Source organism: Perognathus longimembris, chromosome 13 (assembly GCF_023159225.1).
Source record: "Perognathus longimembris pacificus isolate PPM17 chromosome 13, ASM2315922v1, whole genome shotgun sequence".
Lineage (NCBI taxonomy): Eukaryota > Metazoa > Chordata > Mammalia > Rodentia > Heteromyidae > Perognathus > Perognathus longimembris.
The window spans coordinates 17,316,271-17,460,449 of record NC_063173.1 but is presented as its reverse complement, the minus strand read 5'-3'; the positions used below and the strand labels follow the sequence as shown (position 1 = coordinate 17,460,449).

At 42.0% G+C, this 144,179-nt stretch overlaps 3 protein-coding genes and 1 non-coding gene across 7 annotated transcripts in view; all 4 read right to left on the bottom strand.

Annotated features, from left to right (window-relative positions):
• Wee1 (WEE1 G2 checkpoint kinase) overlaps positions 1-5,489 on the bottom strand; it is a 16,650-nt gene extending 11,161 nt beyond the window's left edge. Inside the window, exons 1-5 of the mRNA XM_048360465.1 lie at positions 4,266-5,489; positions 2,548-2,753; positions 2,077-2,137; positions 1,468-1,640; positions 299-420 (exon numbers count right to left, since the gene is read on the bottom strand). Of these exons, the coding sequence (XP_048216422.1) occupies positions 299-420; positions 1,468-1,640; positions 2,077-2,137; positions 2,548-2,753; positions 4,266-4,835 (1,132 nt within the window). The 5' untranslated portion in view covers positions 4,836-5,489. The remainder of the gene's footprint in view (positions 1-298; positions 421-1,467; positions 1,641-2,076; positions 2,138-2,547; positions 2,754-4,265) is intronic.
• Positions 5,490-23,080: 17,591 nt separating this feature from the next.
• On the bottom strand, positions 23,081-73,513 carry Znf143 (zinc finger protein 143). 4 transcript variants are annotated; one of them, XM_048361634.1, is made up of 16 exons: positions 73,328-73,512; positions 63,082-63,196; positions 62,453-62,545; positions 60,824-60,907; positions 59,517-59,597; positions 57,473-57,669; positions 53,971-54,045; positions 50,066-50,185; positions 47,070-47,145; positions 45,117-45,242; positions 44,243-44,422; positions 37,443-37,670; positions 33,336-33,484; positions 31,115-31,276; positions 24,953-25,099; positions 23,081-24,050 (listed from the first exon to the last, which is right to left on the bottom strand). In XM_048361634.1, the coding sequence occupies exons 1-16, from the start codon at positions 73,448-73,450 to the stop codon at positions 23,967-23,969; spliced, it is 2,040 nt and encodes a 679-aa protein (XP_048217591.1). In that variant the 5' UTR covers positions 73,451-73,512; the 3' UTR covers positions 23,081-23,966. The 4 variants fall into 4 exon arrangements, with proteins under 4 accessions (XP_048217591.1, XP_048217590.1, XP_048217594.1 ...); XM_048361633.1 differs by having other exon boundaries at positions 59,517-59,600; positions 73,328-73,511; XM_048361637.1 differs by having other exon boundaries at positions 59,517-59,600; positions 63,082-63,200; positions 73,328-73,411.
• A 5,038-nt stretch (positions 73,514-78,551) lies between these two features.
• Ipo7 (importin 7) lies at positions 78,552-138,539 on the bottom strand. The gene is made up of 25 exons (XM_048361632.1): positions 138,292-138,539; positions 124,150-124,231; positions 115,824-115,977; positions 112,568-112,726; positions 109,036-109,192; positions 106,082-106,171; positions 104,530-104,624; positions 104,333-104,417; positions 101,780-101,914; positions 99,200-99,299; positions 97,433-97,509; positions 97,163-97,279; positions 94,549-94,638; positions 93,984-94,149; positions 93,683-93,843; positions 91,961-92,089; positions 89,457-89,523; positions 89,243-89,368; positions 88,352-88,449; positions 85,700-85,795; positions 85,034-85,254; positions 84,528-84,733; positions 83,270-83,476; positions 81,168-81,284; positions 78,552-80,477 (listed from the first exon to the last, which is right to left on the bottom strand). The coding sequence occupies exons 1-25, from the start codon at positions 138,373-138,375 to the stop codon at positions 80,380-80,382; spliced, it is 3,117 nt and encodes a 1,038-aa protein (XP_048217589.1). The 5' UTR covers positions 138,376-138,539; the 3' UTR covers positions 78,552-80,379.
• Positions 94,230-94,412, bottom strand: LOC125362783. Its single transcript, XR_007213096.1, has one exon. It is a non-coding gene; the product is annotated as a small nucleolar RNA SNORA23 (small nucleolar RNA).
• Positions 138,540-144,179: the final 5,640 nt, after the last annotated feature.

Here is a 144,179-nt window from a genome sequence, read left to right as displayed (position 1 = left end):
TTCATAGTACTATAATCTACTATCTGAAATTTTGTTACCATATTATTTACAAGGTGCTTCTGAGGTAAGATTTTCAATGCAATTGCACGCAAAATTCGTTACACCTCTGATCATTACATCTATAAGACATGAGAGGAAGCTGAGGATATAGTTCAATGGTAGAGTACATGCTTTACTTTGCACATTTGAGGCCCTGAGCTCTTTCCCCAGCAGTGCCAAAAGAGAGAAAAACTTAAGATAATAATGTATCTCATTAGGGTTCATTTTTCAAGCTCACTTAAATTATTACATTACTTACCATTACAATATTCATTTTGTATAAGCATATGATCATCTTCTGCCCAGGCAGAGTAATATCGAACGACATGAGAATGCTGTCCAAGCACTGCGTGAGCATATACTTCTCTCAAAGCGTTCTGCCTTGGAGAGATTAAACATTAACAGAATTATCAAACATTTTTACTTAGCACTAAATCAAATCAACTTTACCTTAAGCTTTAATAAAATAATTTGACTTTTATACTATTATGCTAAAAAGCAACTTCCTTAAAAGGGGGCTTGCTATAGCTGATTTTAAAGCCTACCTTGTTTGTTTGCTTTTTGGGTTTTTTTTAATTAACATCCATGAATCTGTATTATGATGAAGCCTGATATTTCCTCAGTTCTAGGGCCATCGAATTTTCTGACCAGTCTTTTTTGTTTGTGTGTGCCAATCTTGGGGCTTGAACTTAGGACCTGGGTGCCGCCCCTAAACTTTATTTTTGTTCAAGGATGGTGCCCTTCCACTTGAGCCACAGCTTCTCTTCTGGCATTTTTGATGGTTAATTGAAGATTAGTCTCAAACTTTCCTACCCAGGCTGGCTTTAAAACTGTGATCATAAGAACTCAGCTTCGGGGGCTGGGGATATAGCCTAGTGGCAAGAGTGCTTGCCTCGTATACATGAAGCCCTGGGTTCCATTCCCCAGCACCACATATACAGAAAATGGCCAGAAGTGGCGCTGTGGCTCAAGTGGCAGAGTGCTAGCCTTGAGCAAAAAAAAAAAAAAAAAGCCAGGGACACAGGGACAGTGCTTAGGCCCTGAGTGGAAGCCCCAGGACTGGCAAAAAAAAAAAAAGATCTGAGCTTCCTGAGTAGTTAATATTACAGGTGTAAGCCACAGGCGCCTGACTCTGACAATCTTCAGTAGAAGCCTTTAGAAAAATCTTAAAAAAAAAAATTGGGGAGGATAGGAGGAGCACAGTCTGGGCTCAAACTCATAATCCTATGTGAATGAAATCATAAGTTAATACTACCATGCATATAAAATTAGGCTCTAAAATGAACTATATTACTTACCAAGACCAGTAAAGACTGTTACAAAATTAAAAGGATATGGTTAAATCTGTAGCTTCTCAAAAAGTAAGAGTTCAGTATGCAATAACATAGGAGACAAAAAAAAACGAAACGAAAAATGCTTAATACATACTCATCAACAGAGCCCGCCAATGGCTTTTTTGATCGCTTAATGGCATAAACACATCCATCCAGCCTCTTCACACACTTAAATACAGATCCAAATTCTCCAGACCCAATTTTCTCCAGCTCATGAAATTCTGTTGTGTATCGTGACTTCATATTGCTTTCAGTAATTGTAATTCTCTGTAATAAAAACAATATTGAGCTGTGGCTCAAATGGTAGAGTGCCAGCTTTGAGTGGAAAAAACTAAGGGATAACACCCAGGTCCTGAGTTCAAGCCCCATTACCACCATCAAAACAAAATAAAACAATATTCTACCTTTGTAAAATTGATTCTTTTTTTTTGCTATGGTGACACAACAGTATGTAAAATTTTAAAATCATTCTACCTTACATTTTATTGCTTATTTAACATTTACCCTAACTTATTAGGGAACAGAACATCAAATTTCTGAACTAGCTAAAAGCAACTTATAAACCAGTGGGGTGGCCTATACCTATAATCCCAGCATTTCAAAGGCTGAGGCAGGATTACCAGTTTGCTATCAGAATGGGCTATACAATAAAACCCTGTTTCAAAAACAAAAACCACCAGTAACAAAAAAAAAAGTCATTTACTTTAGCAGGTCTTGTTTCATCTTCGAACTCACAATCACTGACTTCCATATCTTCACAAGAACTAAAAAAAAACAAACACATATTTTTCATAAATATATCTAACAGACGTTGAGAGCCAAAGCTTTATTTATTAAGTATATAGGACAATTAGTTTTTATGGATTAAAAACAGGAAAAAGCACTTAATTTTGAAATCACAAGATTCAATCCAGCTGATGGGAAAAGTCCTTGCTAAGACAGGCTCACTAAACCACCACCACACATATCAAAACTAAAGCCTTTCTCAATCAACTCTGTGCTTGCCTTATTTTTGACATTAGGCCTGTTTTTTTATCCCTTCCTTTCTTATACTATTCCTTGCCTACAACCGGTTACTTCCCACTATCTCCTGAGCCAGTGCTACTAAGAGAAAAACGTTCAGAGCACAAATACACATAGGTGTGCAGACAAAGCAAACCATTAAATTACTTACTCATTCCAATACGTTCTCTTTCTTCGACGACACTGTCCTGAAGAATGAAGCAACAAAGAATCTGGAGTAAAAGGATTAAAATTCACTTGAGGAGTTGGTTGTGGGTCAAATTCTCTTTTTCCTGATCGTTCTGTGTCCGTGAATAGAGAGCAACCTCGGAGTTTAATAGAGCTGGAATCAATTCCTCGGGCTTTAGACAGCAAACTCTAGAGAAGAAAATAAAAAAACTTTTTGGATCCAAATCCAGTTTTCTCAATTTAATCCTTCAAACAAGCCTTTTAAGTGGCTTAATGTGTAGGAGAGGGCTGAGTAAGTTGCACAATAATAGAGTACATGCAATTCCATCTCCAGCACCCCACATACACACACACAAAAAAAGCAAAAACAAAAACAAAAAATATACCACACAGACTTGCTACATTACAAGCAAAACAAACGGCAGCTAAATTACGGGTGTTATGGGGGAATCCTACCTACCTATCTGAAAAAGCCAGCAAAGTAAGGTCTGTAATCCTAAAAGGAACATTCATGGTGACTAAAACGAGGTCCATTTCATTTTGCTCAAAGTTTACAATATCTTTCAACTACCTAAAAGTAGAAAGCCAGTATGCTTTAAAACCTCCCATCCCGCATCTAAATGAGGCTTTGAAAGCCACTGGAAGGACTCCGCCCCTCCCTAGCAGAGGGATCTTGCCCGGGGCAAGTCTCACAAACACCGAAGTTCCCCAGTGCACGTACTCCCGGGCGGTGACTAACGGTACTGGGGCTTTAGGTGGCCCGTGCAGGATCGCTTTAAAGGTATCAAAGCCTTCAGGTGTAATGTGAGCGTCCTCACTTGGAAGTGTCCCTTCCCATACAGTGACGTGGTCTCCTCAGTCCCAAGGGTGGTCACCTGCATACTCCGTGGCCATTCCACAAACAGGGACTCCACACACTCACCGCTCCAAGTCAGAACACACAGACCACTTCCTAGCCACACATCACTTGCCGCCCATTCGGAGGACACGATCAGCCCGAGGGCAGAGCGAAACGCACTGGCCCCCAAAAGAGACTCCAAAGCCAAAAACAACCTAGGACATCCCCCCGCTCCCCAAATAAAGAAAGGGCTTAAAAGCCACCCAGAGTTGCTTAGGGAGTTTCCAAGCCCGGAAACGCAGGGAGAGCTAGCTTTCCACTTCCAAGTGGCGGCGCAGACACAGACACAGACACACACACCCCTCCACACCTCCTCCTGATCCCCCCACGTCGCCACACACGCTACGAAACCAAAGCGCAGGTAATTTTGTTTTTAACCCACCTCCCTCTGCCCGCGCCGCCCCGATTACAAGCCCGATCGCGGAGGTTAAAAGGCACCATATGGCTCGGGAGTGTCAGGTGGCTGGGCCCGCACCCTCCCCCTGCACCTTTGCAACACCGGGCTGCAGGGGTCGTCGGGGCGGCAGCTCCCCGGGCACCTGGCCCGGCTCCCGCCCCCCTTGTGTTAAAAGAAGACGGTCCGGATGAGGCCCATTGTTCAGTTACATAATCTTAACGGCCAGCTTCTGGGCAGGGCTAGAAGAGGGGCTGCCAACTTTTTGGTGGCAGCGCCTGCGAGCGAGTGGGGTGCGGCCGGGCGGTTATGTAACCGAACCCCGGAGGCAGCGGAGACGCCGGCCTTTTTGTTGTTGTTATTGTTGTTTTAAAGGCCCGACCACCCCGCGTCCAGCCCGCTCGCTCACCTTCGGCGTGTGCGGGGTGTCGAAGAGCCGCAGCTTGCGGAAGGTCTTGTGCGGCGGGGTGCCCGGCCGGTCGGGCAGCGGCGGCGAGCAGGGCACCACGATGGCCCGCCTCGCCCCGCAACCGCGCGGGGACGCTTCCCCCGGGGCCCCGCATCGCACCGGCGAGAACGAGCTGCCCAGGAAGTAGGTGGCCGACGGGGACTTGACCGGCGACGAGGAGCCGAAGCCTTCCTCTTCCCACGAGTCGCCCTCCGCGCCGCCGCCCGCGGCGTCCGCGCCAGGGCTGGCACCCTGCAGCAGTAGATCCTCCTCCAGCTCCCCGGGACTCCCGGGGGCCCGGACGGGAGAGCGGCGGTGCTCCTGCCCCGGCTCCGCGGGGCTGCGCGCGGGCGGCAGCGGCGAGTCGGGTTCCTGAAAGGCCGAGTCCTCCCCGGTGCTGTGGCCGCTGCCCTCCTCCTCTTCCTCCTCCTCCTCCTCACAGTCGCTGCAAGGCGAGAAGATCAGCTTCTGCCGCAGCGTGCAGGCGGCTCGGGCGCGGCGGGGCGGCGGCTGCCGGCTCAGGAAGCTCATCGCTGGCTTCGGGTTGGGGCCGAGGGCCCGAGAGCCGAGGCCGGCGGAGTCCAGGTCGCGGTCGGCGCAGGGGGGCGGGTCTGCCACGTGCAACAGGGCGCGTCGGGCGGCGGCCGGCTTGCTCGGCGGCGGCGACCACTCCCGGGCGCTGGAGTCGGGGGCGCGGCGGCGGCGGGCACGGGGCGGACCGTCCCGAAGACGCTGGGTGGCTCGGGCGCCGAGGCCGGAGGGTCTCCGCCAGTCCAGCCGCAAGTTCAGGCTCCGCGGCTTCCCGCGACCGTTAACCACGTGAGAGTTCAGCCCACCAATCCCCGCCCAGCTCTAGGTTTGAAAAAAAGGGAGGGCGCGACGTAGCCCGCGGGGGCGGGACCGGCTACGCGATTTTGGCGCGAACCTGCTGGCTCCGCCCCCTTCACTCGGCTCGCCGCCCGGCCGGGGCGTGGCCGAGGGACCGGGGGGGCTAACCCGGCTGGGGTCCAGGCCCGGCTCGCCGCCCGGAGGTCGCTGCCGGAGGGAACCGTGCGGTCGTCCGCCGGAGTCGGCCAGGGGGCCGGGTGCGGCCGCCGACGGCGAGGCCCCTTGCAGCCCCACAGCTCCTGGGGGCCGTGCCGCTGGGACGTCCTGGGCGTGGCTGTGCGAAGTCACGTTCCGGTGGCAAGGTCTGGAGGGAGGGCGGCGACCGCGGCCTCGGGCTGTTTCCGAACCACTGGAGCTCACGTGGGTCGGCCGACCCCCCTTCCCCTCCCCCAAGGTCCAAGCGGGAAGGCCGAGCGAATGGAGTTCTCCCCGCTAGGACTCCAGCCGGCGCGATCTCCGCCCGTCCTCCCACCCCCACCCCCACCCCCGGTGGCCGTGAGTCCACACTCAGGCGGAGGCGAGCTCCGCCGGCCTTTGGTCGGCTCTGCTGCGGGGCTGGACTTCGCCTGGGTAAACAAGCCTAATCCAGTTCCGCCCCCACCCCTCCGGCCCCTTCCCCTCCCCCTCCCGCCGGCCCAGCCCTGCACTCCGGGATCACCGCGCTACTGCGGTGTTTTGCTTTGGTCCACGTTGACCCAACCGATGGACCTGACGTGCAGCTCTCCCTCGTCAGGTGACTCTTCCTTCCTGGCTTTTGTTTGTTTTGTTTTGCCTGGCCTGGGGCTTGAACACAGGGCCCTGGCGCTGACCTGGAGCCTCTTTATGTCCTTTGCCCCACCGCCTCGGGCTTTTACTGAGTAGTTTGTGGAGGGGTAAGGGTCTCTCGGGGACTTTTCAGGCTTGGAACCCGCCTGAACCTCAGATCTCATCCTCCTGTGTAGCTAGTTAGGCGTGAGCCACCGTCACCTGGCTGTTTTTTACTTTCTTCCTTTTTTTTTTTTTTTTTTTTTTTTTGCCTGTCCTGGTCCTTGGACTCAGGTCGTGAGCACTGTCCCTGGCTTTTTTTTGTTCAGGGCTAGCACTCTACCACTTGAGCCACAGCGCCACTTCTGGCCTTTTCTGTTTATGTGGTACTGAGGAATTGAACCCAGGGTTTCACGAATGCTAGGCAAGCACTCTACCGCTAAACCACATCCCTAGCCCCCTTTTTTTTCTGGTTTTTTCAGGACTCATTTTCAGAGTAGGAATTACCAGAGTCCAAGGACCTAAGATTGCCAAACCACCCTGCAGAAGATCAACTTGGATTCCCATTCCCTTTTTGTGAATTCTGGATGTCGATGTCTGTTTATGCGCATTTATTCTGATTCACATTGCTGGACAGGAGCCATGGGTTGAATGGCCTTTTACATTTATTTCTGTGGTCTTTTAGCCCTCTGTGAGTTCCTGCAGTTTTTGATGTATGCTATTCCAACACTTTTCAAAGGCTAAGGCCAGGAGCTGGGAATACGGCCTAGTGGCAAGAGTGCTTGCCTCATATACATGAAACCGAGTTCCATTCCCCAGCACCACATATATAGAAAACGGCCAGAAGTGGCGCTGTGGCTCAAGTGGTAGAGTGCTAGCCTTGAGCAAAAAGAAGCCAGGGACAGTATTCAGGCCCTGAGTTGGTACCTCAGGACTGCAAACTAACTTTAAAAACTGCAGGGAGGGGGCTGGGAATATGGCCACATGGTAGAGTGCTTGCCTCCTAAACATGAAGCCCTAGGTTGGATTCCTCAGCACCACATATACAGAAAAAGCCGGAAGTGATACTGTGGCTCAAATAGCAGAGTACTAGCCTTGAGCAAAAAGAAACCAAGGACAGTATTGATGCCCCAGGACTGCAAAAAAAAAAAAAGTCAGTGAATATAGCCCAGGCTGGCCTCCATCTTCTGACTGTCTCTCCTGCTCCAGCCTCTGTTGTGCTGGGATTATAACACCCATTTAACACATCGAGAATTAGTACTTAATCGCAGGCAATTTCCTGTGATCAAAACTGATGACCCAGGGGCTGGGGATATGGCCTAGTGGCAAGAGTGCCTGCCTCGTATACACGAGGCCCTAGGTTCGATTCCCCAGCACCACGTATACAGAAACCGGCCAGAAGCGGCGCTGTGGCTCAAGTGGCAGAGTGCTAGCCTTGAGCGGGAAGAAGCCAGGGACAGTGGTCAGGCCCTGAGTCCAAGGCCCAGGACTGGCAAAAAAAAAAAAAAAAAAAACTGATGACCCAATCAGTAAAGGCATTTGCTAACTGATACATAAACATGTCTTTTTGGAGGCTAACCCAAACTTTAAGCTAGGGCAGAACCAGAACTGCACTCCGGTCCATTTCAGCGAAAAGTATGCTCAGATACACAGTGGCCAGGACTAAAGGAGGTGTTGTTACCACTCTCCTCCTGCCAACTCTTATCCTTCTGTCACATCTGAGAACATTCTTGGATGATATAGTTAACATTGACTCAATTTTATGACAAATGTCAATAAAAAGAACATTCAAAACCTTTTATTGGTCATCAGCTTGAGTTGTGCTATTTAAGTGGGAACTTTCAAGCCCCCTAGATACCTGTTGAGTTTCTGCTGAAAGCCTGCTATATGAGTTCTGTGTCATGCTACCCCCCCACACACACAAGTGCTTGGATACACATATACACACACACACCCTTAGTGCATTCCCAAACTGTTTTATTAACAGCCTTAGCAGCTATCTCAAAGTATGTTGTTCCTATGCCCTTTTAGAAAAATGAGATTCTTGTTGATGGGGACCTTCTCTGCTATGTTTATTGTAATGATCTAATATATACTGGGCTCTCATTGATTAGAACCTAACCTGAAATGTTTTGCTTCCTAATTTAGCAGATTTGCTGATAAACTTGCCTGTATAAGACTTTGAGGAGTCAGGCACTGGTGGCTCAGACCTGTTATCCTAGCTACTCAGGAAGCTGAGATCTGTGGATCCTGGTTCAAAGCCAACCCGGGCAGGAAACTCTGTGAGACTCTTATTTCCAGTTAACCACCAGAAAACCAGAAGTGGCACTGTGGCTCAAAGTGATAGAGGACTTGCCTTGAGCTGAAGAGCTCAGGGACAGCTCCCAGGCCCAGAGTTCAAGCCCCATAATCATCAACCACAAAAAAGACTGAGGGGTTAGAATCATGGCTCAAGTTAATGGTGCACTAGCTACTAAACAAAAGTGTCAGATATCTCATTCAAAAACTAAATAAACATTACAATTTTACTCAATGAAAGTTTGTAAAAGTTAACCAATATCACATCTTACCTTTTTCCTTCTTAGACTGTATTTTCTTTTTCCTGTCTCAAATAAAAATATAAATGATAATTTCCCAGCTCACTTCCCTTCTCCGGAGGTAAACACTCTTAACCATGTTTTGTCTCCTTTCAGCTCCTATTTTGCTACCAGCTTCCCTAAAATGTACCAGAGCAAAAGGGCCTGGGAATAGTTTTAGTTCACAGTGAAACCCACAACAAATGTGTAGAGTGACTAGGGGAAAACAAGCATTTTTTTTTTAAGTTAAAAATGTTTATGATAGGGGCTGGGGATATGGCCTAGTGGCAAGAGTGCCTGCCTCATGTACATGAGGCTCTGGGTTCGATTCCCCAGCACCACATATACAGAAAATGGCCAGAAGTGGCGCTGTGGCTCAAGTGGCAGAGTGCTAGCCTTGAGCAAAAAGAAGCCAGGGACAGTGCTCAGGCCCTGAGTCCAAGCCCCAGGACTGGCAAAAAAAAAAAAAAATGTTTATGATAGAGTGCATCTTGGAGAGGCCCTGGGCTGATTCTCACATGGAACCACAACAAAACACTAGAGCCACTTACTTCCTCATAATGCCTTTGCTTGAATGTCCCTCAGACCTGCACTGGATACATCTTTGGTTAGCAGCTTGTGCTTGATTGGGTATTGCTGTTGTGGAATTGAGGAATGTGGGACATTTATTTTGTTTACTTGTTTTTCTCTCTCCCCTGCCCCCCCCCCCCATTTTGTCTTTATTTGGAGCCTAGCTCTAAGCCTCAGCCCCTCAGGAAGTGCTTAGTAAACGTTTCTGGAATGCTTGAAAGAAAATATAGTTATCTTTAAAACCAATTCAGAAATAAGAGACCCAACTCCTGGCCCTCCAACTAAGCACGTGGCACAATGTTATGGTTTAAATACAGCCACAACCTAACTGAAGTTTTAAGTGACTGTCCTAATTATTATTTTTTAAATTTCAGACGCAAGTAGAGGACACACTGTACTAAAGAGAAGGGTTCCAACTACTTGCCCTGAGGCATATCTAAGTCTGGTTTCTAGTCCTTTCCCCTCCCAGTGTTATTTCCAAGTGTAATGTTGCTTGGCAACTTTTGCAGAATCCACATGCTGTGGTAATGTTGCAATAACGGAGTAAAAATTGTATGTACAGCTGTGGGGAAAATAAACTTGTTTGTCTTCTTCAGACCCATTAGCCAGTAAAAAGGCTTTAATGCACTATTGTTAGCCCATTCAGTCTTCCTTGACAGCAAAACAGCCAAGATTTTTGCCCTAAAGTTTTATAATTGAGATTTCTAAACCAACTTCTCTACTTAAAATACATATAGCACAAGAGTCTGGGCGCATATTCTTAATAAAACATTAGCTTAATAAACACTAGCTTTGAAATCTTGTAGAACGAAGAACTTGTACTCACTAGGTGCTTTACCTCCAGCCTTCAGTTCCTTTCTACTGGGATGGAATGTAGTAGCTCTAGTTTTCTTTCATACTCCTCCTCCCTCTCCCTTCCCCCCTTTACAGATGTATAAAAGACTGGGGAAGTTGTTACTTATATTGACAATACTGGCCTGAGCTTGCTAGGCAAGCTTGCCAAGCTCTACCCCTAGTCCTTCCTCTATATTGTAATGAGTTTCAATAACTGAAAAGGTCACATTACAGAAATATCCTTAGCAGGAAATTGTAAATGCAGTATGCTATTTAAAAAAAAAAGCATAGGTAATTGGTTAATTTGCCTGTCCCTTGGGTTTGAGACATTTAGGAAATAAGCTGGATGGCTGAGAAGAATGAAGACAGCCAGACTTTTGCTGGTCATTTGTAATTCTTTATTCTGTGTTAAAATGACTGCAGCACTAAAGATGTGATAACTTCTTCAGTTGTGGGGGGCTGTCCTATTTGGCAGGGAAAGGAAATAAGATAGACATCCCATTGCTGGCCTTTTGTTAGCAACATGAGCTTGTTTGGGTATTGCTATGTTTTGATGATTCAGTGGTGAGTCACTTTTTAATGTTCTGTAAAAGGCTTGTTCAGCTCCAACAGTGTTGAGAGATGAGCTCATCCAGTAGCTAACTGGATAGAGAATCCAGCAGTGTGACATATTCAGCCAGTTGGAAGCACAAATGCATACATAGAAGATACTGGTTCCCAAATGCAGAAAGCAATTTTACTTGGAGGTCCTCTGTTGAGTGTCTAAGCACTGTTCTTTTTTTCTTTTTTTTTTTCAAGAATTTATTTCATTATAACAGATTAAAGGAGGGAGAAAGAGAAAGAAACATTTCCAGCTACTCATACAGGAAATGGGAGCTGAAGATTCCTCAAGCATCATTTTTAGCCTACTAAATACTTATTACCTTAATACAAGCTGGAACATGAGAAATATCCTGAATGTTAAGAGCTGGGGTGGGGGGAAGTAATTGGAGGAGCTGAGAGAGGAGGACATTTTAGTGATGGCCTATGATAGCCCTGAATTTAATGGCTTTTATATCTTGTTTCATCTTTATGAGAACTGAGAGGGTATTTTTATGTACATATTATGGACGAATAAAATGAAAGGTATTGGTAGAACTATAGCCCAGTGGTAGAGCACCTGCTTAAGTATGCACAAGGATCTGAATTTAACACTAGCACTAAAGGAAAAAAAAACTTGCAGAGATTTAAAAGTGCTTACATAAGCTGGGCGCTGGTGGCTCACACCTGTAATCCTAGCTACTCAGGAAGCTAAGAGCTGAGAGGATGGAGCTTCAAAGCCAGCCCAGGCAGGAAAGCCCTTGAAACTCTTTATCTCCAATAAACCACTAGAAAACCGGAAATGCCCTGTGGCTCAAGTAGTAGAGTACTGGCCTTGAGATGAAGATCTCAGGGACAGCGCCCAGGCCCAGAGTTCAAGCTCCATGACCAACAACAAAAAAGTGCTCACTGTTGGGGGACTGCAGGCCGGCTCCATCTCAGATTAGCTATGGAGGGCAGAGGCTGGTCCCATCTCCACTGAGATCTCCTGTCCCCAGAACTTCTGAGTTGAAGGCCACGCCCCCTCTGCCAGGATTCCTGGGGAGATTCCCCCTGGCAGTGAACAATAGTACCCCCCACCCCCAAATCCCTGGGCCAATTCTAACTAAAGTGATAGGTTTGTCCAAACAGATTCTATGTAACAGGTTGTAACCCCATTGGCCACCTGTGTGTGTGTGATCTGGCATGCTCTATAAGACACACACACACACACACACACACGTTTGCAAAGTTAAGTCCCTCCTGAGCCTACCCACTTCCCACTTTCCACTCTGGAAAGTATGCATTTGTTCAGCTTTTGCTTTGTTTTGCATTAATTAAGTTGTTCCTGCTTAAGTTTCTTTTATGTCTGCCTTAATTTCTCTTTTTCTTTTTTTGCCAGTCCTGGGCCTTGAACTCAGGGCCTGAGCACTGTCCCTGGATTCTTTTTTGCTTAAGGCTAACACTCTACCACTAGAGCCACAGCCCTACTTCTGGCTTTTTTCTGTTTATGTGGTGCTGAGGAATTGAACCCAGGGCTTGATGTATACGAGGCAAGCACTCTTGCCACTAGGCCATATCCCCAGCCCCGTCCCTGAGCTTTTTTTACTCAAAGCTAACACTCTGTTTTTGTTTCAGCCATAGCTCTGCTTCCAGCCTTTTTGTGGCTAATTGGAGATAATAGTCTCACAGACTTGCCTGCCCAGGCTGGCTTTGAACCTGGATCCTCAGAGGTCAGCTTCCTGAGTACCTAAGATTACAAGCACGACCTACCAGCACCTGGCAGGACCACAAGCTTTTATTGGGATCTGAATACATGAGGGTAGTCAATTATAGAAATCTGGATTACGGTGCAGTTGGCTTCGAGAGAGACTTGACCTTAAATGGTCAGGCCAGGGTGTCATTTTTCACAGGTGGGGTGGGGATGTGTCATTAAGAGCCTGTTCCAGTCATTGGGATGACATCAGCAGGCCAGGATGTGATTTATTCTCAATATCCAAGCTATCGTTCTCAGCCATCAGGTTTGCTAACGCTTTGCCTCACTCCTGCATTATTCCTACTCCACAGAGCATGGGGTAAGATGGAAGGTGAGAAATAACTGGGAGACTGGGTGGAAGCAGTCACTGGCCCCAGCTAGGCAGGAAATACTTGATGTGAGTTTGAAAAGTAGATCCAGAGGGATGCAGATATGCATTTTTACTTTTTTGTTTTATCATAAAACCCAAATGGTTTTATGTTTTATCATAAAAACCCAATGGTTTTATCAGCTCCTAGCTAATTCCATTTTTTGTTTTGTTTTGTTTCTGGTCAGTCCTGAGGGCTTGGAACTCAGGGCCTGAGCACTGTCCCTGAGCTGCTTCTTTTTTTTTTTTGCTCAAAGCTAGCACTCTACCTCTTGAGCCACAGCTCCACTTCTGGCTTTTTCTGTGTATGTGGTGCTGAGGAATCGAACCCAGGGCTTCATGCATGTGAGGCAAGCACTCTACCGCTAAGCCACATTCTCAGCCCAGCTTATTCCATTTGTAATAGACTGAATGATACATAAAAATATCAAAATTCCAGATGGGTGCTGGCGGCTCATGACTACAATCCTAGTTACTCAGGAGGCTGAAATCTGAGGATCACGGTTCAAAGCCAACCTAGGCAGGAAAGTCTGGGAGATTCTAACCTCCAATTAACCTCCAGAAAACTGGAAGTGGTACTGTGACTCAGGTGATGAAACACTAGCCTTGGGCTGGGGGGCTCAGGGGCAGTGCCCAGGCCCATGACTGACCAAAAAAAACCCCTAAGAACAAAAACAAAAAAAGGGCCTACCCAAGAGAGCCAAAGGAGGCCTATTATCTCTAAAGTGGGATAAGACATAGAAAAAAAAATTTATTTTATTTTATTTTTTGCCAATCCTGGGGCTTGGACTCAGGGCCTGAGCACTGTCCCTGGCTTCTTTTTGCTTAAAGCTAGCACTCTACCTCTTGAGCCACAGCACCACTTCCCACTATTTCTGTTTATGTGGTGCTGAGGAATCACGCAGGGCTTTGTGCATCCTAGGTAAGAAGCACTCTACAGCTAAGCCACATTCCCAGCCCAACAGATAGAATTTTGATACATGAATCCAGGACAGGCTTATTATACCTTGAATCTTAGTTCCTTAGGAGGCTGAGATCTAGAATATCGAGGTTGAAGGCAGCCTGGACAGAAAAGTCTTCAAAACTCTTCATTTAACCAATTAAATGCTGGACTGGAAGAGTGGCTCAAGTGGTAAAGTGTCAGCTATGAGTGAAAGTGTAAGGCCCTGAATTCAAGTCCTAGTAACAGTATATAATACAGACTAGCATTCAACTTAGAATAGTGGTCGAGGGACAGAGCATGGTTCAAGGACTAGAACACCTGTCTAACAAGCACAAGGCTCTGAGTTCAAATTCCAGTACCAGCAAAAATAGTAATAATGGGGGCTGGGGATATGGCCTAGTGGCAAGAGAGCTTGCCTTGTATACATGAGGCCCTGGGTTCGATTCCCCAGCACCACATATACAGAAAACGGCCAGAAGTGGCGCTGTGGCTCAAGTGGCAGAGTGCTAGCCTTGAGCAAAAGGAAGCCAGGGACAGTGTTCAGGCCCTGAGTCCAAGGCCCAGGACTGGCCAGGAAAAAAAAAAAAAAAAATCAAAGGAGGGCTGGGAAATGTGGCTTAGTGATAAAGTGCTTGCCTAACATGCATGAAGCCCTGGGTTCCATTCCACAGTACCACACAGACAGAAAAAGACAGAGTGTACTTCAAGCGCCAGGAGTGGCCAAAAAAACTCCAAAAAGCTGGAAGTGGTGCTGTGGCTCAAGTGGCAGAGTGCTAGCCTTGAGCAAAAGAAGCTCAAGAACAGTGCCCAAATCAGAGTTCAAGCCCCATGACTGACAAAAAAGAAAAAGAAAGAAAGGAAGGAAAGGAGAAAGAAAAGGAGCCTGAACTTGTGTTTCTTACTCTGTTTACTTCATCAGCCTGGCTTTCCAGTCAGTCTCCCACAAGCAACCTTGGTCTGTGAGAGGTGCTGATAAGAAAAAGAGCTTCCTGCTCCACTCCCCAAATTTGGCTCCTGAAGGGCTTTGTTCTAAGTTACCCCAGTGAAAGTATTGATTGCTGACCACACCCACCAGCAGTGTTGGCCCAACCTCCAGCTGCCTTTCCATTTAAGGTATTTGAAGTAGCCAGTCCTTTGTTCTTTGTGTTTCCCCACTCTCCCTCCTCCACTAGCTCTTGCTGACTTCCAGGGCCTGTGTGGCCAGTATTCTGTCAACTGATCTTAACAAACAACAAAAGAGCACACACACACACACACAACTCACAATGTAAAAAATAGAACTATAAGGGCTGGGAACATGGCCTAGTGGTAAAGTGCTTGCCTCGTATACATGAAGCCCTGGGTTCGATTCCTCAGACCACACATATATATAATATATATATGCCCGAAGTGGCACTGTGGCTCAAGAGGTAGAGTGCTAGCCTTGAGCAAAAAAGAAGAAGCCAGGGACAGTGCTCATGCCCTGAGTCCATGCCCCAGGACTGGCAACAAAAACAAAACAAATAAACAAAAATAGAAATATAAGAAACAGAAAGAGTATTCTTTTTTTTTTCTTTGGGGGGGGGCGGCGGGTTCTGGGGCTTTCTGCCTGAGTGCTGTCCTGAGCTTATTTTTGCTCGAAGCTAGTATTCTACTACTTGAGCCCAGTGCCACTTCTGGTTAATTTCCAATTAACCAGCAATAAGCTAGTAATAGAGTCGTGGCTCAAATGGTAGCATACCAGCCTTGAGCAAAAAAGCTCAGGGAGCAAACCCAGGCCCTGAGTTCAAGTCCTAGGTTGAAGAAGAAGAAGAAGAAGGAGGAGGAGGAGGAGGCGGAGGAGGAGGAAGAAGAAGAAGAAGAAAGAAGAAGAAGAAGAAGGCCTCTTGTAAATCTAAGTATACTAAAACAACAGCAGCAGCAACAACACCAAAGAAATGGCCTCCTGCTTCTTAGCCATGTACTCCTTCAAGGACGTCACTACTGTTACCATGTCACTGCCTCCTCGGTGGGCTACAGGTCCTCTTGAAAGGACCACATGATAACACTAACACGGGCCCCACCCAGGTAATCTAGGACAGTCTCCCCACCTCAAGATTTCACAGCTGCCACAGAAAATAAGCACAACCTGATTCTGGCTATCAGGTTGTGGCCATATTGAGGAAGGCACTTTAGCCAACCACATTCCTTGTTGTGACCAGGCCGTCCTGCCCAGAGCATCCCAATCTGGAAGCCAGGAGGAGCCCTGGGAAGTATGAATGACTTATTGGAGCGGTTTTCCTTTAGGCTATTTCTAAACTTTTTAACTATTATGACCAATGTGACCATAACCTTAGGACACGTGATTAAACGAAAGATTTCTGGGTCAAGGGACTGTGCACTTTACGTCTGTTTCCCTAAATCCTTGCTACAGGATGTCAACTTTTGGGGGTTGAGGTGCTAGAAACAGAATTTAATGCCTTGTATGTGCTTGGCAAGTGACAAGTTGAGCTGCCCCGACGCCATCAAAAATTTTCTTTTTATACTTCCCAATTTGAGAGATGAAATATAGGATCTTGATTTTTTTCTCTTTGTCTTTTCTGGTAGTGGGGTTTGAATTCAGGGTCTTGTACTTGTTTGGCTTGCTTGTTACAGCTGCCATTCTACCACTTGAGACATGCCTGAAGCTCAGCTCGTAGGAGTTATTTTGGAGATGGAATCTCTCAAACTCTTCTGCTGAGGCTGGATTTGAACTGGGATCCTCTGGATCTTAACCTCCTGAGTATCTATCTGGATGCTGGTGTAAGTCTCCCAACATCTTGCTTCATACAGGATACAGGTTTCCTTTTTTTTTTTTTTTTGCCAGTCCTGGGGCTTGAACTCGGCCTGAGCACTGTCCCTGGCTTCTTCCCGCTCAAGGCTAGCACTCTACCACTTGAGCCACAGCGCCACTTCCGGCTTTTTCTACATATGTGGTGCTGAGGAATCAAACTCAGTGCTTCATGCATGCTAGGCAAATACTCTACCACTAAGCCACATTCCCAGCCCTAGGTTTCCTTTCTTAATTTTATCATTTTTATTTTGAAGTCTTTTCAGAAGAGTTTTAATGTTGATTTCCTTTACTACTTTATTATTAGTGAGCCTGTGCAATTTTTCATCTGTTTAAAAGGCCATTTCTGGATGAGAAGCATTGCTTAAGTGGTGGAGCACCAGCCATGAGCAAGAAAGCCACACAAGAATATAAGGTCCTGAGTGTAAGCTTTGTTACCAACACATATACATGCACACAATAATAGTAACAATAGTAGTAATAGCCATTTCTGTGTCATCCTTGTGATTTATTGGCACAGTCAGGTGAAAAGTTGTGTCAGGTTTAAAGGCCCTCTGAAGATGATGGTGGGGACAGGATTCAATGAGTAACAAAGAGAATCTGCAGAACTAAGATCTTTGCTGACTTCTAAAACAGGAAGGATTCCTTGAGGTGGTACTAAGCTAAAGTTAGCAACAGTTTAATAATTTGGATTCCAGAGTTCTTGGAGAGGTGACAGAGGCAATTAGAAGTTAGAAGCAGGGCTGGGGATATGGCCTAGTGGCAAGAGTGCCTGCCTCATATATATGAGGCCCTGGGTTCGATTCCCCAGCACCACATATACAGAAAATGGCCAGAAGTGGCGCTGTGGCTCAAGTGGCAGAGTGCTAGCCTTGAGCAAAAAGAAGCCAGGGACAGTGCTCAGGCCCTGAGTCCAAGGCCCAGGACTGGCCAAAAAAAAAAAAAAAAGAAGTTAGAAGCAAGGCAAGCAAAGGGATATTTATTCTGAGCTCCTGTTCAGGACTGTGGAACAGAGGCTGGGATGGTAGCTTCTATAACTAAAGCTTGCCTGGCCTGCACAAGCCTCTGGATTCAATTCCTAGCACCACCAGAACACAGAGCTTCTTATGCAAGATGTGGGGACGCATACCTTTAACCTCATTTCTAGAGGCATAAGTAGGAGGCTCACAAGTTTGAAGCCAGCCTGGTCTATTGACACCTGTCACAGTTCCTTTTCTGTGGCTACAACAGCAAATTACAGACTGAGTAATTTATAAAGAAAAGAAGTTTAAATTTATTTGTCACAGATCAAGAGACATGATGTCTAAGACTGAGAGACTATATCTTGCAAAGGCTTTTTTTTTTTCTTGCCAGTCCTGGGGCTTGAACTCAGAGCCTGGTGCTGTCCCTGAGCTTTTTGCTCAAGGCTAACACTGTATCACTTTGAGCCACACCTGCTTCCAATTTTCTGGTGTTTAATTGGAGATAAAAGTCTCATAGCCTTTCCTGCCTCGGATGGCTTCAAACCAGGATCCTCATATCTGGGCCTCCCAGTAGCTAGAATAACAGGTGAGAGCCACTCGTGCCTGGCTTGTCCCTGAGCTTTTTAACTCAAGGCTAGCACTCTATCACTGGAGCCACACACAGATCCATTACTGGCATTTTGCTGGTTAATTGGAGATAAGAGTCTCAGGAACTGAGACTAGTCCTGCAATTTTTAGATCTCAGCCCTGAGTAGTGAGGGTTGCAGGCATGAGCCCCTGGCCCCAGCTTGGAAGGGCCTTCTTGACCGTCATACCAGGGTGGAAGGTATCGCATGGAAAGAGGTTGTTTAAACCAGAGAGAAAATACCAGGGCTGAAGTTTTCCCTTTTGGGGAAGCCTGCTCCCCTGATAATGGCATTTCTGAATTTATCTCTGATCACCTCTGAAGGACTTGCCTCTCTCCTCTATGCCCATTCTTTCTATGTATCCAAAGATGGAATATGGGGCTGGGGATATGGCCTAGTGGCAAGAGTGCTTGCCTCATATGCATGAAGCCCTGGGTTCCATTCCCCAGCACCACATATATAGAAAACAGCCGGAAGTGGTGCTGTGGCTCAAGTGGCAGAGTGCTACCTTGAGCAAAAAGAAGCCAGGGACAGTGCTCAGGCCCCGAGTTCAAGCCCCAGGACTGGCAAAAAACAAAACAAAACAACAACAAAAAAAACCCACACACAAAAAAAAAACCCAAAGATGGAATATTAAGGATTGAACCCCCCCCCCCGCCCCCCGCCCCCCACCCTCTGCCCATTGCCTTAGGCCCATAGACACCAGGCAAAACCTCACTATGGGAGCCTGCTTTGATATGCAGGCAGGACATCTCACCTAAACCCAGCTGGAACAACCCTTTGTGGGCCCCAACTTCCTAGACCTAGTGGCGCTTTCAATAACCTGCCTCCTTGCTCAGACCCCAGATAAGCCTGGTCCCAAATTCACCCCTTCACACAACCTCCAAACCCATGGGAAGGTCTGTGCCCCTTGGCTGTTCCTCAATAAACAGTCCTCACCAGTTGATGATCCAGTCAGGCCTATTCTGCTCTCCTCCATTTTCCCAACAACCTCTTAAAGAGCTTACCTTTTAGCCAGGCACTGGTGGCCCACACCAGTAATCCTAGCTACTCAGGAAGCTGAGGTCTGAGGATTGCGGTTCAAAGCCTTCACAGGCATGAAAGTCCGTGAGACCCTCATCTCCAATAAACTACTCAGAAAAGGCCAGACGTGGAGCTGGCTCAAGTGATAGAGCACCAGCTAAGCCCTGAGCACAAAGAAGCTCAGACAGTGCGCAGGCCCTGAGTTCAAAGAGGCCCAAGACTGACAGAAAGAAAAAAAAAAGACAATTGTCAGAATAGGCAAGAAAACAAAACTATCCTCTCAGGTTGGTTGTTGTTGGCTGCAGGCCGGCTCCATCTCAGATTACTTAGAGAGGGCAGAGGCTGGCCCCATCTCCAGCGAGATCCCTGGGCCCCTGAACTTCAGAGTTGAAGGCCGTGCCCTCTTTGCCAGAATCCTGGGAAGATTCCCCCTGGCAGTGAACAATAGCACCCCTCCGCCCCCAATCCCTGGGCCAATTCTGTGATAGGTTGGTCCAAACAGATACTATGTAACAGATTGTAACCCCATTGGCCACCTGCCTGTGACCTGCATGCTCAGTAAGTGGTGTAACCTCATTGGCCATGCCCTATTGGCCTATATATCCCTGGGCCTGAGCCCAGCAGTTCCAGCCGCCTCCAAGTCTGGGCTGCTGCCCTGGCCCTTCAGGGTTTTTTTTTGTTTGTTTGTTTTTACTTCCTCAATAAATCCATCTTTTTACTTGAGACTGTCTCTGAGTGGTGGACTCTTGGAGGGACTGGGAATCCCCTCCCTCAAACCCCATAACAGTTGTAAATATTTCGTCCAAGTGACATCCATGCCCCTTGAGGGGACAGTCAGGATCATTTCCTTCCCTTCTTCCTCCTAGCCTGAAATGACTTCCATCAGGGTGTAGGGGCTCAGAAAAAGGTCCCTCAAAGTATGTTTTGACATGCTGACTACTTTTTTGTGTGTCAATCATGGGGCTCGAACTCAGGGATGGCTGGGCACTTTCACTGAGCTTCTTTTGTTTAAGGCTAGCACTCTACCACTTGAACCACAAATCCCCACTTCTGGCTTTTTGGTGGTTAAAGAGTCCCATAGAGGGCTGGGAATATGGCCTAGTGGCAAGAGTGATTGCCTCCTATACATGAAGCCCTGGGTTCGATTCCCCAGCACCACATATATAGAAAACAGCCAGAAGTGGCGCTGTGGCTGGCTGAGTGCTCAAGTGGCAGAGTGCTAGCCTTGAGCAGAGAAGCCAGGGACAGTGCTCAGGCCCTGAGTCCAAGCCCAGGACTGGCAAAAAAAAAAAAAAAAAAAGTCCCATAGACTTTTCTGCCAGGGCTGGCTTTGAACAGAGATCCTGTTATCAGCCTCCTAAATTGCTAGGATTATAGGTGTTAGCCACCTGCATGCTGACTAGCTTAAAAGGGGAGGGAGGGGGCTGGGAACGTGGCTTAGTGGTAGAGTGCTTGCCTAGCATGCATGAAGCCCTGGGTTTGGTACCTCAGCACCACATAAACAGAAAAACCTGGAAGTGGTGCTGTGGCTCAAGTTGCAGAGTGCTAGTAGCCTTGAGCAAAAAGAAGCCAGGGACAGTGCTCAGGCCCTGAGTTCAAGCCTTATCACTGGCCAAAAAAAAAAAAAAAGCAATCTTAGAACCACTGTCTCTGACTGGTTATCACTCTTAATTTCCTAGCCACTCCCCTGCTTCTCCCCAAATCCAGGGCTGAAGCTGTTCTGAACTTGTTATTCCACCAAGGCAAGTTTCTCCAGCAGAAATGCAGCTGTGATGAGCCGCTCCCTCAGGAAACAGAACACTAACTCACTGAAGAGAAGACTGAAGCTGGGGCTGGGGATATGGCCTAGTGGCAAGAGTGTTCGCCTCGAATACTTGAAGCCCTGGGTTCGGTTCCCCAGCACCACATATACAGAAAATGGCCAGAAGTGGCGCTGTGGCTCAAGTGGCAGAGTGCTAGCCTTGAGCAAAAAGAAGCCAGGGACAGTGCTCAGGCCCTGAGTCCAAGGCCCAGGACTGGCCAAAAAAAAAAAAAAAAGAAGACTGAAGCTGATGTCACTCGCGGAGAGCCCAGGTGGACTTGGTCTCAGGATATTGTCTGCAGGATATTGTCTGCTCTCCAGGCCCATTCATCTCCCCTAGAAACCATGCATGGCACATACATACTTCTCCCCACACACCCCTTTTCGGGACATGGTCTCTAAGATGGACATGAATACACTCCTGCAATCTCAGCCCCGAAGAGCCTGAGGCAAAAACTGAAAAATCAAGCCCAAATTGAGATCCTGTCTTTCTTTTTGAGACAGGGTGTCTCTTGGTAGCCGTCCAAGGTGGTTTTGAATGTGAAATCTCCTTGCCTTAGCCTTGAAAATGCTGGGATTACAGGTGTGCACTGCCATGCCCAATCTGGCTTTAAGACTCACATTTTGTGTGGCTTCCATGTGCTTGTGTGTACAGTAAACTTGCATGTCTTTTTCTGTTAGTGTATCTATTGTCAGTTCATTATTATTATTATTTGCCAGTCCTGAGGCCTGAGCACTGGCCCTGGCTTCTTTTTGCTCAAGGCTAGCACTCTACCACTTAAGCCACAGCGCCACTTCTGGCCTTTTCTGTGTATGTGGTCCTGAGGAATGGAACCCACGGCTTCATGCATGCTAGGCAAGCACTCTACCACTAAGCCACATTCCCAGCCCTATTTTTCTTTTTGTCAGTGTACTTCATCAAACTCAATTATCAAAACTTCAAAACTCCTACAAGTTCAAGACAGGACAGGTCAGGACATTTGTCTCAGAAAGAAGTGGTGCACAGGCAGATGAAGTGGTTGTGGATGGCTCCCTGACCTCCATAGCACCCCCTACTGACAGCTAACCCCAGAACCGACCCGCCTTTCATTCATGAGCTAGTTCCTTTCCTGTGTGGCTTTGAACAACCCCCAAGAGGGTTAGGGTCATGGTTCAAGTGCTAGAGCATCTGCCTGGCAAGTGTAAGGTCCTGAGTTTAAACCCAGCATTGGAAAAAAAAAAGAAAGAAAAGAAAAGCCAGGTGCCAGTGGCTCACGCCTATAATCTTAGCTACTCAGGGGACTGAGATCTGAGGATTGTGGTTCAAAGTCAGCCCGGGCAGAAAAGCTCCTACTGAGACTCTTATCTCCAATTAACCACTCAAAACCCAGAAGTAGAAATTTGGCTCAAAGTAGTAGAGTGCTAGCCTCAAACAAAGGAACAGCACTCAAGGCCTGGAGTTATTAATTTAAGCCCCAGGATTGGGATTATCTTTTGTTGTTGCTCTTTTTGTTTGAAAGAACATAAACAATTTCAGGATAGCATGGTCTCTTCACAGTGCACGTACAATCAGTAATCAAACATGAAAACTTTAGCAAATGGAGCCAGTGGCTACGAACCCTCGGCTCTGCAATATATCCTGGCAGTGTTTAAGGCAAACCTTTCTTCCCATTCAAGAAAACACCCCGATCATACTTGGCCCAGATACAATTTAAGGTTGCAACAAAGAAAAAGCACCTGGCCTACAGTTTCTACTCCTTATAAGAATGTAGAGAGGGGCTGGGAATATGGCCTAGTGGCAAGAGTGCTTGCATCGTATACATGAGGACCTGGGTTCGATTCCTCAGCACCACATATATAGGAAAAAAAGCTGGAAGTGGCGCTGTGGCTCAAGAGGTAGAGTGCTAGCCTTGAGCAAAAAGAAGCCAGGGACAGTGCTCAGGCCCTGAGTCCAAGCCCCAGGACTGGCAACAAAAACAAAACAAATTAAAAAAAAAAAAAAAAGAATGTAAACACTAGAGTAAGGAAGGGGGTTCCAATGTTCCTTCACAGGTAACAGCTGCCCGAAGGCCTGTCTCCTCATAGCTGCAGCGGCAAGCCTAGGTTCTCCAACCCATGCTCTGCCTGCCTTCCATAGCCACGGGTTTGGGGGCCAACAGCATCCGTGGACACTCAGTTTCCTCATGCACAGAATGCAGTGCTAGCTCATGATAGTAAATCCTACAAGCCCATTGCGAGTCTACACAAAATGCATGTGGAAAGTGCTTATTCTGTGTCACACACAATGTACTCTCAACCTATGTGTGCTAGAACATTCCCCCCCGCCAAACTCCACACAACTTTAATAAAACAAATAAAAGGTAACATTTAAAAATTACTGTATTCAAAATTAATAATAAACTTTAGGGTAAATAAGCTTTAAAACAAAAGTACATAAGCAAAAATAAATAATTTACACCAGTGTACTACCCTAATTTTCAGAGTAAAGCCATTTCCAATTATTTATAGCAGTTACCCGGGCACCAACCTGTGGTCAAACTTTAGAGTATTAATTATTGTTTAAAAACAGTTACAAAAAAACTGAACACTGAGTAAAATCTTTAACAAAACCCAAACACTGGATTTAATGTTTTAATTTTAAATAACCAAACTTTATAATTTTATACATAATCCAATGTAATGCAAATGCATTACAAATTGAAAAGTTGGTATGTAACAGGAAAGGGAAACAGGAAATGTACAGTCTTCAAACCATGAAACAAATAAAAATGGACAAGTATATAACAGAACAAAAACTGCAGACACTCTACTAACAGGGGAAATATCTGAAGGCTTCACACCTTTATTGTCCATGATGGCTTTTGGAGTTTTGATTGTTTGACATGTAGAACCTTCGACATTTTTAGTTACAGCCTTTATTCGCTTTTTCACAGTAAGTTAAAAATTCATCATAAGACTCCATTAAGACTTCAATGGTCTTGTGAGTAGATTGCAGTCTGATAAAAGAGTAACATGAAAATTTACTGTACTGCCCCAATCTCAGGCTTGTACACAATTAATCACTTTGGGAACTTATTCCAGGGGTATATACACAAAAGTGTCAAGAATAAAATGTTCTCCACTCTTGCATTAAAATGTGTACAGTGTGTTGGGAATGGAACTTCTGGTTTTCTTGGGCCCCGGCTTCAAGGATTTCTGCTGCCAGAAGATGAAAGGCTCCTGCTTTATTGCTCCATTGTTGTGAGGATTAATCATCCAACCCTGGTGTTTCTCCTTGTTGGATTCTAGATGCTATTCTAATGGCTTCTTCCAGAGATGGCTGTTCTCCAAGCTGAAACAGAAGACATACATCAAACACTAACAATCCAAAAGCCACAATCAAAACAGTGGTGAAGAAATATTATGTGGCAGAAGCAAAACTTCTCTTCATAATTCTGACCCTTGGGCTTGTTAAAATACTCTTGTTAAAAAGACAATCTATTGTTAGATAGCTCAAAAAAATATTAGGCTGGGAATGTGGCTTAGTGGTAGAGCGCTTGCTTAGCACACATGAAGCCCTGGGTTCAATTCCTCAGTACCACATAAGCAGAAAAAGCCAGAAGCAGCACTACGGCTTAGCTCAGAGACAGTGCCCAGGGTCATAGTTCAAGCTCCAAGTCTGGCAAAACAACAAAACTACTGTTGACTAAATTATTAAGCTAACTTCTCTAGAGGAGAATAATGTAATTTATTTATTTGTGAATTTGTGTGTGTGTGTGTCTGTATGTGTGTATGCCAGTCCCTGAGGCTTGAGCTCAGGGCCTGGGTGCTGCCCTGAAATTTTGTGCTCTAAGATAGCACTCTACGACTTGAACCACAGCTCCACTTCTGGCTTTCTTGATGGCTAACTGGAGATGAGTCTCACAGATTTACCTGTCTGGGCTGGCTTCAAATCCCCAGATCTCAGCCTCCTGAGTAGCTAGGACTTTCATCTTGACAGTAAGGATAGCTAGCTGGATGCATACAGGGATATATGCCTGAAAATATTTTTCTTATGTTTCTCAACAACATGCAAAATGTTAAAGAACAGTGTTGGTCAATTTGAGATCACCTGAAATACAGATATTTCCTTAAAAGCTAGGTACCCTGATCATGCTGTAACATGCTTCCTGTAAGCTACACAAAACCCAGAAACCCAGGTTAAGAGCTATGACGCATTGCTGCTGACTGAGGACAGGACGCCCTGGTACTCACCTGGACTGCAATCTGGGTGCCATTGGACGTTGCCACTAAGGTCAGAGGTCTGGTTTCTGTGGTTACTAAGTGATGGCTATGCTGCTGGTGCCCCAGTTCTGATGAGGCAGTATGGAATGCTGCCAGGTCTTGAGCCACAATTGCAACCTGAAGCAAATTAAAACAAAACACACATGAAGAATTCTATGATACAAATATGTTAAAGTCCATTGTACACAAGGTACTATCGGCTTATAGAAGCCTATCACTGAAGAAACCTTATATACTGCCTTTTCTAGACTCTCCTGAGGAAGCTAAGACTCACAGATTTATCCATTTATTTATTTTAGATTTATGTAAGATCACAAAACTAACAAATGGCAAAATGGTGCAGGACACAGAGAAGTGATGTGCCACACCATGTCCCATCAGACACGGCTGGCCCTGGGTTCTGCTTCCTGCAGGTGCCTCCTTGGGAAATTACACATGTGGACTAATTCTTATCATAATGCCTATTTAGTTCTGAGAGTGGGTAATACTATGAAAGACACTATTTTCTCCTGTTTATCTGTTACATTATTTAGATTAACTGGTAAAATTGAAAGGACCAGTGACATTACTGACAAAACTCTCCTTACAGCAACTCTTCTTATACTCATTTTCTATCTTTTTTTTTTCTGCCAGTCCTGGGGCTTGGACTCAGGGCCTGAGCACTGTCCCTGAGCTTTGTGCGCAAGGCTAGTGCTCTATCAATTTGAGCCATAACACTAGTTCTGACTTTCTAGTAGTTAACTGGAGATAAGAGTCTCTTTCTGGGGCTGGGAATATGGCCTAGTGGCAAGAGTGCTTGCCTCATATACATGAAGCCCTGGGTTCGATTCTCCAGCACCACATACACAGAAAATGGCCAGAAGTGGCGCTGTGGCTCAAGTGGCAGAGTGCTAGCCTTGAGCAAAAAGGAAGCCAGGGACAGTGCTCAGGCCATGAGTCCAAGCCCCAGGACTGGCCAAAAAAAAAAAAAAAAAAAAAGTCTCTTTCTGCCTGGATTGGCTTTGAGCTGCAAGAATCAGATCTCAATCTCCTCAGTAGCCAGGATTGCAGGCAAGAGCCTGAAATAATATTTTAAATAATAAAAACAGAATTTTACATCTATAAATAATACCAAAGTATACTTCAGGCTAAAGGGAAATGATAGGAAGAAAATGTACTGGACAAATGATGAATGAGTAAACAACATGAAATATCACATTTAGGAGCTAGGAATATGGCCTAGTGGCTTCATATGCATGAAGCCCTGGGTTCGATTCCCCAGCACCACATATACAGAAAATGGCCAGAAGTGGCGCTGTGGCTCAAGTGGCAGAGTGCTAGCCTTGAGCAAAAAAAAGCCAGGGACAGTGCTCAGGCCCTGAGTCCAAGCCCCAGGACTGGCAAAAAAAAAAAAAAAAAAAAAGAAATATAACATTATCTTTCTTTAATTACTTAAAAATTAACTGTCAATGCAAAAAAATACAAAATTGTACCATAGGGTTATAATATAGATATAAATCATAGCAAAACATCATAAAGAATGGGTGTATAAATAAAAACACACTGACTGAAAGTTCTTAGATTCTAAGTAAAAACATACTCTTTGAAGGTTCCAAGTCAATATGCTGGGCTTGACCCCAGGTCTTCCATAGCTTTTTTGTGTGCGTGCTGGTCCTGGGGCTTCAATTCAAGCCTGGGCACTGTCCTTGAGCATAAGAGCTCAAGGTACTCTACTACTTGAGCCACAGCTCCACTACTGGCTTGTTTTTGTTTTGGTGGTTAAGTGAAAATAAGGGCTTCTGCCTGGGCTGGGCTTGAACCATAATTCTCAGATCTCAGCCTCCTGAACAGCCAGGATTATAGGCATGAGCCACTGGTGCCCAGGCTCTCCAATAGTTTTTGTTGTTTTTTTTTTTTGGCCAGGGGCTTGAACAATTACTTGAGCCACAGCGCCACTTCCGGCTTTTTCTATTTATGTGGTACTGCAGAACTGAACTCAGGGCTTCATGCATACTAGGCAAACACTAGCCTCATCCTTGAGATCCTTATCTTCAACTAACCAGCAAAAAGCTGGAAATGATACTGTGCTAGCCTTAAGCCAAAAACTAGGAGAGGCTGAGAATGTGGCTTAATGGTAGAGTGTTTTCCTAGCATGCATGAAGCCCTGGGTTCAATTCATTGGTACCACATACACAAAAAATGAACAAATAAAGTTAAAATAATAAAAATAATAAAAATAATAATTAAAAATAAAGATTCAGGTCTGGGAATATGGTCTAGTCGTAAAGTGCTCGCCTCATCTACATGAAGCCCTGGGTTCAATTCCTCAGCACCACATACACAGAAAAAGCCGAAAGTGGCGCTGTGGCTCAAGTGCCAGAGTGCTAGCCTTGAGCAAAAAGAAGCCAGGGACAGTGCTCAGGCCCTGAGTTCAAGCCCCATGACTGGCAAAAAACAAGACAAAAAAAAAAAAAGAGTCTCGTGGACTTTTCTGCCTGGCCTAGGTCCTGAGTAACTAGGATTTTTATGTTTCTAGAAGCTAAAATTATAGGAATCAGCCACAGTTGCCCAGCTAGTTATAAGATTCTAAATAAAGTAAGACAATATTAACTAGACTGTGATCATTTAGGATGTATATTGTGGTCCTTAGAGCAACTATCAAAAAATTGCAGAATAATATATATAGAAAAATCACTGGAGGGCTGGGAATATGGCTTAGTGTAGAGTGCTCGCCTCATATACATGAAGCCCTGGATTCAATTCCCTAGGACCACATATATAGAAAAAGCCAGAAGTGGCGCTGTGGCTCAAGTGGCAGAGTGCTAGCCTTGAGCAAAAGGAAGCCAGGGACAGTGCTCAGGCCCTGAGTCCAAGCCCCAGGACTGGCAAAAAAACCAAAGCAAAACAAGTACACATGGATTACAAGAGGAAATTAATGAGCGATACATGGAAAAAAACAAACCTCAAAGAACACATTTTCTGACCTCAACAGAACTAAAAATAAACATCAAAATCTAGAAAAATGTCAAATAGCAAGTTAAATAACGTAAGTTTAGTCCATGAATCAAAGGAGAAATGATAAAAAAAATTTTCAAATTAAAATTTAATGTATCAGCTGGGCTCTAGTAGCTCACATTTGTAATGCTAGCCACTCCGAAGCTGAGATCTGAGGATCACAGTTCAAAGCCAGCCCAGGCAGGAGCAAACTGTTATCTCCAATTAGCCACCAGAAAACGGGATGTGACATGTGGCTCCAGTGGTAGAGTGCCTTGAGCAAAAAAGAACTCAGGGACAGCGCCCAGGCCCCAAGTGCAAGCCCCAAGATCGACCAAAACAATTAATTATCAAAACTGAATTAAAGGGCTGGGGATATAGCCTAGTGGCAAGAGTGCCTGCCTCGGATACACGAGGCCCTAGGTTCGATTCCCCAGCACCACATATACCAGAAAACGGCCAGAAGGGGCGCTGTGGCTCAAGTGGCAGAGTGCTAGCCTTGAGCAGGAAGAAGCCAGGGACAGTGCTCAGGCCCTGAGTCCAAGGCCCAGGACTGGCAAAAAAAAAAAAAAAAAAACTGAATTAAAGCTAATATCAAGAATGAAAGATCAATTTCCAGAGCCTATAAGTAAATAAGACAGTTAGGGATGGAGGCATGAGGTTATAGGGTAGAGCACCCAGTAAGAATAAAGCCCAGAGTTCAAGCTCAGTACCATTATCATTACAATGATAAAGGAAATTTAGATGCAAAACACAAACTCCCCCGGAAACAAAAGGTATGGCTTGGGGCTAAGGATGTATGTAACTCAGTGACTGAGTCCTAGCCTGGAAGTGGTTATGTCTGAGGTTTGATCCTAGTACCATGTCAAAAAAAAAAAAAAAAAAAAAAGGATGAGAAATAATATGAGAAGAAAGGAGAGATGGTGGGGGAAGCAGAAAGAGAATGAGTCAGAGAAGGATTTAGTCCCATGAACATAAACAACTTTTAAGTGTTACAGATAATTCACTGGTTAAGTTCAAACATCCTAAGGGGAAGCCAACTTTTTTTTTTCTTTATTGTCAAAGTGTGATACAGAGAGGTTACAGATTCATATGAAAGGCAGTGAGTATATTTCTTGTCCTACTTGTCACCTCCTCCCTCGTTTTCCCCCTCCCCCCTCCACTGGAAGCCAACTTTTGTGCAGTGGCCTACAGGGGCTACAGAAGGAACGTTGGCAGCGGTCTGGTCTCTGATGAAAGTCCTCCCTAAGATAGCTTCAGTTGCCCAACTGTCTGCTTTTACACTGGCTCTTAAAGTCTCAACTCTAGACTAGTTGAAAGACCCATAAGCTCCAGACAAGGCTCTGAGGAATGTTTGCTTGCCTTAGGTCACTATTTTTAAAGACTTGCAACTATAGTAAATCTATCTTGGGTAAATACTCTATTTTTAAAGACTTATAGTTGTAAATCTATCTTGGATAAATACCCAGGAAGGTATTTACTCAAGGAGGGTTATAAACCTATTCAGGAGCCTGAAAGCCTCAGAAATGATTGATTAGTTGGTAGTATCAGCCTGAAGGCTAATAGTTGTGTTTTGGTCAGTTGGTTGGTTGGTATTTTTATCTATCTCAAGTAAAACATATAATAAAAAAAATACATGAAGGGCTGGGAATATGGCCTAGTGGCAAGAGTGCTTGCCTCGTATACATGAAGCCCTGGGTTCGATTCCCCAGCACCACATATATAAAAAATGGCCAGAAGTGGCACTGTGGCTCAAGTGGTAGAGTGCTAGCCTTGAGCAAAAAGAAGCCAGGGACAGTGGCCCTGAGTCCCAAGCCCTAGGACTGGCAAAAAAAAAAAATGAAGGCTGGAAATGTGGCTTAGTGGTAGAGTGCTAGGTTCAATTCCTCAGAATTGCATAAACAGAAAAATCCAAAAGTGGTGCTGTGGCTCATGTGGTAGAATGCTAGACTTGAGCAAAAGCAGCTCAGGGACAGTGCCCAGGCTCTGAGTTCAAGCTACCAAAACTGGCAAAAAAAAAACCAAGAAACATGAATTGCGGGGCATTGGTGGCTCATGCCTATAATTCTAGCTACCTAGGGGTTCAAAGCCAGCCCAAGCAGAAAACCAGAAGTGCCCATGACAGACAAAGAACAAAACATGAATCTAGGCTGGGCACAATGGTTTATGCCTCTAATTCCAGTTACTTGGGAGGTGGAGACGGGAGGATCAGTGTTCTAGGACAGCCTGGGAACAAAACAGTGAAGCCCACTTCACAAAGAACTGAAGTGAGGGGCTGGGACTATGGCCTAGTGGCAAGAGTGCTTCATGTCTCGTATACATGAAGCCCTGCTTTCAATTCCCCAGCACCACATATATGGAAAACGGCCAGCACATATATGGAAAACGGCTAGAAGTGGCGCTGGGGCTCAAGTGGCAGAGTGCTAGCCTTGAGCAAAAAGAAGCCAGAGACAGTGCTCAAGTCTTGAGTCCAAGGCCCATGAATGGTAAAAATAAATAAATAAATATTAAAAAAAAAAAAGAACTGAAGTGAAAGGACTGGAGATAGGGCCTAAGCTTGACATGCAAGCAAACCACTCAGTGCTCAAATTATTAGTACTGCCAAAAAAAAGCACAAATGTTATGGGTATGGGTGTGGGTGTGTATATGGTGCATGTGTGCAGGTTCGGAGACTTGAACTCAGAGCCTGGGTACTGTCTCTGAGTTTTTTGTACTTAAGGCTGGTCTTTACCCCTTGAGCCACAACCCCATGTCCCAATTTTTGGTGGTTAGAGATAAGATTCTCATGGAAGCTGGGCACTAGTGGCTTATGTCTGTAATCCTAGCTACTGAGGAGGCTAATATCTGCATATCAAGGTTCAAAGCCAGCCCAGGCAGAAAGGCCATGGGACTCTCATTTCCAATTAACCACTTAAAACCCAAAAGTGGAGCTGTGGCTCAAGCAGGTAGAGTGCTTTGAGCAAAAAAGCTTAGGAACAGGGCCTGGCCCTGAGTTCAAGCCCCAGGAACAACCGAAAAAAAAAAAAAAGATTCTCAGGGACTTTCCTTTTAGAGTTGGCATTAAACATCAGTTCCTAGATCTCAGCTTCTTCCTGAGTAGCTAAGAATCACACAGGTACTTATAGTTTTACAATTGATATATGTGTCAAAAGTACTTACCTGCTGTCCTTCTGTGCCCTCAGCAGTGACCATAGCAACGGAGTGTGTTCCTGCTGAGGAGATGACAGCATCATGAGTAGGCACTGTGATGGGCGTGCCATCCTGCGTTACCATGGTGATGGTGTTGCCAATGGCCTGCATGTCAGCCTGAGATATATTGACCTGCAAAAAAAAAAATAGGGCATTTTACTAGGCAGTCAATATTTCTTGCTACATTTGGCACAAGTAAGGATTGAGCTTAATCCTTGCATAAGTTTACTTTGTGGGGACAAATATATCTTTTTAAATGGAATAAATTTTCAGTGATATCCATATTTCTTGAATCCTTTTCATCTCTATTGCTAATCTAGATGCTTACTTCTGCAATAATTTCTATAATAATTCAACTTCTCTCTAGGTATCCAGTCTAATCCTGCTCTTATCACTCTCTATACCTTTATACTTTCCTAAAACAAAGCAGAGCAAGTCTCATTGTGCTCCCTGGACTTAAATTCTCATCACTCATCCTCAAAGACAGTTCAGACTTCTTACATGACCTTCCTTGACCTTTCATGATCTGGCTTCTACAAATTCTCCAGACTCAACTTCCACTACATTCAAAGCTGCATCTGACTCTCCTCCCATGACTGTTTACAGTCCACACAGTGCCACATTTTGTTACATTTTCATGGCTTTGCCGTTCCCTTTGTTTTCTCCCTGGCAAACTCAGGAAAATCCTCTAGTATTCTCCGAGAATGACCATTCTTAAGGAAGGCTTCTAAGATTTCTTCAGAAAGAATAATTTTTACTTTCGCCTACAGACTGCCACAGCACTTTATAAACCCCTCAACATTATACTCTTAGTTATGGGAAGTTACTGTTCACTTTAGATATGTCTTTCTCCTGCTGGACTATAAAACCTCTCATCCTGTTCTTCTAGCACTGCACCAAGCCCCCAGAACTGGTAGAAGGTGAATAACTGTCGGTGTGTGGCTGACTTAAAGTAATGGAACAGAAATCTAAGTCCTCCAATTAACCATCAGAAGGTCAGAAGTGGCACTGTGACTCAAAGTGGTAGAGCACTAGCCTTGAGCAGGAAAGCTCAGGGACTGCATCCAGGCCTTGAGTTCAAGCCCCATAACTGACCAAAAAATAAAATAATATAAAAAGGAGAGAGAAATGCAAACAAGAGGATAAAGAGGGATATTATTCCCCATGTGCCTATTTTTACCAGGCAAAATTCAAAGCTGAATTATTTATTGTAGACTATTGGTATCTAGAAAATAATGACAGCCATCCAAAAAAAAAAAAAGCTTTTCTCAGGGAAAGTTGATCTATCTGCTCAGTCAACCGTGAAGCAGGTTGAATGAACTACCAAGGTTCCTGGGAAGAAGAACATGGAAAATTTTGAGGTTTCCCCAACATTAATTCCCCAGGACCTTTTTTTTTCCCAGTCCTGGGGCTTGGACTCAGGGCCTGAGCACTGTCCCTGGCTTCTTTTTGCTCAAGGCTAGCACTCTGCCACTTGGGCCACATCACCACTTCTGGCCTATTCTATATATGTGGTGCTGAGGAATCAAACCCAGGACTTCATGTACACAAGGCAAGCACTCTTGACACTAGGCCATATTCCCAGCCCCCCAGGACTTTTTCTTTAATGATTCTGTCGCATCCTCCTCATCTCAGACAATGATGTGCTCATTTCTCATTCTCCCATTCATTCTTTGAACTGTGTTTCACAGCCTGACTCAACCTCCCTGTGATTCTAACCTTTATCAACTCACCTTTGTTTCCCCCTTGAACTCAAGGGCCTGGGCACTGTCCCTTCTTTTACTCAAAGCTAGTGCTTTACCATTTGATCCACAGCCCCACTTCCCCCTTTTTTCCCCCAGTAATTTATTGGAGATAAGAGTCTCACCGACTTTCCTGCCAAGGCTGGCTTTGAATCACACTCCTAAGATCTCAGCCTCCTGAGTAGCTAGTGCTAAAAGCGCAAGCCACTGGCACCTGGCTCATCACTTCACCTTTGTGCTATACTAGTAATACTATTTGGATTTGACAGAGGTGCAAGCATTTTCTCCATTTGTCTTGTGTCATAGGATCTTTTCAACAGATTACAGAAAACCTTTAGAATGTTTGCCACTGCTTAGCAACTTTATGTCTTGATATTCAAGACCCAGCTTGTCTTTCAAGTCCTAGTACAGAGAAATATTAACCTGCTTGGTTTTTGGCAGATACTTACATGTTGAGTCCCATCCTGGGATATGAGTGTAACTTGCTGACTCAACCCAGACTGAGTTACAGTGGCTACTTGTGTAGATACAACATCATCCCCTTCAACACCTGTAACATATGTGATCTGGGACCCTTTAAGAACATCTTCACCTTGACCTGTTTTAAAATAAATGAATGATTTATCTGACCAAGAAACAAATCTATTTAGAAAACAGAAGACATTTTAAAAATTAAACTTACGTATATAGTTAAAATGCATATGCATTACATTGTAAACCATGCAAATGTTTTCCTCTACCTCCAGATCAGCAAAACAAAACCAAATCAAACCTTTCCTACCAAATTGAAGTACTTTTATTTTTCTCTTGGTTGCAATAATTACATGATAATGTTTATATTCATGTGTTGTGGATAAGAAGAGGAACTGTATAGAAAGACTGGCAGAAATAACTCTCAATAAAAGAAACATCTTATAAATTCTTGCAGTCTTCTTGCAGATGCTATAAGGGAATAAAGCATTCTTTTTTATAAACATTAACCACAAAACCAGAGTGGTTTGTAAATGCAATCTACTAACTTATTTAACACAAGAGATTGCAAGTTATCAGTACACAATGACATCATTGTGTAAAGCAATGTAAAGCTGTGTTATCTACAGTGAAGTTAATCTTTAATAAGTGACAGAACAGGAACTCCTGGCCCACTTCTTTATTTCACAAAAAATCAGTAAACAGTAACTTCTATAAGTCATTACTGCTATTCTTGGCAGCCAATGAGATTACAGATCCCTCTGCTCCACTATTTACCACCACCCATGACCCCAGAGAGGAAATTTATCCCTTCCCCTACTAAAAGGAGCTAATACACTAATTTCCTAATACTTCCAAAGTCAGTGGTTGATGTATGCTTTCTTATGACTATAGTCTTGGAAGTGTAATTTCCAGATGGTCATTATTCTACTCCTTTTCACTCTATTTACTTTTTTACTATTCCAAAGAATTACAAAACCCAAGGGTCATATAAGAGAAAAAGGAACACAGATCTATTCCTATTAGAAAAGCAATTGTAGTTTTAGGTGTTTTCTTTGGGTTTTTTGTTTTGTTTTTTTCCAGTGCTAGGGCTTGAACTCAGTGCCTGAGCACTGTCCCTGACTTCTTTTTGCTCAAGGCTAGCACTCTGCCACTTGAGCCACAGCGCCACTTTTGGCCATATATATATATTTGTGTATATACACACACACACACATATATACACACATATATGTATATATATATACATCTATACATCTATCTATCTATCTATCTATCTATCTATCTATCTATCTATCTATATGGTCCTGAGGAATGGAACCCAGGGCTTCGTGTATATGAGGTGAGCACTTTACCAGGAGGCCATATTCCCAGCCCCTAGTTGTTTTTTTAAAAAATGTTATGATACTATAGGCCCTTATAGGAATGAGTCCCTAATAATCTGAAATATCAACATGTAAGGAAAAGAGCAGAAAAGCCTTATAAACCACATCTTACTATAATTAAGGTCAGTTTTCTAACTAGAAGCATTAGCAATTGTAGTATCCTTCTGTTTACTTCTTTCCTTTGAGTAATTTCCAAGTATACCACATGTTATTATTAATTGTAGTCATCATGATGCACAATAGATCTATATAATTTACTCCTGCTGTCTAACTAGAATTTCATACCCTTTGACCAACATCTCGATCTCACATGGTGTAAAATCTAACTTGGAGTGTTTTTGCTACAAAATCATTTAGCTCTCAAGAACTATAGGAATTGTTGTTGTTTATAATGCTACCATCTGACAAATACATGAAAAGAAAAATTAAAGGACTATAGTCTTTGAGCAGATGAAAAATTCTTTATTCTTCAACCAACTTTTCTTCTTTCTTTTCTTTTTTTTTTTTTTGGCCAGTCTTAGGGCTTGAACTCAGGACCTGAGCACTATCCCTGGCTTCTTTTTGTTCAAGGACGACACTCTACCACTTGAGCCACAGCACCACTTCTGGCCTTTTCAGTTTATGTGGTACTGAGGAATTGAACCCAGGGCTTCATGCATGCAAGGCAAGCATTCTACCACTAAGCCATATTCCCAGCCCATCAAACAACTTTTTACCTAAATATTTTTGAATATTTCAATCAGTTCCTAAAAATAACAAAAGAGAGGAGCCAGTGGCTCATGCCTATAATCCTAGCTACTCAGGTGGCTGAGACATGACAATTGCAGTTCAAAGCCATCCTGGGGGGCTGGGGATATGGCCTAGTGGCAAGAGTGCTTGCCTCGTATACATGAGGCCCTAGGTTCAATTCCCCAGCACCACATATACAGAAAATGGCCAGAAGTGGTGCTGTGGCTCAAGTGGCAGAGTGCTAGCCTTGAACAAAAAGAAGCCAGGGACAGTGCTCAGGCCCTGAGTCCAAGCCCCAGGACTGGCCAAAAAAAAAAAAAAAAAAAAAAGGCCATCCTGGACAGGAAAGTCCATGAGACTTTTATCTCCAATCAACCACCAAAAAGTTGGAATTGGAGCTATGGTTCAAGTAGTAGAGTACTAGCCTTGAGCAAACGAGCGCAAGGACAGTGCCCAGGCCCTGAGTTCAAGATTCAGGACAGGGCTGGGAATATGGCTTAGTGGCAAGAGTGCTTGCCTCCTACACATGAAGCTCTTGGTTCGAGTCCCCAGCACCACATATATGGAAAACGGCCAGAAGGGGCACTGTGGCTCAGGTGGCAGAGTGCTAGCCTTGAGCGGGAAGAAGCCAGGGACGGTGCTCAGGCCCTGAGTCCAAGCCCCAGGACTGGCAAAAAAAAAAAAAAGATTCAGGACAGATATAAAAAAGAAAGAGAGAAAAAGACAAAGAAACAGAGATACATAGACAAAGTCAGAGACAAAGAGACAGAGATAGAGAGGGATGGGGGGTAGTAAAAGGTGGGGGAAGAAAAAGTAGCCAGCCCAGATACTACTCAGGAGGAGAGATATCTGGAATATGAGGTTCTCAGTTTGAAGCTAGCCTGGGCTAAAAAGTCTGTAAGGCTCTATCTTCAATTCCCAGCAAGGCTGGGAATGTGGCCTAGTAGTAAAGTGCTCGCCTCCCATACATGAAGCCCTGGGTTCGATTCCTCAGCACCATATATAGAGAAAAAAGCCAGAAGTGGTGCTGTGGCTCAAGTGACAGAGCTAGCCTTGAGCAAAAAGAAGCCAGGGACAGTGCTTAGGCCTTGAGTTCAAGCCCCAGGACTGGTAAAAAAACAAAACCAAACAATTAACCAGCAAAATGCCCAACTGGAGGCATGTCTCAAATAGTAAAGCACCTACTCCTGAGCAAAAAAGCCTAGTAAGCTCAAGGGCTTGAGTTCAAGGCCCCATACTGTCTTCTTACTGCATTGAGGAAGTACTCAATTAAATAAAAATAAAACCTATAGTTTGTTGTTGTTTGCCAGTCCTGGGGCTTGAATTCAGGGCCTGGGCATAATCCCTGAGCTTCTCTACCACTAAGCCACATTCCCAGCCCAAACTTACATTTTATGTTTTAGAAAAATCTACTTCCTTTTACCCAATTTCTAAAATATTTTCTTCAAGAGCTTATTCTTCCTATAAAATGAGCAATAGTATAGGAATTGTCTCTTATAATATACCTAAGGTATTTGAATCAATGAAGAGTTATTTGGAGCACTTCTCTGCTCTATAATTAAGAGCAGCAAATCAATAATGAACCTAAATTAACTGTTCCAGTCTCATCCTCCAGGCTCCTTTTACTATCTCCAAATTATTTTCCTTTCCCCAACTTGTAGGTGTTTTGAACCTGCCAGTTCCCTGTTCTTGCCCTTGCCCTCAGCTACCCTTCTCCAAGACTGTTTTCCTCACCTAGTTAGCACAATTTTACTTTCATCTCTCCTCAGTTTCACAGGAAAACCTTTTCCTGCTCATCTTCTAACAACCTGGAACACTAGTATCTTTCTCTGATAGTACTTATCCTAGCTGTAAATTATGTTTGTGTGATTATATGAATAAAGCTTCATGATCTGAGAAAACACCATAGATAATAAGTTATGTGCCTAGCTGTTGATTCTCAAACAGCAAGATAGAATGGACAAAACTTACCTGGAGGAGGCTCGAAGAAGGCTTCCTGCTCCTCCTCGATGGGCTCGGTGTCATTGTGTGCTGTCCGTTTGTGCATGGCCAGTGTGGAGATCTGTTTATATGTCTTCCCACAGTGGTTACAGTTGTATGGTTTGGAGTGGGTGTGAACAACGTGGTGCTTATACAAACTGGAATATTCTGTAAACCTTTTGTCACACCCAGGAACTGTACAAACATATGGCTTTTCTCCTAGGTAAAAGAAGAACATATAAAAAAGTCACCTTCTACATAGGCAGATAGTTATACCTGAAAGGCATTGGACATCTAAAAGTATTAAGTTGACCAATCTGGCTTGGGTGTAAGAGCCCAGTTTATGTGTGAGGCCAAGTTCAATCTCTAGCATTAAGGGAGGGAAGAAAGGAAGACAAATACCAAATCCTTTCTCATTCTACAATAAAGCCACACAAGAAAAAAATGTAAAAACAAAAAATTATCCTAACTGTAGTTATGGATTTTGACTTGGTTCAGAAGGCAATCTGCATCCTGAGAGCAGACTAATTAATGCCCTGGCATAAAGCCTTCTTTCCCTTAATTTCAAGAGAAATTAAGAACTTAGTTTGAGAAAAGAAAGGATGGAGTTGTTGCCAAGTTGAACTTTAATGAAATTGATTGCTATCTATAAGTAATATAACATCATTAATGCCACTATTTTAGTATTAACAATAATAGTGCAATTATTAGTATAACCAACACAGCTTACCCTAAGGACTTTCTAAAAATAATGTAAAGGAATTTTCTAAAATGTCTATTAGGGGCTGAGAATGTGGCTTAGGGGTTAGAGCATGAAGTCCTGTGTTTGATTCCTCAGAACCACATAAACAGGAAAACCCAGAAGTGGTGCTGTGGCTCAAGAGGTAGACTGCTAGCCTTGAGCAAAAGAAGCCAGGGACAGTGCTCAAGTCCTGAGTTCCAAGCCCAGGATTGGCAAATAAATAAATAAATAAATAAATAGTCTATTAAACATATTTAGACAGGTCAGTGTCTGAAAGGGCATAGATGTTTCATTTATTTTCATTTTTTTCTTTTTCTCAGGGCTAGAGATTGAATTCAGGGCTTCATTTTGCTAGTCATGTGCTCTATCACTTGAACTACACTTCCAGCCCTCCATTTGATAACCCTCCTCAAGTACTTGGCTTTGAACTCAGGGCCTTATATTCAATGGGCAGAAGCTCTATTGCTGGGCCATGTCCTCAGCCCTATAATATGACTTGTTATAGCCAATCAAAAGGTATTCATTCAAGGCTAGCAGCAGTGGTTTATGCCTGTAATCCTAGCTACTCAGGAGGCTGAGATCTGAGGATCATAGTTCAAAGCCAGGAAAGGCTTTGATACTCTTGCCTTCAACTAATCATTAGAAAATGGGAAGTAGTGCTGTGACTCAAAGTGGTAGGGTGCTAGCCTTGAGTAGAAAAGCCAACATCCAGACCCGGAGTTCAAGCCCTACAACCAACCAAAAAAAAAAAAAAAAAAGTTTCTGGTCCTGTTTCCAATCTCTAATGTGGAATCAGGCAGGATAAAGTGCTTATCTTGATGGATGGTTGTCAGGGATATGTGGTGAGGAAAAGAGACATACAGGTGATTTTCTAGGCAAGAAAATAGCCAATTCCATCCCGGAAAATTGCTTGTGATGAAGGCTGGAGCAGAAACTCCCACTAGATGGCATCAAACGACAGTAAAAGTATGTGAATTTGGCTTTTAAGCTCCCTATGGCTGGCTACACAGCTTCATCTGAGTCCTCTGATTAACTTTCCACAAATGGGCTGTGTTTTACATTTCTAAATTAATCTTATTTTTTTCTTTTTCCTTTTCCTTCTTTCCTTCCCTCATTTAATGCTGAGATCCAACCTAGACCTTCATACATGCTGGACAAACACTCTACCACAAAGTTGTACCTCTGCAGCCTTTCTGTGGGGGTGGGGTGGGGGGTTATATTCAGAATTGAATTCAGGATGCTCTGCCACTTGAGCTATGACTGCTTGTACTGCTTATTTTCAAGACAGGATCTCAAGAACTTTTCTCCCTGAGGCTCTTTCAAATCCCTATCCTTCTACTTTCATACTCTAGAATAGCTACGACAATAGGCAGGAGCCATCAGCTCCTGGCTTCTAGTCTTATTTGTGAATCTTTATACTCTACATACAACGTAACACAGGCTGTTATAATTACCACTTACTTCATCATTAGCCAATCTTTTCTTTTAATCCAGATCTACATCTTTGGTCAGATTCCTCTATTTTAATGATTGTCAATTATGTCCACATATATATGACCTTGGGAACTTTATTTATTTTGCCAGTCCTGGGGCTTGAACTCAGGGCCTGAGCACCTGAGTCCCTGGCTTCTTTGTGCTCAAGGCTAGCACTGTATCACTTGAGCCATAGCACCACTTCTATCCTTTTTCTATGTATGTGGTGTTGGGGAATCGAACCCAGGGCTTCAGGTATATGAGGCAAGCACTCCTGCCACTAGGCCATATTCCCAGCCCCAAGAACTTTTATTTTAATCTTTATTTAATTTTTACTGTTTTATGAGACAAAGTCTTACTACAAAGCCCGGCTGGCCTCCGATTCCCAGTCCTCTTGCTCTAGACTTCTAATTCTAAGTGCTGAGATTACTTGGAAGCTTTGAATATATCCGGATTCACTGTTGTTGTTATTACTTTGTTGGTCATGGGACTTGAACTCAGGGCTTAGGCTCTGTCCTTGAGCTCTTTTGCTCAAAGCTAGTGCTCTACCACTTTAAGCCACAGCTCCACTTCTGGTTTTCTGGTAGTTAACTGGAGATTAAAAGTCTCACAGATTTTCCTGTCTTGGCTAGCTCTGAACTGCAATCCTCATATCTCAGCCTCTTTTACTTTTTTTGTCAGTCCTGGGGCTTGGACTCAGGGCCTGAGCACTGTCGCTAGCTTCTTTTTGCTCAAGGCTAGCACTCTACCTCTTGAGCCACAGTGCCACTTCTGGCTTTTTCTATATATGTGGTGCTGAGGAATTGAACCCAGGCTTCATGTATACGAGGCAAGCACTCTACCAATAGGCCATATTCCCAGCCCCCTCAGCCTCTTGAGTAGCTAGGATTACAAGTGTGAGCCACCAGCACTCAGCCTCATCCTATATTATGTTATTCTGAAATTTAAGTCTTGCAAATGCAAGACTCTACCTAAATGTTTCAAAGACATCAGTATGGTCAAACTTAATGTTTTTCAGAATTTAATCTGCCTATAAAATGTGCTAAACAGAAAACTCTTACGCAATGTGCAATGTCCATTACTTCAACTAGAAAAAACAATGCTTTCCTAAGTCTAAAAATAAATATGTGAAAAACAGAACTCCAAATAAATTGGGCGCTACTGGCCCACACCTATAATCCTAGCTATTCAGGAAGCTGAGATCTGAGGACTGAAGTTCAAAGCCAGCAGAGGCAGGAATGTCTGTGAGACCTTCATTCCCAATCAGCTATCAAAAAATGGCAGATAGGACTGGGAACATGGCCTAGTGGCAAGAGTGCTTGCCTCCTACACATGAAGCCCTAGGTTCAATTCCCCAGCACCACATATATAGAAAATGGCCAGAAGTGGCGCTGTGGTTCAAGTGGCAGAGTGCTAGCCTTGAGCAAAAAGAAGCCAGGGACAGTGCTCAGGCCATGAGCCCAAGGCCCAGGATTGGCAAAAAAAAAAAAAAAAAAAAAAGGCAGACACAGAGTTGTGGTTCGAGTGTTAGCACTCTAGCCTAGAGCAAACAAGTTCAGGGACAGAACGTAGGCCCAGAATCTAAGCCCCAGGACTAGCACAATAAATAAATAAACCCCCAGATAATTTCCTCAAATATTATAAAAGATTCTCAGGCACCTATTTTATAATTCAAAAATTCCTGGGGCTGGGAATATGGCCTAGTGGTAAAGTGCTCGCCTTGTATACACGAAGCCCTGGGTTCAATTCCTCAGCATCACATATATAGAAAAAGCCGGAAATGGTGCTGTGGCTCAAGTGGTAGAGTGCTAGCCTTGAGAAAAAAAAATCTGAATAAAAAGTACTTAAGACATTAATTATGGGCTGGGAATATGGCATGGCGGCAAGAGTGCTTGCCTCCTACACATGAAGCTCTCAGTTCCCCCAGCACCACATATATGGAAAACGGCCAGAAGGGGCGCTGTGGCTCAGGTGGCAGAGTGCTAGCCTACAACGGGAAGAAGCCAGGGGCAGTGCTCAGGCCCTGAGTCCAAGGCCCAGGACTGGCAAAAAACAAAACAAAACAAACAAACAAAAAAACATTAATTATGTAATAATTAGTTTTGAATTAATTAACCTTAGTCTAATGACTAAGCAGATAACCCTGTTTAGCAACAAGCTGACATTTGGTTGCTCTATAGGATAGAATGCAGCACAGTAGGTCCTCATTTTATGTCATCAGAAAATGTCAGTGGAGGGGCTGGGAATATGGCCTAGTGGCAAGAGTGCTCGCCTCGTAAACATGAAGCCCTAGATTCGATTCCTCAGCACCACATATATAGAAAAAGTCGGAAGTGGCGCTGTGGCTTAAGTGGTAGAGTGCTAGCCTTGAGCAAAAAGAAGCCAAGGACGGTGCTCAGGCCTCGAGTTCAAGCCCCAGGACTAGCAAAAAAAGAAAAGAAAAGAAAATGTCGGTGGAGGTAAGCAAAACCCCCAATTCAAGCAAGATTAAGCATATATAAGCATGTGATTTTTCCAGGCTCTGTGTCAGAAATTTGAGTGGCCAGAGTTACTTCTGCTTTTTAAAAAAATTTTTTATACTTTATTTATTAATTAAACAAAAAACTTCTGCTGCTTTTGACATTAGGTGTATATCCCACACTCCCAAATAAAATGCATAAAAACTTGTAGATGGGTATGTGGCTCAAGTGACAAAGCACCTATCTAACAAATCTGAGGCTCTGCGGTTCCATTCTCAGCACTTCCTCCCCTGCTGAAAATTTGTTTACAACCCAGTATTCAAAATGGGCAAAGGATTTGACTAAATATTTTTTCCAGAAAAGACATACAAATAACCAATAAGGGCTGGGGATATGGCCTAGTGGCTAGAGTGCGTGCCTCGTATTCATGAGGCCCTGGGTTCAATTCCCCAGCACCACATATACAGAAAATGACCAGAAGTGGCGCTGTGGCTCAAGTGGTAGAGTGCTAGCCTTGAGCAAAAAGAAGCCAGGGACAGTGCTCAGGCCCTGAGTCCAAGGCCCAGGACTGGCCAAAAAAAAAACAAAACAAAAAACAAATAACCAATAAGCACATAAACAAGATGTTTAACATATGAGCCATAAGAAAAATGCAAATCAAGACAGGTGGTCATCAACTAGGATGTAACAAGAATTAGCTAGGATGTAGCTAGGATGCTGATGAGATTGTAAGTACAGCTACTTTGGAAAATAATTTGGCAGTAAAGTACAGCAAAATGTTAAACACAGAGTTACCATATGACTCAGCAATCCATTCTTAGTATACACTCTACAGATATAAAGATTTGTATCAGCACAAAAACATGGAAGTGAAAAGTGAATGCTCATAACAGCATTATTCATAACAGTGACACCAATATAATAAGAAAATGAATTGGTAAACAAATAAACATCCAAGTAATAATACTGAGTAATTTAAAAAGAACAAAAGGAGCTGGGCACTGGTGGCTCACACCTATAGTCCTATAACTTCAGGAAGCTGAGATCTGAGGATTGCAGTTTGAAGCCAGACTAGATAGGAATATCTGTGAGACTCTTATTTTCAATTATGTACCAAAACGCCAGAAGTAGAGCCATGGCTCAAGTAGAATGCTAGTTAGCCTAAAGCAAAAAAGTTCAGGGACAGTCCCCAGGCCATGGGTTCAAGCCCCAGTATCAACAAAAAGAATAAAATGTAGGGCTGAGGATATATAGTTCAGTAGCATAGTACTTGCTTATTAGCATATATAAGGCCCTGGGTTTGATTCCTAGCACTGTGATAATAGAAAAAGAAACAGAGAGAAAAATAGACAAGAGAGGGGAAGAAGTAGAAAGGAGGGGAGGGAAAGCAAGAGGAGAGGAAAAGGGGAGAAAGAGAATAGAGGGGAGGAGAGAGGATAGGAGCACGGTTGAATCTCAAAAACATGTGCCAGGCATGGTGGTACAGGCCTTTAATCTCAGCATTCAGTAGAATTTTGAGTTTGAGGCTATCCTCAGCTACACAGTGATACTCAGTTTCTAAACAGAACAAACAAAGAAACTTACTACACTAAACCTGGCTTTGCCACAGCATCTTGCTTACACACTAGGAGAGTCTAGCCAGCAAGTCCATGTATACTGTAGACAGCTCTTGTTGATGTCTTACCTACAGCTGTATCTCTAGTGTCTGGCAAGTTAAGCCCATACAAGATGCTCAACATATAAATGTTAAACAGTATTTTTTTTTTTTTGCCAGTGTGGGGGCTTGAACTTAGGGCCTGAGCACTATCCCTGGCTTCTTTTTGTTCAAGGCTAGCACTCTGCCACTTGAGCCACAGCGCCATTTCCAGCTTTTTCTGTTTATGTGGTGCTGAGGAATCGAATGCAGGGCTTTATGTATATGAGGCAAGCACTCTACAGCTATGCCACATTCCCAGCCACAAACAGTATTTTTTTAACTGAAAAAATTTAAAAATGTTTCAATTCTTTCCACCATGTCATGTTTTTAGGAAGGAGGGAAGAGATTAGCTGGAAATGATTTCTGGAAAAGGCAGGAGTCAAGATGAGACTGGAAAGATGAAGAGCTGTATGACGGTTACCTGTGTGTATCCTCACGTGGTTTTTGTAATTGGTTGCACTGGCAAATGCCCTTCCACAACCTGGTTCTGTGCAGTAATAGGGTCTTTCTCCTGTGTGTGTCCTAATGTGCACTTTCCTGATATTTGATGTTGTAAAGGATCGGCCACAGCCTTCAATGGGACACTTAAAGGGTCTTTCTCCTGAAAATATAAAATGGAACAAATTAAATGGCACAAAAATATATAGAAAATGTCTTATCCTTCAGTTCTGCCTAGAAGCATGCTCAAAACTCTCGACTTTTTGTGTTGAGGTTCCCATTCAGGCATTTCTTTTTCCTGGAAAAGGGATCTTCCACTACAAACTTAAATTTTCAAAAGAAACCTCAATAGTATTCAAAACTCATCAATGACTACGTGACTTTCCAAGATAGAATCATCTACGTAGGCATAACATAAATTGAGCCGAGAAAAGCATAGAAAGTAACAAAAGAAATAATAAGGATTGAGGAAAAGATTTAGGATCTCCTAAAAGTTTATTTATTCTTTATTACCTAAAAGAAATAGAATTTTGATCTTTTTATAATCTGCTGCCCTGACAGAATATACATCAAAATACTTATTGACCATGTTATTACTATTCTCATATAAACTCATGAAAACATTAATGTGCCAATTATATTACTTTCCTTCATATTTTCTTTGTATAACATTGGATCCTAAAGGCTTTTAAACTGTTAGCCAAGAACTGGCCTTTGCTTGTGATATCTACAAGCATTTTCCTAGAATGAGCTCAAATTAAACAACTTCTAGGGAGAAAAGCACCCTTCTATACACACACACACACATACACACACACGTACAACGTCTATATATGACATGCTAGTCTCATTAGTACCTGTATGGGTTCTGATATGTTTCTGTAGATCTCCTGAAGTTTTGAAAGATTTAGTACAATTATCTTCTGAACATCGATATGGCTTTTCTCCAGTATGAGTTCTAAAATGACTTTTTAATCCATAACCTTTAAGGGAAATTAAAAAAATAATTAATACTTCTCTAAACAAGCACATTCAGATAAAGCAATTAAATTATTTTTAATATAGGAAAGCTGGGCACATAATCCTAGTGACTCAGGAGGCTGAGATCTGAAAAGGTGCTGTTCATAGTCAGCCTGGACAGACAAATCCAAAAGACTTTTTTTTATTGATCTTGGTGCTTGAACTCAGGGCTTGGGCACTGTTCCTGAGCTTTTCTGCTCAAGGCTAGTAGTCTCCCACTTTGAGCCAGAGCACCTCTTCCAATTTTCTGGTGGTTAAATTGGAGATAAGAATCTCATAGACTCTCCTACCCAAGCTGGCTTTGAACCTTGATCCTCAGATCTCAGACTACTTACTGAGTAGCTAGGATGTGAGCCATCAGCACCTGGTAAAAAGTTGGATGTGGTGTGAGAGCGCAAGGTCTGAAATCAAGTCCCAGTATGCAGAGACACACACACACACACACACACACACACACACACACACACACACACACACACACACCCCTCAAATAATAAGGGCAAAATACTAGGCAAGTGTAATGGAATAACTACTAAAAATGCATGAGACAATATTGATAGCTCAGGTCTGTCATGCCAAAAATTCAATACTTTATCTTTGTTTAGAAAAATGATGTGATCTCTTCCTTTTCACTTTTTATATTTTGCCAGTCCTTGGGCTTAAACTCGGGGCCTGAGTGCTAAATTCGTTGGTGGTTAATTGGAGATGTGGCTTTGAAGCACAATCCTCAGATCTCAGCCTCTTGAATAGAAAGGATTATAGGCATGAGCCACCAGCACCCAGCTGTCTCTTCCTTTTTAAAAATGCCCTAATTTTATCAGCTGTTATTCATAACTCAATACTCCTAAAGTTTAAAGTAGAATCAAGATAAAAATGAGAAATGGAAGCTAGGAGGATTAATCAGTCTAAGCTCTGCCAGATGGGCCCCTAGAGAGGCCCTGGCCAACTAAGGCATAATTTCTCCATGGCTCCTTAAGGTGCTTGTATTAATTAAACTTAAAAGTTGCCTCCACTGGGGATATGGCCTAGTGGCAAGAGTGCTTGCCTCGTATACGTGAGGCCCTGGGTTCGATTCCTCAGCACCACATACACAGAAAATGGCCAGAAGTGACACTGTGGCTCAAGTGGCAGAGTGCTAGCCTTGAGCAAAAAAAAAAAAAAAGAAGCCAGGGACAGTGCTCAGGCCCTGAGTTCACAGCCTAAGACTGGCCAAAAGAGTTCACAGCCTAAGACTGGCCAAAAAAAAAAAAGTTGCCTCCTGGGGCTGGGAATATGGCCTAGTAGCAAGAGTGCTTTGCCTCATATACATGAAGCCCTGGGTTTGACTCCTCAGCACCACATATATAGAAAAGGCCAGAAGTGGCACTGTGGCTCAAGTGGTAGAGTGCTAGCCTTGAGCAAAAAGAAGCCAGGGACAGTGCTCAGGCCCTGAGTGGCAAAAAAAAAAAAAAAAAAGAAAAGAAAAAGAAGTCACCTTCTAAAGCTTGTTTTTTGTTTTTTTTAAAGTAGGCTGTGAAGTGAAAAGAACCACAGTTGGCAAAGATAGCTCTGTGGAGAAAAATGCAAACAAAAGCCGGGCCAGGAACAAGCAGGATTAGAGGCAATAAAGAGGAAAAAAAAAAAACCTGCCCATGAAATGGAGGTGTGGTTTAAATGGTAGAGCACCAGCCTTGACAGAAGCTTAAAAATCTCCTCATGTGCTTCTGTAGACATGAGAGTTCCTGCCTCTTGCCTGTGTGCTCAATTCCCCATTAGAACCAATAAAAAAAGAAAAAAAAGTATGTTTTTACCTGTTGCAAATGCTTTCCCACAGCCTGCGTGCTCACATTGATAAGGCCGGTCTCCTGTGTGTGACCTCTCGTGGACCTGTTATTAAAATAGAAGCACAATTATATTTTCTTTATGCATTCTTAGGGTAAGATGGTCTCATCATAGGACTACTTTTTTTCTCTCACTAATGAGTGGCTTGGGTTTTTGTTCCTGTTTCTGTTTTTGCCGGTACCAGAGTTTGAACTGAGAACCTTATACTCACTTGGCTGTGCTCTACCACTTGAGCCATGCCTCCAGCTTTGCTTTTTTGCTGTATATTTTGGAGATGGTAAACATCTGAGCCCAAGTTGGCTTCAAACTTTGATCCTCCAGATCTCAGCTTCTAGAGTAGCTAGGATTACAGGCATGCACAATCAATGGCTGGCTTGCAACCAGTTTAAAAAAAAAAGAAAAAGCCAGTCACCAGTGGCTATGCCAATACTAAGTACTGAGGAGGTTGAGAACTGACAGCCAGGAGCTGGTGGCTCACACCCCTAATTAAACCCCAAGGAGGCTGAAATCTGAGGATCATGGTTCAAAGCCAGCTAGGGCAGGAAAGTCCATGAGACTCCTATGTACAATACCAAAAATTCAGAGGTAGAGCCGTGACTCAGATAGAGCACTAACCTTAAACTTAAAAGCTCATGGACAGCACTCAGGCACGGAGTTTAAGCTCCAAGACAGGCACAAAAACAAAACAATAAACAAAACATTTCAAAGTCAGCCCTGCCAGACAAAACCAAGAATTAACCAGCACTTAACCAGCAGAAAGCTGGAAGTGGAGGTGTAGCTTAAGTAGTAGTGCACCAGCCATGAGCAAAAGAACTGAGTGAAAGTGGGAGGCCTTGAGTTCAACCCCCAGAAACAGCACAAAAATAAGCAAACAAAACAACAACTAAAAACAACTTTTTCACAAAACTATGGCCCAAGAAATCTCAATATAGGCCTAAATATTATATATTAGAGGGGACTCCTTTAACTAAGGAATAGGAACATTGATGTTTGAGTGTTTCCAGAGTGGCCAAAAGTACAAGAAATTAGAGAACTAGAAACAGGGTGCAGGGTGATAGCACCCAAAGTAAGTAAAGATCTGAAAGCAAGGCTTCACCACCGCCTAGAGGTATAACCGTATATAAGCCTCACAGTCCTCTCTATAGACAGATAGTATGACATAACAGGATTTATCATGGGGGCTGCTGTGACAAATGAATAATCTTTTTTTTTTCTTTTTTGCTGGTCCTAGGGCTTGAACTCAAGGCCTAGGGCTCTGTGCTTGAGCATTTGTGTTCAAAGCTAGTGTTCTGCCACTAGATCCACACCATCACTTCCAGCTTTTTCTGAGTAGTTTATTGGAGACAAGAGTCTCAATGACTTTTCTGCCTGAGCTGGGATCAAACTGTGATCCTCAGATCTCAGCCTTCTGACTAGCTAGGATTCCAGACATGGCAACCGTGCCCAGCTAAAATGGGTAATCTAGAGAGTAACTAATAATTACTGAACATTTCATGTATGTCATTTCATTCTGTTTAGTGCTTTACATGGACTGTATTAACTTATTTAATTCTTATAACCACTCTATAGAGATTCAATTTTGTAGGTGCGGAAAATGAGGGAGTTATGCTCTCAGGCCATTACTCCAAAGATGCTAAATTTACAATCCCTGACATATTATAAATTGTTCAACAAATCTTAGCCCTGAGAGTTAAGTCTACTCTATTGCTTTCTATTGTAATTAAAATTCAAGTGTTTGGCCCAAAGACTTGAAAGGCAGCACAATAGAGTGTTGATGAATTGAACCTAGGGCTTCGTGCATACTAGGGCAGCTACTTTACAACTGAGCCATGTCCTCAGCTACAAGACAAATTAACACCAACTGTTGCTAGATTCCACAGAATCACTGTTAACAGAATAATTAAAAATACCTCTGAAGTTAGGTGCTGGTGGCTCATGCCTGTAATCCTAGCTACTCAGGAGGCTGAGATCTGAGGATCTCAGTTCAAAGCTAGGCCAAGCAGTAAAGTCCTGAGACTATTGCGTCCAATTAATCAACAGAAAACCAAAGTGGCACTAGGACTCAAAATGGTCAAATGCTAGCCTTGAGCAAAAGAGCTCAGGGACAACACCCAGGTTCCAAATTCAAGCCCCACGACTGACAAAATATATATATAAATAAATAAAAACGGGGGCTGGGAATATGACCTAGTGGTAAAGTGCTCGCCTCGTATATATGAAGCCCTGGGTTCGATTCCTCAGCACCACATATATAGAAAAAAGCCGGAAGTGGCGCTGTGGCTCAAGAGGTAGAGTGCTAGCCTTGAACAAAAAGAAGCCAGGGACAGTGCTCAGGCCCTGAGTCCATGCCCCAGGACTGGCAACAAAAACAAAACAAATTAAATAAAACCAAGTATGTCAAATAATTATATAAATTTCCTACTTGAAATTTATTAAATTCATATATAACCTACCATGTGCTAAATAGTATGCTAGAATGAGGGATGTATAAAGAGAATACAGTACAGTTATTAAAAGAATCATTTCTGGGGCTGGGGATATGGCCTAGTGGCTAGAGTGCTTGCCTCCTATACATGAAGCCCTGAGTTCAATTCCCCAGCACCACATATACAGAAAATGGCCAGAAGTGGCGCTGTGGCTCAAGTGGCAGGGTGCTAGCCTTGAGCAAAAAGAAGCCAGGGACAGTGCTCAGGCCCTGAGTCCACGCCCCAGGACTGGCCAAAAAAAAGAAAACAAGAGTCATTTCTGGAATCTACATAATCATTTGTGTCTGAATGTGAATATATGCCAACCTGTTTTTTTTGGTACCAGTACTGGGACTTGGAAGTCTGGACCTCAAGGTTAGCGCTCTACCAGTATCATAAGGGGGAGAAAACAGTGGTGTTTGAGCACTATAAGCATGCCATGTTGTATTTCATGCACTGGGAACTCTCATAACTAGATACAGTATTTCCCTTACATATACCTTAAGATGATGAGCTGTAGTATATAATTTTCCACACCCCTCATATTGACACCGAAACGCCTTTTCTCCACTCTGTTGAGGTTTAGCAGTTACTCTTGTTGCATGCCCTTGTAAGACAATCTAGATAAAATAAAAGTATGATTTGAAGTTTGAGACTGAAGACAAATAATGTAGATAAAATTACTATCTTCACAATAAAAAAAAGATAAAACTGTAATGTGAGTTCTAGACTTAGGTCATCACTAAAAGCCTACAATACTAAGTCAGTAAGGTCCCTTCTACTACATGGCTGAAGCCAGCCCCTCTAGAAGGATCATCAGCACTTCTAGGAACCAAAGGAATGCACAGCTCAAGCTTACAAATCCATTTCCATTCTTTTAGAAAACCTCTATTGTATGCAGATATTCCTAGGCATACTCAAGTAGTATCTATAGCTGTGCTGCTGGGTTTTTTTTTGGGGGGGGGGGGTTGCTTTGTTTTATAGCTCCCCTCCACCCACCCCAGCTGAGGACCAAAGGGCCCTGCACTTGCCAGGTAGGCGCTGTTCCACTGAGCTAAATCCTCAGCCCTTGTTGTTGTTGTTTTTGCCAGTCCTGGGGCCTGGGCACTGTCCCTGGCATCTTTTTGCTCAAGGCTACCACTCTTACCACTTGAGCCACAGTGCCACTTCTGGCTTTTTCTATATATGTGGCGCTGAGGAATTGAACCCAGGGCTTCATGTATACAAGGCAAGCACTCTACTACTGGGCCATATTCCCAGCCCTGTGATGTTTATTTTTACTTATTTTATTTATTTTTCCCATCCTAGGGCTTGGAATCAGGGCCTAAGCACTGTCCCTGACTTCTTTTTGTTCAAGGCTAGCACTCTACCTCTTGAGCCACCGCACCACTCCTGGCTTTTTCTGTTTATGTGGTGCTGATGAATGGAACCCAGGGCATTGTGCATTCTAGGCAAGCACTCTACCACTAAGCCACATTCCCAGCCCACCCTGTGCTGTTTTTTGACGTACATGAATACTAAAAACAATGTAGAAATCACTTTAAATTTCAAAAGTAATGAAAATAAAGGCATTAAAAGCTATTTGAGTCACCTGTAAAAGATATTATAGTCCATATCATCCCAGTCTGTACTTGTATATAAGATCTTTTTTTTCGACACAATACCATAAGAATTCAAACAGTAATGATTTTATATACTTTTTAAAGATGACCACCTATTTTAAAAATTACAATATCATGAAAATTAAATAATGGTTTTCTTTTTTTTTGGCCAGGCCTGGGGCTTGAACTCAGGGCTTGAGCACTGTCCCTGGCTTCTTTTTGCTCAAGGCTAGCACTCTACCACTTGAGCCACAGCGCCACTTCTGGCCATTTTCTATATATGTGGTGCTGGGGAATTGAACCCAGGGCCTCATGTATACGAGGCCAGCACTCTTGCCACTCGGCTATATCCCCAGCCCCTGGTTTTCTTTTCTTTTTTTTTTTTTTTTTTTAACTTTTCTTTTCTTCTTCGTTATTGTCAAAGTAAAGTACAGAGGGGTTACAGTTTCATATGTAAGGCAGTGAGTACATTTCTTAATTTTTTTTTTTTTTGCCAGTCCTGGGGCTTGAGCACTGTCCCTGGCTTCTTTTTGCTCAAGGCTAGCACTCTACCACTTGAGCCACAGCGCCACTTCTGGATTTTTAAATATGTGGTGCTGAGGAATCGAACCCAGGGCTTCATGTATGCGAGGCAAACACTACCATTAGGCCATATTCCCAGCTAAATAATGTTTTTCTTCTCTTTTTTTTTTTTTTTTGTGTGTGTGTGTGTGCCAGTTCCAGTGCTTGCATTAGGGCCTGGGTACTACTGTCCTTCAGCTTTTTAGCTCAAAGCGAACTTTTTACCACTTAATCCACAGCCCTACTTTCAGCTGTTTCTGGTATTTAATTGGAGGTAAGAGCCTCATAGACTTTCCTGCCTGAGCTGGCTTTGAAACCATGATCCTGACTTTAGCCACCTGAGTAGCTAGGATTATAAGCATGAGCCAACTGTGCCCCATAGTTTTCATATATATATATATTTATATATATATATATTTTTAATTTAATTTAATTTTTTGCCAGTCGTGGGGCTTGAACTCAGGGCTTGAGCACTGACTGTCCCTGGCTTCTTTTTGCTCAAGGCTAGTACTCTGTCACTTGAGCCACAGCACCACTTCTGGCTGTTTTCTATATATGTGGTGCTGAGGAATCGAACCCAGGGCTTCATGTATAAGAGGCAAGCACTCTTGCCACTAGGCCATATCCCCAGACCTTTTCATATATATTTTTTCCCATATATTTCACACACACATACACACACAATGCTGATACTAGATTTTGAATTCAATGTCTCATGTTCTTTTTTTTTTAACCAGTCCTGGGGCTTGAACTCAGGGCCTGACTCTAGTTTCATTTTTCTCAAGGCTACCACTCTACCATTTGAGCCACAACACTACTTCTGGCTTTTTCTGTTAATGTGGTGCTGAGAAATCCAACCCAGGGCTTCATGCATGCTAGGCAAGCACTCTACCACTAAGCCACATTCCCAGGCCTAGATTTTAAGGAGTAGCAAGTCCCAGTGGTGAGTGAACATAGGACTGAATCGAAAATTAAATCTCAAGGTGACCTTAATAGTAAAAAGTTAACAATGTTACAGTTCCTGTTAGAATGTCAGCAAAGAGTTAGTGTTTGTTTTTGTAAAAAAAAAAAAAGTAATAAAAAGTTTAACCACCCCTTATTAAGGAGTTATACTTATATGATGACCTGTGATGAGTGTTTTACATAAAAGGTATAATTTGTTCCTCATATCAATGATTTACAAATATGAAAAATAAGACTCATGGTGGTTAAATATAACTTGGTCACAGTCAAAAGCTAGGGAGTGAAATTTGAAGAAACTGCATCTAGAGTTCAAGTCATTAGCCAACTGAGCCTCTGGTTGCTGCAGACATAGCTCCAAGGATCACTGAGTTGAGAGACCTATGGAATTGAGGGTAACTACTAAATTTTATTATCTAGCTAAGTATGTCAAAATCCACTTACTATAATACACACGGTAAACACAACTTCCATTATCTGATGTGTGTAAATCTGTGTATTCTGAAATAATTCATATTGGGAGGGAAGGATAAAAATGAAAGGAACTAAAAGATTTTTTTTTTAATGTGTTTGAAGCTGGGTGCCAATGGTTCACATCTGCAGTCCTAGCAATGCAGGAGGCTGGGATCTGAGGACTGGAGTTTAAAACTAGCCCAAAGAGGAAAATTGCTGAGATTCTTATTTCCAATAACCAGTAAACATCTGGAAGCAGTAGAGCACCAGCCTTAGGCAATAAAGCTCAGGGGAAGCTCCCAGGCCCTGAGTTCAAGTCCCAGGACTGGCAGGAAGAAACTTTCTTTCTTTTTTTGCCAGTCCTGGGCCTTGGACTCAGGGCCTGAGCACTGTCCCTGGCTTCTTTTTGCTCAAGGCTAGCACTCTGCCACTTGAGCCACACCGCCACTTCTGGCCGTTTTCTATATATGTGGTGCTGGGGAATCTAACCCAGGGCTTCATGTATGCGAGGCAAGCACTCTTGCCACTAGGCCATATTCCCAGCCCAGGAAGAAACTTTCTAAACTGGGCACAGTGGTGAGCCCAAGTATACCTCTAGCATGTGGGAGGTTGTGATAGGAGGACTGTGAGCTCAAGGTCAGCCTAGATACACAGAAAGACTGGGAGAGAGCAAGAGAAGGGGTGACACTGTCCAAAAAGAAATGTACTCATTACCTGACTTTTGTAACTGTAACCCCTCTGTATATCACCTTTATAATAACAATAAAAAAGATCAGTATACTAAAACAACAAAAAACCTGAAAGAACAAAAATCCTCTGGCTTTACGTACCTGCATTTTTTTCTCTTGCTCATTTTCTCCAATTATTCCAGTACCTGTTACACTTTCACTTCCATCAATGGATACCTACAGAAAAAAAAGAAAGCTTAAAAATATACTTTTCCTTGTGGCAGTGAGGATGGAACCCAGTGTTCCATGCATTCTAGGTAAACACTCTACCACCGAGTTATCCTTTTTCCTTTCAAAGATCTTTATGAGACAAACTTGTTGAGTACAAGAAAATAAAAACCAAACCACGGCCACCATCCTCCCTCCACATTATTTTTTTAATTTAATTTTTCTGAATCCCTGCGCCTTTCCTCTTTTTATGATGGTATTAGAATTAAACTCAGGCCTTGCAGTTGCAAGGCAGGTGCTCTACCATCTGAGCCAGGACTCTAGCTCCTTTCTGTCCTGGTTATATTTTATGCCTAGAGCAGCCTGCGTTACAATCATCCTACTTGTATTTCCTCATATCCATGGGGATGACCAGCTCATGCTACTGTACTGAGCCACTGAGAGATGGAGTCTCCCCAACTTTCTATATGTAGGCTGTCCTCAAACTACAATTTCTCAATCTCTACTTCCCAAGCAGCTAGGATGATAAGCTTGAGTCACCATGCCTAGATCCTCAAATTGTTCTATAAGTTTTTGGATTTTTGGTTTTTGTTGTTTTTTGGCTTTTGAGCCAATTGGAAATAAGAGTTTCAAGGCGACTTTTCTTCCCCAGGTTGCCTTTGAATCGTGATCTTCATATCTCAGCCTCTTGAGTCGCTAGGATTACAGGCATGAGCCACTGGTGCCTGTGTTCTACAAGTTTTAATTTGGCATGTCCATATATAAATACAAGGTATCTTGATCAGCCTCACCCTTTCTCAAATGAGGTTTTTCTATGTTGCCTATGACAGCCTTGAATTCCTAGAGTAAAAGTCCTGCTCTAACATCCAAGTACACAGAGCCATATACAACTCAAAGACTAACACTTTGCCTGCAATGGGGTACATATCTGGGATCATGAATTCAAGATTTATCTTAACTCACTCCCCTCAAAACACACAAACAGGGGCTGGGGATATAGCCTAGTGGCAAGAGTGCCTGCCCCTAGGTTCGATTCCCCAGCACCACATATACAGAAAACTGCCAGAAGCGGCGCTGTGGCTCAAGTGGCAGAGTGCTAGCCTTGAGCGGGAAGAAGCCAGGGACAGTGCTCAGGCCCTGAGTCCAAGGTCCAGGACTGGCAAAAAACAAACAAACAAAAAAAAAAACACACAAACAAACCAACAAAAGAGGGCTGGCAAGAGTGCTTGCCCTGTAATTCCCCAGCACCACATATACACAAAAAATGGCCAGAAGTGATGCTGTGGCTCAAGTGGCAGAGTGCTAGCCTTGAGCAAAAAGAAGCCAGGGACAGTGCTCAGACCATGAGTCCAAGCCTCAGGACTGGCACAAAAAAAAGAAAAAGAAACCCAGACACCAGTGTCTCATTTCTAGAGTGGTTCAAAGCCAGACCAGGCAGGAAAGTCTATGAGACTCTTAACCACAAAAAAAAAAAAAAAGCCAGAAGTGTAAGTATGGCTCAAATGGTAGAACACTAGCCCTGAGAAAAAATTAGCCCAGGGACAGTGCCCAGGAACTGAGATCAAACCATAGGAATGGCAAAATAAATCAAACAAAGTAACTAAATATCAACCCTTTGATGAAAGCTTTGAGAGTTCCCCCCGCCTTTTTTTTTTTTTTTTTTTTTTTTGCCAGTATTGGGGTTTGAACTCAAGGCTTGCTTGGTTGGTATTCTATCATGTAAACCATATTTCAGCCCTCCTTTTGCTGGAAATTTTAGAGATGGTGTCATGTGGACTTTTCTGCCTAGCCTGGCTTCTAACTGCTATCCTCCTGACCTCAGCATCCCAAGTAGCTAGGACTACAGGCATAAGCCACCAGTGCCCAGTTTCCTTACTTTTTATTTTCTTTTCTTTGCTAGTCCTGGGGCTTGAACTCAGGGCCTGAGCACTGTCCCTGGCTTCTTTTTGCTCAAGGCTAGCACTCTGCCACTTGAGCCACAGCGCTACTTCCAGCTTTTTCTGTTATGTGGTACTGAGGAATCGAACCCAGAGCTTCATGCATACTAGGCAAGCATTCTACCACTAAGCCATATTCCCAGCCCTTTCATTACTTTTTCTAATCTCTATTTTCTACTTCTTAATTCAAAAGCAGTTCAATGTATGCTTATTCTTCTTTTATGGCACCTATCCCTGATTATCACTTTTTGTGAACTATCAGTTATCCATTCCTTTTCTTCAAATCTTTTACCTCATTCATTCCTTTCTTTCTCTACTAATATTTGTACATTTCACTTTTTTCTTTTTTTTCAGTCATAACGCTTGAACTCTGGGCCTGGGTGTTGTCCCTGAGCTCTTCAGTTCAAGGCTAAGGCCCTACCACTGGAGCCACAGCACCACTTCCAGTTTTCTGGTAGTTAACTTAAGATAGGAGTCTCACAGACTTTTCTTCCTCAGGCTTTAAACCTCAATCCTGAGATCTCAGCCTCCTGAGTAGCTAGGATTACAGGTGTGAAGCTAGGATTACAGGTGTGAGCTTATGTGAGCACTTTTAAATCTCTTTAAGTTCCCCTCCTCCCCCCAGCTGTCTTTCTGAGTGCTAAGCAAGTACTACCATAGTTGGTTCTCATGTCTTTCTAAGACACATGATTCTTTCTCTCTCTCTCTCTTTTGGTAGCAGTGTAGGAGCTTGAACTCAGGGCCTATGTGCTATCGCTGAGCTTCTTTGCTCAATACTAGTGCTCTACCACTTAAGCCACAGCTCCACTTCCAGCTTTTTGGTGGTTCATTGAAGATCACAGTCTCATGGACTTTCCTGCCTAGGCTAGATTTGTTTTGTTTTGTTTTTGCTGCCAGTCCTGGGGCGTGGCCTCAGGGCCTGAGCACTGTCCCTGGCTTCTTTTTTATTTTTATTTATTTTTTTTTTTTTGGCCAGTCCTGGGGTTTGGTCTCAGGGCCTGAGCACTGTCCCTGGCTTCTTCTTGCTCAAGGCTAGCACTCTGCCACTTGAGCCACAGCGCCACTTCTGGCCATTTTCTGTATATGTGGTGCTGGGGAATCGAACCCAGGGCCCCATGTATACGAGGCAAGCACTCTTGCCACTAGGCCATATCCCCAGCCCCCCTGGCTTCTTTTTGCTCAAGGCCAGCACTCTACCACTTGAGCCACAGCACCACTTCTGGCTTTTTTTTCTATATATGTGGTGCTGAGGAATCAAACCCAGGGCTTCATGTATAAGAGGCGAGCACTTTGCCAATAGGCTAGATTTGAACTGTGATTCTCAGATCTTAGCCCCCTGAGTAGCTAGGATTATAGGCATGGGCCATTAGGGCCTGGTCATGGTTTCTTTGATGCTGACTGATTTTGATCCTCAGTTGCTTATTTCTTAATAAAGAATGCTTTTTCTTTTCATGTAAAACAGAGGCATAAGATAGTTGTAACACTGCAAAATGCCATACCTTTGCTGCATACTGTTCCAAAGCACTGATAGTGTCGGGGTCAATTGTTGCATCCCCAGTATGTAGGCCTGCCACTGTTCCATCAGCTTGAATTGCCAAGATGGTGTCAGACTGTGGAACTTGCACTGCATGGTGGATATAGGCTGTGGTGCCATCTTCCAGTTGAACCGCCTGCAATGCACTCTGGTCATAACTATCTGAGGAGGTGGACGAGAAGGGCATTAAATTAAAGGAAAAGTCTAATAAATTGTTTATACACACTTAACAGACAACTGAAGTTATATCAAGTAGTTACTATGAGCACTATACCTTGTGTTTTGTTTGTATTATTTCATTTAATCCTTACAAAAATTCTATGAGACTACATTTACCACCTCCACTATACAAATGAGAACCTGAAGTTTGGGGGATTAAAAGTCCCTTTCCTTATGAATCAGGATTTTCTTTTCTGTTCTTTTTTTGGTACCAGTCTTGGGGCTTGAACTCTGGACTCAAGGTTTGGGTGTTGTCCCTGAGCCTTTGTACTCAATGCCAGTACTCTACCACTTGAGCCACAGCTTCACTTCTGATCTTTTTGGTGGTTTGAGGTGCCAGACTTTGAAGTCAGGCCCCACCATGTGAACCCCATTTTAGAATCGAACCCTGAGCCAATCAGATTTGTACCTGTGTTCTAATCTTGCTTGCACAGCTGATTGTTGTAACCTTGTTCTTTGCCTTTATAAGCCCTGTGTAATCACAGCTCGGGGCTCCCTCCTAACCTTCGCTGGGTCGGTGGGTAGGACGAGGCCCGAGTTGGCAGCTCGTTAAATAAAGCCTTGCCTTGCTTTTGCATTTCGGAGTTTCTGAATCTCGGTGGTCTTCTTGGGGGTGGTCTTGCGACTTGGCACAACAGTTAATTGCAGATACAAGTCTTATGGACTTTCCTACCTGGTCTGGCTTTGAAACACAAACCTCAGATGTCAGACTCTGAGTAGGTAGGATTATAAACATGAGCCACTGGGACCTGGCGGGAAGTTTTTGTTGCTGTTGTTTAAACTCTGGGCCTTATGTTTGCTAGGCAGGCACTTGACTACTTGGCCATATTTCCAGCCCTTTTTGTTTTATTTTTTTTAAATAAGGTTTTTGCCGAGGTCAGCCTGAATCATAATCCTTTTTATACTTCATACACAGCTGGGATAACAGGTGAACTCCACCATGTTCATTGTATTCGTGATGAGCTTTAGGAGATGAGACCTCTTAAACTTTCAGCAAAGACTGGCCTTGAAACTTATTCTTCCCAAGTACTTAGGAATGTAAGAGTGAGCTCCCATACCCAACTATAAATCAGAATTTAAAAATTTAACAAGTCGGGCTGGGAATATGGCCTAGTGGCAAGAGCGCTCGCCTCGTATACATGAGGCCCTGGGTTCGATTCCCCAGCACCACATATACATAAAACGGCCAGAAGTGGCGCTGTGGCTCAAGTGGCAGAGTGCTAGCCTTGAGCAAGAAGAAGCCAGGGACAGTGCTCAGGCCCTGAGTCCGAGGCCCAGGACTGGCCAAAAAAAAAAAAAAAAAAAATTTAACAAGTCAAAATCAATACATAGAGAAAATAGGATTTTACCTCCTCTCAGTTTATGGGGCTCAAACTTGAGACTCCAAAGTCCATGGGGTTTGCCATTCCAAATTCTTCTTGGACAGCTCAAATTATCAGAAAGTTTTTCCTTAAATCATACCAAGGGCTGGGAATGTGGTTTAGTGGTAGAGTGCTTGCCTAGCATGCATGAAGCCCTGGGTTCCATTCCTCAGCACCACATACACAGAAAAAGCTGGAAGTGGTGCTGTGGCTCAAGTGGTAGACTCCTAGCCTTGAGCAAAAAGAAGCCAGGGACAGCGCTCAGGTCCTGAGTCCCAAGCCTCAGGACTGGCAAAAAAAAAAAAGTCATACCCAAATCTGCTGCTTTGTACTTCAAAAAACAAACACTTTAGAAACTAAAGCCATGTTTTATTTTTTCCACACTCCCATTTTTCCCTAATTTTATTCCTGCTTCCAAAGCTATCGTACCTTTAGAGGTATGGTGAATAAATGCAGTGGTTCCATCTTCTAACTGCACTGCTTGACCATCTTCTAGACGCAAACTGTCCCCTGCTCAAAAACAAGGCTTACATTTAGATCTCATGTTTTCCAGCACCTTACAGTTAACTTACTTGGCAACAACACTCAGTAAGTCATTAAATACATCATGACAACTGACACTTGCTTAATGAGTTTTGTACATTTAAGCAATTTTGGTAAAGCTGCTTTGAGAAAGTATTTGAAGATAAAAAAAAATTAGAATATACTTGACAAGTGATGTGGAGAGTTGAAAGAAGGGGAAAAAAGAAGACAACGTGTGACAGATAGGATTTAAGTAGAGATAATAGATTCCTGTTCATTTCCACAGTGCAATCTGTGGAGCAATTTCTTTTCCACTATCTTTTTTTTCTTTTTCTTTTGTCAGTCATGGGGCTTGAACTCAGGGCCAGGATGCTGTCCCTGAGCTTGTTCACTCAAGGTTAGTGCTATACTACTTTGAGCCACAGCTCCACTTCTGGTTTTCTGCTAGTAAACTGGAAATAAGAGTCTCATGGACTTTTCTTGTCCCACCTGGCTTCAAACCATGATCCTCAGATCTCAGCTCCTGAGTAACTAGGATTACAGGCATGAGCCACTGGCACTCAGCATTTTCCACTATCTTTGAACAGAAGTCTTAGTTAAATAGCTGGGCACTGGTGGCTCACAACTATAATCCTAGCTACTCAGAAGGCTGAGATCTGAGGATTGCAGTTCAAAGCCAGCCCAGGCAGAAAAGTCTGTGACACTTTTTATTTTTATTTTTTGCTAGTCCTGGGGCTTGAACTCAGGGCCTGGGCTCTGTGCTCAAGACTAGCCCTCCACCACTTGAGCCACAGAACCACTTCCAGCTTTTTCTGTTAATGTGATACTGAAGGATGGAACCTAGGGCTTCAAGCATGCTAGGCATGCATTCCACATTCCCAGTCCATGAGACTCTTATCTCCAAAAAACTACTCAGAAAAGGCCGAAAGTGGTGGAAGTGGTGCTGTGGCTCAAGTGGTAGAGTGCTAGCCTTGAGCACAAAAGACTCAAGGACAGGGCCCAGGCTCAGAGTTCAAGTCCCAGGACTGGTAACACAAATGAACAACAATAAAAAAACCAATCTACAAATCCTCTCTTTAGCAATTACTGACTTCCCTTAACAGAAGGAAGACCAGAAACCAGGAATAAGTTTAGGTAGTAAGAGGGAACTGGAGCCAGAAAGTACTAAATGTGAGAATCTGGATGGTTTCCTGTGTTGTAGCTTAAACACTTACTACTTTTAGGTATGGGTACATGTTGAACATAGGCAGCAGAACCATCCTCCAGTTGAATGACCTGGCCATCAATGAGTCTTCCATCTACAACAAAAGTGTAAAGTCAATAAACTAGCACAAATGAAAATTCAAAACTTTTTACAATTTCAAAATAATATCAACTATAAAAACATACACTACTTAAGCTCATGTTCATCTTGATTCTTCCCTCAATGTTGAGGCAATTCAATAACACATCCAGTGATCCTATAGAAAGCAAAAAATCCTCCCTCAGCCATCCTTCCTCCCCTCCCATTTTCAATCACATGAGTTCAAGAGGAAGAGTGGCGCATATAGCAACCTATAGCAAGTTGAACCTCTACGTAGTTTTCAGAACCTCATAGGAGTAATGACCCTGACCATGGAGAAGTTGAAAGGAGATGTCAGGATATAAGAAGCCAGTTATCATTCTTACCCCTAGTGGATAAGTAGACCCTTGTTTATGCCTGGTAGGTTTCCGTAAAAATAAGGAGTTTGGGAACTGAGCTACTTCCTAGAGCAAACTAAACATCAATTAAGAAGCAATGTTCCTCAAACCAAACCAAATGTCTTTAGTCTTTAAAAATCGGAAATAAGGGCTGGGGATATGGCCTAGTGGCAAGAGTGCTTGCCTCATATACTTGAAGCCCTGGGTTCGATTCCCCAGCACCACATATACAGAAAATGGCCAGAAGTGGCGCTGTGACTCAAGTGGCAGAGTGCTAGCCTTGAGCAAAAAGAAGCCAGGGACAGTGCTCATGCCCTGAGTCCAAGGCCCAGGACTGGCAAAAAAAAAAAAAATTTTTTTGCTCAAGGATAGCACTCTGCCACTTGAGTCACAGAGCCACTTCTGGCCATTTTCTGTATATGTGGTGCTGGGGAATCGAACCCAAGGCTTCATGTATAGGAGGCAAGCACTCTAGCCACTAGGCCATAGCCCCAGGACTGGCCAAAAAAAAAAAAAAAAGAATGTTCTTAAGGGAAATATCAGAGAGGGCGGGAGACATGGCTCATGGTAGAGCACTTGGCCTAGCAAGTGTAAGGCCTTGAGTTCAAACCCCATTACCACCACCAAAACAAAACAGAACAAAAAAAGCTGGGTGTCAGTATCTTACATCTATAAATCCTAGCTACTCAGCCTGAGCAGAAAAAGTCATGAAAAAGTCTTATCTCTAACCATTAAAAACAGCTGGAAGTGAAAGCTATGGCTCAAGTGATAGAGCACCAGTCTTGAGCAAAAAACTAAGGGACAGCTAAAGCCCTGAGTTCAATCCCCAGGATCAGTACACACACACACACACACACACACACGCACGCACGCACGCACGCGCGCGCGCGCGCGCGCAAAGAAAGAGGCTAGAAACCAGAGATACTTTCTACCCTGCTGTCCTCTACTAATTTTGGTGCCCCAGGATATCTTCCATACATCTCAAAGGATATCCCTAAATTGTTAAAACAAAATTTAAGCTAAATTGAAATAACTTTAAACTATCATATGCAATATAACATCTTTAGGAGAAATTGAAAATGAGATAAAGCTGACAGGCTTCAACTCTAAGGTTCTAAATCACAGGTATGAACCAACTGGTTACATAAGAGATACTTACTTACCTTTAGAATTGTGTTGTATGTAAGCAGTAGAACCATCTGCAAGTGTCACTGCTTGTAAGCTTACACCTTCCATATTTTCTAAATTGTCACCATCTAAAACAAAATTACTTTTCTTAGATAACTATCATACACATATGCTGATTAAACTAATTTTTTAAAAAAGAAAATTAAGCAAAAAGTAGACTACTTAACTCTTAAGACTCCTTTTTAGCATTTAGAAAAAATATTTCCCTGCTCTACCAGCATGCATGGCAAGTTAAAAATTATACCCATGATGGGGCTGGGGATATGGCCTAGTGGCAAGAGTGCTTGCCTTGTATACATGAGGCCCTGGGTTCAATTCCCCAGCACCACATATACAGAAAATGGCCAGAAGTGGTGCTGTGGCTCAAGTGGCAGAGTGCTAGCCTTGAGCAAAAAGAAGCCAGGAACAGTGCTCAGGCCCTGAGTCCAAGCCCAGGACTGGCAAAAAAAAAAAAAAAAAAAAAAAAAAAAAAAAAAAAAAATTATACCCATGAGCAGGCCTCAGTTTAGGCCGGCTAACTAAGTAAGAAACCCAGTGTTACAGCTTTTTCCTTAAGATAAATGTTATTTCCAAACCCACATGATCCCTTTAAATGATTACTCACCTGCCACGGTTACTGCCTCTGTAAGGCATAAGGTAACATGTTGAGCCTCCATGCCTCCTCCAGGAAACTCTGTCATTCCCTGAGAATCCCGATTTATTTGGGCTAACAACATTTTCTACCTTAAAGAAAAATATAGACACTTAAAAATGATACTTAGGAAAAATCTGCAAATTTATGAACCTCCAAAGTGGTATTTAAGGGGCTGGGAACGTGGTTTAGTGGTAGAGTGCTTGCTTATTTAGTATGCTGAATTCGGATTCCTCAGCAACAGATAAACAGAAAAAGCCAGAAGTGGAGCTGTGGCTCAACAAGTAGAGCAAAAAGAGGCCAGGGACAGTGCTCAGGCCCTGAGCCCCAAGTCCAAGGACTGCAAAAAAAAAAAAAAAAAGTGGTATTTGGAAGAAGATATTTTACTTAAGCCTAAAGAAAGTAGCACTGACAATATGGCTAGTAAAGGCACACCTGCACAGGGAAGCTTCAGAAATAAGATCAGTTTGCGTTCAGTGAGATCAGGGTATATGAGGAACAAAACAGCAGAGAGGCTGGGCACCAGAGACTCACACATGCAATTCTAGCTACTAAAGGAAGCTAAGATCTAAGAATCAGGGTTTGAAGCCAAAGCCAGCCCAGGTTGGAAAGTCCATGAGTCTTCCAAATAACCACCCAAAAGCCAGAAGTGTGGCCTAAGGGGTACAGTATTAGTCTTGAGCACAAAAGTTCAGGACAGAGCCCAGGCTCTGAGTTCATGTCCCAAGACTGGCAAAAATAATTTTTAAATAATAGTTAAAAATAATAAAAATTTTAAACAGTCTGTTTATACTCATTTCCTTTTTTCTTTTGGTCTGTTGTGGGGCTTGAACTCTGGGCCTGGGCACTGTCCCTGAGCTCTTTAGCTCAAAGCTAGTGTTCTACCACTTTGCGCCACAGTGCCACTTCTGGTTTTCTCGTGGTTAATGGAGATAATAGTCTCTCACGGACTTTCCTGTCCAGGCTGGCTTTGAACCATGATCCTCAGATCTCAGCCTCCAGAGTAGCTATTGTAAGAGATTTTCAAGAAGACAACCAATGAAGGAGAACTCCACCTGGTATTCAGGCAAAAGAGAGAACTATTGAGCCGAACTGCTGGACTGCTACTCAACCCCAGGCACTGGTGGCAGTCTCTCCCGGTTCATGCCTTATCTAGGACAGGGGGTGGGAGGTGTGTCCAGGTAGATTAGGGTGTGTCCAGATGGATTAGGGTGTGACCTCAGAGAAGGGGGAGGTAACTGCCTCCACGTATGCAAGTTACCTAGGTAACTGGATGGTGATTTAAACAGGTGGGGGCATCTGCATGGAGCCCTCCTGGAGGTGGACCTTACAGCTATGATAACAGGCATGGGCCACCAGTGCCCAGCTTTATACTCATTTTCTATCCTACCTTTTTTTGTTGTTTGTTTTTTAGTTTTTAAATTTTTGGTGCCAAGAAACAAGCCCATCATCCCATCCATGCTAGGCAAACACCCTACTACTGAGCTGTACATCCTCAGCTCAAAACAGGAATTTTACTAACAGTTCTAATGGTGTAACTCCTTTGAATAGTTAACTGACAGATTAACAGAATGTATACCAGGAAGTTGAAATATGTTTTGGGTAAGGTCCGCCTGGAGGGCTCCATGCAGATGCCCCCACCAGGTCAAGTCTCCACCCAGTTACCTGGGTAACCAGCATACCTGGAGGCAGTTACCACCCCCTTCCTGAGGTCACATCCTAATCCACCTGGCCACACCCCCTGCCCCTGCCCTAGATAAGGCAGTCGGTATGGGTCACCCCTTCTCTCCAGCCTTGCGTCACCTTGGCCACAGGCCAGTAGTTTGGTAATAAACTTTTCTTTCCTGCCGTGGTGTCCTCCTTTATCAGCTACCTACTTATAAACCTAAAATTTTGTATGAGGGATGATTTAAGGAGAGGAGGGAAGAGGAGAGGGAAAGGAGGGATGGATGAATACAGTCATAGTATTCAGTGTTCATGTGTGAAAGTGGAGCCCTGTAACTTGAGGGAATGGGTGGGGTTGGGATAGATGTGAAGGAAAATGATGGAGTGGGTGACATTGATCAAGATGTATGGTAACATAAATCAACAAGTTGAAGTGGACTGCTTTGTACAAGTACTTAAAGATAATAACTAAGAGTTTGACTAACATATTTCCTAGTATATTTTCTTTAAATGTCTTGGGGGGGGGGGCTGGGAGTATGGCCTAGTGGCAAGAGTGCTTGCCTCATATACATGAAGCCCTGGGTTCAATTCCTCAGCACCACATATATAGAAAAGGCCAGAAGTGGAGCTGTGGCTCCTCAAGTGGCAGAGTGCTAGTGAGCAAAAAGAAGCCAGGGACAGTGCTCAGACCCTGAGTCCAAGGCCCAGGCAGGGCTGGCAAACAAACAAACAAAAAAATTGTATCTTTGGTATTCTTTTTTTTTTTTTTTTTGCCAGTCCTGGGTCTTGGACTCAGGGCCTAAGCACTGTCCCTGGCTTCTTCCCCCTCAAGGCTAGCACTCTGCCACCTGAGCCACAGCGCCCCTTCTGGCCGTTTTCCATATATGTGGTACTGGGAAATTGAACCGAGAGCTTCATGTGTAGGAGGCAAGCACTCTTGCCATTAGGCCATATTCCCAGCCTCTTTGGTATTTTTAATATGTACGTCCATTTCACAAAGCTCCCCAGCAACAGATGACACTGGACTCATTCATTACCTGACTCACATAAATGTAACCCCTCTGTATCTCACCTCTATAATAAAACATTAAAAAAGAAAAACATAAAACCTCTCCAGCAGAATTTAACATACATTCTTTGTTGTTTTTTTCTTTTTGTCCCAGTGCTAAGGTTTGAACTCAGGGTCTGGGCACTGTCTCTGAGCTTTTTTTTGCTCAAGGCTAATATTCTACCACTTGAGCCACAGCTCCACTTCCCACTCTTTGATGGCTAATTGGAGATTAAGAATCTCAACTTTCCTACCTGGGCTAGTTTCAAACTGAGATCCTCAGATCTAGGCCTCATGAGTAGCTAGGATTAAAGGTGTGAGCCACTAGAGCCCAGCTAACATGAACTCTCCACTGAAAAAAACACAGATCTCAAATACATCAACTAAAAACATGCACCTATACTGTCATGACTCAATCAAACTTCCTATCTACAAGTCTGCTAGTGTTCATTTCCCTTTAAACCATACAATGAGATGACAAATCCTAGTTTAGGTGTGTGGCTCAAGTGGTAGACTAGGTGAATGGAAATGATAAATACTACAGGACAGTAGAAAAACTTCAGGCTACATCTGTCCCTCACTCTTACTTTTTGTGTTTCCTGAACTGAACCCACCATGTTCCTGTGCATGGTGAGCACTAGTATTGTACTCAGCAATACAATGAATGAATGAATGAATGGAGACAGATCAACATGATATGATATGAAACATGTCCACTAAGGAATGTATACTTTGGGGCTGGGAATATGGCCTAGTGGTAATGAAGAGCCAGACTTTGAAGTCAGGCCCCACTTTACCATGTGAACCCCACTTTACCACGCGAACCTGAGATAAGCAGGCCCTGTGAGCAAACCCAGGACAAGCTTATTAGGGCCCAGCAGGTCAAGAACTCTAACCGCTGGGAATGCTTAACTCTAACTGCCCCCAGAATGCCTCGAGCCCTGTGCCTTGAGCCCTGAGCCAATCAGATTTGTACCTGTGTCCTAATCTTGCTTGCTTGAACACCTGATTGCTGTAACTTTGTTTTTTGTCTTGCTTGATTGAACACCTGATGGCTCTAACTTTTGTTTTTTTGCCTTTATAAGCCCTGTGCAATCACAGCTCGGGCCTTCCTCCTAACCTCCGCTGTGCCCGAGTTGCAGCTCGCCTGAATAAAGCCTTGCTTTTGCATTTCGGAACGTCTGGCTCTCGGTGGTCTTCTTGGTGGTCTCCTCGCGACATGGGCATAACAGTAAGGGTTATTGCCTCGTATATATGAAGCCTTAGGTTCGATTCCTCAGCATTACATATATAGAAAAGGCCAGAAGTGGTGCTGTGGCTCAAGTGGCAGAGTGCTAGCCTTGAGCAAAAGGAAGCCAGGGGGCTGGGAATATGGCCTAGTGGCAAGAGTGCTTGACTTGTATACATGAAGACCTGGGTTTGATTCCCCAGCACCACATATATAAAAAAACGGCCATAAGTGGTGCAGTGGCTCAAGTGGCAGAGTGCTAGCCTTGAGCAAAAAGAAGCCAGCGACAGTGCTCAGGCCCTGAGTTCAAGGCTCAGGACTGGCAAAAAAAAAGTTCACATGGTTCAAGTAGCAGAGTACCTGTCTAAATAAGTATGAGGACAAGAGTTCAAACCCCAGTAACTCCAAAAAACAAAACCAAAATATAGAATAATCAGAAGCTTGTATATATATTTAAAAATTCATTAAAGTGCTGGGGATCCAAGCCAAGGACGCCTGCATGCTGGGTAAGTGCTATCACTGAGCTACCTCCCCAGTTCTGGGACTCTCAGTTCATTCTGTAAATTAAAAAGGAAAAACTTAAAGAAAAACGAGGGTGTAAGATATCACAAGAAATGTACTCACAGTCTTATTATGTAACTGTACCCCTTTTGCACAACACCTTGTCAACAAAATATAATAAAAGAATTAAAATTAAAAAAAATAAAAAGGAAAAACTTAGTCAGGTGCCAGTGGCTCCCAGCTGTAATCCTAGCTACTAAGGAGGTTGAGATCTGAGGTTTGAAGCTAGCGCTAGAAGGAAAGTACATGAGACTTTTTTTTCCTGTCCTGGGGCTTGAACTCAGAGCCTGGGCACTGTCCTTGAGTTTCTTTTGTTCAACTAGTAAGTACTCTACCACTTGAGACACAGCACCACTTCTGGCTTTTTCTGTGTATGTGGTATTGAGAGGAATCAAACCCAAGGCTTCATGCATGCTAGGCAACACTCTACTACTAAGCCACATTCCCAGCCCCTCCATCACCAATTTATTGCCAATTAACCAGCAAAAAGCCAGAAAAGGTGGCTCAAGTGGTAGAACACCAGCTTTGAATGAAAAAGCCAAGGGAGATAAGAGGATGAGGCCCTGAGTTCAAGCCCCTGGAAGGTCACCAAAAAAAAAGAAAGGAGAAGAAAAGGGAAGGGGGCATGGTTCAGGTGATTGTCTAGGCATGGCAAGTACAAGACAATATTGTCCCGCCCCCCCCCCCCCCAAAAAAAAAGTCAAGGACTTTGTACCAGGAAAGGAGCTCACCATCTATACCAGATACTAGATACAAAGTTTAGGATGTTTGTGTGTGTCTTTGCTTGGATTCAGTTCTTCCTTACTACTATTCTACTCTTGTCTTTGATATAAGAATATACTTTAGGGTGGAAATATATAACTGTTAGCTCACTAACAGTTTGCCTTAGAGACCTTGGACTTGACTTTTAAGCAATGCAGAAACTGCTAAGACTTTGGGGACTCCTGGAGACAAACTAAATGCATGTTTAGGCTCCAGGCATAAGCATCTGGGACCCAGGGACAGAATGTTATGATTTGAATCTCAAGTGTCCCCAAAAGTGTCCCCTCTGTATTAAAGGTTACCATCTAAAAGGCTTTTAGGAAGGGACTGGATCCTCAGGGATCAGGGATCAGATCCAATCAATGGTTAATCTCTTAATGGATTCATATGTTGGGATGTGAGGCTAGTTAGAAAAGTAGGTCTCTGTGGACATGCCTGGAAAAAAATACAGCTTACTCTCCTGCTCGTCTGTCTCTGTTTCTTGACCATCATGTGATTAAGCAACTTTGTTCTATAGCTTCTGCTATGATGGACTGCCTCAATGTGACCCAAACAAAATAATCACTCATGGACTGAAATTTCTGAAACTATAAGTTAAAATAAGTTGACCATGCCTATAATCCTAGCTCCTCAGGATGCAGAAATCTAAGGATTTAGGTTGGGAGTCAACAGGGCAGACAAATCTACCAATCTCCAATTAACTGCTAAAAGACTGGAAGTAGAACTGTGGCTCAAGTGGCAGAGTGCCAGGTGTGCACAAAAAAGCTATGCAAGAGCTCCAGACCCTGAGTTCAAGCCCCAACTGCAACTCTCCAACACCCCTCCACACCCCCCTCCCACACACAATTCCATCTCACAATCAAGTATAGAAAGGAACAACAGTACATGAAAACTCTTTCAAAATTTGTTTTGGCTGAACACCAGTGGCTCACGCCTGTAATCCTAGCAACTCAGGAGGCTGAGATCTGATGATCAAGGTTTGAAGCCAGCCAGGGCAGAAAAGTCTGGGAGACTCTTATCTCCAATAAGCTACTCTGGAAAATCTGGAAGTGACACTGTAGTTCAAGTGATAGAACAGCCTTGAGCAGAAAGGAGCTCAGGAACAACGCCTAGGCCCCGAGTTCGAGCCCTAGGGCCAGAAAAAAAAAATCATTTTGTCCTGAAATAAAGCCAGGAGCAAAAAGAATTAGAACTAAGTAAAATCGCAGATTTAAACACAAACCCTGCTTCCAAGAAAAGTAGAACAACAACAGTACATTAAACCTCAAAACTAACAAATAATGAGCCAGGCCAGGCAGCTCAAGTTTGTAATCTAGCTACTTGAGAGAAAGCAACAGAGGAATGGAGGAAATCATGTTTTGAGGTTAGCTTGGGCAAAAAAGAAGTTTGAGGGCCAAGGATATGGCCTAGTGGCAAGAGTGCTTGCCCGGTAAACATGAAGCCCTAGGTTCAATTCCCCAGCACCACATATACAGAAAAAATGGCCAGAAGTGGCGCTGTGGCTCAAGTGGCAGAGTGCTAGCATCGAGCAAAAAGAAGCCAGGGACAGTGTTCAGGCCATGAGTTCAAGCCCCAGGACTGGCAAAAAAAAAAAAAAAAAAAAGTTTGAGACTCCATCTCAATCAATGGCTGGGCATGTTGGCCTCCACTTGTTATCACAGACATGTGGGAAGCACAATGGTTTGGTGTGGCAAGTGCTTATCCTCACTAGCTATGTCAGGAAATATAGAAAAGGAACACAGCCCAAGGCCACTGAGAATAAACTGAGAACCAGCCTAAAAAGACAACAAATGCAAAAAGGGTCTGAAGTGGTACAAGGCCTGCCTAGCAACATGAGGCACTGAATTCAGTCCCTAGTACAAAACAGTAACTAAATAGCTAAACAAACAATAACTTGGTAAGCCAGGCACTGAAGCTCATTCCTGTAATTCTAGCTACTCAGGAGGCTGAGATCTGAGATTTTGAAGGTTTGAAGTCAGCCTGGACAGAAAGTCTGTGAGACTCTTATCTCCAATTAGCAAAAATTCAGAAGTGAAGGTGTGGCTCCAACTGTAGAGCACTAGCCTTAAGCAGAAAAGGCCAAGTGAGAGCTCAAGGGTGAGTTCAAACCCTCGTGCCAGCATCAAGAAGAAAGAGAGAGAGAGAGAACCCAATGAGTCTTTACTTCATAGCAATATTCCAACATGCAAAAAAAAAGTGCTTAGACAAATGCAGCAATGATACTAAACATTATGTTAAAAATTAACTACACAACTTGTGGATGAGGATTTGAGGAAAAGAACTGGGAGAGTGTGAGGGAAGGGGTGACAGTGTCCAAAAAGAAACGTACTCTTTACCTAACTTATGTAACTGTAATCCCTCTATACATTACAACAATTAAAAAAATAAAGACCCAAGTAGACATTTTTCAGAAGATATACAAATGACCAATAAATACAAGGTGAAGTGCACATCATTAACTTATCAGAGAAATGCAAATAAAACCCAAAAAATACACTTCATACCCACAGGCATGGCTATGAACAAGAATAACAGGTATTAGCAATCAAGACAAGAAAGGGGAATCTTTATCTTTCTGTGGTAAATAGCACAAAAAGTTTGATAGTAGCTAGGCACCAGTGGCTCACACCTGTAATCCTCACTACTCAGGAGGCTAAGATCTAAGGATTGTGGCTAAAAGCCAGCTCAGGCACAAAGTCCCTAAGACTTTTATCTCCAATAAACTACTCAGAAAAAGCAGCTCTGTGGCTCAAGTGTTACAGCACTAGCCTTGAGCAAAAAAACAGCTCAGAGAGAGTTTCCAAGCCCAAAGTTCAAGTGTCAGGACAGGGAAAGTAAAATAAAAAGTTTGACAGTTTCTAAAGATTCAATGTAGTGTTCTGATGGCTTCATGCATGTAATCCTAGCTACTCAGGAGGCTGAGATCTTCGAGGTTTAAAGCCTGTTTGGGCAGGAAAAATCCATGAGACTTAAAAAAAAAAATTTTTTTTGCCAGTCCTGGGGCTTGAACTCAGGGCCTGAGCCCTGTCTCTGGCTTCTTTTTACTCAAAGCTAGCATTCCACCACTTGAGCCACAGCACCACTTCTGGCATTTTTTTGTATATGTGGTGCCGAGGAATTGAACCCAGGGCTTCATGTATACCAGGCAAGCAGTTTACCATCAGTCCATATTCCCAGCCCCTATGAGACTCTTATCTCTAATCAACAACCAAAATGCTAGAAGCAGACCAGTGGTTCAAGTGGGAGGAAGGCAGCTTTGAGTGAAAAATGTAAGGGACAGCACCCAGGCCTTGAGTTCAAGACCCAGCATCAGCTCACACACACAAATAAATTCCATGTAGAATTATGATTCAGCAGTCCTATTCCTCAGTATATATGCCCAAGAAACATAAAACCTACACTTCATGAAAGCTTGTACTTAGATGTTTTGAAGACATAATGCCTAATAGCAAAAAAGGCAAAAACACTGATATGTCCATTAATGAATAAACAAAATGTGCTAAGACCTTATGTATAATGGAAAAATTAAAGCACTGATGAAATCAAATACTGACATATGAACTGACATGAACTGGCAAATACCAAGTTAGGCAAAACAAGCCAGTCAGAAGAGATCACATTCTATATGATTTTATTTATCTGTGAAAAATAGGTAAATCTACAGATTTAAGGATACGGAAGAATAGCAGAGTAAGGTGTAGGTAGTTTGGGGCAGTGATGAACATGTCCTAAAGTTGACTGTGATGGATGTATAAATACCGCAGATAAGAATAACAAGTGTGCAACTCTGAATATATCAAGATTTAGACAGATCAAATGGTATATTAAGGTATGTAAATTCTGTGTATAAAGTTATTTTTAAAAAGTTAAAGTGGGAGGAATGTAAATTACTAAGTATTTTCCAGTCAAAACACCCCAGGAAAATATTATTGTTGCATATTGTTGGTGTTTTGGGGAAATCTCATCATTAACTAACTTTAAAAAAGTATATTCTGCCAAGAAAACAGTGGTCAGTATTACTCGTTTTTGCTAAGTACAGCAGAACACAGGTATTTTCTAATAAAATTAAGGACAAAGCCAATCACAACCTGGGACTTACAATTTCTCACCGACCAACACTTCCGAAACAAAGGCAACTGATTTAAGACAAGTAATTGTCTGGCAATAGCTTTTTTTTTTTAACTGTTAAAAGAAATTGTGTAACAAAAGGGGAAATTTAAAGGGGAATAAGACAGCAAGAGCGACAGGGGAACAAAAATGTGGTTTAAGTCTCACAATAAGTTACATTCTTCGGCCAAAATCGGGGGGGAAAAGAGAAAAGGGGAAATACTCAATTGTTAGCTTCTAATTTTCAATGTTAGGTTTCAGTGACCTAAAGGAAAAAAAAAAAACAGACAAAACACAAGGAAAACCAAGAGATCCGCCAGCGATGATGCAGGGGAAACTCCTGGCGTGGTGTGCGGACGGGGTCCCGAGCGGGCCCGGGGCCAGCCCAGCAGCCGGCGGCCCAGTCGGGGCCTGGCGCTAACCGTGGCCCCGGAGTCCCACACGGAGCCGCTCCGGCTCGGCGCGCCTAGGGACACGCTTCCCGCGAAGGTCAGGCGCCGAAACGCCACCGGGCGCCTGAGGACTCCACCCTCCCCACTCCCTTCCCTCGGCGGTCCCCGAAGGGAACAGGCGGGGCGCGGCGCGGCGCGGCGACCGGGTTGGGGGTGGGGGGGCGTCCGCTGCGAGGAAAGCTCCGCCGCCCTAGAGTGGCGGCTGCGGGTTATTAATAAACTCCGCTTCTGCTCAGGCGCCGTACGGAGGCGGCCGTAGAATCGGCAAGGCCTGAAGCCCAGGCTAGGAAGCGGGAAGCCAGAGCCCAGGCCCAAGTGGGCCCGCGCCGCCGCGTTGAGGGCGGCGGCCGGGCGAAGAATAATGCACACTGGGTAAAAACACATTTATATACGAACCTCCGAGAAAATTTTCCAACAATTCCTTCGTCCGACCACCATGCACCAGGACAGGAAACAGCCGCCCGGCCCCCAGGCCCCGCAACTCGCATAGGAAGTCTGAGGCCCGCCCCCAGCTTCCATTGGGCTGTCTTTATGTCACTCAGCGGACGCTGCCTGCTTCCTATTGGTCCACATTCGGGCGACGCCGAGGGAAACTCCATTAGCTCCGTACGTCATCCTGGCCTGGCCTTCCCGCCAGCGTCTGAGTGGCTCGTGCGAAGTGCAGAATCTAAGCTTCTACGTCTGACTGGTTGGCAGAACGGCTCGTCCCAGCCCAATACCACTTCACTGAGACGTGACTTATGCCGATTCTGGGGCCCGGGCGGCCGACGCCATCTTGTAGTGAGGGTGGGAGGCTGGTCCTTACGATTACCCGGGAGGGAGAAAGAGTGACGGGCGCCATTTTCCCCACAGGGGCGAGGACGCAGCTTGGGAGCTCCCGGTGGGCTTGCCGGAGCACATTCCGGGGACCGGATGGCCTTTGCCTCGCATTGCCGGATGTTGTCCGGGAGGAAGGGAGGAGAAGGGAAGGAGGAGGACGGGCTGCGAGGCCCACACGTTCCCTGGAGACTCCCAGTGCGGGCCGAGGCCTTCGGTCTCGGGTGAGGGCTCGGCTTTGCCGAGAGCTGGCGTGTGCCGGGCACCGGCCCTTCCACTGTCGCCGAGCGGGGGGTCCCGATGGCCAGTTGATGGGAGGGTGATCCTTCGGCCCCCGCGGAGCTGGGCAGCTCGGCGGCCCGGGCCCTGGCCTCCGCAGGGAGACGAGGCCGATGCTTCTGTGCGCTCAGGTCCTTTGGGCTCTTGAGTTTGAAGTCGATCGGGATGCGGTCGCTGCATTTGTATGTTCTCCTCCTTGTGTGTGTCGTGATGTGAAAGTCAGAAGGATGGCAAGAACATTGAGTGGGAATCCCTAAACCTAGCCAGGGAAGGTGCAAGTGAGTTACGGCGTGTGTGGCACTGCTCCTTACTCTCAACCCAACCCTCTTCTAAACCATTGGCAGTGCTGGAAGTTCTCAGTAAATACTCAAGCCAGATAATTGCGTCTAGTATCTTGGAATTTTGTTGTTCATGTGGTACTGAGGATTCGAACCCAGGGCCTTATGCATGCTAGGCAAGCACTGTACTACTAAGCCACATTCCCACACAGCCCTCCTTTTCTTTAAGTCGGGCATGCATGTAGTTAGAGAATTAAGAGGCTGGGCTCATATTTGAGTCCTTTCGTAAACTTGGGAGAGTTAAGGTGATTTTATAACAGATAATCAGCCCTCCGGATATAAATATTTCTGCTTACAACCGAGTCTAGTTCGAGGTTGGAATGTTCCTGTACACGTCCTTGATACCCAAACTCTATGTAAAAGAACAGTTTTGACATTTTTTAGGTGTCACACTACACTGGATTAGGTCACTTGAAATTTAGGGGTTTTGCTCATTTCAAAGTCTCCGCAATAGGTTCTCTCTAGAACTAAGATGAAGAACTACGCAGTTTAGGTTTAAACTTTGTGCGTTTTCCAGAGAATGTCTGTATTTTATGATCAAAACTTTTTGCTTTTTTTTTCCCCCAGATAGGTTCTCCTCATGTAGCTCAGACTGGCCTGGAACTCCTGCCTTAGTTTCCAGAGTGAGGATTACAGATGTGTGCCGCTAAACTGCACTGAAATTTTTTAAATAAAACTTTTTCATATTCATATTGAACATATAATTAAGATTAAAATGTTTTTATTTAAAAGATAATTTTCAGGGGCTGGGAATGTGGCTTAGTGGAAGACTATTTGCCTAGCCTGCAGGATGCCCTGGGTTCCACATAAACAGAAAAAGCCAGAAGTGGCACTGTGGCTCAAGTGGTAGAGTGCTAGCCCTGAGTAAAAAAAAAGCTCAGGGACAGTGCCTAGGCCCTGAGTTCAAGCCCAAGGACTGGCAAAAAAATAATGTTCAGTTTCTGAAGCAATGACAATTTGTCAATAATTCCCATGGTTTTCTATAATTCTATAAAGGGTTTTTTTGGTGTTATTTTTGGTTAGTACTTTGTGCCAGTAACAGGGCTTGAATTCAGGACTATATTGCTTAGCTGTTTCACTTATAGTACACCTGCGGTTAGTTGAAGCTGAAGGCTATCATACTTCTACCTGGGGTAACTTGAAACCACTATCCTCAGACCTCAAAGATTCTAGACTCACACCACATTGATGAAGCAGGAGAAAACTTCTAGGTGACTTTCCTCTCCACAATAGGTTTGTCCCCCATTAAATTAGTATTTAATTCAAGAATTGAAAGCCAAAGTTTCATTAGATGTAAAGATGCCCCGTTTATCTCTGCCCCTGTTGGTAAAGAAAGACCACCTACCAATTTCCCAGTTAGGATAGATAAAATATAGACTGACAAAACAGCATAGTTTATGTAGGATATGCTGTGCAAATGCTTAAAGTTTTGCCTATCTCTTCCCAGTTATATGGTTTGTAGAAGTTCGAAAAAATATACCCAGAACCATCCACTTTTGTAGGAAATGTATCAAGAGCTGAGTCTTCTTATGTATAGACAACTCATTTAATCTGAATTACCTTCAGCATGGAAAGTGACATTCCATTTGTTAAGAGTTTAATGAAAATCTTTAGGAAGCATAGGTTCCTTTGGAATCTTGGGAGTTCTCAATGTATATGTTGTCAGAACCATAGGTATTTAATGGTAGCATGATTTCCACCAATTCAAGGTGACTTATACTACCAATTATGTACACAAGTTTTCCATATTCCAGTTCTTCAACCACATGCAAAGTGTTCCATCTTTGAAAATACCCAACTCAAATAATTAGTCCAAGGTATACCAACTGTTGATGTATATAAGGGTTAGGTAATGACAAACTAGGAGGATACTCAGTGTGTGTGTGCCTGAGGATTAAATCTAGGACCTGGGAACTTGATTTAGTGGTAGAGTGCCTGCCTTGCATGCATGAAGCCCTGGGTTTGATTACCTCAGCAACACATAAGCAGAAAAAGCCAGAGTGGCACTGTGGCTCAAGTAGTAGAGCTCTAGCCTTGATTGAGCACAGAGAGGCTCAGGGACAGAGCCCATGCCTTGGGTTTAAACCCCAACTGGCAAAAAAAATAAAAACCCCATACAACCTTCATTACCTGCTTATGAAATAGCTCTTTAATAGCTATATTTTTAAAAATCAAAGTGGGCCCCTTGTGGCACACAGCTGTAATCCTATCTACACAGGAGGTTAAGGACTATGGTTTGAAACTGGCCAGGTCAGCAAAATCTCTTGAGACTTCTCCAATTATAATCAAAAGGCTGGAAGAGTAGGAAAGTGGTAGAGTATTAGACTTAAGCAACAAACCTTAGGGCCACTGTCAGCAATTTTTTTTCTTGCCAGTCCTGGGGCTTGAACTATGGTCCTAGACACTTGTTCCTGAGCTTAGTTCTGTTCAGGGCTCTACCACTTGAGCTACACCACTGGTTTTCCTGCTTATGTGGTACTGAGGAATTGAACTCAGGGCATCCTGCATACTAGGTAAGCATTCTACCACTAAGCCACATTCCCAGCCACTGCCAGCATTTTAAAATACACATTCAGTGGCCAATGGGTCGCTAGTATATTTACACAACCACCAAACTATAATGTCAACATTTTTATTCCCAAAAGATCTTGCCAACAATTATCATCCTGTGGCAACCACTTACTACTTTCAGTGTAATTTTCCTATTCTGGGCTCTTAAATTGTGGGTGTAGATTATTTTATTTGGAATGTTTTTAAGGTTAATCCATGAGCTTATTTAGTGCTCTTTTATTAACTGAAGATGTCTCTTAGACTTTCCTACCCCAGTTGGCTTTGAACCACAATTCTCCGACCTCAGCATTAGTAGCTAGAATTGCAGGAATCCCATCCTCCAGTGGGCACCTATTGCTCATGCCTGTAATCCTAGCTAAGCTAGGAGGCTGAGGTTCATGATAGAATGTTCAGACAGAAAAGTCCATGAGACTTTTGTCCCTGAGCTCTTTTACTCAAGGCGAATGCTCTGACACAGCACCTCTTTAGTTTCTCCGGTCATTAACTGGAAATAAGTCCCACAGACTTTCCTTCCTGAGCTGGCTTTGAACCAAGATCCTCAGATCTCAGCCTCTTGGGCATCTAGGATTACAGTCAAGAGCCACCAGTTAGGTGGCAGTACATGAGAATCTTAGCTCCAGAAAGCTGGAAATGGCACCATGACACTAGAACCACAGCTCCACTTCTGTCTGGCTTTTCAGCAAAAACTTAAGATTATACAAAACAGAATTAACAGTTTCACAAATAGGTTGCTTCATATTTTTTTTGTCCTTATCAAATATACATGGTAACACTAGTGTAATTTTTTGTTTGGTCAGTCGTGGGGCTTTAGCTGAGAACTTGGGCACTGTCCCTGAGCATTTATGCTCAAGGCTTCCGGTTTTCTAGTGGTTAACTTTAACAGAGGTGAGCCACAGACTTTCCTGCCCAGGCTGGTTTCGAACCAGGATCATTAGATCTCCGCCTCCTGGGTTATAGGCACGAGCCACCAGCACCTGGCTATTAATGCAATTGTTAAGGCCTTTTATTCATGTTTGTTTCAATAGGCTATAACTGATTAGCAGCAGCATACAGGCCACCCCTCCTCCATACTCTAGTTTCTTATGTATAGAAGTCACTGCCTTATATGGGAGTGAAAAGGTTTGCATGGCAGAAAAACTAAGACTTTATATCATAAAAGATGTCTATGTATAGTTAATTATGTACAAAAACATTATGTACATAGTCTACAAACCCAATCATTATGACTTAGGATCTATAAGCAAGTCATAAAAATTAAGGTATATATTTGATACATTAGAAGTTACCATTTAAGCACAAATGTTTCAACTAATAATCTGTAAAGAAATTAGATTGGTTTATATATGACACAGGAGACAAATGTCCCTTCTTATCCATGCCAATACACATTTCCTTTAAACAAAATCTCAGAAAACAGGCATTTTTGTTCTGTACATGGGAGTAACTAAAACCTTTATTAGATATGTTTTTTTTTCAGTAACAATAATGTGAAAACTGGAATTTTCAAAGAGCAGTGAATTCTGAAATCTTAAAAAGTAGACTAGATATAGGGGACAAAAAAAGTTAAGACCAGAATGTCAATAGTATTCAGAGCTCCACTCTGTAGACAACGTTGTAATACACAACTCCATTTTTATTTTACTGATTTTATATAATTGTGAAATCCCCTAAAGCAACCTAAGGTATACACTTGGTGTCCAACTTTGGGGGAAAAGGGAGTAGAAACACACTTGATTAACAGCTTCAGCCACACATTTTAGACATTTTTTTTCTTATTTTTTTCCCCAGGATTTTAGTAGTAAATTCATAAATATAGGAAATACTTTCACTCCTTCAATGTTAAAATAGAAAACCAAACAGTGCCAACAGCAGTGGCTAAATTACTGGTATACAAGAAAAACACAACACCAATGAGTTTTCTTAATTATGCATTTTAAATATCAATATGTGCATTTCATTTTACAGTTATAAATTTTCTAATCTGTTTTAGACAACAGCATGTAGTAGTTTTGAATCCACTGAGATGTTGCTTTCAATTTGAAATATTTGTGTATACATGTATATAAAAAATAATCCAATGTATGACTCATCCTACAGATGTTTAAGATCAGTAAAAGCTTATTTTTGAACATGCAGTTAGGAAGAGAGGGAAGCAACCCAACCTCTCTACACTGTCTTGTTGCTGGCTTGGTTTTTGCAGTGGTATCAATAGTGGTTTTTGGAGGGAACCATGTGCCATCAGCCTAAGTAGTTAACATCAGATACCACAATCTTTTAAGAGGGGTAGAAACATGGAGAAAGGGGAATAGGCAGATTTAAAAGAACAAATTGTGTATTTTGTACACTTATACAGAATAAAAACAGGCCAATGGAAAGGAGATATAATTAAGAACAAAAGTGCAATCAAATCATGACATAATAGCCGAATTAAGTTCTTTTAATAGATTGCATATATAGTTGTTTAGCCATACTCTAAGATCAACTCTTTAAGAGTAGAACTTCATATATCCAATTTGCATGCTTCAGATATTACCTTTCCTATTTGTTACAGTAAGGTCTTATATCCAAATATCCACTTGTACACTGAGAACTTTAAGGAAAAAAAAAGGACACAGAGGGAGTTGCCATTTTTAGCAGCAATGAATATCACTAACCCCTTTTTACATACCGAATTCAAGTCACTATCAGAGGTGAGTGCACCACAGTCACCAGGTACAAAATTGCTAGTTCATTTTTAAATTAATAATTAACCTGAAATTACCCCCACCCCCACCCCATTATATCCCTTCTTATAAACAGCAAACATTTTTGCTTTTATACATAGGCTAGCAGGCTTGTTTCAATATGAAAGTGCTAATTCATTTACAGATTTTTAAATCAGTTATGTAGTGCTACAATAAGTGTCCAATAATCTACACAGGAACAATCTTTGATGAATGAAAATGATGAAGAAAATGAATAAGGCTATCAGATTACCTTATCATATTTACATATAAAGGTTACCCAATGATAAGGAAGAGACAGAAATCGGACAAATACTCATAGGTATAAAAATTACATCTACCTTTGAGCTTTATACTGTAAATGAGACATTTTAAATAGTCCTGTAGCCCATGCCTATTTTTTTCCTCAGAAAAAGAAAAGCTGCCTTCATGACATCCCCTCTTGTTTCAGATTTCCACAGTGTCATTTGAAGCTTCAGAGTCAGGATCTTACTTTCTTCAAAAAATAAAGAAAAAAACCCTCCCCAAGTTTTCCCTACCCCAATCCCTCTGGTTTTTCTTCCAGTGCCAGGTTGCATGATCAGGTCCCACCTCCTGGGGTTTTCTTGTCCATCTATTGATCAATTAGTTTAGAATAGATAACATGAACCAGTTCTGGAACCACTACTAGGAGGAACACAAGCTCTTCACTACAATCACAGCAGGAAAGAAAGTGATAAACTCAATTCATCCCTGGTGCTGGGCCTCCAAAATTAAAAGAACTTGGCACAACTGGAGCGCTGAATTTGTATCCTCCATGCTTCTCAATCATTTTGGATTCTAGGAAACAAATAAATCTTTTAGTCTCAGTTCAACTCCAAATGTAAACTATACAGAAGACAATCTGGTGTTATTATAGACTTTGTTCTGTTCACTAGGTTAAAGTCACTTTATTAAATACATTTTATCCTATCAAACTAGCCAATTATGAACCTAAGATCAACCAATTAAGCAAAGAGGCAGGGCCTGCTGTGTTAAGGATGAATAGGGGTGCAGCCTGCCTTCTCTGTGTGCTTGCTTGCCACATTTTTGGCTGATGGCATACCCTTCTACAGAAGTAAATTTTGCATTGCTGAGACTAAAAAAACCAACAAAGACCCACAACAAAAACCCAACAACAACAAAAAACCCTTTCTATTATCAAACCATTACCATGAACTAAAGCAATATTAAATCTACACATGGAATTAGTATTCATTTATATATTAAAAAACCAATAAACTATGAAGCCAAGGTCATTTCTCCTGTATTAAACTCAGAAGAATTCCTCTTACCTACAATAGCTATGTACCTTTGTATTAATTTATTTGTGCTGCTTGAGAGGGACTTCAGAGTTTAACATGTGTGAAATTCAAACAAGAATCTCACTCAGCTACATACGCCCACATAAATTCAGTGTTAAATCCCTTCATAAAGTTTTAAAGGTTTACAAAGTCAGCAATAAGAGTATGTTATAGTTCACTAACACACCATGGGCTGCTCTTCTTTGATCGGCTAGAGTTGCTATGTCCTGTAACTGTTTTCTTTGTTCTTCATTAAGACCATGAGTCAAAGCCTGATACCACACAGGATTACGATTCTGAATAGCTGTATTGAAACAAACACAAGGAGAAAATAGAGTGTCAATAAAAAAAAAGTTGGTAGTTCCTTTCTATTTTGTTCCCCTAATTCACCCACATAAAATACTGAAATTGTATTTTATTTTTGGAATTTTAGGTTATTTTTTAAATGAAAGGTAATAGGTATAAAAATTCTAGTTTAGGGGCTGGGAATGTAGCCTACTGGTAGAGTGCTTGCCTGGCATAAATGAAGCCCTGGGTTCATTTCCTCAGCACCACATATACAGAAAAGGCCTGAAGTGGCGCTGTGGCTCAAACGGTAGAGTGTTAGCCTTGAGCAAAAAGAAGCCAGGGACAGTGCTCAGACCCTGAGTTCAAGCCCCAGGACTGGCAAAGAAAAAAAAAAAACAAAAAACCAGTTTACCTTCTGGCTCAAAAAAAAAAAAATCTAATTTCTATCATAATTGGTAAAAGGTTATCTATAACTCAGTTTTGCATAAGTAATCAAATAAGACTTCAGGAATCAAATTAATTCCCTTCAAAGCTTCACAGTTAAACCAACAATGATAAAAATTTTTCAAGGATCTTTTAACACAATTTTAAAACACACCAAAAGATTACGAAGAGCCATGAGGAAGATAAATGTTACAAAACAAATCCTCATTATTTTACTGACTTAGCCTACTCAAAAATCACCTTTCCTTTCCTTCCCTTTTAATTTCTCTTTCTCTTTCTCCTTCCCCCCTCCTTTTTGTGCCTCCTTTTTGTGCTCTAGCGATTCACACCTGTAACCCTATTCTGGAGGTCGTGATCTGATTATTACAGTTTGAAGCCAGCCTGTGCAGTGAAGTCTTTGAGACTTTATTTCCAATTAACCACCAAAAAGCTGGAAGTGGAGCTGGGGCTTAAGTGGTAGAGTGCTAATCTCGAGCACCACCCCCCCCCCGCCCCGCGCGCCTTTTTCTTGGCCAGTCCTAGGGCTTGAACTCAGGGCCTGGGCTCTGTCCCTGAGCCTCTCTGTGCTCAAAGGGAGTGCTTTACAACTTGAGCCACAGTGCCACTTCCAGATTTATCTGTTTATGTGGTAATGAGGAATGTAACCTGGGGCTTCATGCATGCTAGGCAAGCACTCTACCACTAAACCACATTGCCAGCCCTGTCACCCCTCTTATACATCACTTCTATAGTAACAATAATAAAAAATTCTACCCTTCTGTATTAGATAATTTATTAAGAAAGATTGTAGAATACGTATACTAGACCTTGAAATCCTAGTAAATGGTAGTAATGAAGATGGCATCCAGTATTCTGGAATCATACACATCAACATATCCAGGAGTCCATGACTACTTTAGTTAGCTAAAATCCTGCCTACTGGGGCTGGGGATATAGCCTAGTGGTAAGAGCACTTGCCTTGTATATATGAAGCCCTGGGTTCGATTCCCCAGCACCACGTATACAGAAAATGGCCAGAAGTGGCGCTGTGACTCAAGTGGCAGAGTGCTAGCCTTGAGCAAAAAGAAGCCAGGGACAGTGCTCAGGCCCTGAGTCCAAGGCCCAGGAATGGCCAAAAAAAAAAAAAAAAAAAAAAATCCTGCCTACTGTCCTAATTTATAATAACAAATTAAATTAGTTAACATATAAAATAACATAGGGGAAAAAAGAAAGCTGAATTGAAAGATTTTTAATGGTATGAAGAGTCACATTCACTTGATAAAGTATGATTAAATAAAGGGTCCATAAAGCTGAGTGTAGGTGTGTTATCTCAGCACTGAAGGTTGAGGTAAGAGTGGTAAAAGCCAGCTATGCTAGAAGGTGAGCCCACCATCTTACAAACAAAACAACAAAATAACCCCTCAGTACTGAAAAACAAAACAAAGCCACAAAATGCCTAAATGAAAAATTATGAGGAAAAAATAAATACTCCTAAACTCAATCCCAAATATGATTTAAAAAAAAACATTAAAAATAATTTGCTTTGTTCAAAGGAATGGCTCTACTTAGTTGACTTACTTTGAAATATAGCTTTAAATATCTGATATTCATCTACAGGGTTGTCTTCATCATCAATGATTGTAGAGTAGCCTTCCAGAGCTGTCTCCTCAGCATCGTCCTCTTCCCAGTCTTCATCATCTCCATCTTCTCCTGCTTGCTTGGCCAGAATCTCCAAATATTCTTGCCCATCTTCATCAATATCATCTTCATCACTCCCAAGTTCCTCTGCAAAGTCATGTAAGACCAGCACTGAACTATTTTGTTACTAAAGTGGCAGTCATCTGAACACTTGCAGTAAAAATTACAAATCATAAAATTGAAGAAAAAAGTTGCAAGAACTGGTGTTTAAATATGTATCTGACAATAAACAGATACTGTATGCCAACCCTGAACTACATCCCCAACACAATGCATTCCTAATGCTAGATAGAGGCTTGATGTAGGACTGCGTGTCCTGAGATACTTTACTTGCCCTTGACTTCCGCTGGATCTGGTGGTGCATATATCAAACTAAATACAGACACTAAATATAAATCTTTAAATTTCTGAGAATAATTACATTACAAAGCTTGTACTTTGGATTCAAATTCTGTATCTTTTTGACTAAGCCTCCCGAATGCTAGTATTCCAGGTATAAGCAACCACACCTATGGTTTTCTATGATTTCAAAAACCACTGTCAAGAGGCAAACAGGCAATGTTAACCCAATCTGATACATAACAAGGAGTACAAAAATACTTAATTATAGAATACTGAATCATCACTGTACCTGGCTTTTATTTATTCTTAGCTTTCCAGTGCCAAACACATATAGAGTGAGCAATTTTTTATTGAATGCATAAAATGTCGGGAGGCATTTATGCATCTCTTTTCTGTACAGGTGTGTGCACACACGGGCCTGTGAATCCTGGGGCTTGAATTCTGGGCCTGGACCCTGTCCCTGAGCTTTTGTGCCCAAGGCTAGAACTCCACCACTCATGCTCTACTTCTGGCTTTTTGGTATTCATTGGGAGGTAAGACGCTCACAGAGTTTCCAGTCTGGGCTACCTTTGAACCATGGTCCTTAGATCTCAGCCTCCTAAGTAGCTAGGATTACAGGTGTGAGCAACTGGTGACTTTGCGCTCTGTGATGTGAGAAGACAGATTTTCTATTTAACAAATTTAACGGCATTTGGCTATTATCATAGATTTGTTGAGAGAAGGGCCAGAAAACAAGTTCAGACCAACAGTATTTATAGCTAGGTATGTTTTTATTTTACCATCACAAATCCCTTACCAGTTTCATCATCATCTTCAGCTTCATCATCATCATCGCTGTCATTTTCATGTTCTGCATGACAGGCATATGCTCTTTTTAATCCATTAAATAAAAGGATAAAAGCAGGCAAGATCTGTCCTGAAACTTGATTTAAAACTTGCGGTATTTGTTCCATATCAATAAGAGCACATAGACCCAGTACACACATCTTTCTATCATGAAGCCTAAAAAAGATAAAATAAAAAAGTTTCCTTTATTTTATTAAAATGAAAAAGCCTCACATAAAGGTTGATTTATTCACCCTCCCTCCCTTTTTTTGGCCAGTCCTGGGGCTTGAATTCAGGGCCTGGGCTCTGTCCTCAAGCTTCTTTTGCTCAAGGCTAGCACTCTGACATTTGAGCCATAGTGCCACTTGTGGTTTTTCTGTTTATGTGGTACTGAGGAATTGAACCCAGGGCTTCATGTATGCTAGGCAAGCACTCTACTACTAAGCCACATTCCCAGCCCCAATTTTTTTCACTTACCCCAGGAAACAGTCAACATCATTAAGCCACTGTGTAATAAAGTGATTTGTAACTGGTTCAACATTATTAGGGAAACGTAGATTTTCTAAGGTATTGAGTAATAGGTGTGGATTATAATACAAAGCTGCAATTGCAACTTGCAGGCACATTGTTCGAAGTTCACTTGTCTTAACCTCTCTTGTCAGTCTCTCTAATGCTGCCTCCACGAATAAGGGAATGCACTGTAAAGAAAGAATCAAGATATTTCAAAACTGCAATTAATGGTATCTAATCTAATCTGCCCATTATATCTTGTTATACAACTAACTCTCTGCGCCATTAGGTAACCTATATTTAATTTAAGGACCCTGGAAAAATGAAGTCTTTACTCAGCTACTAGAGCCTCACCATTTATCAATCATGGATTCACAATGTTACTATTTAAACTGACCATGAAATTTTAATTTACTAAATCTGCAGGGTACCTTAAATGATAACAAAGTATATATAAAATTGTCATATTTCTATACATATTAAATACACGATTATTAATTGTTAAATTTTAAACTGACATTAAGAAATGTCAGGATCATATTGTACAAAATACATACTAAATGCTCCCTCTCCAATGAAAGAGCGGAAAGATTATCTCTCTTAAGCCTCATATATGAGGTTAGCCTTACTAACCTGATCAATGCCACGCCCTTTGCATTGCAGAATTATGACCTCTAACAATTTTGCAGCATGACACTCTGCATCCTCTCCAGCAACTCCTGTAAGAACCTAAAAAACACAGACATGAAATTGCAATGAGGCTTCAAGAAACTTAAATCAGAGAAATAAGTTCCTTTCGTATTTACAGACTCTTAGTATTACTTAAGGTATGCAAAGATATTCAGCTTTTCTTTTTCTTTTTTTTTTTTTTTTTGCCAGTCCTGGGCCTTGGACTCAGGGCCTGAGCACTGTCCCTGGCTTCTTTTTGCTCAAGGCTAGCACTCTGCCACTTGAGCCACAGCGCCACTTCTGGCTGTTTTCTGTATACGTGGTGCTGGGGAATCGAACCCAGGGCTTCATGTATACGAGGCAAGCACTCTTGCCACTCACTAGGCCATATCCCTCCAGCCCAGATATTCAGCTTTTACGTAAAGAGCTGTAAGAAATTATATAATGCTGTTGTTCTTGGGAAAACATTTTCCCCAAAAAAGAAGCCTATTGATGGTAAAGTTTGCTTATAGAAATAACATCAACCTGTTACTTAAAACTACTACACTGAGGCCAGGAATATGGTTTAGTGGTAGTGCTTGCCTAGCATGCATGAAGCCCTGGGTTCCAATCCTCAGCACTACACAAACAGAAAAGGCCAGAAGTGGGGGCTGGGGATATAGCCTAGTGGCAAGAGTGCCTGTCTCGGATACACGAGGCCCTAGGTTCGATTCCCCAGCACCGCATATACAGAAAACGGCCAGAAGCGGCGCTGTGGCTCAAGTGGCAGAGTGCTAGCCTTGAGCGGGAAGAAGCCAGGGACAGTGCTCAGGCCCTGAGTCCAAGGCCCAGGACTGGCCAAAAAAAAAACAACAACAACAAAAAAAAGAAAAGGCCAGAAGTGGTACTTTGGCTTAAGTGGTAGAGTGCTAGCTTTGAGCAAAAGGAAGTCAGGGACAGTGTCCAGGCCCTGAGTTCAAACCCAGGACTGGCAAAAAACAAGACAATTACAATGTAGATGGTATGGATATATCAGTGTTCCTAAAGTAATAATATTGGTACAGCTTAATTTTAAGGCAATAAATTAATAGCTAGATGATTAATGTTTGGTCAATGTTCAGAAAGCAAATATATTAATGAAGAATAAGCATATCTATGAGCTTGATGAACCAAAACCATTTCTCTTTCTTTTGTTTTAAAATTGAAATGTGGGGGCTGGAGATATGGACTAGTGGCAGGAGTGCTCGCCTCATATACATGAAGTCCTGGGTTCGATTCCCTAGCACCACATACACAGAAAACAGCCAGAAGTGGTGCTGTGGCTCAAGTGGTAGAGTGCTAGCCTTGAGCAAAAAGAAGTCAGGGACAGTGCTCAGGTCCTGAGTCCAAGCCCCAGGACTGGCCAAAAAAAAATTTGAAATGTGGGAGGGTGTAGGGGTCTCTAGTGCATGTTGCCCAAGATGGCCTTGCGCCCCTGTGCTGAAGTCCTTGCCTCAAGCTCCTTCTAAAGTAGCTCAGATTATGGTAGAAACCCAGAAACCCTATTCCTTAGTTCTCAGTCTCCTGAGTAGCTAGGATTACAGGCTTTAGCCACCAGTGCCCAGGCTTCACAGATTTTTTTTTCTTTACTTCGTTTTTTTCCTTCCTTCCCTACGCCCCTCCCTCCCTTCCTATTTTGCAGGGCATAGGGGGGACTGAACATAGGCCTTGAACATGGAAGGTAAGTGTCCCACCATGGGGCTACATTATATTCCCAAGCCCTCTAAATTTTTTACTTATAAGTTGTTGTTGGTTTTATTTTTTTTTGCGCAAGGCCATATTCCCAGCCCAGGTTGTTGTTTCTTTTGTTTTTGTTGCCAGTCCGGGGGAGTGGACTCAGGGCCTGAGCACTGTCCCTGGCTTCTTTTTTTTGCTCAAGGCTAGCACTCTACCACTTGAGCCACAGCGCCACTTCTGGCTTTTTCTATATATGTGGTGCTGAGGAATCGAACCCAGGGCTTCATGTATATGAGGCAAGAACTTTTACCACTAGGCCATATTCCCAGTCCCCAAGTTGTTGTTTCTTAAGTTTCTTTTTTTGTTATCATAAAGGCGATGTACAGAGAGATTACAATTACATGATTCAGGTAATGAATACATTCCCCTACCCCCTTTTTTGGTGCCAGTCCTAGGGCTTGAACTTGGGGCCTGGGCCCTATCCCTAATCTTCTTTTGCTCCAGACTAACACTCCACCACTTGAGCCACAGTGCTTTCTTCCGGCCTTTTCTGCTTATGTGGCACTGAGGAATCAAACCCAGAGCTACATGCATACAAGGCAAGCACCCTACCACTAAGCCACATTCTCAGCCTACATTTCCTTTCTTATACTGTCTTCTCTTCCCTCATTCTCTCTCAGTCCCTCTCTCATGTCTCTTTCACTTTCTTCCTTCTCCAATGAGTTCTATTGCTCCATTTTTTCACCTTTTTCCTTCTCCACCACCTCCTGCAGATAGACACCTGTATAGGAGGTTTATAAGTTTTAAGGTCTTTAATTTTGCTAAACCACATTTGCCATGTTTGTCATAATGTGGTATTCCATGCATCTTCATAATGTTCTACTAGCAACTCATAAAATCTTCCATCCGAAAAAGACTTACCTTTTTACACATACTGTATATCATCTCAAGAAACTTGGTATCAGATAGAAGTGTATCTGTATCAACTGTTACATAATTATGCAGAAGAGGCATCATGTCTGTATTAACAAAAAGCATTGATTATACATCTTTACTAAATTGTTTGCACATGCAAAAAATAGGAAAAGGCAAACTTATAATTTGTCTCTGTCACTTAATTTTATTCATTACTAATGCAGAAATAGCAAGCCTGGCTCATGCTTGTAGTCCTACCTACTTAGGAGGCTGAGATCGGAGAATCTCGATTCAAATCCAGCACAGGCAGGAAAGTCCATATAGTCAGGTGCCGGTGCTCAACCTATGAATCTAGCTACTCAAGAGGCTGAGATCTGAGGTCCACAGTTCAAAAGGCAGCCAAGGCAGGAAAATCTGAGAGACTCATATCTCCAATTAACTATTTAAAAAGCCAGAAGTGGCACTGTGGCTCAAGTGGTAGAGAATGCTAGCTTTGAGGAAAAGAAGCTCAGGGATAGCATCCCTGAGTTCATGCCCCAGGACCAGCACAAAAAATAAAAATAAAGAGAAACATTGGGGGGGGAGGGAAGAGTAGGGGCTGGGACTGTGGCTTAGTGGTAGAGTGCTTGCCTAGCATGCATGAAGCCCTGGGTTCATTCTCAGTACCATGTACAAAGAAAAAGCCAGAAGTGGAGCTGTGACTCAAGTGGTAGAGTGCTAGCCTTGAGCAAAAGAAGAAACTCAGGGACAGTGCCCAGCCGCCCCCCCCCAAGTTTAAGCCCCAGGACTAGCCAAAAAAAAAAAAGGTGCATGTGTTCAAATGATAAAATTTACAAATAAATAAAATGGGGGAGGGAGCACAAAAATGCTTAGTATTTCTCAGTACTTTGACTTTACCTGTGAAGTAATCAAAGCCATCTTGTTGAAAGACCTCAAATACAAGAGGTAGTAGCTGCCACATCTGTGGTGACACTTGTTGACATGTCAAGCTATGTGCTAATGAGAAGATCTCCTCATAGAATTCTAAAAGAGAATATCAAGTCATCAGGAAAAAGCTTAGTCATATGAACTAGGACTAAATGCTTAGCACAATTAGAGGTATATGTAATACCTAAGACATGCTGTTGTAAAACAGTACCAATGACCTGTAGGCAGATTCCTTCAAGCTGCTGAGTTATCTAAAAAGGGAGAAGGGAAAACACATGGAAAGAATTATTGAAATATTATATATTGTAATTTGCTACATATAAATATTAAGACATTACTTTAAGTGTTTTGTAATGACATGCATTATGAAATTATGAACTCAAAATTGTAATTTTATGAAATACCATTACTTGAGAAAACCAAAAGAAATTACTTGCTTTGTTTATAAACGTGATTCTGGGGAAAATGAAAAGAGAAGACACAACTTATACACAATGGAATACTACATAGCGATTAGGAATGGTGAAATACTGTTATTCGCAGGGAAATGGACAGAACTCGAACAAATAATGTTGAGTGAGACAAGCCTAGAACACAGAAAACAAAGGGGCATGATCTCCCTGATATATGACTGTTAAGAAAGGGAGACGGGGGGCTGGGGATATAGCCTAGTGGCAAGAGTGCCTGCCTCGGATACACGAGGCCCTAGGTTCCATTCCCCAGCACCACATATACAGAAAACGGCCAGAAGCGGCGCTGTGGCTCAAGTGGCAGAGTGCTAGCCTTGAGCGGGAAGAAGCCAGGGACAGTGCTCAGGCCCTGAGTCCAAGGCCCAGGACTGGCAAAAAAAAAAAAAAAAAGAAAGAAAGGGAGACGGAGAGACAGTAGAGACCAAGTCTGTGAATACTGTATATATTCTTGATACATTGTATATTGCATATATGTCAACCTGACCTATACAAGGGATAGAAAAACAGGTCGTAAGATATCATAAGAAATGTACACACTGCCCTACTATGTAACTGCACCCTCTTTGCACAACACCTTGTAAAAAAATTTATGTCCAATAAATAAATAAATAAATAAATAAATAAATAAAATATCTGATACCTCTAAAAAAAAAAAGAAAAAGAGAAGACACAGAAATCTAATTTTTAAGGCGTGTAAACACAGACCAATTAGGACCACATGTAAATCAAAAGTCATGGTCAGCGATTTAAAAGAGAAATGATGGGGCTGGGGATATAGCCTAGTGGCAAGAGTGCCTGCCTCGGATACACGAGGCCCTAGGTTCGATTCCCCAGCACCACATATACAGAAAACGGCCAGAAGCGGCGCTGTGGCTCAAGTGGCGGAGTGCTAGCCTTGAGCGGGAAGAAGCCAGGGACAGTGCTCAGGCCCTGAGTCCAAGGCCCAGGACTGGCCAAAAATAAATAAATAAATAAAATAAAATAAATAAAAGAGAAATGATTGGAAGCAAGGCAATGTCCCTACCAATGCCAATAGCCATTTTCATTTTTCAAGTTACACTACATAGTGATCTATGAAATTTGAATCCAGGGCCTAAGACAATCAAGATTAAAGGAAAATACAAATTCTTCTTTATTCTTCAGTGTGGTCTTTAACTCCAAATCTATGAAAACCATCAGAATGGTTTTTTTGGGGGGGCAGGAGATCACATCTAGGACATTGCACTTGCTAGGCAAGCACTTTCCCACTAAGCTACATCCCACCCTGCCATCAGAATGTTATGAGATGAATATGAGATAGAAGGGATAAAATGTATGTATTAATCAAATACAGGAAGCAAAATATCCATTTTACTTTATTTTTTGCCAGTCCTGGGGCTTGAACTCAGAGCCTGGGCACCATCCCTGAGCTTTTTTTCAAGGCTAGCATTCTACCACTTGAGCCAAAAGCATCACTTCTGGCTTTCTCTTTTTACATGGTACTGAGGAGTCGAACCTAGAGTTTCATGTATGCTAGGCAAGCACTCTACCACTAAGCCCCATTCCCAGCCCCCAAATCTCTATTTTAAATAGCAGATATATCCAACATCTTAAGATAATTTTCAGGAGTTTTTAGGTTTTTCTCAATTATAATACAAAACCTAAATAATAAGTTTACCAAATATCTTATGCTGAAAGGGCAGCTTGCAGATAGATACCTGAAAATACAGTTTTATGGATAACATACATTAATTACTGTTAGAGAGAAGGGAGGGAGGAGGGAAGATGAAGGAGGAGGGGGAAGCTTTATGAATAAGAGATATATTAGCATTATAAATATCTGCACTGAAACAACACAAAACTCCACACTGTAGAGGATATAGCTTTATGAATAAGAGATATATTGCCATTATAAATATCTGCATTGAAACTATCAACACAAAGTTCCAAGGGAATGGAAGAGAGTAGGGGAAAGAGATTCAACTGTATCTGTCTTAAATTGTTGGATCTGGTGTGTAGATCAGGAATAGAGGACTTGCCTAGTATACAAGAGGCCCCACGTTCAATCCACTACATAAAAAGAAGAAAACAGTCTAAATTTACTTTTACTTGGAAATAAAATCTAAAGGAAATAATGTAAAAATGTTAAAAATGCAAATGGTCATAATTAAGTCAAAGCTTTCTAAAAACCATAGAATACTTTCCCTAAAACTCGTATAACACTGAACCATTATTTTACCTCTTTATGATCTTCAACCACACTAAGAAGTGTGTCAATTGTATTCAGGATTCCCATAGCAGTAACTGCTTTGTCATCACTACCTTCTTCATCTGGCCCAGTCTGGATTACTTGGTTAAATGTCATTGCCTAGATCGGAGAAAATGTAACTCAGGTCCATTACAGAAGCATTATTAAGTTTGGTCTAAGATTTATTTCGTGTGAGACAGAGTCTCACTATATAGCCCAAGCCACCCTCAAAACCCACAACCCTCCTAATTCAGCCTTCTGAGTACTCAGAATTCAGGCATACATACTACAGGCTGGCTTAGTCTTTGCTACCACGTGGGTCACACCTTGACAGCCTCTCTTTTTGGTGGTGGTTCTGGAGATATGAGCTTCTCATACTTTTCTGCCTGACCTGGCTTTAAACCATGATCCTTCAGACCCCAGCATTCTAAGTACTTACGATTATAGGCAACGATCAATGCTTTCACTGGGAAAGCACAACAAATCAATGGCTGCAATCTGATTGACAAATTTATAAGCTTGTGTTCTATAATCTAATGATCCTGTTCTACAACTAGATAGGAAAATAAACTCTTGGCCTTTCTTCATTTAGGGTTTTCAGAGATACTTCAAGGATTAAATAAGGTAAATAATGAATTTAATATGTATTTTTCATTAATATTATAACCTAAAGATGAGCACAGGCAAATGCCTATAGTCCTAGATATTCAGAGTGCTAAGACAAGATGACAGCCTAAGAGTTCAGAGAACTCAGACAATATAAAAAATTTTGGTGAGAAGGAAGGGAAGAAAAGATATTGTCATTGGTAGGACACTTGCCCAGCAAGCAAAAGACCTTAAGTTCCAAACTCCAGTACTGAAGAAAATAAAATAAAATAATACTGGTAACATATTACATAGTCTTCTAATACAATCCTTACAAAGTTGTTCATATTTTCTGTGTAAAAAAAAATCCATTGTTTTGAGTACTCCAAACACAGATGCTATATACAGCCTATATAAATAGTTAAGAGCATGAATTGTAGAGGACCCAATATGAATCCCAAATTTATTGTGCTTAACTTAGACAAGTTATTTATTAACCTTTACATACTTCACATTTTCTATCTGTAAAGTAAGAACAGGGCTGGCAGAGTGGTTCAAGTGATGAAGTATCTGCCTAGCATGCTCAAGACCTTGAGTTCAAACTCCAGTACCAAGAGACAAAGACAATTCTCCAAAACAACAAAGCAAGAAATAAATTACTTACTAATCTGTCAAAGGGGGCTGGGAATGTGGCTTAGTGGTAGAGTGCTTGCCTAGTATGCATGAGGCCTTGGGTTTGACTCCTTAGTACCACATAAATAGAAAAGGCCTGAAGTGACAAAGTGGCCCAAGTGGTAGAGTGCTAGCCTTGAGCAAAAGAAGCTCAGCGACAGTGCCCAGACCCTGAGTTCAAGCCGCTGGACTGGCATAAATATATATATATAAAAATCTGCCAAACAGAGTGCTGTTGGCTCATGCATGTAATCCTAGCTACTCAGAAGGCTGAAATTTGAGGACTGAGGTTTGAAACAACACGTGCCAGCCAAATCAGACACGCTTATCTCAACCAGCAAAAAGCTATATGTGGAGGTGTAGCTCAAATGGTAGAGTATTGGTCTTTAAGCAAAAGTTTGAGGCCCCAGTACTAGCACAAAACAAAACAAAGTATCTGTCAAGAGGCTTACATACCAAATGTTGTGTCATTTCTACTGCAATAGGAGTAACTTCTTCACTATATTCACAAATCATCTTCTGAATGACATTGGTAAGATCATCATTTTCTGTTTCTCTTATAATATGAAGAAGAGCCTGCATTACAGGCCTGATAAATGGTGTGATATATTCCTTAGCTGTAAAAAGAGAAAAAGAACATTAAGATTTTTAAAAACTCATATAACAAGTATTTTACATAATAAATGTTAACTCTAGGAATTGCCTGGTAAAATCATATGTAAAGACGTTCATTATTTTTTGACACACAAATCTTTACCTTTTTCTTGATTGCTAATCAACACTTGAAGTGCAATTGCAGCTTCTACTTTCACAGGCATTTCTCTATCGTCAATTAGACATCTTCGTGTCAGCTCTAAGGCAGTTTGGAGGTTCTGATCACTTTTGAACTTCACTTCACAAAAATAGTGAAGAACCCAGCAAGCCTTTAAAAAAATACACACACACACCCTGATTGGCTGTAACTTTCTTTAATTACCTCCCAACCCAAGCTCTTTCCAAAGTTTTGTGTGTGGGAATTTGGAGGCTGGCCAGTGGTGGGTGTGTCCAAACAGACAACACTAGACCAGTACTATGATCCCAAGTTATTTTTTGGCTACATGATTTTGTGTGGATAGCAAGATCTGAATGCAAAACACAGACAGACTATGCTACCAGACACAGATGAAAACTATGCACACATTACAGCAGCCATTTAAATATTTTAAAATTAAATTGTAAGTGAAATAATTTTAAAGTGAATATTAAACAAGTTTCAATACAAAAAAATCCAATCGTTTTTGTGAGGTGCAAATATATAAAAATAATAAAGCTTCAAAACTTACCCTTGCTCTCATGTAGCCTAGTTCACTGCTGAATAGAGGGAATACATGATTTTGCAACATGTATTCCATCTGATCTTTGTAGATCTTTTTCTGTAAGTACAAACAATTATATAGTTGCAACTACATTTTCAAGCCCATACACAAGGGTTAAAAACGACTTCTAGAAAGCCTTAAAAGTGGTAAAGCACTAGCCTTGAACAAAAAGAGCCCAGGCCCCGAGTTCAAGTCCCACAGCCAACAAAAACAACAATAACAGAGTACTAGAGCCCAGCATCAGTGGCTCATGCCTATAACCTTAGCTACTCAGGAGAGGCTGAGATCTGAGAATCATGATATGAAGCCAGTCCAGGCAAGACAGGTCTGTGAGACTAGAGAGAAGAATCTCCAATTAACTCCCAGAAAGCTGGAAGTAGAACTATGGCTCAAGTGGTACAGTGCTAGCTTTGAGCAAAAGAAGCTCAGAGACAGCACCCAGGCCAAGTTCAAGCCATAGAACCACCCCTCAAAATCCTAGCCAAATTCTGGGTGACTCATTGATGGCTAGTGCCTGTAATTCTAGCTACTCAGGTAGACTGAGAATTGAGGAGCGTGTATCAAAACCAGCCTGGACAGAAAAGTTGATGAGATTACTATGTCCACTTAAGCAAAGAGCTGGAAGTGGATATATTATAGGTCAAGAAGTAGAGCACTAGCCCTGAGCAGATAAAGCTAAGGGCAACACTCAAACCCTGCCTTCAAGCCCTAAGTTCAGCATTCAAAAAAAAAAAAAGAAGGCTAAAGGCATGACTCAAGTAAAAATGACTGTTGGTGTCAAATATGTACTTAATATATTGATTCTTTAAATTTCAGGACCCAATCTTTTTGTTTGTTTTTGCAGTTGTAGGGCTTGAACCCAGGGCCTGGGTACTGTCCCTAGGGCTCTACCAACTGAGCCATAGTGCCATTTCCAGTTTTTGAGATAAGAGACTCACAGGACTTTTTGCCCAGGCCAGCTTTGAACAGCAATCTTGAGATCTCAGCCTCCTGAGTAGCTAGGATTACAGGTGTGAGCCACCAGCACCTGTCGAATTTATTTGTTTTATTATATTATTAGGGAAGTGGATAAGACTACATAGTACAGGATGGCTTTGATGTCAAAAGACTCTGGCTTCGGGCACACTATGTTAAGTACATTTTTATGTTTTACAATTATTGAACTGCAATTACAAAATTTAGTGTTAATCAAACACCTGTAATCCCACCACTCAGAAAGTGGAGGCAGAGGCTTTAAAGTCTGAGAACAGTCAATACCACACAGCTCAGGTCTGCTCTGAGCTATGCAGTGACAGGCCATCTAAAAAATCCAAGGGTTGGAATTGTAGATAGTTGTATAGCACTCACTTAGGATACAAAAGACTTTGGTTTAATTTCCAACACAGCAAAACAAACAAAATAAGGAAATCATTTGAACTGAACATTAGTGAAAATTAAAAACTGACTGGCACTTACTTGCAAAACTGGGTAAGACCTAAAACACGGAAATTAAATGCAATGAAGGATCCTAAAGGGATCATGGACCAGAAAAAAAGGGTAGCAGGAGAAAATCTTTGAAATTTGAAGAAGGTCTTAGATTAGTATACCAGTCAGTATCAATTTCTTGGTTTCGATAATATACCATTCCTATGATAAAATGTTACCATAAAAGGAAGCTGGGTAAAGAATATGGATAGCGGGCTGGGGATATGGCCTAATGGCAAGAGCACCTGCCTCTTATACATGAAGCCCTCGCTAGGTTCGATTCCCCAGCACCACATATACAGAAAATGGCCAGAAGTGGCGCTGTGGCTCAAGTGGCAGAGTGCTAGCCTTGAGCAAAAAGAAGCCAGGGACAGTGCTCAGGCCCTGAGTCCAAGGCCCAGGACTGGCCAAAAAAAAAAGAATATGGGTAGAAAAAAGAGAACTCATTTAAGTACCCTGGTTTTTGAAACGTCAAAAAATTAAGACTGTCTTTAACTTACACACTTTGTAAGTTAAGAGAAGGATAAGGGCAGGGAATGTGGCTTAGTGGTAGAGTGCTTGCCTGCCATGCATGAAGCTCTGGGTTCCACTCTTCAGTACCACATAAACAGAAAAGGCCAGGGGCGGAGCTGTGGCTCAAGTGATAGAGTGCTAACCTTGAGCAAAAGAAGCTAATGAGCCCCAGGACTTGCCAGGATTGCCAGAAAAAAGAAAACCAAAAAACCCGCACATATGTTATACTCACTTCAAAAAATAATGTTGTGGTTTCTCAAAATATGGCCACCAAATTAGATTCCCCAAAGAAATAAAAATATACAACTACACAAAAACTCGTATGTGAAGAATGCCATACCTCTTCAGAAAACAAAAAAGTAAAATGGTCACTAACATAAAACTTGATACATAAATTTAACATTATTTGGAAATTAAAAAGGAATAAAGTACTGCTACATGCTTCACAATCAACATTAAAAACATTACACTAAATTTAAAAAATCACTTAAAAAGAACTATAATATTATATTACCCAATTTAGAGACAAATATGGAACAGAGTAGCTATACCAGAAAAGCTGATAATTTAAATACTTCTACATCCACATGTACAGAAGAAATACCTTCAGAAGTATTTCAGCTAAAGAGCCAATCATGTGCAAGGCTCCATCTTTTTTCCGAGGATCAGCATTTGGTTCTGTAAGAATCTGGTAGCAAAAGCCCATAGTCTTCTGCAGGACCTAAAGAGATAAGTAATCCTTGATTAAACAAACCAACAGCTCTTCAAAAATTACCTAGACAAACAAGGCACATGGCTAACATTTAAAACGAAGTATATTTGAGTAAGTTTTTAGTAATGTAGTAAAAAATATTCTGCACATCAAATAACTTACTTCTTTCCTCTTACTACAGGCTGTGAACAAAAGTGTCTGGGCAGCAGTGGTAGGAGAAATGAAATCTTCAAATACATCTAGAAAATAAATTTAAAAATAAAACAGAGAACAGTAATTTTGACACTTTTGCAAAACATCTTCATACTACTGAATTTACAAATTATGCTCTATATAAAACAAGGTACTGCTGGGCCACATTGGTGGCTCATACCTGTAATCCTAGCTACTCAGAAGGCGGAGATCTTAGGATTGTTGTTTAAAGCCATCCCGGGCAGAAAAGCCCATCAGACTCTTATCTCCACTCCAATTAACCACCAGAAAACTGGAAGTGGCACTGTGGCTCAAAGTGGTAGATAGAGCACTAACTAGCCTTGAACTGAAGAGCTCAGTGACAGTGCCCAGGCCCACAGTTTAAGCCACACAACCAACAACAACAACAAAAAAGAACTTACATGGGTATAGCACATACCCATAAATTGTAATACCAGGGAGTCTCAGACTCAGTGCCTGGTCACAGTCCTTGAGCTTTTGTGTTCAAAGCTCATGTTCTACCACTTCAACCACAGCTCCTACTTTCAGCTTTCTGCTGATTAAGCAGAAGTAAGTCTCACAGACGTTCCTGCCTGGGCTGGCTTTGAACCATGTTTCTCAGATTTCATCCTCCTGTGTAGCAGTTAGGATTACAGGTGTGTGAGCCACTGGCACCCAGCAAAATCGCAGATCTGAGGTTACTTTGAGCTATGTATAAAAACCCCATTTCAACAACAGAAAAAAAAGTGGAGAGACTTTGGTTCTCAGCTTCCTGAATAGCTAGGATTACAGGTCTGAGCCACTGGCACCAGCTCAGTTAATTCAAGTTTTAGAAGAGCATAAGCTTCCTGAGAGAATACATTTTTGAAAATTAAATGTGAGGCTGGGAATATGGTCTAGTGGTAGAGTGCTCGCCTCCTATACATGAAGCCCTGGGTTCAATTCCTCAGCACCTCATATGTAGAAAAAGCCGGAAGTGGCGCTGTGGCTCAAGTGGTAGAGTGCTAGCTTTGAGCAAAAAGAAGCCAGTGACAGTGCTCAGGCCCTGAGTTCAAGCCCCAGGACTGGCAAAAAACAAACAAAAGAATGAAGTCCTGAGTTCAGGTTCTTTAATTATGTCATTGCAGGGAAATGAATGAGGCTAAACAAATCATGTTGGCTGAGGTGAGCCAAACTCATAGAGATGAACAGCACATACATGGAAGCCAGATATAAAACACAACTGGACATGGTAACTCATACAGGGCTCTATGTATGTAGACACAAACACAGACAAAAGAATGAACCCTTAGGGGAGGAAACACAAAGGCCCATCTCCTCTGAACATCTAAAATACTATTTAACAAAACAAAGTACAAATGAAAATGAAAACAAAAAACTAATGGAAATGTGCTTTGTTGTTGGTGGTGGTGGTTTTGTTTTGGGGGAGGCAAAGAAATGGAGTAATAAATACACAGTACTCGATATACAATATGTAAAAAATAAACTATGTAACTATGGGCAGAGAAGGGAGAGGAAAACTGGGAGAAAGCAAAGGAAGGGGTGACACTGTCCAAGAAGAATTGTACTCATTACCTAAATTATAGAATTATAGTAATTCTGTACAATTCCTTAATAACAATAAAATTATTAAATAAAGATGTTTAGTATCAAGGATGACAATATAATACAACTTTGCTTGGCTATATACAACTATGACTACCTGAAATTTTGTTTCCAAAAGTAAAAGTTTCTTACCGAACTTCATGCGAATATATTCATAAGGGTCTTCTTGCCAAAGTTCCTCATCAGCATCTGTATAGCACATCAATGGAAAAATAACATCTTGGATAATGCCCTGCAATTTAAAAGTTAAAAAAAGTAACAGCCTTCAGCTTTCAAATTGAACTGTCATTATCTCCTTTAAGTACTAAAAAAGAAATAACTCTACAAAATTTATTTTCAAGGTTAATGCCAAACTTTAATAATATATTTATTCCGGAATCAAGTAAAGGTTCTTGCATCTCTGTAACAATTTCTAATGGAATTAAGACAATTAAAAAAGCAGCTTGGGGCTGGGGATATGGCCTAGTGGCAAGAGTGCCTGCCTCATATACATGAGGCCCTGGGTTCGATTCCCCAGCACCACATATACAGAAAATGGCCAGAAGTGGCGCTGTGGCTCAAGTGGCAGAGTGCTAGCCTTGAGCAAAAAGAAGCCAGGGACAGTGCTCAGGCCCAGAGTCCAAGCCCCAGGACTGGCCAAAAAAAAAAAAAAAAAAAAAAGCAGCTTGGTGCTAGTGGCTCACACAGGTAATCCTATCTACACAGAAGGCTGAGATCTGAGGATTGCTGTTCAAAGCCAGCTCCGGCAGAAAAATCCTTAAGAGTATTCAATAGGGCTGGGGATATGGCCTAGTGGCAAGAGTGCTTGCCTCCTACACATGAAGCTCTCAGTTCGATTCCCCAGCACCACATATATGGAAAACGGCCAGAAGGGGTGCTGTGGCTCAGGTGGCAGAGTGCTGGCCTTGAGCGGGAAGAAGCCAGGGAACGGTGCTCAGGCCCTGAGTCCAAGGCCCAGGACTGGCCAAAAAATAAAAATAAATAAAAGAGTGCTTGCTTCATATACATGAAGCCCTAGGTTAGATTCCTCAGCACCACATATATAGAAAATGGCCAGAAGTGGTGCTGAGGCTCAAGTGGCAGAGTGCTAGCCTTGAGCCAAGGACAGTGATCAGGCCATGAGTTCAAGGGCCAGGACTGGCCCCCCAAAAGACTGGCAAAACAAAATAATAAACAAGAAAAGACAAGAGCCTAAAATATTATCTCCAATTAACTGTAAGAAAACCAGAAGTGGCGCTATGGGTCAAAGTGATAAAGCTCTACTAGCCTTGAGCAAAAAAGGTCAGAGACAATACCCAGGTCCTCAGTTAAAGCCCCACAACTGACAGACAAAAACAAACAAACAAGTAACTAAAAAATAAAGCCAAATATTCTAGAAACTAATCTGGAAAAGAGTTCTTTGCTTATTCCAAATTACATACCTAAAATTTCAACTGTAATCTACTATTAAAACTTAATGCAATAAAAGGGTCACTAGGGGCTGGGGATATGGCCTAGTGGCAAGAGTGCTTGCCTTGTATACATGAAGCCCTGGGTTCAATTCCCCAGCACCACATATATAGAAAACGGCCAGAAGTGGCGCTGTGGCTCAAGTGGCAGAGTGCTAGCCTTGAGCAAAAGGAAGCCAGGGACAGTGCTCAGGCCCTGAGTCCAAGGCCCAGGACTGGCCAAAAAAAAAAAAAAAAAAAGAAAAAAAAAGAAAAAGGGGGTCACTGTCCATAATAAGTAAATGTACTCAATACTTGACTTATGAAATGGTAACTTCTCTCAACACCTTAATAACAATAACAAAATTATATATAAAAAAAGAATTAATGTAAACTGAATGCAAGCGGCTCATGCTTCTAATCCTAGCTATTCAAGAGGCTGAGATCTAAGGTTCATAGTTCAAAGCTAGCCCAGGCAGGAAAATCTGAGACTCTTATCTAAATTAGCCACCAAAAAGCTGGAAGCCACAGCTGGGGCTGGGGCTCAAATAGTAAAGTGCTATTAAGCACAAAAGCTCAAGGACAGTGACCAGGCTGAGTTCAGCCCCAGGACAGATATGGACATGGACACGGGGATGGATGGACAGACAGGAACTTGGACGGATGGATGGACACACACACACACACACACACACACGAAAAAAAACAACTTAATGCAAGCTTGAAGGCAACAACAGACTAAAAGTAAGTTACATATTTCTAAGATGACTACTGTAATTTAACATCAAGTGCTAAATCTTCTGTTTTGCTATTCTAGTAAGTAATCATCAGACCTAGACTAATAAAACTCAACATAATTTTCCAACCTCTATGCCAATTCAATTGTGTGATAAAGAAAAGATACGCATATGGCAATCTCTTCTCTAATATAACCTTTTTTGCATCATCAAAATTTATCACCATCCAAGCTGGGCACTTGTGGCTCACGCCCGTAATCCTAGCTACTCAGAAGGCTGAGGTCTGAGGATCGCAGTTCAAAGCCAGCCTGGGCAGGAAAGTCCATGTGACTCTCATCTCCAATTAACCACCAGAAAACTGAAAGTGGAGCTGTGGCTCAAGTGGTAAAGCGTTAGCCTTGCACTGAAGAGCTCAGAGACAGTACCCAGGCCCAGAGTTCCATCCCCCAATTAAAGGATATATATTACATTTAAATTTTCATACTCTTATTCTACTTAATCCATCTCAAAAAGCTTTGATAATTTAAGTTGTGACAGAAAGTTATTACTTGTATATGAGGCTTCAGATTCTTCCAGGTAAGGGCATGGGATACTCCTTGATTAATATAGTTTAATGTCTGTTGTAAAACTCGAGGAGCCATATATTGCTTCTCTTTGTATTGATATAATACCTTCAATAACACCTGTGAGGAAAACAAAAAGTTTAATCAAAATTAAGCTCAGAAAGAAATTTTAACCCCTTACAAGCATCTGACATTCATCTTTAAAGTTCAAGTCATCATCACAAAATATTGTTTTAAAAAGAAAAACTTAGGTCTGGGAATATGGCCTAGTGGCAAGAGTGCTTGCCTTGTATACATAAAGCCCAGGGTTTGATTCCCCAGCACCACATATATAGAAAATGGCCAGAAGTGGCGCTGTGGCCCAAGTGGCAGAGTGCTAGCCTTGAGCAAAAAGAAGCTCAGGCCCTGAGTCCAAGGACCAGGACTGGCAAAAAACAAACAAACAAACAAACAAACAAACAAAAAAACTAAAAAGAAAAACTTAAGTTAACTGGAGAACTGTATTTCTTCCCAAAACATTTAACTAACAAATATGCTGACCTAAAATTGTGGCAAAGGACTATTTTCTGGCTAAGAAAAAAATCCTGCTCCCTATTCAAGTTAGCCCTATTTTACTAACCATCTTCTAAGACAATCCTAATCATCCCAGTCACCTACTTATTTAGCTTTAAAGGTCTAACTTTATGTGCTGTTTCAGACTATCAATTTTCAAGTTTAAGTCACAGACATCTGGTAGTTGCCAAGATCCTTGCAGAGAACCTGAAAGGTTAAACTGATTCAAGGATTTTTTAAAAAAAGGTTGACATTATATATAAATGTATTAATACCTCCAGATTGCCTAACATCAATCAAGAAAATGGCACTGGTAATGAAGTTAAAATAACAGTCACATACTTGTAGAATCAATTTTCTGTTAGAATGTCCTTAATAAACCAGAAATATTATATATATATATATATATTTCTTTTTTTTTTTTTTTTTTGGCCAGTCCTGGGCCGTGAACTCAGGGCCTGAGCACTGTCCCTGGCTTCTTTTTTGCTCAAGGCTAGCACTCTGCCACTTGAGCCACAGCGCCACTTCTGGCCATTTTCTGTATATGTGGTGCTGGGAATCGAACCCAGGGCCTCATGTATACGAGGCAAGCACTCTTGCCACTAGGCCATATTCCCAGCCCAAATATTATAATTATTGAATGTATAGTACACCTGGTACATACCAAAGTACAATAATTGGGGAAAAAGTACCTTTTGGAAAGTGAATTGCAAGCAAAAAATTACTATTCCATGAAACCCTTCCTTCCTTCCTTCCTTCCTTCCTTCCTTCCTTCCTTCCTTCCTTCCAGTCCTGGGCCTTGGATTCAGGGCCTGAGCACTGTCCCTGGCTTCTTTTTGCTCAATGCTAGCACTCTGCCACTTGAGCCACAGTGCCACTTCTGGCCATTTTCTATATATGTGGCGCTGGGGAATCAAACCCAAGGCTTCATGTATAGGAGGCAAGCACTCTTGCCACTAGGCCATATTCCCAGCTGAAACACTATTTTCTTTAAGAAGAAGTTAGAGATCAACTAATGATTTGGACTTGTACAGATGGCATATTTTTTTAACTTTCTGAAAATGAAGCCAAGTGGCAGTAGATCACACCTGTAATCCTAACTACTCAGGATGCTGAGATTTGAGGCTTGTGGTTCAAAGCCAGCCTAGGCAAGAAAGCCCATGAGACTTTTATCTCCAATTAACCAACAGAAAACAGGAAGTGACGCTGTGGTTCAAGCCATAGAGTGCTAGCCTTGAGCTGAAGAGCTTAAGGACAGCTCCCAGGTCCAGAGTTCAAGCACATTTGTTATTACAAAGAAAATAGATGTCAACATGTTACTGGTGCTAAATTCAAGCTTTCAAACAAAGTTAGAATTTGACAAATCTTGGATCTGTTACCATTAGCTTGATGGCTTTCCAACATAAAGATTCCTGACGAGACTAGTGGTTAATTATTTTACCTTTTTTTTTTTGGGGGGGGGGAAGGGGGGAACATTGGCATTTGAACTTAAGAGTCTCTCACTTGAGCCACTCTTAGCCAGTCTAAGTCTTGCTTTCTTGATTCTAACTATTTAGGAAGATAAGGGGAAATGGAGAGGAAAAAACATAAAAATGGATGACAGAAAAGTACTTCTGATCCTGTAAGGGAGTAGATACCAATGGAAATGAGGAGAGTTAACCAAGGGATAAATGAAGGTAAATAGTTGAAACTGTTTTAGAAGGGGAGGTTGAGATCTGAGGATTGAGATTCAAAGCCAGCCCGGGGCAGGAGAGTTTGAGACTCTTACCTCCAATTAACTACCTAAAAACCAAATTGGAGCTATGGCTCAAAGTGGTAGAGCACTTGAGCAAAAAAAGTTCAGGGACAACAACCAGGCCCTGAGATTAAACCCCACAACTACCCCAAAAATAAAAGGAAAAAAAAAAAAAAAAACTAGAAATCAACAATACAAAACTCAAACCTAAAATGCCAGCTTTCTACTTAGAAAAACTATGTTAGACTTACCTGTTGAACACCAACAGCAAATGCCTTCAGAAATACTTCAGCAAACTCACCATACTCCTTGGAAACATTCCCAGGACTGCCATATCTAAAATAACATAAAAATGACCATGCTTTCTTTAAAATGCTTTATGTATCTATGCTCATAAAATCAAAAGCTTTAAAAAAGATGAACTGAAATTACAAAATAGAAAACTTGCCTTTCAAAAAGTCTTGCTAAAATATGTAATGCCCACTTTTTACATTTCCACCATGGTAACTCGGGTCTATCATCTTCTTCAACTTGAAGTGTTTCCTTTAAAGAAACATTTATTTAAAGATAATATGACAGGAGAAACAAACTGCATGATGTGAGAACAGGCTTACGAAAATTTGTGTATATATTAACAAACAAACCTGTACCGCTCTTATAATAAAACATTTGACTTGGGAAACTACTGATACTTAAGCCTAAAAAGCATTCCTTCATGTTTTCTTTTGTGGCCGGTCATGGGGCTGGAACTCTGGGCCTGGGCACTGATGCTGAGCTTTTGCCACTCAAGGCTAGCATTCTACCACTTTGAGTGCCACTTCTGGTTTTCTGGTGGTTAACTGGAGATAAGAGGCTCACCAACTTTCTTGCCCAGGCTGGCCCTGAACCACAATTCTCAGATCTCAGCCTCTTAAGTAGCTAGATTACAAGTGTGAGCCACCACTATTTGGCTTAAAAGACATTCTTTACTACTTCACTACATGAGTACAAAGGATGTACTTCTTAAAGCCAAACACATTTTAGTCAAGCCCTAAAATAGTGAAAAACTTTTCAAGAACCTAAACATTCATTAATAAAGTAAAATTAATTATTAAATATTCACAAAACTATGGAACAACCATTAAAACAATGAGATAAAGAGCACCAGGCTTGGGCCTATAATTTTAGCTATTTAGGAGGCTGAAATCTAAGGCTCACAATTTGAAAGCAGTCCAGGCAGACAACTCTGTAATAGTCACATCTCCAATTAACCAGAAAAAGCAGAGTAAAGGCATGGCTCAAATGGCAAAACAACAGCTCTGTGAGGGAAGAAGGGTAGTAGGGGGATGTGGGAGGATGAACTGACACACTGACCTAACACATCCTTGACACATTTTTAAGAAAGAAAAAGTACAGAACTGAAATTCTCATATATTGCTTGTCCAAACAACAGTTCAATCACTTTGAAAGCTACTTTGGAATTCTTTAGAAAATTAAACATATATATACTCTATGACCAATTCCATTCTTTGGTATTTATGCAAAAGAAAACATGTGATCACAACAAGATTTGTAAGCATTTTCATAGTGGTTATACCTTCTTTTGGGAGGGCCTAGTTCTTGCAATTGAACTCAGAAACTGGGCTCTGTCCCTGAGATTCTTTTGTTCAATGCTACCTAGCACTTGACCCACAGTGCCAATTCAAGATTGTTCTGTTTATGTGGTGCTGAGGAATCGAACTCAGGGCTTCATGCATGCTAGGCAAGCTCTCTACCATGAAGCCGTATTCCCAGCCCCTAGTGGCTCTATCTTTAAAACTCAAAATCTGAACACCAACTTGGTGGCTATCAACATGGTAAAGTATCATAAATTGTAGTCTATCTGTGCAAAGAGACAATACTTGGATTAAGGAACAAACCCAGGCTTATAAAATTAGTTTATGCTAATAAAAATAGTAATTATTTTTAATGATTAAAAACTTAAGATGGCTATTATTGTAAGATAACACGCAGAAACTTACATTAGGTACATCCCTATTCACAACAGTCTTCAAAATTTCTACCCATTCTGTCAGATTCTGTTGATTTATCAGTTCCAGTGGTAGAGTATACTAAATAAAAAAAAAAAAAACAAGAGTTAGTGTTTAAAGAAAGAATTTCAGTTAACTCACATTTCTACATTAGTACTTAAGCAAAATTCGTTGAGTTAGTTATCTACAGTAGTTAACAGTAGTTTAAAAAAAAAAGCATGGCATCTTTTCTTTCAATTTACTGAGATTACTATCTTATTTTCACCCCTAAGGTCTTATTGTTATCATAGATCTTGGTGCATACTTGGTTTCAAATTAGTAAATTTTATCCTTCCTTTGTTTTTTGGTGCCAGTCCTGGAGCTGGAACTCAAGAACCTGGATGCTGTCCCTGAGCTTCTTTTGCTCAAGGCTACCACTTGAAGTACAGTGCCACTTTTTGAATAGTTTGTTGGAGATAAGACTTTTCTGCCACAGCTGGTTTTGAACCACGAACCTAGACCTTAGCCTCCTAAGTAGCTAGGATTTACAAGTTTGAGCTACCAGTACCCAGCTTTTGATTTTAAGTGTCACTACAGTTGCATTCTTCCTTTTCTCCCCACTCCAAGTGCTGGGAATAAACCCAGAGCCTCATAAATGCTATAACTGAATTAGGAATCCCAGGCCTACTCTTTTTGTTTGTTTGTTTTTTGCCAGTCCTGGGACTTGAACTCAGGGCTTGAGCATTCTCCCTGACTTCTTTTTTTTTGTTTGTTTGTTTTTTCAGCCAGTCCTGGGCCTTGGACTCAGGGCCTGACCACTGTCCCTGGCTTCCTTTTTTGCTCAAGGCTAGCACTCTGCCACTTGAGCCACAGCGCCACTTCTGGCCATTTTCTGTATATGTGGTGCTGGGGAATCGAACCCAGGGCCTCATGTATACGAGGCAAGCTCTCTTGCCACTAGGCCATATCCCCAGCCCCCCTGACTTCTTTTTGATCAAGGCTAGCACTCTACCACTTGAGCCACAGTGCCACTTCCAGATTTTTCTATATATGTGGTGCTGAGGAATCGAACCCAAGGCTTCATGTATTTGAGGTGAGCACTTTACCACTAGGCCACATTCCTAGCCCCTACTTTTTTTTTTTTTTTAAGAAGAAATGGCTATTCAATTTTATGAAATTCTTTATCTCTTTATCTGGAAACCAGAAAGACATAGATCTTTCTTTTAATGTTCTGTTAAGATTTACAAAAATTAATTTCTTGTTGATATATTCTCAAATTCTGTGTTAATTCTAGTCTTGGAAGGCTGAAGGCTGGTAAAACCAAAAGCCAACTCAGGATTTTAGGACTTCCATTTTCACATGAGAAAGGACTATATTTTGATATCAGGATGTAGGGCTCTCAAGAACTAAGTCAAGATGTAAATATCTACTTTATTCTAGGCCCTACAACAGTTTGAAAAAGGATTATTATGAGTAGGATGTCAACAGCTCATACTTGTAGTTCTAGTTATTCAGGAGTCTGAGATCTAGATGATCTTGGTTCAAAAGCTAGCCTGGGCAGCAAAGTATAGGTGACTCCATCTCCAAAAATAACCAGAGAAAACCTGGGCTGGAGGGTGGCTTAAGTTGTAGAGCACCAGCCAAGCAAGAGTGCCTAGCAATCTTGGGGCCTTAAGTTTAAACTCAGGCATAAAAAAAAAAAATGTTGTGGTCCTAACATTTAGGAAAAATATGAAAAGGCTACAGATACTTTCTATCAGAATGACATTTAAAGGGCACCTGCATTTATGACTGGTTAACTTCAGTGTCTTTAAAGACTTATCAAAGACTTGGAAAATCCTACCAAATTTTAGGAGACAGGGGCTGGGAATATGGCCTAGTGGCAAGAGTGCTTGCCTCATATACATGAAGCCCTGGGTTCAATTCCTCAGCACCACATATATAGAAAATGGCCAGAAGTGGCGCTGTGGCTCAAGTGACAGAGCACTAGCCTTGAGCAAAAAGAAGCCAAGGACAGTGCTCATTTGTGCATGCTAGATTTTATCTTTGAAGTAAATGATTTTTAGGCTTATGATTTTTGGGGGAGGGACAGTCCTGAGGCTTAAACACAAGACCTGGGCTCTGTCCCCAAGCCTCTCAGTGCTCAAGGATAGTGCTCTACCACTTGAGCCCCACCGCAACTTCTGGTTTTTTTCTGTGTCTGTGGTACTGAGGAATTGAACCCAGAGCTTCATGCATGCTAGGCAAGTGCTCTACTAGTAAGCCATCTTCCCAGCCCTTACGATTTTTTAAATTAATTTTGAGTCACTGTCTCCCTATGATGTCTAGGTTAGAAACTGTTGGGGTCAATAATTCTACCAATGGATTCTTAAGTAAATTTTATTAAGTTAAGCCACATGTAGTTCCAGCTAAAGGCAGAAAAATTACTTGAACCTACAAGTTTGAAACCGTTTACTTAACAAAGCAAATCCCAATGTCAAAACAAAACAAAACAAAAACAAACTTTGTTATGTTGGATGGCTTTTATACCTGCACTAGTTATTAGCCCCAGGACACTGACTGTCCCTAGCATTTTTTGCTCAAGGCTAGCAGCAATCCACCACTTGAGCCATAGATCTATTTTAGGCTTTTTGGTGGTTAACTGGGAAAGGTCTCACATAAACTTTCCCTCCTGGGCTGACTTTGAACCACTAACTTCAGATATGAGCCTTCTGAATAGACAGGAGTATAGGCACAAGCCACCCAGCTGTGCTGGATGTTTTAAGAGAACTTGCGATTATTTACTGTGGCAATATGCTGTTTAGAATTGTAATTCTGGCAATTTGTATTTTTCTAGCAAATCATCCAGTTAATCTAGAGCTTCAAATGTAACTATTATTACATTCCAGATGCTAGAATTCTTAATTTTTGGTGTGGCAAGTTACCAGCTAATAAATACTAAACTGCTTTATAAAATAAAAAATTACCTGAACAAGAGCATAGAAGATCTTGAATATCTGTTTCTGGATGAGGACAGACTGATCTGACTGATCAGAAAGAAGCTGAATAAAACGATCCTTCAGAACAGGCAAGAAATGCTGCATTGCTGCAACTAGTGGACTCCGCTCCTCTGGTTTCTTGTACCTATGGATAGGAATACAAACTAATTCTGTAAGAGTTTACTTCTACAGTTTATACACAAATATACTTTCTAACCCAGTTAGAAAACTAAAAACATTCTAGAACAAAATTGCAAACAAAGACAACTTTAGTAAAAAGCCCTGAGTAACAGAACATCATGTATTTACTCAACATTAGAAGATCAATGATGTGCAACAGCCCCATCAGTATTCTCATGTTTACAGCTGAGGAAACTGAAAAACTGGAGAACCATCCTTCCCAGTTACATATCTAGGTATAGACTTTGGCAGCTGTGATTTAGGTTCTTCCCTCTAATCAATTCAGTACAGTCTACTTGTGAATACATATGCAAATAAGGAGGTACAATGATCTGGCTTTTAAACAGTAACACTAATGAATAATTAAAATTAATTCTACAGTACCATCATTAAGTAATTCAGACATCAACTATTTTATAACTAAAAGCATCACAAACCCAACATACTATAACTCACCTGATAATAAAACATGATCAACATGCTTTAAAAATCTTCATTTACCCTACTTAGAAGTCAATATTCACCATTTTAGAGTAATTATAATATGTTCAACTTTGGGTACTGCTACTGAATTAAATAGGATACAACATTTTATGAGCTTTATTGCTTTTCTAAAATCTGAAAAATTCCTTATTTGAGTTCCACTCTGTTCCAAAATTGTAAATGAAATTATTTGTTTACACCCTACTTGCCACTTTAACATTATTACTATTGTCTATTGGATTATTTTAAAAGGGGGGAAATAACTGCATTTTTAATTTACAATTGTAGAAACAAATTACCAGCTTCCATATTAAGGAGTCAACAGGTAGAATCAATTTGCATATACAGATTACTAGTTATATAACTCATGATTCTAATAAGCCACGGCTTATCTTTTTGAAATAAGTGATTATCTAAATTGCTTTAAATTAGTTCTCATAGCATAGTTCTATTTTTTGGTATCCTAAAAAGAAACTTTACTCAAAAACTCAGTACCTGAATACTTTTTTCTTTGTCGGTTGTGGGGCTTGAACTTGGGGCCTGGGCACTGTCCTTGAGCCTCTTTGTGTTCACTCTACCACTCTACCACTTGAGCCACAGAGATACTTCTGGGTTTTTAGTGGTTAACTGGAAATAAGAGTCTCTCACAGGGACTTTTCTGCCTGGGCTGGCTTCAAACCACGATCCTCAAATCTCAGCCTCTTAAGTAGCTAGAATCACTAGCATGAGCCCATGAGCCCGGCTTCTGAGTACATCTTTTCCTTTTTTTTTTTTTTTTTTGCCAGTCCTGGGCCTTAAACTCATGGCCTGAGCACTGTCCCTGGCTTCTTTTTTGCTCAAGGCTAGCACTCTACTACTTGAGCCACAGCGCCACTTCTGGCCATTTTCTATATATGTGGTGCTGAGGAATCGAACCCAGGGCTTCATGTATATGAGGCAAGCACTCTTGCCAATAGGCCATATTCCCAGACCACCTGAGTACATTTTTAATAGGTAAAGATTCTCTTTAAAATCTGTTTGTTTTTAAATACTGGGTGAAATAGACAAAACAAATTATCAAGAGTAAAAAACAGGAAATGTTCACACTAATGATTACTAATAAGGCTACTATCACAAACTGATATTTCAAATATTATTTAAATATTCTAAGAAATTATACCTAGAATTCATCTCTTAAGAAATTAATATAAGAAATGGATGTGTAGCTGAAGTGGTAAAGTGCCACCTTTGGGGGGGGGGGGGAAGCCAGAGAGTGAAGTCATGAGTTCAAGCTCCAGTACTCGCACACACAATAAGAAATTAACATAGTTCTACTTCCACAAGGCCAAACTGATAAACCACACTCACAGAAATTTCAACTAGTCCATCACTTTTTGGTTAAAAAACAAAATCTACTGATGCTTCCTCAGTCTCTATATATTAATATCGAAATTTCTGACTATTCTCAATCATTCAAGTTTGCAATAAGAATCCATAAGCTCACCAAATTATCCACCTTAAGTGACCTCCTTAACATCTAGTTAAGAGTCTTTCATTTCCACCTCTGTACTTTGCTTTCTTTGCTCATACTACTCAGTGTAGTCTGACACACCTTCCTCTACAAATTTTCCTTCTGCACACAAGAAATTCCTGAGGAACTCTACTTCTGAAAGCCATCAAACTCCAATTTCTCCATCTATTTTATTTTAAACTGCTTCAGTCCACACAGGTCCCTTATGTTAAATACCTTGTGCTCCACCAACAATGGAAGTCCAATATTGTAGTAGGCTCCTGTATCTATTTAAAAAGTCCTATGACATTCTCTCCGGGTAAGATTATAAGACAGGAGAGACTGGAACCTCTTCAGGACACTGACAGCTTGTTGTTATTCTCTCTGGTTTTAGTCACTCACTTACCAGAACTACAACTGGGACTCTGACAGAGGTTGGAGCAACAGCTGGAACATTCCTTAGCAGGAAGATGGGTAGCTGGTGGGAACACAAGAAAACACCAGTACCAATGCTGTAAATGATATATTTTTGCCTGCTCAGAGCAGCAGCAGTTCATCGGCTATTTTGAAATGGGACCCACAAAGGGTATTGAGGCTAACCACAAATCCCAGAATTAGAGAGCATACAATGGGATTTGTCTAGCTGTTCGAAGGGGAAAAGTCATCACTGTAATATTAGCCTTCTTCCCTTGCTCTTTATTTTCCCACAAACTTCCAAGTACCTACCAATTTTCATCATTTTCATGCTTTAAGGAAAATAGCTTCATTATTATTACCTCAACTCCCAATGTTCTTTCTTTTTAATGATCCCTAAATCCAGATCTAAAATCATCTCTTCATCTAAAATCATTCTAATATAATTTTACTTACATGTACTAATTTGCTTTAAATATGCAAAAAATGAAGTAGGTTGAGTGTGAATCTCAAAATTAATTGATAAATTAGCACATTAAATTCTAATTTGTTTTTCTTAGAGGTTAGTTCTTAAAGTTTACAAAAAAACACAAATTAAGGCAAAAATTCACAAAAAGACAAGTAATAAGGAGCTGCAATGTTCAAAGTATTCCAATATACAGTAAAAAATATATATATATCCAAAGGACTATTATCAGCATCTATTATTGAGAATCACAACCTTAGATTTTTGAATGGGTAAAAAGAGATGATTTGGGGTGAGGGGACATAGCAGTGTCTTAGGAAAATAAAAAATAATTTCTTTTAAAAAGAAAAGCATAAAGTTCAAATTAATGGTACAGTTCATGAATTTCCTCACCAATGCCAAAATTAATTTGATATGTCCAAGTTAGCTTTAAATATTTCCAACTACTCCTACTTCCCAAAATTCCATAAGAAATGGGAAACACTTACTCATAATTTTTTACGAGCTGATAAAGGCAAAGAAGAATTCCTAGCCAACAAGCACTGTTGTCAGACTGAAGATAAAAGCCAATTTTGTCCACAATGGCAGTCCAGCGACTTGGATAGTCATGTTTGATGATGTGATGAATGCATGTAGTAAGCTGTACCCTGAAAGACAAAATAAACAGTAAGGAAGGAGAAAGGTTATCTAGATAAAATGTAGCACCGGGAACAATAGCTCACACCTGTAATCCTAGCTACTCAGGAGAGGCTGAAATTTAAGGATCATGATTCGAAGCCAGCCTAGGCAGGAAAATTTCAAACTTTTATCTCCATTTAAGCACCAAAAAAAGCAGAAAGTGGAGCTGTGGCTCAAGTGGTAGAGTGCTAGTCTTAAGCAAAAAAAACTTGTATACCACCCAGGTCTTGAGTTCAAGCCTCAGGACCAGTATCCCCCCCCCCCCCCGCCCCAATCCAACTGCTATTTGGAGGCATATAAAATGCATGCAATTTGATACGCATGATGGCTCAAACATATAATCCTAGACATTTGGATGGCAGACATCAGGGGATCAAGGTCTGAGGACAGCTCAAACAAAAATAGACATTGGTTGAGACTCCATCTCACCAATGGCTGGGCACCGTGGCATAGTCTTATCATCTCCAAGGGAAAGCACAAGTGGGAAGCCGGCAGCCAAGGCTAGGCAAGGAACAAGGACCCTACCCTACCTAGAAAATAACCAAAATAAAGAAAGAAAACAACTCATTCACCACTACTATGTAACCTAGGATGACCACTTTCTACAGAAATAATGCAGGTAACAGGTGTTCTTTCCCTTGCTGAATCAAATAAATTTCATTTAAGAAAACCAACTAATCCCATTGCTAACTAAACTCACACAAAATCCTATACATTTAAGGAATATTCAGGGCTAGGAATGAAGTACAGAAATAGTTATTTCCCTAGAATGAATAGGCCCAAGATTCAATCCTCAGCTTAGGGATAAGAGGGTACACAAACAGCAAAACATGGATGGGGCAGGGAACAGAAAATTTTAATACCAAAAGGCTATGAACGTGGGGCACTGGTGGTTCACGCCTGTAATCCTAGCTACTCAGAAGGCTAAGATCTGAGGATTGCAATTCAAAGGCAGACCAGACAGGAAAGTACCTGAGACTCTAATCTCCAATTAATCACCAGAAAATCAGAAGTGGTGCTGTGGCTCAAGTGGCAAGGGGCTAGCCTTGAGCTAAAGAGCTCAGGGACAGTGCCAGGCCCAGAGTTCAAGTCCCACAACCGATCCCCCCCAACAAAAGTTATGAAATGAAATAAAAAGGATATAACATTCAATAGTTTTGTCTTTGTTTTTTTGAGCCAATGCCAGAGATAGAATCCAGAGCCATGGGCAGGCTAAGCAAGTGCTCTATTATGGAATGACACCCCAGACATTGGTTCTTAAAAAAATTTTTTTTTTATTATTTATTTTGTGGGTTACAGGACTTGAACTCAGGACCTGGACGTGGTCCAGGGACAGCTCTTTTGCTCAAGGCTAGTGCTCTACCACTTTGAGCCACAGCTCCATTTCCCCCAGGAACTGGTTCTTTAAAACAGAGTCGCAGTATGTTGACCAGAGTAGCTGTGAACTGCCATGTGGCCCAGGCTAATCTCAAATTCATGATCCTTCTGCCTTCCCAGTATTAGGGCTAAAGGAGTCCAATAACAAGCTCAAATCTACAGATTTTTCTTTTTTACTCTCACCCATATGATGACATCCTCCAGTAGTTTTATACTACACTTTTTAAATTCTTATTTTATTTATTTACTTATTTTTTGCCAGGGTTGGGGCTTGAACTCAGGGCCTGGGCACTGCTCTTTTGCTCAAAGCTAGCACTCTACCACTTGAACCACAGAGCCACTTCCATCCAGCCTTTTCCATTTATGTGTTACTGAGGAATGGAACCCAGGGCTTCCTGCATGCTTGGCAAGCACTCTACCACTAAGCCACATTCCCAGCCCTAAGTTCTTAGTTTTATAAATGTGAAAAATAGCAAGGCAATAAATAAAAAAGGCATTCTTCTGTTGGCTTAGTTTACTGATACAAAAACAACAAACTTTCCTGGAAAAAAATGCCATACATATAATAAATAAATAAATGTTTGTAAGAATAAATCTGTTTTTAGTCATAAATCAAATATATTGTCTATTACTGTGTGCCAAATCTTTGTTCACAATGAGTCAGAAATGCTCTATACTTGAGAAACTGCCCTATAGTTTTAGTTTTTTTGTGGTGTGTGGGTGCATGCACATACACTGTTACTAGGGCTTGGGCACTGTCCCTTGGATAAAGCTCTATCACTTAAGCCACAGCTCTACTGGCCTTTTGGTAGTTAGTTGGACATGTAAGTCCCATTGACTTTCCTGTCTGAATTACCTTTGAACCCAATCAGATCTCAGATCTCAAAGCCTCCTGAGTAGCTATGATTACAGGTATGAGACTATAAGCTTTTTTAAAAAAGTGTGTTACCATGTACCTACTGCACGATTTCAAACTTATTCTTTTGAGTGGTGGGATTACACATACTAATACACTCAATTTCACGTCTTTAGTCTTTCCAATACTATGGCAGGATATATATATTTACCTATCATACTTGCTTTAAGACCACTGTTCATTTTTAAAAATTGTTTTGTTTTGTTGGTCATGGGGCTTGAACTCAGGACCTGGGCGCTGTCCAGGGACAGCTCTTTTGCTCAAGGCTAGTGCTCTACCACTTTGAGTCACAGTGCCACTTCTGGGTTTTGAGTGGTGAATTGGAAGTAAGAATCATGGACTTTCCTGCCAAGGCTGTCTTTGAACTGAGATCCTCAGATCTCAGCCTCCTTGAGTAGCTAGGATTACATGTGTGAGCCACTGCGTCCAACATAAGGACTGTTTTATTAGCATACTCACTGTACAATGGGAGAGGGGTTCACTGCAACATGTCTATACAATGTGTCAAACTAACTCCCTCCTTTATTCTCCCTTTTTAAAACAATTTTAACACTCTTCTCACTGTATTTTCATATATGCATATAAAGTATTCTCTAACTATACTTATTCAGTCTTTTGGCCCTCCCCTTTTGATGTTAGGTGTCTTCCAATATAGCCTGTTTAAATTGCTTTCTATTTTTACTCAAACACGGATACATTTAAAATATCTATTTATCTATCTATCTATACACACACACACACATACACACACACACACTTACACACATACATACCTGATGAGCTCAGGAGAGTGAATAATGGCTTCTACAATATTTTCTCGAATGCAATGTCGATCTTCTTCTGGAATACTATAAGGGGATATATCCCCAGGTGCTGATTCTCGATCAGGCCAATACTGTGTTATCATATTTTTCAAATAGATAACACCTAAAACATAGATAAGTTTGTCAAAAGGTATTTACAATGAAAGCTCTGTGAATATCCTCTTATAGTAACCATACTTCAACTTCTTTCAGGTCACTGTAGTAAGACTTATTTTGCTGGTGCTAGGGTTTCAACTCAGGGATCGCTCAACTCACTGGGCTGGCACTCTACCACTTCAGCCAGCTTGGTTGTTATACTGTTTATTTTGGAAATGAGAGTTTCATAGACTTTTCTGCCTAGACTGGCTTTAAACTTCTAGGTCTCATTTTTCTGTAGCCAAAATTATAAGCATGAGCCACCAGCACACAGTAAGGCTATCCTTTTACAAGTAAAATGCTACTTTTAATTATTTCAAGAGTCAATCCGTTGTAGCAATTACCACAAATATGTAACCTATTAATAAATACATTAATTAGCCCATCAAATATCCCATGAAAACCCAGCAAATAAACAACAATTTACAACTGCTATGTTTATTTTATATTTATGTTAAAACACTTTTATTGTTTCACATAGGGCAGTCAAATTGATTTTGGGAAGTCTTCTAAATAAAATTTCCAAAGCCAAAACCATTTGGGTATAGTGCCTATAATCTATAGCCCTAGCTACTAAGAAAGCAGATAGGAGGAATTGAGGTTCTAGGCCAGCTTGGGTAAAAGTTAGCAAGTTCCCATTTCAACCAATAGTGCATAGTGGCTTGTGACTATCATCCTTGCTACAGCAGGAAGCATAAATAAGAGGAAAGTGGGGAGACTCATGCCTTGAATTCTAGCTATTCAGGAGGCTGAGATCTGAGGATCACAATTCAGAGTCAGGCTAAGAAAGTTGTGACATCTCTTTATCTCTAATCGAGCATTCAAAAGAAGGAGGTGGGGCTGTGGCTCAGGTTGCAGAGCACCAGCCTTGAGCAAAAAAAAACTAAGGAACAGTTGTCTAGGCCCTGAGCTCAAGTCCCAATACCAGCACCATATTGGTCCAGACGGGGGAAAAAGTGAGATACTATCTCAAAAATAGCCCTAGGCCTTCAGCTTTGCTCTGAAGATCCCCAGTAAGGCAGGCTGGGCGACCCCCCGCCCCCAAACCTAAGACAGGCGGGTTCGCTTCTTTAAAACAAAGACGGGGGAAATGTCGGGAGCCAACAGCGAAATTCACCCTGACTTCTGGCTTACTCTCAAGGGCATGCAAGGTCATGGCTTAGGGAGCCAACAACAAAGTTCATCCTAACCTCTGGCTATGTTATTATCTCAAGGACATGCAAGGACATGGTTTACTTGAAGGACAGTACAGATGTTTTATTATGTCAACAAGAGTCTGTTATGTAAACCATTCAACCATATCTTGTTTTACTGTCTGTTGTTATTTACCAATTTCAGGGCCTTCCTGTTTTCTTGAACCTTAGTTAATCCTATGCTATTTCCTGGTTGTCAAACTGTATATAAGCTGGAATTTAAGAATAAACATGGCTGCAGTCTTGAGTTGCAATCTCGAGATGCAGACCTCCCGTACCCACCCCCCCCCACCCCCCGCAAAAAAAATTAGCCCTAGGAAAAAGGTCTAGAGGCATGACTCAAGTGGTAGGAGAGGCATGATAAGAAGTAAAGTGTCTAGCAAACCTGAAGCCTTGAGCCCAAACCCTAGCACCACAAAATAAAGATAAAAATCATAGGACAGCTGGGAGGCAGTGGCTCACACCTATAACCTTTAGCTACTCAGGAGGCTGAGAGAGGATCCAGGATCAGGGTTTGAAGCCAGCCAGGGCAAGAAAAGTCCATGAGATTCTTTTTGCTCAAGGCTAGCACTCTGCCACTTGAGCCACAGCGCCACTTCTGGCCATTTTCTGTATATGTGGTGCTGAGGAATCGAACCCAGGGCCTCATGTATATGAGGCAGGCACTCTTGCCACTAGGCCATATTCCCAGCCCCCCAGTCCATGAGATTCTTATCTCCAATAAACTACCAACAAATGACAGTATAACAGCATAGGACAATATAATTTTTACAACTAATCACACACAAAGGTGATTTTAAAACGTTCACTACAGAAAAAAAAACACATGCCATACACAGGTTCTTAATTTATAACACTTTCAATCACACATTTCAAACTTTATTATTTTATGGAGAAGCTTCCTGTTCTGTGCCCAAATATTAGAAATTACCATCAGGCACCAGTGGCTCACACATATAATCCTACCTACTAAGGAGGCTGAGGCCTAGAGGAGTGAGGCTCAAGCCAGCCTAGGCAGGAAAAAGTCTGTGAGACTCCATGTCCAAATAACCAGCAAACAAACTGCATGCATGGCTTAATTGGTAGAGTGCTAGATATAAATGAGAAAGCCCAAGAAGGTTTGAAGCCCTGGGTTCAAGTCCTAATATTGGCACCAAAAAAATTTAAATGATTTCTTTTAACCTTTTTCTTTTAACATTTACTTGTAAAAAGGAGCTTCAGTTTAAGTCAGATCATGAGTACACTGCCTCTTGATCAATGTTACCTACCCTTTCCATCATTCTCCAGCATCTTTCCCAATCCCTATCACACTGTTTGCTACCTTTGAACATTCCTATTTGACAAGTTAACTAGTGACATGGTAAAAATCCAGATGACTAAAAAAGACTTTTAACCAGCCATATGGGTGATAAACATTTCAAATGTACAAAAATGTAAGGGAAATTAATTCCTAAACTCTGTAAAACACTGGTGGGGGTGGGGTGGGGTACGCACATGCTCATATGTAGACACCAGCCCTGAGACTTGAACTCAGGGCCTTGACACTGTCCCTGAGCTTTTTTGCTCAAGGCTAGCATTCTACCAAGTGAGCCACAGCTCCACTTAACTTTTTGGTAGGTAACTGGAGATGAATTTGGAAAGGACTTTTCCTTCCTAGGCTGGCTTCAATCTGAGATTCTCAGATCTCAGCTCCTGAGTAGATAAAGATTATTATATTACAGGCATAAGCTACCGGGCCCTTACCGGCAATTCTTTTTGTCAGCACTGAGGTTTGAACTCAGGGCCTCCCACATACCAGGCAGGTGCTCCATCACTTCAAACATACCTCCAGCGTGTGTGCATGTGTGCGTGTGTGTGTGTGTATGTGTAGCTTGAACTCAGGGCCTCCCAATCTTGTTTGGCTTTTGCACTAAAGTCTGGCACTTGAGGCACAGCTCCACTTCCAACTTTTTGGTGGTTAACTGGAGATAAGAATCTCTTGAATTTGGGGCTGGGAATATGGTCCAGTGGCAAGAGTGCTCGCCTCACATACATGAAGCCCTGGGTTCGATTCCCCAGCACCACATATATAGAAAATGGCCAGAAGTGGCGCTGTGGCTCAAGTGGTAGAGTGCTAGCCTTGAGCAAAAAGAAGCCAGGGAGAGTGCTCAGGCCCTGAGTCCAAGGCCCAGGACTGGCAAAAAAAACAAACAAGAATCTCTTGAATTTGTCTGTCCAGGGTGGATTAAAATTTTAATCCTCAGATTTCAGCCTCCTGAGTTAGTAGGATTACAGATGTATGGCACGCACCTGGCAAGATTGGCAATTTATATCTGAAGTCACCACACCTATTTGAATGGAGATAACTGGCCGAACAAGCATTTTTATATTCTAGTTAGTGTTAGCCTTGAATGAAAAAGGTAAGGGACAGTGCCCAGACCCTGAATTTATACCAGGAAAGGAAGAGGGGGGGGGGGGGGGGGGGGGGGGGAAGAGGGGGAGCAAAGACAGGAGGGGAAGGGGGAAGAGGGGAAAGGGAGAAAAAAAAAAAGAAAGGATATTGATTCAGTATATATAGGACTGACATATTCCAGATTAATACTACTACAAAACTGTAATTACCTCCAAAACTAAACAAGACCAAAATGAAGTTCTAATAGTTTCTGTTTTATTCTAGCTATAACATGAGTAGTTCTTTTCATTGAGTAAAGGAATGATACATACCTGACTTAGAAATTTAGTAATTTTAGAAGGAACTCATAATGAATTCTACTACAACCAGAATATGTTAAGTGCTACTACAAAGATAGAATGTTAGAAATGGTGAAATATTGTTATTCGCAGGGAAATGGTCAGAACTTGAACAAATAATGTTGAGCGAGACAAGCCTAGAACACAGAAAACAAAGGGGCATGATCTCCCTGATATATGACTGTTAAGAAGGGGTGACGGACACTGCCCTACTATGTAACTGTACCCTTTTTGCACAACACCTTGTAAAAAAATTTGTGTTCAATTAATAAACAAATAAAAAAAAATTAATTAATTTAAAAAAAAAAAGAAGGGGTGACGGAGAGACAGTAGAGACCAGGTCTGTGAAACCAAAAACTGCTTGTCAAATGGTATTTCCCACAGGATTGGGTCAGCGACCCAACATTATCTAACTAAAACCAAACAACTACTCAATATATAAAGGTCAAAAATTGATCTCTCAATGGAATACAATAGCTCAAAAGTTATGTATGTATGTTCATAAGACTACTGTCGACATATTGTCTAATATCGACATTACATTTAAAGCCCTAGGCGAATTTTCTTGGGCTTGGACACGTGGGTACTGTATATGTTCTTGGTACATTGTGTATTGTATATATGTCTACCTGACCTAGGGAAGGGAAAGAAAAACAGGGTGTAAGATATCACAAGAAATGTACACACTGCCCTACTATGTAACTGTACCCTTTTTGTACAACACCTTGTCAAAAAATTTGTGTTTAATTAATAAATAAATTACAAAATAAATAAAAATAAATAAATACCAGAAAGCTGGAATATGTGCTGTCAGTGGAAGGTTCAGGTCAAGAGAAGGAAGGTCAGATGAAGGAGGAAGGAAGGGGTGAGAGAATACAATCATAACACGCAATGTAAACATGCAAAAATGGAACCAGGTATCTTGAGAGGATGGGTGGGGTTGGGAGAGATGCGGGAGAACGATGGAAGGGGTGACATCAATTGTGATGCATTATAGTCACAAACTGACATGGTGAATTGAAATTCCTTTGAGTAACTACTTAAACTTTTTTCAAATTTGTTTATTGTTGGGCTGGGGATATGGCCTAGTGGCGAGAGCTTGCCTCGTATACATGAGGCCCTGGGTTCGATTCCCCAGCACCACATATACAGAAAATGGCCAGAAGTGGCGCTGTGGCTCAAGTGGCAGAGTGCTAGCCTTGAGCAAAAAGGAAGCCAGGGACAGTGCTCAGGCCCTGAGTCCAAGGCCCAGGACTGGCCAAAAAAAAAACAAACACTTTTTTTTTGTTTATTGTTATTGTAAAGGTGATGTACAGAGGGGTTACAGTTACATAAGTCAGGTAATGAGTACAATTCTTTTTAAACAATGTTACCCCTTTCCTTGCTCTCTCCCAGTTTTCATCCATAAGCTGTATAGTTCATTTTCAACACAGTATTTAGCATTTAGTTTGTTGCTGTGTAACTGCTATGGTTTTCTAATCTTGCCAAAGATAGGCCAATGATTTACCAAAGTAATACAAATTTGAAATACAAATGTGAAAGTGACAAAAGTGAAAAAAAAAAAACAAAAAACAAAGATAGAATGAACAAACTAAGCACTCAAAATCTAGATGAGAAGGACACTGATGGCTCACACCAGTAAATCCTAGCTACTCGGGACTCTGAGATTTGAGGATCAAGGGTTGAATCCAACCCAGGCAAGAAAGGCCACAGGAGACTCTTACCTCCAATAAACTACTTAGAAAAAGCTGGAAGTGATGCTCTGGCTCAAAGTGGTAGACGCTCAGGGACAGCCCCGAGTCCCTGAGTTCAAGCCCCAGGACTGGCAAAATAAAAAATCTAGATGAGGGCTGGGGATATGGCCTAGTGGCAAGAGCGCATGCCTTGTATACATGAAGCCCTGGGTTCAATTCCCCAGCACCACATATATAGAAAACGGCCAGAAGTGGCGCTGTGGCTCAAGTGGCAGAGTGCTAGCCTTGAGCAAAAGGAAGCCAGGGACAGTGCTCAAGCCTTGAGTCCAAGCCCCAGGAATGCCCCCCGCCAAAAAAAAATCTAGATGAAACCACATGTTGTACTAAATTTCCAAGGATCTAATTTCAAAAACTGTAATCTGATGATCACAGTTCAAGGTCAGCCCACTGACCAAAAAAAAAAGCTATTCACTTTAGAGTTTGACCAAGCTGGTTGCTGGTGGCTCACGCCTGTATTCCTAGCTATTCAAGAGGCTGAGATCTGAGGATCTCAGTTCAAAGCCAGCCCAGGCAGGAAAGTCCATGGACTCTTATCTCCATCTAACCACCAGAAACCTGAAAGTGGCACTGTAGTTCTAGTGGTAGAGTGCTAGCCTTGAGCTAAAGGGCTCAGTGACAGTGCCCAGGCCCAGAGTTCAAGCCCCAAGACCAACCTGAAAAAAGAAAAAACAAATTTTGACCAGTTGCATACTTTTAGTGTCTATGGTATCAGAGACTCAATATAGGGCCTGAAACACTAAGCACATGTTCTACCACTGTGGTAAATCACAATCTCAATTCCACAGTTTGTTCCCAGTTCTGTATATAATAAAACAATTTTCTAGTATAATTTTCCAATGCACATAACCAAATCTATAGAATGTGTTAAGTATCCATCCTCCCATATATCATAAATATTCACATTCTTAGTAGAAATTTGGAATTGAAAGGCAAAGTTTCTCATTGAGAAAATACTAACTTCTAATGTAAGAGAGAACTCCATCAAGAGTAAGCTGTATTCCTAGCAAACATGAAATCATTCATTTTATGATACTCTTATGATAAATATAGTCATGAAATATAAGCCTGAAAAATAAACTAATGAAAAAGGAAGTGTTTGCCATACATTAGGTGAAATGAGAAAAAAATTATCGAAAAGTGGAACAGGGCTATGCGCCAGTGACTCAATCCTTGTAATTGTAGCTACTCAGGAGGCTGAGATCTGAGGATCACCATTCAAAGCCAGACTAATAAAGGCCACCATTCAAAGCCAGCCTAATAAAGGCAAGTCCAGGAGCTTCATCTCCAATTACTCACCAGAAAACTGGAAGTGGCACTGTGGCTCAAAGTGGTAGAGCCTTGCTGGAAAAAACTCAGGGATAGCACCCAAGCCCTGAGTTCAAGCTCCCTGACCTACCAAAAACAACAACAAAGCAGCACAGGAATAACAGAAAGTGTTACTAGAAGTGAAATTGGTAGTTTACACTTATTAAGAGTGATTATACTTGCAATTAAAATATGAAAAGCTTTTATTTTATCGAGGAAGGCAGAAACAGTATACCATATTTTCCACTTTAGTAAAAAGAATATCAGGAATGGCACTTTTTTTCCCTTGGTCCTGGGGTTTGAACTCTGGGACCTGGGCTCTGTCCCTGACTTTTAATGGGCAAGGCTAGTTAGTGCTCTACTACTGGAGCTACAGCACCACTTCCAGCTTCTTGTAGTTAATTGGCACTAAGAATCTCACGGACTTTCTGCCCAGGCTAGCTTCAAACTGTGGTCCTCAGATCTCAGCCTCCTGGGTAGATAGAAATAACAGGCATGAGCCACAGGAACCTGGTGAAAAGTAATTTTTTAATTAAAGAAATTAAGGGAGAAGCTGAAATAGAAGAGCCCTGCCTAGTAAGTGAAGGCTTGAATTCAAACCTCAGGAGAATTAAATCATTAAGCAAAAGGTGTAAGGACTAAATATGTAGAAGTTTGTGTCTGAGAAACCACTTATCAGGAACCAGAATACATAAAATATTTTCATAAAATGTATCAATTTTTTCTACTCCTTTAATTCAAGTACTAAATTAGTCCTTATACTGCACTATAAAGTATTAAGATACCTACTGTCACAAACGTTGATGATAAATGGGCTCTTAACATTTAAAAAGAAAAATCACTGAAGGGCAATCAAAATATTTCTGCTATTCAATTTACAAATCTTTTCCCCCCACTGGTACTAGTATGGCAACTTGGATTTGTCACTCAAGGCTGGTGTTCTACCACTTAAGTCACACCTCCGCTTGCAGCTTTTTTCTGGTTAACTAGAGATAAGAGTTTCATGGACTTTGCTTGCCAGGCTAGGTTGGAACCATGATTCTCAAATCTCATCTCCTGAGTGGCTAGGATTATTGCATGGGCCGCCGGCACTCTGCTATTTACAAATCTTTTAGGCAATGTTTATATATACACAAGAAAATAATTCAAGAAACTTGCCTGCCTGTCTCACAGGTAAATCCAGTTGCTCTGACATGGTAATCTGGAGAAGTGTTGAAACAAAATTCAGAGACTTGTGTGCCTACAAACAAACAAACAAAATCAACATTTTAATATCCTGTAGATGAATATGCTTTATTTACTTGCTTATTTTTATTTTGGGGGATGAGATGTTTCCACATAGCCCAGCTAGACTTCAAACTAGAGAGCCTTCTGCCTTAAGTCTCCTGATCCCATGGTCCTCCTATAGTGAGTAAATTTAATTATGTCAAATCTCTATCATTTTCAGATATTTGGATTTATTAGAATACCAAAACACTCCCCCATTAATCCTAATTAGCATCTTAAACCTATTTTTATAACAGAAGCTCAAAAACAATGTCCTCTGTCAAAATTATCTTTCCCTTCCAGTACTAATTTCCTATGTAGATGTTCTATTAAATTAGCGGGACTGGGAATATAACCTGGTGGAAAGTGCTTTCCTCCCATATATATGAAGGCCTGGGTTTGATTCCTTAGCACCACATACATAGAAAAAGGCAGAAGTGGTGCTGTGGCTCAAGTGATCGAGTGCTAGCCTTGAGCAAAAAAAGCCAGGGACAGTGCTCAGGCCCCCAGTCTAAGCCCCAAGACTGGCAAATAAATGAATGAATAGTAAAAAATTAGCAGGGCCTGAACTAACCCAATAAAAATGAATGGCTTGGGGATTCTTCCAAGGGTTTTTGTTGTTTTGAGACAAGGTTTCACTATGTAGCATAGTCTAGACTCAGGACTGGCAATGATCCTGCTTTTTTAAGCTTCCCAAATGCTGGAAATAAAGATGTATACCACCAATGTACTAATAATAAAGCTTATTTCCTGGTATGGTTGTTTGACTGAGTCTTTGTTATGGTCATTTCTCCTTATGTGGTACATTTCAGTAGTTTTTAAAAATCAGTAGCTGGGCTGGGAATATGGCCTAGTGGCAAGAGTGCTTGCCTCGTATATATGAAGCCCTGGGTTCGATTCCTCAGCACCACATATGTAGAAAAGGCCAGAAGTGGCGCTGTGGCTCAAGTGGCAGAGTGCTAGCCTTGAGCAAAAAGAAGTCAGGGACAGTGCTCAGGCCCTGAGTCGAAGCCCCAGGACTGGCAAAAAAAAAAAAAAAATAATAATAATAATAATAATAATAATAAAATAAATCAATAGCTCTGGGCTTGGGAATGTGGCTTAATGGTAGAGTGCTTGCCTACCTTGCATAAAGCCCTGGGTTCAATTCCTCAGTACCACATAAGCAGAAAAGGCCAGAAATGGAGCTGTGGCTCAAGTGGTGGAGTGTTATCTTTGAGCAAGTGTTAACTTTGAGCAAAAGCTCAGGGAAGGTGCTCAGGCCCTGAGTTCAAGCCCAAGACTAGCAAAAAACAAAAACAAAAACAAAAAAAGTAGCTCTGAACATATAAAAGTAGAATACAAACTATATGACCGTAATAAATACATGAACCTGTAATGTAACACACCAAGCAGTTTTTACAGGATGGTAGGAGCTATTTCTTACATATTGCCTATTTTCTAGTTTTTATGTTATGAAGTTGTGAGTCACTTTCATGAACAGTAGGCAGGCACCAATAACTCACTAATATAATCCTAGCTACCCAGAAGGCTGAGATTTGAGAATCCGGTTTTGAAGCCAGCCTGAGCAGGAAAGTTTATGACACTCTTATCCCCAATAAACTTAAAAAAAAAAAAAAAAGCCACAGGTGGAGCTGTAGCTTACATGGTAGAGAGATAGCCTTAAGCTCAGGGACAGTAACCAGACTCTGAGTTCAAGCTCCAGGACTAACAATAATCATGAAGGTTTCATGATTCCTAAACATCAAATTTGTTGCCAATTTTTAACTTATTTTTGTACCACCTTGGGGGCTTTAACTCAGGGCCTGGGCACTGTCTCTTAACTTTTTTGTTCAAGAATAGCACTCTACCCCTGGAGTCTCATCTCTACTTCCAGTTTTTTGGTCATTAACTGGAGGAAAGTCCCATGAGCTTTCCTGCCCAGGCTAGCTTCAAACTGTGATCCTATGATCTCAGCCTCCTAAGTAGATAGGATTACAGGCATGAGCCACTGGCACTCAGCTGTTTCCAATTTTACTTATCCTGGGCCTTGGACTCAGGGCCTGAGCACTGTCCCTGGCTTCTTTTTGCTCAAGGCTAGCACACTGCCACTTGAGCCACAGCTCCACTTCTGGCCATTTTCTATATATGTGGTGCTAGGGAATTGAATCCAGGGCTTCATGTATAAGTGGCAAGCACTCTTGCCACTAGGCCATATCCCCAGCCTGTTTCCAATTTTTTGAAAGAACTGAACTGTCAAGTTAAATTTTCTCTTGTGTATTTTTAGTTTCATCCAAATCCATCCCCCAATAAGTCCACTCCTTTCAGCCACCTTCTCATCCCATGTTTTGGAATTTTTCCATACAGGTTAGATGAACAACATTATGGCTTTATTTTAGTCAGTAGCATCTTACTTTCCCAAGAAGTATGTTCTAACATCCATAAAGCATAAACTGAATATAGCTTACTTAGGTCATTAAATAACCCATAAAGCACATAATACGTGGTTTGGGGTACATGTCTTTTCAGGTATCAACTTAAGCTTATCTAGCTTATTTTAAATTAAAACACTGGTTTCTATGATCAGAAGCCAAGGTAAAGTTGTTGGTTTATTTAGGAGACATGTTAAAATAACAAACACCTTAATATCCATCACTGTTTTTATACATTACTGTATTATATGAGCATCATTGTATCTTCCTATACCGCACAGGGTATACCATAAATGTTACATTTAGAAAGGACCTTAGTCAACTTCTAGCTTTTCAAAGTAGGAATGATTGAGTCATATATCCAAGCCCTTGTGGGGTTTTATTTTATTTTTTGTGTGTGTGATACTTAAATCTTTAGAAAGAAAAATAGCATGGGGGCTGGGAATGTGGCTTAGTGGTAGAGTGCTTGCCCTTGCATGCATGAAGCCCTGGGTTTGATTCCTCAGCACCACATAAACAGAAAAAGCCGGAAGTGGAGCTGTGGCTCAAGTGGTAGAGTGCTAGCCTTGATCAAAAAGAAGCCAGGGACAGTGCTCAGGCCCTGAGTCCCAAGCCCCAGGACTGGCCAAAAAAAAAAAAAGTATCCTGATCTGTTGCCCAAGACAGCCTCAAATTGGGATCATTCTATCTAAGCATGCTGCTTAGCTGATTTTACAGCATATATGTATCACCATGCCCAGCTTGTTAATAAGATAGGGTCTTTCAAACATTTGCCAGGTCTGGCCTTCCAAGTTTGTTAGGGTTACAACAGGCATAAACCATCATGTAGTGCCAAATAATCTCTAACATATTAGGACTCAAGTAAAAACCTGCCACTGTGGCTTACACCTTGGGAATAAAAAAAAAAAAAAAAAGAATTAGGGGATGGGAATGTGGCTTAGTGGTGTGGTAGAATGCTTGCCTAGCATGCTTCATGAAGTCCTGGGTTTGATTCCTCAGTTCCACATTAACAGAAAAAGCCATAAGTGGCACTGTGGCTCAAGGGGTAGCATCAAGCAAAAGCTCAGGAAAAAAACATACTCAGGAGGCTCAAGTCAGCCTGAACAACATGCCCAGAAAATCTGTGCTTAAAAAGAATAAAACAAAACCACAAGGCTCCAGTGATATCGTTTATCTAGCATATGAGAGGCTGAATTCAACCCATCCCTGCAACAGAACTAATTATGTATATGTACTTGGGTATATTTATATGAATAAACCCACAAAGATACAGAGTAAATATTTTGTCATGAAAATTCTAAGCATAACATCAAAGGCAGAAGACAATAATTTCAAGATCAAGTGGATAAAAGTGGAAACTTTTGAGCTGGGGATATAGATTGATGGCAGTGCAATTGTCCCTGGGTTCAATCTCCAGTTTGGGGCAAGAGGGAGAAATGAAACTTGAGATCATTACTCGTTTTTCTTTTGGAGTAATGATATCAAGTTTCATTTTTCCCAAAGAAAAACAAGTAAAAACAGTCGAGGGGCTGGGGATATGGCCTAGTGGCAAGAGAGCTTGCCTCGTATACATGAGGCCCTGGGTTCGATTCCCCAGCACCACATATACAGAAAATGGCCAGAAGTGGCGCTGTGGCTCAAGTGGCAGAGTGCTAGCCTTGAGCAAAAGGAAGCCAGGGACAGTGCTCAGGCCCTGAGTCCAAGGCCCAGGACTGGCAAAAAAAAAGAATGCAGTCGAATTACAAAAACAACTAGTACAACTCTGCAGTAGTCAGTGTCTCTCAAAATAGTGCAAGATGTCAAAACGTTGATAAAGACGTGAAAACTGATAAAGACGTGAAAACAACAGTATTTTCATAAAGTGCTGGTACAAGTAAAAAAATAAAAAGGCACAACTATATTAGAAAACTGGCTAGTATCTACCTTACATCCTAGCAATTTTGCTCTTACATACACAATATATGAGGAGTGCATAAGTCTACAATACTTACAAATGAATGTACAGTGAAATACTAAAATAAAACTGGTCAGCAATGGCTCACACCTGTAATCCTAGCTACTCAGGAAGGTGAGATCTGGGGATCCACGACAGTAACCAGTTCAAGTAGACTAATCCACAAGACTTCTACAATTAACCAGCAAAAAAGCCAGAAGTAGAGGTATGGCTATAGTGGCAGGACACCAACTTTGAGCAAAAAAGCCAAGCAAAAGCAAGATCCTGAGTTGAAGCCCCACTACTAATACCAAAAAAATACATTCATACAAACAAAATATCATTAACAGACTCAAGCTGTGCCACTCATCTCAAACACATGTTGAAGGGTAAGTGTAGAAGGCTTACCTAGCATACATGAGGCCCGTCACCAAAAAGGAAAAATAAAAGCTAAAAAGACCAGCCACAGCTGGGCACCAATGGCTCACACCTGTAATCCTAGCTCCTCAGGAGGCTGAGGTCTGAGGATAGCAGTTCAAAGTTGGCCCAGGCAGGGACTCATTCCCAATTAACCACCAGGAAAATGGAAGTGGAACTATGTCTCAAAGTGAGCAGATAAGCTCAGACAGAGTGCCCAGGCAATCAGTTCAAGTCCCATGACCAAAAAAAAAAAAAAAAAAAAAAGACTCCAAAAAACTGAGATGGGGCTGGGAATATGGCCTAGTGGTAAATTGCTCACCTCGTATACATGAAGCCCTGGGTTTGATTCCTCAGCACCACATATATAAAGGCAGAAGTGGTGCTGTAGCTCAAGTCGTAGAGTATGCTAGCCTTGATCACAAAGAAGCCAGGGACTGTGCTCAAGTCCTGAGTTCAAGCCCCAGGACTGGCAAAAAAAGAGACGGAAAATGTTTTTAATTTTTATTTCTATTATTTTGGTACCAGACCTGGTGCTTGAACTCATGGAATTCTTTTTTTTTTTTTTTTTTTTTGCCAGTCCTAGGCTTGGACTCAGGGCCTGAGCACTGTCCCTGGCTTATTTTTGCTCAAGGCAAGCACTCTGCCACTTGAGCCACAGCACCACTTCTGGCCATTTTCTATATATGTGGTGCTGGGGAATCGAACTCAGGGCTTCATGTATGCGAGGCAAGCACTCTTGCCACTAGGCCATATTCCCAGCCCCTCATGGTATTCTTAACAATTGTAAACACTGACATAGGCCTGAGGATAGGCTACAACAGATCTATTATAACTCAAAGTATAAATCTTACTTTGGATGCTAGCACTAATTATAGATCCAGTACTCTCAGCAAGCTCTGGAGCAGAGCATTGAAGCAAGACATTAATTAAGGTATACACATATAAAATTTCTAATACTCAAGTTTAAAAGCTACTAGTCATAACATAAAAGCACATTCTAAACAACCATGTAGAGCAAGGCACCAATGAATGTGCATGCCTGAAATCCTAGCTACTCAGGAGGCTAAAATCTGAGGACCAAGATTCAAAGCCAGCTCAGGCAGGAAAGCCCATGAGACTCATCTCCAATGAGAACCACAAAAGTCCCAAGTAGAGCTGTGGTTCAAGAGGCAGAGTGCTAGCCTGAACAAAGCAGCTCAAAGACAGAACTCAAGCCCTGATTTCAAGATCCAGGACCAATACACATACACACAGACAGACAGACAGACAGACAGGCACACACACACACACACACAACCAAAACAAAACAAAAACTACTATCTTCTCCTTTCCTCTTATCAAGACTGATAGTTTCAGGCTGGGACTGTAGCTTAGTCGTAGAGTACTTGCCTAGCATGCATGAAGCCCTGGGTCCCATTTCTCAGTACCACATAAACAGAAAAAGCCACAAGTGGCACTGTGGCTCAAGTGTCAGAATGCTAACTTTGAGGAAAAAAATAAAAAAGCTCAGGGGCAATGACCAGGCCTTGAGCTCAAGCTCCAGGACTGGCAAAAAAAAGAAAGAAATTTATTGGTGTGGTCATCTTACATGCTTATGTCTCCTACACAGAAGTTGAATATTATAGTGATGGTGTAATGGAGAATTACATCTTACTGTTTATGTATGCTCTGGTATACAGATGTCATTTTTGTCACAGCACTACAGTGAAATACATAACAAATTCAGCTGGCAGCTCATGCCTGTGATCTGAGGATCACAGTTCGAAGCCAGCCCGGACAGAAAAGTCGCAATGAAATACTTGTCTCTAATTAACCACTCAAAAATCCAAAGTGGCACTCCTGACTCAAAGCTTCAGAGCATTAGCCTTGAAAAAAAGAGCTCTGGGACAGCAACTGGAGTTCAAGCCCAATGAGCAACCAAAAAAAAAAAAAAAAAGTCTACACTTGCCTGGAGATATAACTCTGTAGTAGTCCATGTACAAAGCTCTGGGTTCTATCCCTGCCAAAAGGGAGAAAATTGGGGCTGGGAATGTAATAGACCACCAGTCTTGGGCAAAAAAGCTCAGGAACAGTACCCAGATCCTGAATACAAGCACCAGGAATGGCAAAAAATAAATAAAATCAACCTCTCCCCTCTAATGATCTTAAACATTGTGAAAGTCATACAAGCACATCATAGAAAACATGTGAAAAGGAAATTAAACCACAATCTTATTTGAAAATTTCTCCTCTCCTACTTTATTATTAATTATTCTTTTTTCTGGTGAAGGGGCTTGAACTCAGGGACTGGAATCTATCCCTGAGCTCTTCAGCTAAAGAAAGGCTAGCACTTGGCTGGGGATATGGCCTAGTGGCAAGAGCGTTTGCCTGGTATACTTGAAGCCCTGGGTTCGATTCCCCAGCACCACATGTACAGAAAATGGCCAGAAGTGGCGCTGTGACTCAAGTGGCAGAGTGCTATCCTTGAGCAAAAAGAAGCCAGGGACAGTGCTCAGGCCCTGAGTCCAAGGCCCAGGACTGGCAAAAAAAAAAAAAAAGAAAAGAAAGGCAAGCACTCTACCACTTGAGACAAGTGCCATTTCCAGTTTTCTGGTAGTTAATTGAAGATAGAGTCTCATGGACTTTCCAGAACAGGGTGGCTTTAAACTTCGTTCCTCAGATCTTAGGCCTGTTAGGTAGCTAGGATTATAAGTAGGAGCCACTGGCTCCCAGCCTTTCTTTCATTTTTTATTGTTATTATAAAGGTGATGTACAAAGGGGTTACAGTTAAGTAAGTCAGATAAAAAATACATTTCTTTCTTTCTACTTATTTTCTTGCCAGTCCTGGGGCTTGAACTCAGGGCCTGGGTACTGTCCCTGAGCTGCTTTTGCTTAAGGCTAGCACTCAACTACTTGAGACACAGTGCCATTTCTGGATTTCTGTTTCTGAGGAATTGAACCCAGGGCTTCATGCTTGCTAGGCAAGCACTCTACCACTAAGCCACATTCCCAGCCAAGTTTTACAGCTCATTTTCAATGTCATTTGTTTACCCCTAAGTCCCTACATTTCTGTGCTTCCCCCATCGTATCCTTCCAATCCCTGAGCTTTAAATTTGCCTCTGGATGCCAGTGGCTCACACCTGTAAGAGTGTTAGCCTTGAGCTGAAGAGCTCAAGGACAGTAATCAGGCCCAGAGTTCAAGCCCCAGGACTGACAAAAAAGTATTTAAAAACATGCCAAAGACTAGCATCGTACCACTTAAGCCATAGCACCATTTCCACCTTTGTGGCAGCTAACTAAAAATAAGAGTCTTATGGAACTGGGTGCCAGTAGCTCACATCTCTAATTAATTCTAGCTACGCAGGAGGCTGAGATCTGAGGATCATAGCCAAAAACTCCCTTGAGTCTCTTATCTCCAATTAACCACTCAAAAACTTGAAGTAGCACTCTGGCTCAAACTAGTAGAACACTATCTAGCCTTGAGCAAAAGCTCAGGACAGTGCCCAGGCCCTGAGTTCAAGCCCCATAACAGACATATACACATATGTAAGTAAATAAAATTTTTATGGTATTAGGCTTGAACTCAAGGACCTTGTACTTGCTGGGCTGAGGATATGGGTAGAGTAGCAGTGAACCTGTTTAGCAAGCAAAGATCCTTGAGCTCAAACCCCAATATTCTCTACCAAAAAAGAAAGAGCTAGGTATCAGTGGCTCATGCCTGTAACCTTGGCTACTATGGAGGCTGAATTAGGTTCAAATCCAGCCTGGGAAGGAAAGTTAAAACTCTTAGGCTGGGTCTGGGAACATGGCCTAGTGGCAAAAGTGCTTGCCTCGTACACATGAAGCCCTGGGTTTGATTCCTCAGCACCACATATATAGAAAACCGCCAGAAGTGGCTCTGTGGCTCAAGTGGCAGAGTGCTAGCCTTGAGCAAAAGGAAGCCAGGGACAGTGCTCAGGCCCTGAGTCCAGGGCCCAGGACTAGCCAAAAAAAAAACAAAACAAAAAAAAACAGCAAAACTCAGCCTGGCTTAATGGTAGAACGCTTGACTACTATGCATGAGGCCCTGGGTTTGATTCCTTGGTACCACATAAACAAAAAAAAGTTAAATTTTTAACAATATACTCTTATGCCCCAATAAACTACCAAAAAAGCCTGAAGTGGAGCTTTGGCTTAAGTGGTAGCGTGCTAGCCTTGAGTAAAAGAAGCACAGGGATAGCACCCAGGTCCTGAGTTCTGGACCAGCAAAAATATAAATAAATAAAAATAAATAGAAGAACCTCAGAATAGTGGTACATTCCTATAACCTCAGCACTTGGGAGAAGGAAATTCCAAGTTTGAGACCAACCTGCACTACAAAACAAGTTCCAGGTGAGACTGTAACACATAGTGATGCCCTATCTTCCTCTTGCTTCTCCTAAATCATCAAGGGTCTATTACTATTTAAAAAAAATTGGGCTGGGAAATAATGTTGAGCAAGACAAGCCTAGAACAAAGAGGCATGGTCTCCTTGATATATGACTGTTGGGGGGTGGGGACGGAATGAGACCAAGTCTGCAAAACAAAAAAACTTGGTTTCAATTGGTATTTTCACAGGTTTGGGTCAGCGACCTTGTTACATTATGTATAAGCAAAAACAACTCCAAGAGAAAGACACAGGAGGATTCTATTGATGACGTTACATTTAAAGTTCTAGGTGAATTTCCTTTGGCATAAGCTACATGGTTACTGTATATGATTTTGGTACACTGGGTATTGTATATATGCCTACCTGATCTAGGGAAGAGAAAGAAAAACAAGGGTGTAAGATATCACAAGAAATGTACTCACTGCCTTATTATGTAACTGTACCCCCTTTGGCACAACACCTTGTCAAGAAAATTTAATTTAAAAAAAAATTGGGCTGGGAATGTGGCTTAGTGGCTTACTTAGCATGCATGAAGCCATGGGATCGATTCTTCAGTACCACATAAACAGAAAAGGCCAGAAGTGGCGCTGTGACTCAAGTGGTAGAGTACTAACCTTGAGCAAAAGAAGCTCAGGGACAGTGCCCAGGCCTTGAGTTCAAGCCCCAGGACTGGCAAAAGTGCAAAAAAAAATTAAAAAACAAGAGAATGAAATTCCCAGGCCATCCAGGACATAAGTTTGAAACCTTCTCTGGAAAATAAACTGGAGGGATGGTTGACTCAAAGGCCCTTAGCTCAAGAGCTCAAATTCCACTACCATTTCAAAACAAAAAAACGACAACAAACAAAACTTTTGAGTATCATTCGATTGTCTTCCAAATTCTAGGCTGTGAAATTTACCCCAGGTCTCTATAATGTAAGTGCATATAACCAAACATTTGTTAATTGCTTGCAGAAAAAAAAAATCAATTTCAAATTTTCAGGATGAATTATTTACCCCAAATCTGTATACAGTAATGAACTATTTCAATTGGTGTTGGTTCTAGGACTTGAACTCAGAGCCTGGGTGTTGTCTCTTAGCTTTTTTTGTACAAAGCTGGAGTGCTACCATTTGGGCCACACCTCCACTTCAAGCGTGTGAGTGTGTGTGTGTGTGTCTGTGTGTGTGTTGGGGAGGTACTGGAGATCCAACCCAGGACAGCGCACTTGCTAGGCAAGTGCTTTGCCACTGAGCTACATCCCAAACCATACACTTCTAGCTTTTTGGTGGTTAACTGGAGATAAGAAAGTCACAGACATTCCTGCCCAGACTGGCTTTGGATTGTAACTCTCAGATCTCAGCCTCTTGAGTAGCTAAGATTATAGGCATGAGCCACCAAACGTAGCTCAATAATAATTTTTTAAAGTAATTATATGCAAGTGTGTTTAGTAAAAATAATGTACTACTAGTGCTAAGTCATAATAAATCACCAAGATTAAACTTTCAGGATCATAATTATTTTTATAAGCAAAACATTATCCTGAAAATGCATGCCTGTCACAAAATTTTTAAATGATCCTTAACTTCCTCTGTAGAAATGACCATATCTGGGGATTGGAGGTATGATATAGCATCAGCCAATGAACGAGTTAAGAGTCAGATACTGAGTTCCAGTTCCAGTCTCAGACAGACCAAGAAAAAAATTGTATATCCAATAGAAACCTACTCTTCCTAGGGTGACTTTGAGTCTACAAATTTGAACAAGCAATCTTATTTTAGTCTAAAAGTCTCATTTGCATGTAAAAATACTTTTTTATTTTGAAATAATTTTACACTTATCTGACCTGTAGGTGGTCTTCTTGAACAATAAGTTCTTGAGGGCAGGGATCTTAGAACAGTATTGTAAATTGAAATTATTCAATTATTAGTATCTGCGCTGCTTCTGTTTAGTTAATAAAAATAAGGCTTAGGGGCTGGGAATATGGCCTAGTGGCAAGAGAGCTGGCCTCGTATACATGAAGCCCTGGGTTCGATTCTCCAGCACCACATATCTAGAAAACGGCCAGAAGTGGCACTGTGGCTCAAGTGGCAGAGTGCTAGCCTTGAGCAAAAAGAAGCCAGGGACAGTGCTCAGGCCCTGAGTCCAAGCCCCAGGACTGGCCAAATAAATAAATAAATATAAATAAATAAAAATAAGGCTTACCCACCAGCAAACGGGAATGTAAGTAGCTGCATTTTATTTTTTTCTGTCAGTCCTGGGGCTTGAACTCCTGAATTCAATGTCTGAGCATTGTCCCTGGCTTCTTGTTGTTTTGTTTTTGTTGGTCATGGGGCTTGAACTTGGGGCCTGGGCACTGGTCCCTGAGCTCTTCAGCTCAAGGCTAGCACTCTACCACTTTGAGCCACAGCTCCACTTGCTGTCCCTGGCTTCTTTTTGCTCAAGGCTAGCACTTGAGCCACAACACCACTTCTGGCTTTTTTTGTATTATGTGGTGCTGTGGACTCAAACCCAGGGCTTCAGGCGTGCTAGGTAAGCACACTACCACTAGGCCACATTCCCAGCCCCAGTAGCAGCATTTCTTTAAAGTGAGGCTCCTTTTAGAATATTAGATGGTGAAGGACAATACAAAAATAAATTGCATCTTTCAATAAAGAGATAGCAAAGCAACTCATTGAAAGTTGCTGAGTAACAGGAAGGAGTGGGGATGGAGAAAGTGAGTGTAAGCAAGGAGGTCAATCTGACTAAAATAATGTCCATGTGTGTGAAATACCACAGTGAGCAAGAACACCTTTTAAAAAAAATGGATGAACTATGTAACTTGTGGGTAGGGACCAGAAGGGGAAACTGCGGGAAAGCAAAGGGGTGACACTGTCCAAAAAAGCAAGGTTCTCATTATCTGACTTATGAAATGGTAAACCTTTTGTACACCTTAGTAACAAAATTATATATTTTTTTAAAAATGGATGACAAGAATTTGTGTAATAGGCCTAGCACAGGTGACTCATGCCTGCATTTCTAGCTACTCAGGAGTCTGAATTATCTGAGGATCCCAATTCAAAACCAGCCCAGGCAGACAAACCCAAGAGACTGTTATCTCCAATTAATCAGCAAAAAACTGGAAGTGAAGATGTGCATCAAGTGATGGAGCATCAATCTACAGGGGAAGGGGAAGATTGTAAAACAGGTACCACCTGGGATACATACATGTGTGAAAAATGTAATAATGAAGTCTGTTGAAATTGGCTTCAGAAGAATGAAGGGTGTAATGAATGAGCTGGATGAGGAGGAGGTGATCCAGGTATACTGTGTACATATATACATCATAATAAAATATCCTTCTAATTGACTTAATAGAGGCTGACTTTCAAAGTGGGGGGGGGAGGCTTCTATTAAAGTTTAAAAAATACATTCAGGGGATGGGAATGTGGCTTAGGGGTAGAGTGCTTGCCTAGCATGCATGAAGCCCTGGGTTCCATTCCTCAGTACCACATAAATAGAAAAAGCCAGAAGCCAGAAGTAGCACTGTGGCTCAAGCCCTACAGAGCTGTACAGCACTATCCTTAAGGACAGTGCCCCAGGCCCTGAGTTCGAGCTCAAGGACTGGCAAAAAAACAAAAAAAAAGTACTGTAGCTGGTAGTGCGTGGCTCACACCTTTAATCCTAGCTACACCAATTACAGCAGAAAGCCAGATAGAATTCCAGCCCAAGAGACTCTTCAACTAATCACCAAAAAGCAGAAGTGGAGTTGTAACTCAAATGCTGGAGTGCAAGCTTTGACCTGGAGAGCTCAGAGACAGCATGCAAGCCCGCAAGCCGGAGTCCAAGCTCTAGAGCAGGCACTCTCGTAGACAGAGACAGCCGGACAAGGACACAGACACAGACGCAAACACACACACAAAGAAGTACAGTCAACCTCACTGATAGACTAATATACTAAAACAGTGTATAGTAACTTACAGAGATCTTTTTAGAAACCTTCCAAATACTTTTGTTATATAAACCCTCAAAGTTTAGAAGCAAAGAATGTCGACAGAAATATTCCTTGGTGTTCCCCAAGATACAGGACAAACAAAAAACCCTCAGCAATGCAGTATCAGAAAGAATAAAGCGTGGCATGTTTCAAGTCACTCAGATTTACATTATCTCGTTTGACTATCACAGCAACCCTGAGTTGTAATTTTATGAATGGGTAAAATTCAGGATCAAGAGATTTCGAGAGTTGCCCAAGGTCACACAAGCGCTGCACCTCCCCTAGAAGGGTGCACGTCCCCTGACCCATTCCACATCACCCCGCCTCCCAATCGTGGCATTATGACAGGAGAGCACATGTGTAACTCGCACTACTCTTGCCCTGCCAAAGAGGCGCAGGCCTGCATCTAAATGCTGTCCCTAGCACCCCGCCAGAGAAGGAAGTTGTCCCCGAGACAGGCCACGGACCAGCTCCTAGAAGGGACGAGGCTGACAGGTACGGTCTCCAGTGGACCCGTCAGCATTCCCAGCAGTCCCTCCAGACCCGGCGCCGGCCAGACTGGTCACGGAAACGTCTGAAAAACCTCCCAGTGAGTTTCGCCCCCTCCTGGACGCGAGGGACCAGCTGGGAGTGAGCCAGAGGGCGGCCCGCCACCCGAGCCGGCCATGTGTCCAGCCGGTCACGCCCGCCTCGCCCGCCCGTCTCCCCATGCCTAGACCGCAGCCAGAGGCCCTGCTTGGGATCCGACGCAAAGGCAGCCTTGGCGCGGCCGCCACACCACACTGGGGCGCCCCGGCGAGGCACTACCGCCAGGGCCCGGCCCCACCCCTCCAGCTGGGCCACCCGGCGACCCGATCAGCTCTCCCGGACGGGCCCGGAGGATTCGGCCTTCCAGTCTGCCCGCACGCCGTCGGCGCTGGTCGGGCGTCCTTACTTCATTGAGCTGGCGCTCCGCGGCCTCACGCAGGGCCGGGTCCATAGTGCCCCGCAGGGCCTCGATAATGGTGTTGGGGTCCATCGCGGCGCGGACTCGGTCGAACCTGGGGGCACGGGTGCTACTAAGCCAGGAATAGCGCCACTCACTGCGCACATGGACTCGCCGCGCTCCGCAGCGGCAACCGGCGCGAAAGGAAAGAGAAGCGCCAAGGCCCCGGATAGAACCTCCTCGCCTCAGCGTGGAGGCGGGAGATGCTCCGGCCACTTCCTGTCGGCGGGCCCGCGGAGCATCCTGGGAGATGTAGTCTGCGAACGCAGCCGACCCTCACATGGCTGACTCCTCACATTCGAGTCTTCCTAGTCAAAGAGGACAAGACATCAAACGCCATACAGAGGAAATTGGGGCTGTTACAAATATTTAATGTAATCTTCCTAGAGAATCTGATGCCATGTGTGTTGCCAATCATTTCTAGTAGCTGTGGAACTGAAGGAAATATTTAGGAAAGTAAAAAAAGGCTCTGTTGGGGGAGCTGGGAGGGCTCATGTAAAAAGTTTTAGTTAAACGTATGAAAATAAAAGCATGGGCTGGGAATGTGGCTTAGTGGTAGTGCTTGCACTGCATGCATGAAGCCCTGGGTTCGATTCCTTAGTACCACCGAAATAGAAAAAGCTGGAAGTGTCACTGTAGCTCAAGTGGTAGAATGCTAGACTTGAGCAAAAGAAACTCAGGAACAGTGCCTAGGCCCTGAGTTCAAGCCCCAGGGCTGGCCAAAAAAAATAAAATGAGAAGAAGAAAATAAAGTCATGCATCTGGCACCTGATAGCTACTCAAGAGGCTGAGATCTGAGGATCTGAGCCGGAAAGTACCTGAGACTCTTACCTCCAATTAACCCACCAAACAGCATTAAACAGACCTATGGTAATAGAGTGCTAGCCTTGAGCAAAAAGAAAAAGAAAAAAAAAAAAGCTTAGAGCCAGGGTTCAGGGCTCAGCCCTGAGTTTAAGCCCCAGGACCAGCACCAAAAAATAAAAAACAAAAGGCAACTTTCAAGAAATTGTTTTAAGAGAGGAGTTATAAAGAGTGTGTGTGTATTAATCTGGAATGTACATTGTATATATGTGTTAAAAACCTTACAAGGAAAACCTCCTTTGTATGAGTAGAAAGTATGAGGCCTTAAATTCAGCCCCCCCCTCAAAAAAATATTATCCAGAGAGAAAGAGAAAGGGGGGAGGGCACTGATCCAGGCATAGGTGGCTCAAGCCTGTAATCTTGGCTACTGAGAGACTGAGATCAGATAGTAAAGCCTATCAGGGCAAGAAAGTCCCTGTGACTCTTACCTCCAATTAAGCACCGAAAAAGCCAGAAGTAGAGTTGTGACTCAAGTGGTAGACTACTAGCCTTGAGCTAAAAAGCAAAAACAAAAACAGACCGCACCCAGAACCAGTGCCCGCGCGCGTGCGCACACACACACACACATAAAAAATTAGGGCTAGAAGTATGGCTCCACAGTAGAACACCTGCCTCAGAAGCACTAGACCTTCAAAACTTCACTAAAACAAAAAGCTGGGGTTGTAGCTCAGTAGTAAAATCCTCAAGAAGGCCTTGAGTTCTACACTATACCACAAAAAAAAAAAAAAAAAAAAACCCACTGGCGCCTGTGGCTCACACCAGCAATACTAGCTACTCAGGAGGCTGAGATCTGAGGATCACAGTTCAAAGTCGGCCCAGGCAGGAAAAGTCTGTGAGACTCTTACCTCCAATTAACCACCAGAAACCCAGAAGTGGTGCTGTGGCTCAAGTGGTAGAGCACTAGTCTTGAGCTGAAAAGCTCAGGGACAGCGCCCAGGCCCAGAGTTCAAGCCCCATGACAAAATAAAAAATAAAAAATAAATAAAAAAACAAAACTTTGCATATGAGTGATTATATTCCCTTTATTTATACTACCCTCCCAAAGTGAAAATGCAAAAGTCCTTCAGTGGATAAATGGTTAAATAAACTGTAGTACACCCACAGCATGGAACTTCACTCAATAAACATGGGCAAACTATTGACACACACAACAAACCACCTACACTAGTGCAATATACTGAGTGAGAAAAGCTAACCCTGAAATACTACGTACTGTATTATTTCATTCAATAATATTATTTGTGTGTGTGTATCTTTGTGTTTAATCTAGGGATTTGAACTCAGGATCTTCAGATTGCTAGGAAAGTAGTCCACAAGAGTCAGCTCTCTAACCCACGTTTCTCTAATCCTGAAATGACAAAGTTAAAGAAAGAAAGAAGTTCTCTTAGCACCAGCCGTTCATGTCTATAATCTACTCAGGACACTGAGATCTGAGGATCAAGGTTCAAAGCCTGCCCAAGCAGGAAAATCTGTAAGACTCATCTCCAATTAAGCAGCAAGGAGCTGGAAGTGGAGATGTAGCTTATGTGGTAGAGTACCAGCTTTCAACCAAATAACCATGCCAGGAGTGTGAGACTCTGAGTTCAAGCTCCAGCACTGGCACAAAAAAGCAAAAAAAAAAAAAAAAGACTAGGGTATGTCTCAAGTGCTAGAACTCCACCTAGCAAATGTGAAGCTTAGAGTTCAAACACCATTGGCCCTAAAAATAGTACTGGTACCACCATCATTATATGAATCAGAGCATTACCTGTATTTTAGAAAGGTCACTCCAGTAGTAATATGAGGGTTAAGATAGAAGGAAAGATGCTAAGATCAGGTAAAACTGGGTGAGGAGCTGTAGGAACTGAGTGATCACCCAGGAATTTAGGTGAGAGAGAAGTCTTATATACATAAATGTGGCTTAGGAAGCAGTATTTCAGGAAGTAAAGTTCATAGGTCTTTAACCTCTTAAAAATTAGTGCATGTCAATTCACAATAGCTAAAATATGGAAACAACCCAGATGCCCCTCCACAGACGAATGGATCCAAAAAATATGGTACTTATACACAATGGAATACTACATAGCGATTAGGAATGGTGAAATATTGTTATTTGCAGGGAAATGGTCGGAACTCGAACAAATAATGTTGAGTGAGACAAGCCTAGAACACAGAAAACAAAGGGGCATGATCTCCCTGATATATGACTGTTAACAAAGGGAGACGGAGAGACAGTAGAGACCAAGTCTGTGAATACTGTATATGTTCTTGATACATTGTATATTGCATATATGTCAACCTGACCTAGACAAGGGATAGAAAAACAGGTTGTAAGATATCATAAGAAATGTACACACTGCCCTACTAGGTAACTGCACCCTCTTTGCACAACACCTTGTAAAAAAATTTATGTCCAATTAATAAAAAAAAATTAAAAAATTAAAAAAAAAAATTAGTGCATGTGGGGCTGGGGATATGGCCTAGTGGCAAGAGTGCCTGCCTCATATACATGAGGCCCTGGGTTCGATTCCCCAGCACCACATAAACAGAAAAGGCCAGAAGTGGCGCTGTGGCTCAAGTGGCAGAGTGCTAGCCTTGAGCAAAAAGAAGCCAGGGACAGTGCTCAGGCCCTGAGTCCAAGCCCCAGGACTGGCCAAAAAAAAAAAAATTAGTGCATGTCCTTTTGGCTATTGGACTAATCTAAGTCTGCAAACCACCTTCATGCTGATACAACTTGACAACACCTCATCTCAGATTTGTAATTTACCTCTCACTTCCTGCTCTAGGGCTTCTGCAGGACACATCTGGGATCCTCTGACCTGCTGCTTGTTATTTGCACAGGTGTAGCACAGGTGTAGAAATGTCCAGGCCACTTGAACTTTGTGTGGCAACCTTTGACCAACTGAAATGGGAATTGGCATGCAAATATATCTCTAGCTTATCCTTAGGTAGACTTGGGTTGTGTTTCAAATGATTTCTCCAAGGGTCTCACAGGTTCTGGCACCTACCTGTTCAGAACAGTGACAGAACTGCAGAGTCCACCTCTGTACTGTCTTTGCCCACTTCTTGTCATCCTCACATTATCTTTCATGTCTGCTCTCCGGAATCACACTCCAAATACATGAATCTTTGTCTCAGTGTCTGCTCTCAGAGAAGCTCAGAGTAAGAATGTTGTTACATACAATGATCTTAGAAAGGAAACTGTATATTAACTACTTTTTATACAGTATTGGAGTCAGGTATGGTGGCATGTGTCTATAATCCTAAAATTAGGAAGATTGACTCAAGAGGAAGTATTTGAGTTAGAGGGTCAGGCTGGGCTACATAGCAAGACTCTGTCTCAAAAAAAATACAGGCTCATGCCTGTAATCTTAGCTATTCAGGAAGCTGAGATCTGAGGATTGTGGTTCAAAGCTAGGCCAGACAAGAAGTCCATGAGACTCTTATCTCCAATTAACCACCAAAAAGCTACCAAAGAAATATCATGGCTCATGCTTGTAATCCTAGCTTAACCAGGAGGCTGAGAGCTGATGGTTGGGACTTGAAGCAGACTCTTACCTCTAAACAGCAAGAAGCTAGAAGTAGAAATATGGCTTTGTGGTAGAAGGCCAACTTTGAGTGGAAAAGGCCAAGGGAGAGCCAGAGGCCCTGAGTTGAAGCCCTAGAAGCAGGGAATCTTTCTTTCTTTTCCTATTTCTCTCTAACTCTGTTATACTAAATCCTTGCTAAAACTTCTGAGATTCTCCCTTTTGGGGAGAAAACCTGAGATTTTCCACACAAAATAACAGGTTCTTGAGATCCACTCATAAAATTCAGTGGAAGTATTTAATCTGATAAGGTATGTGTTACCGTGCCTGGCTCAGAATTGGGGACTCTATGACAAAATGTAATAGTAAGAGCACATCTACAAATTCCATTGATCTTTCCATATTCCCTATCATCTCAAAATAGATGATTGAGAATATTGGTTACGCTGAACAAGCTAATTGCTACAAGCACAGACCAAGAGTGAAGAAACTGTGGGCTAAAATTTTTTTTTGGGGGGGGGGGCCAGTCCTGGGGCTTGGACTCAGGGCCTGAGCACTGTCCCTGGCTTTTTTTTGCTCAAGGCTAGCACTCTGCCTTTTGAGCCACAGCGCCACTTCTGGCCATTTTCTGTATATGTGATGCTGGGGAATCGAACCCAGGGCCTCATGTAAATGAGGCAGGCACTCTTGCCACTAGGCCATATCCCCAGTCCCCTTGAGCTAAAATTTTTTGAGTAAAATGCTCTAGGCTGCTCTTCTAGGCAAGCAACTTGATTATCCAAAGCATTCACTAAAAGATAAATGAACTGTGCTAAAAAATAAAATTTAATGGAGATTATAAGTGGACTTGTGTAATATAAGGAGTGGACTATATTCTTCAATTCCTGTGTATGAATAAAAAAGTTTCTTGTTGGAACTGAGAATGTGGCTTAGTGGCACAGTGCTTGCTTAGCGTGTGTGAAGCCCTGGGTTCAATTTCTCAGTACTGCATAAACAGAAAAGGCTGAAGTGGCATTGTGGCTCAAGTGATAGAGTGCTAGCCTTGAGAAAAAGAAGCTCAGAGACAGTTCCCAGGCCTTGAGTTCAAGCTCCAGGACTGGCAAAAAAGAAAAAAAAAAGTTCCTTGTATATCATGGCACTAGTAGCTCATACTTGTAATCCTAGCTATGTAGGAGGCTGAGATCTAAGGATTAAGGTAGGAATATCTCTGATACTCTCATCTCCAATTAACCACACAAAAGTCAAGAGTAGAGCTGTGGCTTAAGTGGTAGAACATCAGCCTTGAGCAAAAAAGCAAAGGACCAACTCTCAGGCTCTGAGTTCAAGTCTCAATACCTGTAAAAAGAGTTCTTTGTCACTGACCTAGGATTTTGTATCTTCTATTAGTATCAAAAAAACAATGACTGGGGGCTGGGTATATGGCCTAGTGGTAGACTGCTTGCCTCGCGTACATGAAACCTGTGTTCAACT

Bases quoted from the DNA above. Each gene is read 5' to 3' on its own strand.
- Znf143 (XM_048361633.1), bottom strand. From the start codon at position 73,450: ATGGAAGCTGGGGGCGGGCCTCAGACTTCCTATGCGAGTTGCGGGGCC. The intron at 50,186-53,970 runs GTACGTAAAGCC...TATTTTATCTAG, and splicing joins AGCAAGAGAAAAAAATGCAG to ATTGTCTTACAAGGGCATGC. The intron at 47,146-50,065 runs GTATATGTAAGG...TTTTAATAACAG, and splicing joins CTACAGCTCATCATCTTAAG to GTCCACGAGAGGTCACACAC.
- Ipo7 (XM_048361632.1), bottom strand. From the start codon at position 138,375: ATGGACCCCAACACCATTATCGAGGCCCTGCGGGGCACTATGGACCCG. The intron at 89,369-89,456 runs GTATTACATATA...ATTCTCTTTTAG, and splicing joins TTTACAACAGCATGTCTTAG to AATTCTATGAGGAGATCTTC. The intron at 85,796-88,351 runs GTAAGTCTTTTT...TGTGTTTTTTAG, and splicing joins TATACAGTATGTGTAAAAAG to GTTCTTACAGGAGTTGCTGG.